The sequence below is a fragment of the Sorghum bicolor genome, chromosome 5 (genome assembly GCF_000003195.3).
Source record: "Sorghum bicolor cultivar BTx623 chromosome 5, Sorghum_bicolor_NCBIv3, whole genome shotgun sequence".
Classification (NCBI taxonomy): Eukaryota; Viridiplantae; Streptophyta; class Magnoliopsida; order Poales; family Poaceae; genus Sorghum; species Sorghum bicolor.
This window is the reverse complement of record NC_012874.2, coordinates 63,089,385-63,233,563: the sequence shown is the minus strand read 5'-3', so window position 1 is coordinate 63,233,563 and position 144,179 is coordinate 63,089,385. Positions and strand designations below refer to the sequence as shown.

At 43.9% G+C, this 144,179-nt stretch overlaps 6 protein-coding genes and 1 long non-coding RNA gene across 9 annotated transcripts; 5 read left to right on the top strand and 2 right to left on the bottom strand.

Annotated features, from left to right (window-relative positions):
- Positions 2,620–7,730, bottom strand: LOC8071941 (E3 ubiquitin-protein ligase RNF25). The gene is made up of 7 exons (XM_002449676.2): positions 7,544–7,730; positions 6,411–6,449; positions 5,467–5,604; positions 4,665–4,804; positions 4,518–4,588; positions 3,590–3,705; positions 2,620–3,372 (listed from the first exon to the last, which is right to left on the bottom strand). Exons 1-7 carry the CDS (start codon positions 7,697–7,699, stop codon positions 2,971–2,973), a joined length of 1,062 nt encoding a protein of 353 aa, XP_002449721.1. The 5' UTR covers positions 7,700–7,730; the 3' UTR covers positions 2,620–2,970.
- LOC8071940 (tyrosine N-monooxygenase-like) lies at positions 20,533–22,422 on the bottom strand. The gene is made up of 2 exons (XM_002449675.2): positions 21,409–22,422; positions 20,533–21,177 (listed from the first exon to the last, which is right to left on the bottom strand). Exons 1-2 carry the CDS (start codon positions 22,420–22,422, stop codon positions 20,533–20,535), a joined length of 1,659 nt encoding a protein of 552 aa, XP_002449720.2.
- On the top strand, positions 80,232–82,031 carry LOC110435485. Of its 2 annotated transcripts, XM_021461065.1 has the most exons (3): positions 80,243–80,737; positions 81,187–81,253; positions 81,711–82,031. In XM_021461065.1, exons 1-3 carry the CDS (start codon positions 80,550–80,552, stop codon positions 81,789–81,791), a joined length of 336 nt encoding a protein of 111 aa, XP_021316740.1. In that variant the 5' UTR covers positions 80,243–80,549; the 3' UTR covers positions 81,792–82,031. The 2 variants fall into 2 exon arrangements, 1 of the variants encoding a protein (XP_021316740.1); XR_002453195.1 differs by lacking the exon at positions 81,187–81,253 and having other exon boundaries at positions 80,232–80,737.
- Positions 89,858–93,142, top strand: LOC110435479. Of its 2 annotated transcripts, none has more exons than XR_002453185.1 (7): positions 89,858–90,088; positions 91,337–91,471; positions 91,562–91,759; positions 91,844–92,014; positions 92,092–92,481; positions 92,570–92,767; positions 92,851–93,142. It is a non-coding gene; the product is annotated as an uncharacterized LOC110435479 (long non-coding RNA). The 2 variants fall into 2 exon arrangements; XR_002453184.1 differs by having other exon boundaries at positions 89,859–90,088; positions 91,841–92,014.
- On the top strand, positions 95,910–96,320 carry LOC110435981 (glycine-rich cell wall structural protein-like). Its single transcript, XM_021462109.1, has one exon. The coding sequence runs from the start codon at positions 95,910–95,912 to the stop codon at positions 96,318–96,320; it is 411 nt and encodes a 136-aa protein (XP_021317784.1).
- On the top strand, positions 105,561–105,971 carry LOC110435980 (alanine and glycine-rich protein-like). Its single transcript, XM_021462108.1, has one exon. It carries the CDS (start codon positions 105,561–105,563, stop codon positions 105,969–105,971), a length of 411 nt encoding a protein of 136 aa, XP_021317783.1.
- LOC8062630 (4-hydroxyphenylacetaldehyde oxime monooxygenase-like) lies at positions 117,604–119,401 on the top strand. Its single transcript, XM_002450937.2, has one exon. It carries the CDS (start codon positions 117,636–117,638, stop codon positions 119,274–119,276), a length of 1,641 nt encoding a protein of 546 aa, XP_002450982.2. The 5' UTR covers positions 117,604–117,635; the 3' UTR covers positions 119,277–119,401.

Sequence of the window (144,179 nt, the reverse complement as noted above, 5' to 3'; positions counted from 1 at the left end):
ATATATGTAGTTTCTATGGTCCAATTGTGGTAATTATTTTACGGTGGTCTCATTATTGTATGCTTGAACTATGGTAAAAATATTATACTCATTGGATCACATATAACTTAGTTATAGATAAAGCATAGATTTAACAAGAATAAAGCTAAATAAATCTATAACTAAATTATACTTGATCCAATGGATACAAAACTTTTACATAGTTCAAGCATACAATAATGAGCCCACCATAAAAAATTTACCACAATTGAACCATAGGAACTACATATATGAATTATTCTTTTTAATTATAGAAAAACATAGATTTAAATCTACAAAAAAAACTTTGTACTAAAGTATATCATATTATATATTCATTGTGTAGATCTACTCATCAGAAGTCCAACAAAATTGAAATTTTTATTTTATGATTTTTCTGTGATTTATTATGATTTTTCAAATATTCAGCAGAAATAAATAAAAAAGAAAAAGACAAAACCACCCTCTAAAACCACTTTAGGGGGTTATTTGACCGGTTTTGAAAGTTCAGGGGGTAGAATATCTGGTTTTATACTTTGGGGGATGAAGTATTCCATCTTAGATAGTTTGGGGGTTATGTAGACTTTTTCCAAAATAATTAGAGCATATTTGGAATGAAGGAATGTAAAACAAAGGAAAGAAAAAAAAACAGGAACACAATATAAGTGTTGTGGGAAAACAGAGGAGTGCAAAAACATAGAAAAAGAATAGACAGGGGCATTTGGAACATTGGAATTATAACACAGGATTCCCAAAACACAAGGTGTGATTAAAAAGATGAATACATGTTTTATTATTATATTTGTGTTAAATTTTAATTAGCAGACAAACATAAGAGAGATGAATACTTGTTTTATTATTATATTTTTCATTTAAGCGGTAAATTTTAATTAGCAAATAAACATATCTTATTACTACTTCAATTAGTATATTTGTGTTGCTTCCTCGCTTGATTTCTCTTTTGGTTTCTTCCCTTTTCCTTTCTATAGTCTGCGAAATCGATTTCAACTGCCATATCCATTGTCCGTGATCTTAATCTTGCTCCTGGCAGCTGATGAGTTCCCAGATCGACACTTAGCTTTGCGTTCTGCGCGTGGTGGCTCTTGCGTCTTGCCTAAATTAATCCTTTTGTGTCCAACGAGTAAACATGGAAGTTTGCCTCAGACTTCAGCGCAGGAAGAGAAAACAAGGGTTGGGAGTGGATTTTTTCTTTCCCGTGAAATCATCTTCTTCCTGCAACATTCCAGAGGAAAGGATTTGTTGCTTCCTGCGTTCCAAACGCGGCGTTAGCATTGATGCATCAAAGTAAGGTCACTCTACAAGAACTGCAGAAGCTCATGTGCTAGAATTCTTCTCTACATTGGACTCGGATGCGGATTCATAGCAGGAATCTGGCCAGTTTTCATTTCTCTATTATTCATGAAACAATGGACTTTTCCCTATTATTCAAACAATGAAGAATTTCTTATTTCCATCTCTTCAACGCACTGACATAACATAAGTTGAAACAATGGACTTTTCCCTATTATTGAAACAATGGCTGCTTGCAGTGGCGAATCCAGCCCGAGAAACGACCTAGGGCGGATTATACTATAAAATTTGAATCGGTAACCAAATTCTATGACTAATGACTTATAGGGCTTCTTCGACAGTGGAATCTGACAATACCTAGTTTCTTATAGGGCTTCTTCGATAGAGGAATTAAAGTTGCCTGCCTAATCATAACGCTTTTAGGATAATGGAATTGAAGTTGCTTGTGGACGCTTCTAGACGCTGGCTGCAGGGTGTAAGTTGGACTTCTATACAGGCAGGCCCATGATACTCTCTCCTGTCTACATCTCTGCCTAATCTCGACTCGAACAGAACACGAGCAGCACTACCGTCGTCATCTACTCGTCTTCAACCTCGGGTCCAAGGGTGGGGAAAGGGTGCTCGGCCACAGGGACCTAGGGCGGACGCCCTAGCTCGCCCTATTGGTGGCTCCGCCTCTGGCTGCTTGTGGTTGCTTCTTGGACAAGGTGGACCAGGCAGACAACCGCAACTCAAGCATCATGAAAGGTAGCCAAAACAAGAACTGCAAAAACTTATAGTGAAGCAACAAGAGTATTTATGCAACTTCGGTGTAATTATCATGTTATGTTTTAGTAGCAAACAAAATAATAAGTACCTTCTGCATGTGCTTTTGTATTAATCATAGTGAACAAGATAGTTGCTAGGGTAACCATCCACATTGTGGCCTTGTTTACTTCCACCCAAAATCTAAAAACTTTTCAAAATTCTCCGTCACATCGAATCTTTAGACATATGCATGGAGTATTAAATATAAACGAAAATAAAAACTAATTGCACAGTTTAGTTAAAATTTACGAGACGAATCTTTTAAGCCTAGTTAGTCCATGGTTAGACAATAGTTACCACAAACAAACGAAAGTGCTACAATATCGCGAAAACATTTCAGCAAGGAACTAAACAAGGCCTGTGTGTAAATTTGTAACATACAGTGCCTTGACCTACATTCAGGCATTAGTTACCAACATAGTTTCCCACCAAATTGTTTGCATAGCAGTGCAGAAAGCCTGAAGCCCAATAATGTGTCTCAGATGACCTAAACTGCAACCTATGTATTTCAAACACATAATGCAAATTGAAGAACAAGAAATAAGAAACAGTGTAATCCGTATCTTTTCTGACCACGGCCAAGCAATTTGACAAGTACCTGGCAATGACACCCCAAAAAAAAAAATACAGTGTGTACTTCCAAGCACGCAGAGTTTTATACTAGTTCTATAGAATCCAGTGCAGGTTCTTTCCAGAGTACCCTTATAGCATAAAACTGCCATAGCAGCGCCAAAACATTGCCGTGTCATGCCTTACAATTATGAAACCAATGCAGGGCACGACATTAATATACACAACCGATAAAAACAACTCACAAGTCACGTCCTCATTGCTTCAGGTGTCTGCTTCTTTCCTCTGCCACTGCTGCCTAGCAGACTGGCCGTGAGGGTGAGGCTGTCTTCTTGATGCATTAGCTCTGTTTCTCCTTCGATGGCCTGAATTCTTGGGCTTATTGCTACTGGTGTTGTTTGCCAGGCCACGATGCTCTGTTTCTGAGGTTGAAGTAGCCGTGTCTTTGCTGGGATCCGCATTCTCTTCTTCAGCTGTCTCTGGTGTGCTGGGAGGAAGAGAAACATACATTCCTGGTTGTATGGCGAGGTCTTTCTTTGGTTCAATCAGGCCGTTTCGTTCTTGCTGCAGATTAACAATTGACTCAATTCTTTTTCTCCTGTTTTGCTCTGCCTCAGAATGGAGTAATTCAGTTTCATCTTCACCGAGGTCACCTGTTAACGATACCTGAAGGTGAAGAAACAAATGCAGAAAGCGTTATTGTTGGTCTCATTGACATAGTTTAGAGTGACAATATGAAGGAAAATGGTGAGGCCTCTAAATATCATGATCAATATTTGGATGGAGTGAAACTAAACTACAAATGCATTTTTCTTTTTGTGACAGCAAATGTATGTAAAAGTAGGAATGGTGCAATTGTGCATGAATCATATCTCATACATACCAGCCGGGAAGTATTGTCACCCAAAAGATCACGAACATGCTCAATATCCTTTTCATCGAACACCTTGCGGCAAACTGGACAAAATCCTCTTGGCTGATTCACATTATAATGCTTGTCTGAGCTGGACAAATTGTAACCCTTAGAAGCATCAATAACTAGTTGCACAAGCTAAGATTAACAATGTTTAGCATATCAAACCAACAAACAAGAGTGTTAAATACATGTATGGAAGGATTTACATTGTCACATTTCCAGCCTTGAGGCCAGAATGATAATGATAGGAACCCTAGTCCTACCAGACGATGAGCGAAGGTTGTACAAGTGGGAGATCGGAGGTCTAGGTTTGAGGGCACGAGGGAGACGGCGCAGCGGTGCCGTAGTCGCGCGAGGAAGAGAGTAGGCGCAGGAGCAGGGGTGCAGCTAGGGTTTCTCCCAACTCCCGGAGGAAGCCGGAAACAATAATATGTTTCTGCTTAATTGATCCCAAAAGTCTTTACAAGTATTTATATGTCTCTCTATAATAATAATAGGAAATAACCTCTAATAATATTACCTAAATAGGATAATATGGGCTTTTAGCCCCTAAGCTGCCGACACCCCCCTAGCCACTATTGGGCCTGCGGTGTTGATAGGGAATGCCGGTCATAACAGATAAATGCCATTGTATGCGAGAAATAATATTGCAGGCTTAATGTACTTCCCTATAGTAGTAAGTCAGTAAACTAATGCTACCAGAATGTAATTATCCTTGTTTGAAAATGGACAAGAAGCCTAGAATCCAAGTACAATTTATAAGAGAGAGGATACTCTTGAGTTTATATCAGGCAAACACCATGGGAATGATGTTAATATCAAACATCAACATAACTAAGAAATATACTCAAAACTGAAATAGGGAAAACAGTTAAGCGAGAAATAATGTTGGCACCTCCAGTATTACGCTCCTTCAGGTTGGCATCACCATGTTGGAGCCATTCCCACCATCTCATAATGCAGTCACTACAATGGAAAAGTGCAAAAGTAAGCTACAAACTAGACAGAATAAATTGCTTCACTATTGTACAGCTTTGTCAACCTGTGGAAGCAGTGGTAGCATGACATCAACTTCATAAATGGCAACTCTGATCCAACCTTATCCTCTCCCACTAAAGGATACAGACACAATGGACAATCCCCAGCTGGATGATTCATATTCGAGAGGATCTCTCCAGCTTCCTGCGTGCAAACTTACTTAGATCATGCGAAAGATATGGGAACATGATCGTGATCCATCCTCTTAGAATAACAATTCTTATCATGGTTATTAACTGATTCTAAGAATTATCCAGAGGATGTGTTGGTATGTTTTGGGGAATTCAGACACAACAAACTTGCAGCATTTCTTGTTCCTTCATCACTTCGTACAATTAAAGCTAACATACAAATCATTGAATAATATCTTCGAATGAAGGAACTAAGCTTAGTTAGAGCTATTAGAAGGTGTGGATACAACCCAGGTTGTTATCCTCTTTGGCTCTGCCTTCCTATTTTTTCTTAATTTACAATGTCACCTAGTCCTTCTAGGTTGGTAGAGTTTTAAAAGAAGAAAATGCCATCTGATAGTAGCCTAAAGATACCAGAGTTTCAAGAGTTTAGTATAGTACACGGATGTCATTCTATTGCATCCTTTCCTACAAAAATAAAGAGGAATCTGTAAAGGTAAAGCAAACTGAGATCAGGCACTCAGGACACTTTAGAATATAGATGCAAATGCACGTATTGTTTCAACTGAAACATTATGAGCGAAAAGTATTCGGAACAGTGAAAAGTCTTCGGAACATCAAGACATTAAAAAATCATTGTTATGTACTGTACACAAAGCAAAAGACAATAAATACCTCACACAACGTCACAAACATTGGGTAGTTTGAAAGTTCTTTTGCCTTGCTCTGGATGCTGGTAATAAGATATATCTGTCGATTTTCATCAAGGCCCTTACTTTCCACAGCATAAATATGTGGTGGTTCCTTCGGATACTGCAAATTCAATGTGGCTATGCCATATAATTACATAGTGCACCGACAATCCAACATTTAAGACTACCAAAAAAATACAACAATTTATGAACTATACTGAACAAGGTTATGCCCAAGAGGATGGCAGCTGCACATGATGATACTGTAGAATAATGTTTCAAGCATATTTAGCACTCATATGAGCTTAGTAATTTGAAACTCTTATGACATAGAATTGAATGTGAAATTTACAGTGGTCATAAAGTCAGGAAATGCGGTCCCCACTAAATACTGCATATGTTTTTTGTTCAAAACCTACGATGCTAATACTACAATGTGCGTCCTTTTCACTTGAGAGAAAAAAGGCGGTTTCAGCATGATAAAACCCTATGAGTGCTTCCAAGACTGACATTTCAGAGGAAAAATGTTGTGTGTTCACCTTATTTCAAAACAGAGATTTTCAAAAATCTCGTTATTTCTATGTACAACATACATGTACAAGAAAATCATTGAGGCATTAACTAGCATGTAATATAGTTAACCATAGCTACCTAACCCTTGTGACTTTGTGTACAGTAATTCCTAAACAATAATGCATGGCAATATGAAGATTTGCATGTTATAATGATGAACAACACAAGGGTAAACAAAAGTTTACAAACTTATAATAGGCACTTATAAAACTAGCAGTCACTAACTATAATTTGTAAAGGAAATCAAAAAAATTGGACATTGGTTCCATAACAGTTCTCCTTTAAAACGAAGTACCTAGAATTTAGATAGGGATACACACCAGATGAAAATCTTGAAAGGTGGCAGATTCATACCTGTGAAGATGCTTTAATTCCAAGAAAAAGCTCCACAAACTGAAAGAGAAAAAAACAAATTAACACATATATAAACTATAAATTATAATGTACAACTCCTAATGGAAGGAGCGTTATTTAGTGCAAATGTTGGTCACAGTACCAGCATGGATTGGAAAACATGAGCAATGTCTAAGTTAAAGAAATAAACAATAAATGAATCTACGTCTTCAATCTCATACGATGGAAAGGAAACCGATGCCACAGTTACAGTGACTTCAAAGCTCATGTAAAATGCACAAGAAGGGGTTTTCAACAAGAGAAGCACCAAGAAGTTACTGCTGGCATTTGTACAAAGGCCTCCATTATGGTTAATTGATTATCATTGCAAGATATCAAACAACAGCTCATAGGGATTCACGTTTCAAACTATATCCTATTCTACAAGCAGAGTAGCTCCCCTGCTTAGAACCCCAGTCCTCCAAGTTCAGATTCTTACATAAAGGCTCGAAACTTGTAATTGCAGCACAGTGTAATTGACCAGAAAGTGCACTTAACTGCTCACACAAGTGGAAAAAACTTAGCAACAAAGCATATACACTCTTTCCCTACCAAGACAGTGGCATGAGGTCAATCTGGCACGAGATCAATCATGGCAACACACTGCAACAATTGGTTACATCAGTGGCATGAGGTCAATCATGGCAACACACTGCAACAATTGATTACATCAGTGGCATGAGGTCAGTCATGGCAACACATTGCAACAATTGATTAGAGTAATCTACTAATCTTATTGACTAAAACAATAACATCAGGATGATTACACTATGCATATACCATAAACTTAATCAATCTGCAAGCCCAGAAGGGCTAACCACCAAAAACCTAAATCCTGCAACCAGAAGGCCTAAACTTCAACCAAAAGCTAACGTCCCCACTCTCCTCCAAACAACTAGGGTTCAACTCAGAAAATGCGGCAACTCCCCCCCACCAGCTACTACCGAATAATACTACCGGGCAGAGCAGCAGCGGGCCGGCCAATCCGCCGATTGATCACGCGATTCGTCTATCCGCGAGTCCCTTCACTCGATCAGGAGGGATGGAGGCACGGCGGTTGGGGGTGGGGTGCGGCGAGACGAGACGAGGCGGACCTGCTGCGAGGAGTCATCGGCGGTGCGGGGCCGCACGTCGACGACGAGGTGTGGCGGGAGGTCGCGGAGCACGCGTACGTCGTCCCCGTACACCGCCGCCACCGCCTCCAGCTCCAGCCGCAGCTCCTCCTCCGCCTCCGCTTGCGCCGCCGCCATCACCGCCGCGTTTTTTTTCCCCCAACTACGAGACAACAAAGAAAGGAGGGGGGGGGGGGGCACAAAATAGTCCCGTGGGTCTGGGCGGGCCGCGTTGGCAAGGAAATGTGGGCCAGGCTGCTGAGGGCGAAATGTTGTGGCCTGGCCCAAAACATTAGATTAATTAATTTATTACGTATTTTTTTCTCGGAATAAAAAGCAACAGTCACAGCCCAATTCGAACCTGGGTGCCCGACCACAGCTCAAGTCTAGGTTTTTTGTTATTTTGTTTTGCCATTTAATCTAAACTTTTACTAATATATAACGAACACGTGCACAACTAAATTTCTAGTCTAGTGAATGTATTTCTCAATGGCACGCGCAGGGGTGGTACAACCGTTGTACTATGTCTGAATATGTACTTACTATGTCTGTATATACTGGGGTGTTTGAATTGATCCCCGGACTAAACTTTAGGTCCTATCGCATTGGATTTTAAATGTCAATTATGTGATGTCAGTAAATATATGCTAATTATAGATTAGTTAAACTTAATAGATTTGTGTTACGAATTAGTCATAACTTATGCAACTTCAAAAAAAAAATCTACAATTGTAGGACTCTTTTTTTTAGGGAAGCAATTGTAGGACTTAGAGGAGAGACCAATGCGGTCGTGGGGTTGTTTTTTTTCTTTCTATACGAGTACGGTGCCTTTTTTTAAGTGAACCTAGTTGGAGCGTATAGTCACCGGAGCCACTTGGGGCGCGTTTGATATTAGCCTAGCCGTCGAGCCAGGCCCGCCAGCCATGGCCTGGCTGCCATGGGCCAGCAGCCAGGCTCTTGTTTGATTGTATTTTAGGAAAAGCAGTGGGCCCAGATGATCTTTTGTTTGATTCTCATTTAGGAGCCTGGCTAGCATCAACTACTACCTGCGCCCGTCCAAAAATCGTCCGCACAAGCTCGAGCTCAGCATGACTCTAAAAAAACGGAGAAGAGGAGCGTTCCTCGGGAGACAAGAGAAAGAAGGTATTTTGCAGCCTAGAAGCCAGGCCAAAAGATAGGCCAAATGTATCAAACACTACATCTTACAGCTCTAGAGCTTGGTCGGGGAATCTAGACCCATATCAAACGCGCCTTTGGTAGCCAACCAAGCATCCACAAATGAATGACGAAGTGAGGTTGTGGTCTATTTTTTTCTTTCTATACGAGTACAGTGCCTTTTTTATAGAAACATAGATGACTGTTGTGGGGTTGTTTTACCAGTCAGTCCCATTATATAGTCTAGTATCTAGAATGTGCATTTTTTTGACAAAATTTAAACTCTAAAATTGTTGTCTTTTTAGGATAGAGTTGTGCCTATTACGAGCAATTGTTTTTTAAGACAAAAACTATGGGGAAATCTCTCTTTTCATTAAAAATAAAAAAGACAAAGTTTCATATATACTATACGGTGATTAACTAAAAGCATCAAGCCACACGCAAAAAGATGACCGCAGATCATCTTTGAACCTAACAGATTGCAGGAAGCATTGACATTTAAAATTGGAAAGCCCAATGGTTGGAGTGGGATCCCTTCTTTGGAAAACCTTGTCATTGCGTAATTTCCATAGCTCCCATGCTGCTATCAGTGCTGCTTCTGTAAAGAAAGGAATGGCATGTTTTTTTTTTTGAAAAATTAGCAGGAGCACTGCCCTTCAATTAAGATTGGGAATAGAAAAGATGTTTATGTACAAACAGGACCAAAACAGTCCAGTCGGGACAATAGCAAGTAAAGAAAAGCTCCCTATAGAAACACTCTTGTTCTTTGCTCTATATCATCTTTAATTTTCTTGGCCACCTGCATCACTGTTTCATAAGCATTGTTGAAGATTCGTCCGTTCCTCTCTTTCTAGAGGTTCTAGAAGATATAAAGGCACTTTGCTTGCAGCATTCTCCCAACAGTGCCAAATATTTGAGGGGTTGTTCTGTTGCGATCCTAGGAGGACATCGAAATGTTCCCAAGCTAGAATTTGATTTCAAACTGCCTTAGCAAATGGGCAGCATAAGCAAAGGTGTAACCTAGTCTCCAAAGGCCCATTGCTCATCACACAATTTTCCTCATGTGGCCAAACCCCTTTTTTCCAAGTTGTCTGTTGTTAGTAGTTTCCCAAATGTATCAGGATCCAGACAAATACCTTGCACTTATTTTATGGAAGTGCTCTCCATATCAGGTCCCTTCGGAATTTTGAGAACGAGCCTCTGAATTGGGCACGATACACTGAGCGGGTGGAGTAATTTCCGTCCGGCATCCATTTCATTGTGATGGAGTCTTTGACACCTTGGGTGAGATGAACATCCTTGATTCTGATCCAAAGAGAGACAAATTCCTCAATGTGGGTGGCGCTGGTGATACGACGACACAAGGAGCATATCCAACTAGCATTATTGATTTCCTGTTGGACTGTTCTATTCTTCCTATTGGCTAATTGGAAGAGATTTGGGGCCAAATACTTGGGTGCTTCTTCCTCAAGCTAATTGTTGTTCTAGAAACGAGCCTTTGCGCCACCTCCTCTGGTGACTGTGGTTGAGGGATTGAACAACAGCTGATCGATGTGGCTGCAAGGGAGGTTCATCCCAACCCATGGTTTGGAGTCTTTCGTCCACTCCTACCACAACCAACAAAGTCGGAGTGCGCGACCAAATCTCTCTAGGTCAGGTACCCTAGCCCTCATAGATCCTTTGGCCAGGCGACCTTTGGCCAATTCACCGGACAATGTCCTTCATTTGCATTATCATCCCCTTTCCATCAGAATGATCTTCTAATTTTGTCAATTTTATTTTTTGCCTAAGCCGACAAGAGAAATACTGTGAGGTGATAAGTTGGCATGGCCGAGAGGACCGAAGAGACAAGTGATAGGTGCCCTGCCCTGTTAAGCCATCTTTCTTTCCATCCCAGTAGTCGTTGCCCGGTGCGTTCAATGAGTGGTTGCACGTGGATTTTCTGCGGTGATGTGATATGTAGCTATAGTCCCAGGTATTTGCAAGGGAAAGTGCCTCTGGTACCTATGAATGTGGATAATATCAAGCTGAGATCAACTTCTTCACATCTAATCGGGTGGATGGAGCTTTTCTGCAAGTTTATATGGAGTCCTGAGAAATTTCCAAATGCTTCTAGGATTGTTTTGATTGCATCAACATTATCTCTTAGCGGGTTGATGAAAATTGCCGTGTCATCTGCATACAAGGAGGTTCTCCATGTAGCTGCCACTGAAGGCAAGGGGGTTATGATTCCCTGCTAGGATGCCAAGTCAAGTAGACGTTGCAAAGGATCCATGGCCAAGATAAAAAAGCATGGGAGAGAGAGGGTCCCCTTAACGGACGCCTCTAGCATGGCTGAAGCTAACCCCTCTTTGACCAATAAGTAGCATGCACGAGGAGGCTGTTCGAAAGAGGATAGAGACCCAGGGTGTGACAAAATGGTATTAGAGCGGTGTTGACTGTAGGATGTATGCCTAGATAGCACAGGTCGATTTCTAAAGTCTATTTTGATATAAAACTATTTTCTCATCCCTTGGCTCTTTGACTCTGACTATTTTCTCATCCTTGTCATGTTGTGTCCCCTCCTTAAATAGCTTCCTTTGAGCTATTTCTATTTATCTCCTTGGCTTTTATTTAGTTGTTTTACTAAAGTTTACAAATCTCGCTTTATTTCCAAATTTGATGGCCCTTTATCATCTCAGACTTACCTTTTAGGATGACCACCACTGATGAAAAAGCACATGCAGTATCATTGGTGTGTTTTGTGCTTGTTTGCTTGGTTTGTTGTTTTGTGTGTCGTCTCTATTCTAGTGTTTTGAAGGAGGTTTGGAAGAAGTCATTTGAAGATTAGCTAGATCATTGTTAAGTGGTGTAGTGATCTCCCTTATCCTATCCATGTATTGTCAATCCTGATCCTCTCTAGCTATTTTCTCTCACTTCATATCATGTTCTTTGTCCATAATACTCTAGCTCATTCTACTATTGCCTACCATGAGATGGTTGACACCAATGAAGACGTCAAAGGAAAGAATACTAGTGATCAAAGTCAACAACTGACTTCTACAACACAATTAAGTAGTGAACAGGTGATAGCTTGGCAAGCTCAGATCCTAGAGATGGTAGCTGATCAGATAGCTAGACTCCAAAATCTTTGACAGTACATGCTTTACTTCTCCAAGATGACATTGAAGAAGCTTACATCAAATGTCAGGAAGACCCAGCTATGCTACCCTTGTCCCCAGTGAACAAGGAGAAGTCCATGTATACATCAGACTAAATACTAAGTTGAGTGGAACCATAGAAAGATTCTTGGCTTCATTCAGAGAAGACAATGACTGTAACTCAGAAAGAAGCAATGAAGTGACAAGTAGTAGAAGCCTGGAGGAACATGAAAGCTAAGAAAGATGGTATTAATGAGGCACTTGGGATTCAAGAGCCGTGTAACTACTGTAGATATTATGGTGTACCGTGTCTTTAGAAAAAGTCAAGTGAAGAAAAGGTAGAAGTACTCCAGGATCAACAGACTGAAGGGAATAAGAAAAGGAAGGTAATCTCCCTAGAGCCACTGTTAAGTGTCGAGCCAAATTTGAGTTCTACATTGCAGTTAGCATTAACTCCAAATTCTCATCAGACACATTCAAATCTTAAAGAGTTAGATACCCCTTCAGCTACACTTGCTATGCCAAAGTTATGCCTATATGGATGGACCATCACCTACACAGAACTTCATCCACAAAAAAGTAATCAAGCTAAGAAGCGAACAAGTGAAGAGACTCTATTGAAGGTGAACCCTCATAACCAACATGTTAGTAGCACTCTAGTTACTCCTGGTACATTGACTCAAGGAACTCAACATCAGGATAACACCTACGGTAAAACTGTTAGCAATGCTTGTTACCAGTGTCACGAAGAGGGACATCACAAGAAGCATTGTCCAAAGAAGTACCTAGCTCGTGACTATGTTAATGGTAGATTGAACCATGTGGATCTGTGTACTACTCGCGAAGCACAAAATGTGGTGTTTGCATCAATTCTAGTCAACTCAACTCCTGCTACCATTTTGTTCGACTCAAGTTCTTCACATTCTTTAATCTCAAATAAATGTGTTGCCGATCGTAAGATGCTTATATTGGAAATGAAGAAACCCATACGGGTCAAATCACCAAGAGGGAAGATAAGAGCAACCCGCATGTGCCTAAAAGTTAGTCTTGACATAAAGAGTGTAAACTTTGAGGTGAATCTTATAGTCCTAGAATCATTGGAGATTGATATCGTTCTTGGAAGAGGTTGGTTAACTGCTTGTCATTGAGAGATTGACTGTATCCAACACTGAGTATCTATAACAACCCCATCAGAAGATAGGTTTGTGTATGAAGGCACTCAACCTCACCCCAAGGAATGAACTAGTAATGGAGGGATTGTACCGACAACAAGGCAGTTTGATAGAAATGAGGACTTCATGCAGAGGCAGAATGTTTGTCAAGGAGGTCTGCAACACTTAAGGCAATATATGAAGTCAATGATGCCTTATAGCTTATAGGGTTTTTATCCAAGTCACTTGTAAATCTTCTTTGTAAAATGAGAAGTATTTTTCATTGGACCTTATCATTCTTAATCTCCTAATATGAGTTATGAGTTGTTGACAAGATGTTTAGTCTATTTGTGGTAATCGAAGGAATCTTAGGCAAAGCACCTAGTGCTGTCCCAACATCAGGTGGCAGTGCTTGCCAATGAAGTGATTTTATGTATTTCATGCAGAATGAGTTGACATCCTTTGTGTAGTTCTCTCCCGCGATATTCCCCTAACACTTCAAGCAGAAGGAGAAATCTACTTAGGATTCATCTATGGAGACAAAAATAAGGGCACTAAGTGTCCTAGGAAGTGTGATGTCTATTGACCTATCAAAGCAAGGCAATAAGAAACCGAGGTCCTAAGATAAGATTTATTTTCACCCTAGAATCTTGGTTGGATTATCACGTGACAAAATGCAGAACCCGAAAGTCAGATGTAGAACCAGACAGTCAAAAGTGCCAATTTCACGAGACCCCTTAGATTGCTTTCTCGGGTGGTGTTCGAGAATTTTCTCCTAGATAAACTTTTTGTCTTCTAGCTTAAGTCTTGCATCTTTACTGAGATAACTAAGATTATTTTTAATCTCTTATTTCCAATCATTGCATTGTTTCTCTCCCTGTTCCTCAGAATCTCAAGAAGTGCTGTGTGTTATTAGATTGGTAATCTCTAAAGGAAGTCTCTAAAGATTGTTCCGATCTGACAAGATGATGTTCTTAAATAGGAGTTTGCAAGATGAGCAAACACTTGGTTTAAGTGGGGTAGCGTCAGGTACGATCATCACTCTCGAAAGTCTCAACTTAGAAGACATGGAGAACAATAGATTAATCCGTATCATTCTCGCAATGAACCCTTATCATTTTTGCCAACCTGCGATCTTGGATCTTACATCTCATAGCACTACAAAATATTAAGCGTGAAGACTAGAAAAAAATCTAAGTCTTCCTCGTCAAGTTTCGCTAATTCTTTATCCTTTCACCATTTATCTCATAAATCTTGAATCAAAGAATTGTGAGCACTATAATACCTATCTTTATCTTCTATGTATCATCTCCTGTTAATCTTGGCCCCTTGCCCTTGCACCACACCATAATACAGAATCCAAAGATCAACTCTTATCTCATACGTTTATCTTTCCATGTCATCAATATTTATCATACTTTTTACCCTTTGTCTATCTTCAATCCTTTGATCACATCTTGAAAGTCTTGAAACAACTTTGATGATCTATTTTATTTTTCTCTCAAGTCTCTCCAAATCTCGGGACGAGATTTATGTTAAGTGGGGTAGATCTATAACACTCCAAAATTTTTAATTTTGGATTGTTATTAGAAAACACTAAATTAAATAAGGATTAAAATTTCTGTAAAATATTCCAAGATTTTTTCATTGTTGTTTTTATAAAATGAGGAAAAAGTGAAATTTTAAAACTTTTATAAAGATAAGTGAAGGGTGTTTTGTTTTGTTATTGTGTGCTTTGTGCCCTAGCTTTGTTTGGCTTGTGTGAGAAATTTTTTTTTTCAAATTTCTAGCAAGCCACGTTTAGGTCCTTTTCGGTTTTTGGAAAAATAAAACTCCAAAATTCCTATTTGAAAATTAATTCAAATTTGAGTTGGAAAACAATTTGAAATGTGTTTAAACTAAAATATATTTAGATTTCAAAATAGTCTAAAAACAAGTTCCAAAATAATCTTAGGTTTTTGAATTCAAAATAGTTTGAAATTTGTTTTGCAAAATAGTTTGTAAATCACTTTTTATAAAGAAAGAAATGAAAAGGGGATTTTCTTTTCCCTCCCTCTTTTTCGGCCTTCTCGGCCCAGCGCCTCTCCTCTCTCCCGCATCGCCCGCGTGGGCCACCGCGGCCCACCCCGCACCCCTGCCGCAGGCGGCCTAAGCCGCGCCGTAGCCAGCACCCTGCGCGCTGCCCTCTCCCACCTGTTGCCGCTGATGGGTGGGCCCCACGAGTGGGACCCACCGGTCATCCCCTACCCTTGGCCGATTCAGAGTCGGCCGCAACCACTAGCCCCGACGTCCGTGCCGCGCACGGATCGAAGATCCCCGGGCCACCCTAGCCTATAAAACGAGTGCCGCCGTCGTCCGCACGCCCCCCTATGCAACCCTAGCCACCTGTAGTCACGCCAGCGGTGGCCTAATGAAGGGTCGAGATGGCGGACTAGAGGGAAGGTGAATAGTCCTTTCTTAAAATTATTACGCCGGCTAACCGAAACAAATGCAGAATTAAAACTATCGGTCTAGCCAAGACTACACCCCTCTATCTGAGTCCTCTAGCACCTTGAAAAGATCCTAAACAAGCAAGCAAGGTGCTACCTTAGCAAGAGCTCACCTTAGCAAGAGCTCACCTAACCAATTCTAGGAGCAAGGTCACACAAACCTATGCCACTAGTACTTTGCAAACCGGGGAGCTCCTACACAACTAGTAAGCAAAAGCACAAAGCTCCTAAGCTCACTAGCAAAGCTCAATAACAAGGCAACCAATGCCAAATTAGAGAGCACAAGAAACTTAGCTACACAAACTAAGCAAAGTGACTAACAAGTTACACAAACCAAATTAGTCGCGCAAGGGAAACTACTTCTAGCTACACAAGGTAACTAGCAAGCTACAAAAGCTAACTAATTACAAGAGCAACTACACAAGCACAAGTATATGAATGTAAGCACAAGCTTGTGTTAAGGACTTGCAAACCAACGGGAAGAACAATGTTTACACGATGATTTTCTCCCGAGGTTCACTTGGTTGCCACCAAGCTACGTCCCCGTTGAGACAAGCTCCAAGGTTGCCGCCGGTCCTCTTGCTAGTGGTGACCCGCAAGTCACACTCTCCCACGTGGAGTGCTTACCATAAGCTCGAGCACTTGACCCGGCCGGACCACTTGTCACTCTTCACGTCTCTCTCAACTAGAGTTGCTCTTCGCGATCCCCGCGGGAGGTTTTCCATCGGACGTTCGGGCGCCAGCACTTCCCATTGTGATATGATAAAATTGTCACATTTGGATTATAGTGCTATACAATTCTCTTGTAAAAGATACCACGAGTTTGATTAGTTGCAAAAGTCCAAGCAGCGGAACAATGAGGAAAAGACACTAGTAGAATCAGGCTCATAGCTGGCGTCCCCTTTTTATACCACAGGCGGTTCCAGTTACGACGCGCCTGTGGTATAAATGGGGCGGTGTCAGAGATCCCAGCCGCCTGTGGAAACCGTTTATCACAGGCGGTTGACTTAAGCCAACTGCTAGTGTAAATGCTCCATTTACACTGGCGGTTGTCTTAAGTCAACCACCTGTGATAAACGGTTTTCACAGGCGGTTGTCTTAAGCCAACCGCTAGAATAAATGGATCATTTACACCGGCGGTTGGCTTAAGACAACCGCTTGTGGAAAATGTTTACACAGGCGGTTGGCTTAAGCAACCGCCTGTGGTATCTCTGTATAAATATCCCTTCTTCCTCCCCGACCAGAATAGTATCTCGCACGCACCTTCCATTGGGGGCGATTTTGGAGTTCCAGATTTCTCAAAATACAAGGGGAAGGTTTTGATCTTCATTTATGGGAAGGAGGTTGCTAAAAAAGGTTAGTTTATGTCCCTATTACCTCAATTTGCTCATTCTAGCTCAATTTGAGCCACTTTTTGGATCTAGGGTTTCACCATGAGTGAGAGAGAAGAATAGCTAGCTTCTTGTCTTCATTTGTTGATATGGTTAGATGGGGTTGTTTAATATAGTTGGATAATACCTCTCAACATGTTTGCTTCTCAATTTAGCTAGTTTTTACAAGATTAAACCAATGGTGTGTTCTTGTATATTTATGTAGAGAGATAATTGTTGATTTTTTTATTTTTTAAATTATATGGTAGTTAGGTTTTTATTAGCACCTTCCACATCATCTATCTATTTATAATGAATGTTGTGTTTATATAGTTATGCTATACTTAGGTTTTTTTAATTTATGTCTCTCTCTCTCTCTCTTTATAAATTTCTCAATTTATTTATCTACATGTATGTATGTTCCATGAGTGAGAGAGAAGAATAGCTAGCTTCTTGTCTTTATTTGTTGATATGGTTAGATAGGGTTGCTTAATATGGTTGGATAATGCCTCTCAACATGTTTGCTTCTCAATTTAGCTAGTTTTTACAAGATTAAACCAATGGTGTGTTCTTGTATATTTATGTAGAGAGATAATTGTTGATTTTTTATTTTTTTAATTATATGGTAGTTAGGTTTTTTATTATCACCTTCCACATCATCTATCTATTTATAATGAATGTTGTGTTTATATAGTTATGCTATACTTAGGTTTATCAACAAGATTTGTATTTTGGTTCGGACTTTAATTATTGTGTCGAAGAAAGGAATGGCTATCTCTGCCCAATAGATATAGCCGAAAATCGGCACACATTCTGGATCGGGAATGCCAGCACAGAGGTACAGGGTTTGGAAGGTGCAGAACGGGATGAGAAGCTCCGAAAGTTGAAACTTGATTTTGAAGCCAAATACGTCTTGTACATTAGACATTCACTAATAAAATTTTAAGATAGGAAAGCGGTGGTGGTCCCGTATCACTTTGGGTAAGTGTGAGTTTACAAATATCTATCTAAACTATTCCTATGCATAAATGCATCATGGATTTAATTCGAGTAGGAACCACTGGATATGCTTCATCATTTATCCCAAGGAGGGAAGGGTGTTGGTACTAGACTCCGCTGATTACCCGAAAGAAAGCTATGCTCCATTCATCAAACTGCTAGAGCTGTAAGTCAAGCTATGCATGCATACTTAAGCATAGTGAGAGTTTGACAATAACATGGTGATTCTATTTGAGATCATAGGGCATACAGGTTCTATAAGATAAATCATAGAAAGTGCGAGTCCAACAGACTAGGGCAACCATTGGAGGTTATACATAACTGGTCGGTACGTATAAAAATTTACTATTATGAATACAAATCATACACATAGGACCATAGTTGCAACTGTAATTAAATAACCACTCTCCTGTTATATAGTGCATGAAGCAACCAGCCTTATCTGTCCTCTATGGCTACTACGTATGCGAGAACATGAGAGAGAACGGACGATATGCAAGAAACCCTGACAAGGTAATATAAGTAATAGTCCATTAAAGTTGGAAGTCATAAAATATATAATGTTTATAAACTTTCTTTGCAGGTATATAAGCAAGGGACAGCGGAGCGCATTGACGAACGTGCTTTAGACAACATAGTTGAGGACATCTGCTCATTCCTCATGAAGCATGTCATTCTACGTGAAGGCAAATATCATGATGATGAAAGCCAATTATCTAGGCCACAGTTCCGAGTGCTAACAGAGATTAGTAAGCTTAAACTTACTGAAGAGGGTTATTTGAAGACAGAAACAAACTTTGATGTATATATGATGTGTGATGATGGATATACTCTTGTAATTAACTTTATGTCTTTGAGTACCAAACTTTGATGTATACAAATGTATGTATGAGATGAAATATTTAAATTGCATGTTGCTATGTTTGAAGACCAACCAATATCAATATATTTAAATAATAACAATAAAATAATAAATAAATAAATAAATAATACATTTTTTAATAGGTTTCCACATGTGGCTCTCTTAGGGAACCGCCTGTGTAAATGTGCCATTTATACAGGCGGTTCCCTAAGAGAGCCGCATGTAGAAATGTTTTCTACTGGGGAACCGCGTGTGGAAATGGACGATTTCTACTGGCCCCAGCGCAGGCGGTGCTGGAAAACGCCTATAGAAATAGGTTACCAACCGCCTGTATAGTGTGCCCCTGTACTAGTGAGATTACCAAGAATAGCGTACCTTGGGTCGTGGTTGGGGTCGTGAATGTAATGACACGTGCGAAAACAAAAAAAATGTGGGACATGGTGCGAGGGGGGTGCGAGTCGGGGGAAGACACTAAATCAGGGTAGATATGCAATTTCTATTGAGGGTAGAAAGTTATGAGTTAGAGAGAATATTTAGTTTTTGAAGGAGTTTTTTCACTAGTACAGAACCGCTCTATGCTGGCGGTGGAATTTTATTTTTACAGCTATAAAAAGAAATCGGCGGGTCCAACTCAAAAACCACCAGTGAAAACGGATTTTCACATACGGCTTCTCTAACAAAACCGCCTATAGAAATCATGTATTTCTATAGGCGGTTTTCCTAAGGATCCGCCACTAAAAATTATATTTAAATTGATTTTTTTGAGCTTTCCAAATGACCTTGTTTGAAAAAACTGTCAAAATGAAAGTTGTAGATCTCAAAAAGTTATAAAATTTTTGTAGTTGATAATTTTTTCATTTGAGATCATCTTGTCGAAAACAATGTTTGAATTTCTCAAATTGAAAATTCAAATTTTGTAAATGACCTCGGATGAAGAAACGCAATATAAAAGTTGTAGATCTTGAAAAGTTATGAAAGTTTGTAGTTGACAACTTTTCCATTTAAATCTGTTTAGGGCCTCAAATAATTAATGTATATTCGATTTAAGATAATATGTGGGGAACTAAACTCTAATATAAACACAACTAGGTGATAGGTGAAGTGGTAGAGGATGTTACGTGCAAGGGTGAGATCTCAGGTTCGACTCCCACCAACCGCGTAGCATGGGATTTCGTAGAAATACATTAAAATATTTTTTTCCTATTTTTAAATGCTGATTTCGTATATTTTTAAATTTTTTACTGGCGGTTGACATAACTGAACCGCTTGTAGAAATGCATTTCTACAGACGGTTCTTGGTTACCCGCCCATGAAAAAAATATTTTCACAGGCCACCAGTGCGGTTCGCCAAACCGCCTATAGAAAGAGGTTGCCAACTGCCACCTCTGTGTACTAGTGTTCGTCAAGTTGTTGGAGTGGTGTTTTTTCTTTTTTTTTTTGCCAAAAAATAAAAAGAGAAAGCTGATTTGCCAAAGATCCTAGAGATGCTCTAACATTGACGGCCCTCTGTCCCCCGTCCCCATCCATCCATGTATTTTTGCGACGGACATGCAGTACAACAGTAAGTCAGTAATGCTATGTAAACAAATGATCGTGCACACAATATTATTATTAATACTACTAGAATATCTTCACCCATTTATTTTCATTGGATGTACACGGTACATGACCATAACACGCACAAACGAAATAAAAACTAGTAAATGAACTATATAACCACACTTTCACGGGATATTGCATGCATGATGGCACATATATGATATAATATAAGGATGCTGCATCGGAGTCCAGGCCATATATGGTGACTATTCTGATGCATAAAGATGCAACGGCAAACGAGGAAGAGCTTGTAAGAAGAGTGGTTCAGCTAGTGCGAGACTTGCAGTACATTCCTTGAGCTCGATTGCATGAACACCAGGAGGCTTTGTCCATGTAAACCCTTGCAGAAGCCTTGCAAATAGCATCATTGTAACGGAGGTGCCAAGTGACACTCCTGGGCATCCCCTCCTACCTGCGCTAAACGAGATGAAACTAAGGTTCGGCTCGGTGAGGACCACATTGGCATGCTCTAACTTGTTGTCCATCATGAGATGTCGCTCGGGCCAGAACTGGAGAGGAGTATCCCAAACATCAGAGTTCCGGCCAAGCCCCACCCGGCTTAGAAGGACATGGCTGCCCTTGGGAATGAGGTAGCCAGAAATAACAGCATCTTCCATGGCAACGTGGGGAGGGACAAAAGGATGGTAGGGGTGCAAACGGAAGGCCTCCCGTATGCATGCTTTGAGATAGTTGAGGTGAGGGATGTCAGATTCTTGGACGAGCCTGCCCTTGCCAACCACACTGTTGAGTTCTTGTATTGCTTTGTGCATCACCTCTGGTTTATTCATCATCTCCGCGAATGCCCACTCAACCGCGTTTGATGGATTGTCAATAATTGCAAACATGATCTCCTGAGCATGACACAATTAATAACATAGTGGAATCAGTGATACAGCATAATTTTCTAACAAGGTGGTTCCTAGCTACTGTCTCTATCTCTCTCACACACATATAAAGAGAGAGAGAGAGAGTCTCACACCTGCATGCATGTATTTCCAAATAATTTTCTCTTACACACAATGCAACAAGAAGTCGAATTTACTGTATAATTCTATTGGAAATGTAGCCAAGTAATATCTTACCGCTGTCTGTGCTCTTATTTCATCAAATGATAAAAGAGGTCGCCCTTGTGAGTCATCAAGAGAAACTAGGGCATCAAGAAAATCTCTGGCCTCTCTCTTGTCCCCGCGTTTGCGAAGAATATGCCACTCATGGATCCTCTCTTTTATGATGGGATCATGCAATCTGTTTAGAGTCTTCATTACGCTCTTGGCAACCTTCTTATGACCGTCCGGGTCGACGGCAGTAACCCACACAGCAGCAGCTGCTGGGATGTAATCTGATACAGAGAAGCTGTACAAGTAGTTGAGCAGTGTGAAGAGCGTGTCAACATGCGCCACCTCCTCAGGACCGGGGCACCTGCTGCCATCGTTGCCAGCACCAACAGCAGCAGCAAAGAAGTGTCTCGTGCCCAACACGAGCCTCCGTACCATGTTACCATTGAAATGCCGGACTACATGGCGTACATCAATGATGCCGCTGTTAGTTCTATTAGCTGATGTACTGCATTGGTTGTACACGAACCTGATGAGGTGGTCAGCCTCTTCCGCTCGCAGGCGCTGCAGTCGCTTCTCCATTGATGCCGATAGGATCTCAGAGGTGAGAACCCGCCTCATCTTCTTCCACTGCTCCCCGGACGGCGACAGGATTGAGCCCTTGTACCCAAAGCTGAACAGCGCAGAGGCGAATGTCAGGGGGCGAGATGCGAAAACTGCATCATTCTTTCTAACAACCTCACGGGCAATCTCTGGGCAGGCAACTACTACAACATGCACAGCTCCAAAGCGGAGGCAGAGGACACTGGTGTTCATATCCTTGAGAAGGCGATGAATCCATCGAAACACCGGCCTTTTCAAAACCAGACAGTGCATGCTGCCAAGAACAGGCAACCCTGCCGGCCCTGGCGGCAGTCGGTGCAGCTCGGTTTTCTTGAGCGAAGTTGCTTTGACTCGGTAGAGAAACAAAGCTAGGCAAAGCAAGGTGCAAAGTATTGTAACCAGAGCAACGGTATATGCATGGCTAGGTGCTAGTGTCATGCTTGATGGTGCGTTCAAGCTCATCATATTATATTTGTGTTGGTAAGTACATGGATATATGTTCACCTCAGTCTGCGGTCTTATTTGGGCAAGGCTGCAAGTTTGTGTTGATGGGCTTGTTCTATTGTTGATGAGCAATGTGGGAGCATATATATACTGCATGAAGAGAGAAGACCCTCTACGGCACCTGATAAACTTAGATTGGCATCCTGTTGTGATTTAGTGGTTTGCACATACAGTCAATGTCACAAATACTTAATAGTTATCCATGGAACAGGGACTGTTTGGTTGCTAGCCATAGTTTGCCACACTTTACCTTAGGCAAGTTTGACCAAGTTGGCAAGTGTTTGGTTGACAACTAAGTTTAGGCATGATTATTTTGGGCTCCACATGTCATAGAGTTAAAAAGTGTGGCAAGATTCCTTTAGGCATGGTAAAATGTGGCAACCAATTTGCTAGCCATACTTTTTGTGGCTTACCACACTTGCCTAAAGTTAGTTATAGTAAACTATGGCTAGCAACCAAACATCCTCTGCTCAAGCAAATTTTACAAAATATACATGTATATGCTTTAGAAGAATTTTTTTTCATGTCCAGTAGTTAACATTCACTAAATCAATCAATATACTCACGGCTACAATCAACATTTATATTAATCAAAACCTTCAATATTCAACATTTTAATACTAATTATTCGTTGGGTTTGTTACATTCTTTATTAAGTACTAAAGAGCAAAACCAAGAGACAAAAATATTTTAGCCCACTACAATAAGGAATGAATATTTGCGCCGGTTATAAATAAACTTACGATTGGTAGTGCTAAAAATATTTCACAGCTAAACCAAATAGTGGGAGCTAAAGTACCATTAGTGGCAATACAAGATAGACATATAAAAAAGATGAAAAGATGAACTCAAATTTTTAGCAAACCTTCAATAGATTAACCATGAGTCCGTCCTTAAATCGAATTGGCCTCCTCTCAAACATCCTCCCACTTCAGTTAAAAGACTAGCCTAGTTTTCGAGTAGCTAGTATGACTTTTTTTAAAGAACAATAGCAGGAGGTCTCTGTCTTGCATTTTATAGTAGACAGAACAAAAAAGTAGTACGACTTTTCAAAGTCGTTCAACTAGAGAATGACAACAGTTTATTTTTCATATTTAGCAGGCACAGAATATATTTTTGTTACCTGCATATAAAGTTGTTGAAAAATAAAAAAAATTAAAAAAACGGAATGCAGCTGCAGCACGGGCTACGCAGCGCATGGATGCATCTGTATTCTTTCAAACTTTCTATACCCTTGTCGTATAATTTGTAAGGTAATAACTCAATTCAAATTTAAGCACCACAAGATACAGCCTTAGTTGGTCACATTTCACAAACACAATCGATCGCCACACGAGACACATACACACTACTACAATTTTTTGGGAGGCCGGCGTTTTGAATTAGGGGTCGGTGGTGGTAAGCCCAGCGGCGCCTATCTCGATTAATTGAGGCTAGGCCACCTGCTCAGCAACCACCTCGGTTAATAGGTTAACCGAGGTAGGCTGTATAAGGCAACCACCTCGGATAATCATCCATTAATCGAGACGGTCGCCACTACTACATAAAAATTTAACCGAGGTGGGCAAAAGAGCTTAACCGAGATGTTTTGGACAACCGCTTCGGATCAAATGTCACGATTAATGAGACCTTTTTCGAGGTAGTTTGATGTCCGCCTCGGTTAATAAAATTAAAAAAACCAAAAAAATACTCCCTTCATACTAAAAAACCTGACGTTTAGGACATGATTGTGGTAACCAAGGAGTGATTAATTAGAGATTAGTTTTTTCTTTCTTTGCTCCTAATAAATAGAGTTGCGGTTGATCCCTATACAAAACAGTTAACCAGGTTAACTGGCTAGTGCATGGCACACTTCAGTGCTACATCTCAGGTTCAAACCTCGACAGCCCCACACAGATGGCAGTTTTGCATTTTCGCTTGGCACGTTTTGCATTCGTGTTTGAACTTGTTTCGCTTGTGTGCTCGGAGCAGAGAGGAAAGGACAGTTAATGCGGACATGGGAGCCTAGAACGTCTAGTTTTTTTGGGTATGGAGGGAATAGTGGATAAGCTCAGCGAGCCCACCCACAGGCCCATTGAGCCCAGACGCACCGCCGCATCTATCGCTTGATGGAGGAGCATCGGAGAAGGAGAGGCGTCGTCGCCGCAGCTCGCCACATCAAACCTCCCGGCACCAGATCCAGTGTTGGTTGCACCGGCACCGCCCGCCATCATCGCCCATCCATCACCATTGTCGTGGATCTGAGAGAGAGAGAGAGAGATGAAGGCCAACCCTAGATCTAAGTAAGGAGAGAGAGGGGGATGAGGGCATACCGCTGGATCCATGCCGCTAGAGAAGAGGCATGGCCACCGGAGGTCCACACGCCATCGCCAGTGCGAACCACACCGTCCGCCGCACTCATAGGGCCGCGCACGACGTGCCGCTGTCCCACACGCTGCTGCACTACTACTGGGCCACGTGCCAGAGAGAGAGAGAGAGGAAGGGAGACCCCACCAACTAGAGAGTGGAGAGAGAGGAAGAGAGAGTGAGATGGAGGCGTGCTGAGGAAGAAGGTGGAGTGGGAGTGAGTGAAGCCCTAGAGAGTATATATATATACTCGGAGCCATCTACGGGCCAAGTTGGGCTTTCTAAATCAGAGTGGACTTGGCCTTTTTAACTAAGGTGGGCTTCTTATAAACAACCGCCTCCGAAAATAGCTCTATTTTCCTAGTCGGTCCTCTTATAAATAACCACCTCCATAAATCAATTTTGTGAGGCGGTTAATTAATTATAATCACCTCAACTAATAAAAATGTCTACCTCAGTTAATCTTTATCATTAATCGAGGTGGTTTAAATTGTTGCCCGCCTTCGAGGCCATTTTAAAAGGCCTCGCAAAAGTTTTATTTGTAGTTGTGTGCCCTAATCCAGTCGCCTCCATTAATGTATTAACCGAGGCGGTTGACCTAACGCAACCACCTCCATTAATGGTTATTAACCAAGGCGGTTGCCTTAGGCAGCCTAACCGAGACATTTGTTATAACAGTAACTGCCTGAGTTAATTGATTACTAGCCTGTTGCTCGCCTCAGTTAAGTTTGTACCTATATATACAGCCACCCAACTCTTCTTTCTCGTGGCTCCTCTTCCATCTTTACGGTTTTGAGCTCAAAACCATAAAATTGGCCATTTTAGAGGGGGGAGGTTTCGCCCATATATTTGGTGAAGGGTGCACCGCAAGAGGTAGATTTCATACCCTTTGACTCTCATCTTCTCTCTTTTACATAGTTTAGGTTGTTTTCTCTAGATCTAGATCCAAATCTAGATGGAGGAGAGGGAAAACTAGACCTAGAGCTACTGGGATGCTTTTTTCTTATACTTCTCTGTTTATATGTGTCGGTGTTTTTCCCCCGGGGGGTCACACCAACGAGTAAATTTGTATGCGTGCTCCCCTTTCCGGATGGTGATGCAAGAAGACACAAAGATTTATCCTGGTTCGGGCAAGAGAAGGCCCTACGTCCAGCGGGGGGAGAGAGTTTGTATTATCTTGCACCTAAGTGCTTGTACAGGGGTGAATACAAGCGTGGTATGATGTGAGTAGCTCTACTACGTGTGTGTGTTCTTGGGTTGTGATGTCCCCCTCTTCTATTCCTGAGTCCCTCCTTTTATAGCTCCAAGGAGAGACAAAGGGTACATGCATAGATATTAGAGTAGGGATCGATAGCCGCATGGAGCGCTGACCTACTCGAGGCTTCCGTACGTCATGGCCTCGAGCCGTCCCATCTTGATAGCTAGGTGATGATTACGCGTGCTCCTGCGTGCTGCCCTGCCAGCCGCCTTGTGCTGGTTCTGAGGTCGCATGCTCGTATGGTATGGTGGCGGATCCGGCGGAGCAGCTGTGGTGTTGTCAGTCGATGCCCGACCTGTCCCTGGGAAGGGACCTCGTTCGGTCGAGGGTCGGGCGCTGCGTAATAGGCTGATATCCGAAGCGCTGACCTTGGGTGTCTCGAGGGGGTCCCGATTAGACGTTCCATCCTCGTTTCCTGCGTCCTGACACACCCTGGGTCGTTCGGTGGGAAGGCTGCAAAAAGAACGATGGGACGGAAGCCTGTTCCCTATCACGCCTTCCGTGACCCGTGTGTTAGGTGGGAAACGTCAGATGCATTTAATGCTCCCGCCCGCGTGCGCGCGTCAGGCGGCGGACAGTGTCCTAACGCTCGACGTCTCTTGGTTCGCTCGAGCCCGCTTCCGTCTTCGACGGTAGTCGTTGCTCGAGCCCTGACCGATTCGCTCGACGCTATTTCCGTATTCGAGGCTGCGACCGTCGATGGCGGCGCGTAAGTAAGATTAAAGCGTCGAATTGGGGGTCCCAACCTTCGTACGGGCAATCTCATAATGCGCATCGCTGAGGGTACCCCTTACCGATACCCTCGACAGCAGCCCCCGAGCCTCCATTTGAGCGCTAGCGCTCGAATGGAGGTTTTTGATTTACGGTTGAATTTTCGTGGGGGCGCGCGAGCGACCCCGCGGGGTAGCCCCCGAACCCTCGAAGGAGTTTTTAACTCCTTCGAGGGTTATGTTATCTAATTCGCAGAAACACTTTCGACACCAGCGATGGAAGGTTCTGACTAGCTCGTCTTTGCACGGGGGTTTTGACGTACTCTCGATAGAGCGAGCGTCTTCCACCCCAAATTGAGTTCCTAGCGGGTAGTTCAAGTGAGAACCTGTGCCCCTTTCGAGGGGGTCAGCTGTAGCCCGGAGGCGTCCTCGTAAAGCGGGGTCGACGTGGTCGGGGATACCGGTCTCATTCGATAGAGTCCAGCGGCTCGATGCCTCCCTTCGGGGGGATCCCTCTCGACTGTCTCGACCCTACCTTGAACATCGCCAGCAAGTCCTCGAGGCGGGCCTCGATCTTCGACCGCTCACTGGGGATCCCTGACTCTGGCGCTCGAGATCGGCTGTCGAACCCTTTCGGCGGGCCAGCCATCGACCTCTCGAGACTTTTGCGGTTATGTCCCTTGGCTTACGAGGGAAGGAACCGGTCGTGGCGGTTCGCCTTTCTGCCCGTTGGGCGCGTCTTTTTAGGCGGATGACGTTGCGACACCGTATTGGCGAGGAATTCGGAGAGTCCGGCCTGTGAGAGAGAGAGAGAGCTGTCAGGCGGCGCATTTATGGGGGGAGTTACCTTACTTCTCGGATCTGTCCGTTGGCGGACAGTTGCCTATAAATATGCCGTCGCGTCACCGCCGTTCCTCTCCCTTCCACCTTCTCGTTCTCGTTCCTTTGCTGCCTTAACTGTCTCGTCATCTCACGCGCACACGCTCCCTCGAGCCGTAACGAACCCACCGCCCCGTTAGCTGAGATGCCTGTAAGACTCGTCGCCGCCGATGACTGGCGCCCGTCGTCGATGACGGAGCGCCGGCTGTTAGAGCTCGAGAAGGAGGGACTGCTGCGCCGCCGCACCTCACTGTCGTCGCCAGAGTGGATCGCGCCGCCAGCGAGCCACAGGGCGCCTCAGCCACCCGAGGGCTACGTGGTGTCGTTCGCCAAGTTTCACCGCCACGGTCTGGGCGCACCTCCAAGCCGCTTCATGCGGGCCCTCTGCTTCCATTATGGGGTGGAGCTGCAGCACTTCTCTCCGAACGCCATCACCGTGGCGGCGGTCTTTGCCGCCGTGTGTGAGGGCTTCCTAGGGATGATGCCGCACTGGGAGCTGTGGCTCCACCTCTACAGGGGAGAGCTGTTTCACGCCTCCACCGGAACCACGGGCGTGAGGAAACCCGTGCGGGCGGGTTGCCTCAATCTGGTGCAGAAGACGGGGAAGACGGACCGGCCGCGGGAGTACATCCCGGTGGGGTTGTCGACCAACCACGCCGGTTGGGACTCCCAATGGTTCTACCTGCGGAACGACGACAACCTCCTTCCTTCCTACTCGGGCCGTCTAATCTTGGAGCGCCCAGCGGACTGGACTTACGGCGTCGTCCAAGCTCATCAGCCTCGACTCGACCCTCTCCTCGACGCCCTGAAGAAGCTTCGCCAGGAAGGTTTGACCGCCGCCCTTGTCCTCTCGGCCGTCCATCATCGGAGAGTTCTCCCTCTGATGTCACGACCGCTGAGGATGGACGAGATGGGCCCTGGCGTCTCGTCTCGAGACCTCGAGGCATGCCGGATGTCCAGCGAGCCTCCGGCAGACGATGAAGTCGCGGCCCGAGTCAGGGCCGCAATTGCCGGTGATTTTAAGTCGGAGCATGTCAACGGCTTCCCCATGAGGCCTGACGCAGGCTCGATCGATCTGGTATGTTTTCTTCTTACGTGCATCCTCGATTCTGGGTTTCCCTCATTCCCTCTCTTTCTTCTAAGTCTACCTTAGTTTTGGCAGGGTCGAATTGATGTCCGGTCCTCGAGGCCTCCGGTAAAGGAGGACGAGGTCGATCGCGACAAACGGCGCCAATCCGCCGAGAAGCTGAAGTCTGCCAAGGACTCCGCAAAGAAGGGGGAGAAGAAGAAGAACCTCGACCGCCAAGCATTAGAGGCGCGGCGAGCCAAATCCAGGCAGAGGGGGGAACCTGAGGAAGAATCCCCCAACGATGACGATGACGACGACGAGAGTAGCGACGATTCTGAGGGGATGGCGTCGCGCCTCGATCGGATCCTCGAGGGCCCGCCTCGAGGTGACGCCGACGCCCCCCGGACGGAGGTGCCGGAGGAGGGTCCGAGCGGATCTCGTCGCCCCCGGCCCGACGCTCCTTCCGCGCCCAAGGCGGGCCAAGACGCACCGCGCCCTCCCCTGGCGCCCAGGGAGAGCGGTCCGGCTAGGTCCCAGGCGTCGGGGCCGCTAACTCGCGGTCGCGCTGCGGCCTCTGAGAAAGGGGACGCTGGTCGTAGGAGCACGAGTCCCGGCGCCCGCCAGGCGGGGACCAACGTACCTAGGCCAGTTTCCGCCCCCGAGGGGCTTAGCGCCCCGACGCGGGGTGGCTCGAGGCCCGCTGGTCGGGTAGGCGGAAGGCGAGCCGTTCTGCCCGTGGGGTAAGCCCTTTTGTCGTTGCGGTCTTTGTCCCCCCATTCTTTCACCCTTCCTCACATGCTGACTTTTTCTCAGGTTGAAACGAACCCTCGAGCAGGCCCAACCATCGATGGCCAAGAGGCTCAGAACGGGTGCCACCTCCATGGAACCAGGTTCGTAGTTAATTCCAGGGTGCTACGATATCCTTACGTCGGTTACCATAACGTCTGACCCTTACCCTTTGTTTTGTAGGCTCGTCAAGCACCCAACCTTCAGCCGGTGTCGAGATAGCTTCGCCTCGTCCCGCGCCTACTTCGCCGCCACCGACTCACGACGCGGCCCCCCAGACGCGAGCGTCAGAGGGAGCCCCCGAGCCCTCTCGATTGGGGGTCGAGGGGGAACCCATCACCATCAGCGATACGTCTGATGGCAACGAAGCGTCTGGGGGCGCTCGACCCATGGAGGAAGAAGCGTCGACTCCTAACATCGCAGGACGGACTCCCTGGCCCGCAGGCCTTCGAGCCCTCGAGGCGCAAAAGAAGATGGTGGAGGAGGAGGGGCGGGAGCGCGAGGCGACGCAGCCGTCACTGGAGCAGCAGCAGCAGCGGCCCCAGCCGGGGGAGCAACTGCAGCATCAGCAGGGGGAGCAGCAGCAGCAGCTGGGGCAGCAACAGCAGCTGGGGGGCCAAGAGAACGAGCCACTCGAGCCCCCGCCTCAAACTTTGGCCGAACCGGCGCTGCTGGCGTCGCAAGAGCCCGGCGATCAAGAGGGAGATTTGCCGGTGTACGGGCCTCCTACCCCAGCGTGGCTCCTCCCGGGGGCGCCTGCCGCGATCCGGGCAGAGTCGGGGCGAGCGGACGGAGTGGTGGCGCTCGCCTGCATGATGCGCACCCCTACCGACCCCGAGTCCGAGATCAAGGGGACACTCTACGGCATGGACGGGATCGCTCCCGGGTTCCTCCGGGAGCGTCGAGCGTGGGAGGACCGTTTTCCCTCTGAGGAAGACGAGATCGGATCGTCTGGGAGCAAGGACGGTACGTGGAAGACGGTGGACGACGACGGCCGGTTCCCTTGCCTCGCCGACCTGTTCTTGCGCCACGGGGGTTCCCTCGAGACCGTCGAGAACTTCCTCCGCGGCGTCAAGGTGCGGGCCGATCGGGAGATGGAGAACTGGTGCCCCGATCGGATTCGTATCCGGGCTTCCAGCGACCCGTCCGAGCCCAATATCTTCCTCGATGACAAGGAGGAAGTCGAGAAGTGGGAGCACGTCGAGGAGCTCCGCCTTTGGATGAAACACGTGGTGGGGCTCCTATCGGACGTCATCAACAACGGGCTTGGGCCAGCCTATTTTGTAAGTGTTTCTCGAGCTCCAATCTTTGTGGTGCTTTCGGGTCTCCGTGTTCTAATCCCCCTGACCCCTGATTCGCAGGATATGAAAGAGACCTCTCGCATCAAGTCTAGCTTCATACATGCCACGAGGGGCGGATGGGAGCAGCTTCCCCTCCTCAAGGATCAACTCCTCGAGTCGCAGGAAAAGCTGCTTAAAGCTTACAAGGATCTTATAGCGCTCGAGGAGGAGAAGAAGGTGAGGGAGGCTGCTTTGGCCGAGGCCCGAGAGGTCTCGAAGAAGGCGGAGGAGGAGGCGGTGCGGCTACGGGAGCGGACTCTTACGGTCGAGGAGGCCGCATCCAGAGCCCGGGAAGAGGTCCTGTCCCACAAGAGCATCATCGCGGATCTGGACAAGGAGAAGGGCCTTCTCCAAACCGACCTGGACTCCCTCCGCGATACCTTCCAGAAGATGAAGGTGGCGTACGTGGACAATGAGGTCGCCAGGGGTGCCGCCGAGGACGCAAAGAAGAAAACCCTCGAAGACCTCGAGATGGAGCGAGCTCGATCCCGCAGTCTCTCTGACGACGTCGAGCGTCTGAAGGGAGAACTGCTAGAGAAGAGTGGAGCCGTCGCTCAGGCTGGCAGGGTGATCGAAGATCTCCGTGTCGCCAATACTGAGCTGACGCGCTCCAACAGAGAGATCGAGCGTGCCAATACCAGATTGGTTGGCGAGAACACGGCTCTAGAGGAGAGCATCAAAGGTACGTTCCCTTTGTCGAATTTCCTTTTCGAGGTGTGCTTGAGTTTTTTCTAAAGCTCCTTTGTATTGGTATTTGTAGGGCTCAAGGACGAACTCCTGGCCGCCCAAGCCGAGGCTCGCAACGCCAAGGTTCAACTCGAGGCTGAGGTTGCTTTGAACCGTCGAGTGCGGACGGCGATAAGCGATCTCTCGACCTCTTGGGAGGTCGAGCCTATGGATGAGTCGAGGGAGGACTCTCGAGGTGACGCACTGGTCGATCAGCTGTGCTACTTAGGTGCGACGCTGCGAGATCGGGTGCGGGATGCCCTCCACATCGGGGTGAAGCGGGCGATGGCGGTTGTCTGCTCGGGCTTCTCCTACGACATGGAGGTAGTATCCCACGGCTTCGTCACCGACATCTCTAAGACCGACGCGGAGAACGAAGAAAGGCTTCATGCTTTGATCGATGACGCGGAGGCCCCTGGAGAGAGGCTGGCCAAGCTATTTGAACCTGAGGTGCTTCCTCCTGAGACTGGCTCGGGCGGAGGTGAGGGTGGCGAGGATCGTACCATGGACTGAGGCCTGCGAGCCTGCTCGGGGTGCCTGGGGCCCCTTGTATAGAACTTAGTTAATCCTGTTTCTAAGCGATACAGTATTTTTGTGGTTGTTAAATGTTTGTTTGTCTTTCCACTCGAGGTTCTTTTATTTCCTTTGCGCCTACACATGTGTTCCTTGTTCGATTTTTCGTAAAACACAGCCTCGATCGCCTCGAGGGTGAGGGAGTGAGTAGAGTTTCCATAGCCCGGGGGCGTAGGTGTTCTCAGGCTCGCTATCCTCTGGTCCTCGAGGGGCTCGAGGCGCCTCGACTACTCGATCGTTCAAGGTTTACTAAGTGGGAAAGAGAGAAACTTTTTGGCTTTTTCGACGCTTGGGGAGGGGTCGTCCCTCTGGTAGCCCCCGAGGGGGTGCGGACTATGATGGGTCATGGTCGGCATCCCCTTTTAACGTCGAGACTATAATTCGTAACTATTTTTGGTACAGAAAGGAACTGCTCGAGGGAAAGACTTTATTTATTCATGCGTTCATTTACAAAGCCTTCGTACAAAAAGTAGGATCGTAAATCTAGGACTTCTAGGGGTAGAATCGACGTAGCTGTTCGATGTTCCATGCGTTGGTGAAGACTGCCCCCTTTTCGTCCGCCAATTTGTACGTTCCTGGCTTAAGGACCTCGGCCACCACATACGGGCCTTCCCAAGGTGGGGTTAGCTTGTGGCGTCCTTGGTTGCTTTGCCGGCGTCGCAGGACAAGGTCGCCTACGTTGAGGTCCCTCTTGCGCACGTGCTTGTCGTGGTAGCGTCGGAGTCTCTGCTGATATCTAGCAGAGTTGAGGAGGGCCATGTCTCGAGCTTCCTCGAGTTGGTCGACCGCGTTTTCTTGAGCTTCTTTGTTCGATTGCTCGTTGTAAGCCTTGAGTCGAGGTGACCCATACTCGAGGTCTGTGGGGAGGATAGCCTCAGAGCCGTAGACCATAAAGAACGGGGTGTATTTGGTGGCCCTGCTCGGCGTTGTCCTTAGGCTCCATAGGACCGAGGAAAGCTCCTCGACCCATCTCTTGCCGAATTTCTTCAATCGATTGTAGATCCTTGGCTTGAGTCCTTGCAAAATCATGCCGTTGGCACGCTCGACCTGGCCGTTAGTTCGAGGGTGGGCTACTGCGGACCAATTCACACGGATGTGATGCTGATCACAGAAATCCAAGAACTTTCTGCCAGTAAACTGGGTGCCGTTGTCGGTGATGATGACATTGGGGATCCCAAATCGATGGATGATGTCGGAGAAGAAGAGGACGGCCTGCTCGGAGCGGATGTTAGTGATGGGTCGAGCCTCGATCCATTTAGAGAACTTGTCAATAGCCACCAGCAAATGTGTATACCCTCCTTTCGTCTTTTGTAGAGGTCCTACTAAGTCGAGCCCCCACACCGCAAACGGCCAAGTGATGGGGATCATCTGAAGAGCATGGGCGGGCAGGTGCGTCTGTTTGGCGTAGAATTGGCACCCGTGACACGAGCGTACGAGCTCGACGGCATCCGCCACGGCCGTTGGCCAGTAAAAGCCTTGCCGAAAAGCGTTTCCTACAAGGGTCCGTGGGGCGGCGTGGTGGCCACAAGCCCCCGAGTGCAGGTCGTCGAGGAGTTTTCGGCCTTCCTCTATGGTGATGCAACGCTGTAAGATTCCCGTCGGGCTCCGTCGATATAGCTCGTTGTCTTCACCATAGATCACATATGATTTGGCCCGTCGAGCGATACGACGAGCTTCTGTCCTGTCTTCTGGCAACTCACCGCGGATAAGGCAGTCGAGGAACGGTGTGCGCCAATCGAATGGTCGACCCGGTCGTCGTTCTATTTCCATCACCTCTTCCTCCATCAAGAGCGCATCGACAGCGTTGGTTGGTTGGGCGATGGTGGTATCGGCGCCAGCCCCCGTGCCTAGGTCGACGGATGGCTCGTGTAGATCCTTTGAGAATACATCAGGCGGCACTGTGCCTCTGGTAGATGCAATCTTGGCGAGTTCGTCGGCTGCCTCGTTGTAGCGTCGAGCTACATGGACGAGCTCGAGGCCGTGGAATTTGTCTTCGAGTCGACGCACCTCCTTGCAGTATGCTTCCATTTTTGGGTCATGGCAACTCGAGGCTTTCATTACCTGGTCGATGACGAGTTGGGAGTCGCCTCGGACGTCGAGGCGTCGGACTCCTAACTCAATAGCGATCTTGAGACCGTTGACGAGGGCCTCATATTCTGCGACATTGTTAGATGCGGCGAAATGAATCCTGATTATGTACCTCATGTGGACGCCCAAGGGTGAGATGAACAGTAGGCCGGCCCCGGCCCCAGTTTTCATGAGTGACCCGTCGAAATACATTGTCCACAGCTCCGCCTGGACCTGAGTCGGGGGAAGCTGGGAGTCCGTCCATTCTGCGACGAAGTCTACCAGGGCTTGCGATTTGATGGCCTTTCGAGGCGCATAAGTGAGAGTCTCGCTCATGAGCTCGACCGACCACTTCGCTATCCTTCCCATGGCCTCCTTGCTCTGGATTATTTCGCCCAAAGGGAAAGAAGAGACCACCGTGATAGGATGACCAAGGAAATAATGCTGTAACTTACGGCGGGCAAGGATTACGGCGTAGATCAGCTTCTGGATTTGGGGGTAACGCGCCTTGGTCTCCGAAAGCACCTCGCTGACGAAATAGACCGGCCTTTGGACTGGCAGCGCGTGACCCTCTTCTTGTCTTTCGACCACCACCGCCGCGCTGACGACCTGGGTCGTCGACGCGACGTAGAGGAGCAGTGGTTCCGCAGGTTGAGGTGGAACCAGGACTGGTGCCGAAGTCAGCGTCTTTTTCAGCTTTTCAAGTGCTTCCTCGGCCTCGGGGGTCCAAGAAAAACGCTCGACCTTCTTCAGGAGTCGATATAATGGTAATGCCTTTTCTCCTAGTCTCGAGATGAAACGGCTCAGAGCCGCCAGGCACCCCGTGACTCTCTGGACGCCCTTGACGTCTCGGATTGGCCCCATTTTCGTGATGGCCGAGACTTTCTCGGGGTTGGTCTCGATACCGTGCTGTGAAACAATGTATCCTAAGAGCATGCCTCGAGGCACGCCGAAAACGCACTTCTCGGGATTAAGCTTGATCCGGCTGGTGCGTAAGCAGCTGAAAGCAATCTCGAGGTCCTGGATCAGGTCTCCTCGTTGCTTTGACTTGACGACAATGTCGTCGACGTAGGCCTCGACCGTTGAACCTATATGTTCGCCAAAAACGTGGAGCATGCAACGTTGGTACGTGGCTCCGGCGTTTCGAAGCCCGAATGGCATGGTCACGTAGCAATACATCCCGAAAGGCGTGATGAAAGAGGTCGCGAGCTGGTCGGACTCTTTCATTTTTATTTGGTGGTAACCAGAATAAGCATCAAGGAAAGAAAGGGTTTCACATCCCGCGGTAGAATCGACAATCTGATCAATGCGTGGCAATGGAAAAGGAACTTTCGGACATGCTTTATTCAAACTAGTATAATCGACACACATCCTCATTTTCCCATTCTTTTTCTTAACTAATACAGGGTTCGCTAACCAGTCAGGATGATGAACCTCCTTGATGAATCCGGCCGTCAAAAGCTTGTGGATTTCCTCGCCAATGATCTTGCGCTTTTCCTCGTCGAATCGGCGCAACCGCTGCTTCACTGGCTTGGAACCGGCTCGAATCTCCAAGGAGTGCTCGGCGACTTCCCTCGGTATGCCCGGCATATCCGAGGGACTCCATGCAAACATATCAGCATTCGCACGGAGAAAGTCGACGAGCACGGCTTCCTATTTGGGGTCGAGGTCGGTGCTGATTGTCAGCACCTTGCCGTCGGAGTTGTTGGGGTCCAGCGGGATCTTCTTAGTACCTTCCACCGCCTCGAAGCTGCCCGCATGACGTTTAGGTTCTGGAGCCTCAGCGGCCATGGCTTCGAGCTTCGCAACGAGCTCGGTGGAGCTCTCGACCGCCTCCCCGTACTCGACGCACTCGACGTCGCACTCGTACGCGTGCTCGAAGGAAGAACTGATGGTGATGACGCCTTTGGGACCAGGCATCTTCAGCTTCAAGTATGTGTAGTTGGGTATAGCCATGAACTTGGCGTAGCCCGGGCGTCCGATGATGGCGTGGTACGTGCCTCGGAACCCAACCACCTCAAAGGTGAGGGTCTCCTTCCTGAAGTTGGCTGCCGTGCCGAAGCAGACCGGTAGGTCGATTCGGCCTACTGGCAGTGCCTTTTTCCCTGGTACGACGCCATGGAAGCCGCCGGCGCTTGGCTGGAGGCGTCCTCTATCGATGCCGAGGAGATCGAGGGTCTCGAGGTAGATGATGTTGAGGCTGCTGCCGCCGTCCATCAGCACTTTCGAGAGTCGGGTGTTGACGATGATGGGGTCGACGACGAGCGGGTAGACGCCTGGGGCCACCACCTTGTCGGGGTGATCTTCTCGGTCGAAGGTGATGGGAGTGCTTGACCAGCTAAGATACTGGGGCACCGCCATCCTTGCTGCAAAGACTTCGCGACGCTCCCTCTTGCGCTGCCTCGCGGTCAACTGAGTTGAAGGTCCGCCATAGATCATGTAGCAGTCGTGGACGGCGGGGAAGCCGTCGTCATCTTTGTTGTCCTCCTTGCCGCCAGCCTTCTCCTTCTTGGAGTCATCACGCGCATCTTTTTTGAGCCCCTGACCGTCGAAATGCTTTCTCAGCATGCGACAATCCTTGAGTTTGTGGTTAGCGCCTCCCTTATGGTAAGGGCACGGCTCCTCCAACATCTTGTCGAAGATGCCTCCCTCCGGAGGGCCTCGCGGCTTCTTTCGATCCATCGTGGCGACGAGGTCGTCACCCGAATCTCCCTGGTGGAACTGCCGCACTTTCTGCTTCTTTTTATTTTTCTTGAGGCCGCGACTGGAAGTCCCATCTTCATCGACGGGCTGCTTGCCTTTTCTTCCTTCTGAGCTGAAGAAGGCGCCGACTGCCTCCTCCCCTGCCGCGTAATTGGCTACTACGTCCATCAGCTCGTCGACGGTCTGAGGTCGATTGCGGCCTAATTCCCGCACCAAGTCTCGACTGGTGGTGCCTGAGACAAACGCCAAGATGACGTCGTGGTCGGGGATGTGTGGTAACTCAGTGCGCTGCTTCGAGAAGCGTCGAGCGTACTCCCGAAGAGTCTCTCCTGGCTTCTGCTTGCATTTGCTGAGGTCCCACGAGTTCCCTGGCCGTATATAGGTCCCCTTGAAATTACCCTCGAAGACTCTGACCAGGTCAACCCAATTGTGAATCTGATTGGCTGGGAGTTCCTCGAGCCACCGACGGGCGGTGTCGGAGAGGAAAAGGGGTAGCTGTCTGATGATGGCTCGATCATCCCCCCGAGCGCCACCTAGCTGACAAGCCAGCCTGAAATCGGCCAGCCATAGCTCTGGCTTGGTTTCTCCGTTGTACTTCGCGATGCTAGTTGGGGGTCGGAATGGACTAGGCAGGGGCGTGCTGCGAATCGCCCTGCTGAACACCCGCGGGCCCGGTGGCTCGGGGGCCACCCGGTCCTCGTCGCTGTCGTACCTCCCACCGCGATGCGCGCTATAACCACGTTCTTCCGCGTCTCCGTGCCGTCGGCGTCTATTTTCTTTGACGTCGTGTCGCGCGTCGTGTCGGCGTTGATTGTCGGCAGGGAGGATGAGAGCGGTCTTTCTGCCTCGAGGGGGAGGTTGTTGCTGGACAGACACCTCCTCTTCGATTAGAGGCTGTTCGTCGCGCTTCTCTGTGGCAGCTCCTCGTCGTCGAGATGCCGAACTTTCGGCTTGTTGAACTGCTGCCACCTGGAGCAATGTCTGAACTTCATCTCGAATTCGTCGGGCCTGGGAATTGGATGGTTCTGGCATGTTACGCAGCAGCATCGTCGCTGCCACTACATTCTGGCCTGCTCGAGGGAAACGGCTGACAGGTTGCTCCGCCTCCGTGTCACCGACGATCTGTCGATGTACCTCTCGAGCGCGTCTGCGGACACTTCCGCCTGGCGGGTAGGGCAGGTCTTGTTCGAGGATTTGCTCGAGCAGGACGAGCCGCTCGCGATCTTCGTCGAGCTTCATCTTGAGCTCCCGCAGCTGCGCGAGCTGCGTAGTTCTATCTTCCTGAGGAAGAGGGTCGACCCGTCCGTCGTTCCCAGGCGTCCTGGGGTCTTCTTGCGCCACGGGGGCTCGTCCACCCGCAACAGCATCCCGTGTCTCGTCGGTGGTTTCTGCCGCCCCGTCGAGGTGATAGCATTCCCTCGTAGGGTCATAGCTGTCTGTCTCGGAGTCGGAGTCCGGCTCGGCAGCGTGGAAACATTCACGTCCTTCCTCCAGCCATCGTTGCCTGAGGGAGGTGATCGAGTATCGTCCGGGGCCTAGACGGCGGAGGCCCCGTACTCGGGAAAGGTCCGGCAGTTCGGACGCCGGCCGCCGCTCTTCGGAGCTACGTGGGCATATCGTCTTGGCGAGCGATGCCGCGGCGTTGTCCAATCCGAACGGCAGTGCCGACCTTGGAGAGAACAACCCGCGTGGAGGTAGCCTAGCTGCGGTGGGGGAGGGTGCGCGAGACGCGTCTCCCCCCGTCGTCGCGTGGTGCTGAGTCGTCGCGCTTGTTGCTCGGCCACACGGTGTTGCCGACCCGTGGCCCGCATCCTGCCTTGCACGAGTTGTTGGTCGTGCCGAAGCATGGGGGCCGCGGTGGTACTGCCCGCGCCTCTTCTTAGGCGGGGAGGCGTGGTGGTGAGGGCGTCTTGGAGCCTTCAACCGTGCTGGCGTAACGCGGGCTCCTCCTGGTCTTTTGACCGAGAGCAAGATCATGTCGTAGCCGAAGCCCGTAGACATGAACTCGAGACTCCCAAACCAAATCACCGTGGAGTGCGGAAGCGGCGAGGCAGGAGTAGCCATCCGGAAAGTGGTGGGAAATCGGTGAAAAACACGCAGGACCCCTACCTGGCGCGCCAACTGTCGGTGTTTTTCCCCCGGGGGGTCACACCAACGAGTAAATTTGTATGCGTGCTCCCCTTTCCGGATGGTGATGCAAGAAGACACAAAGATTTATCCTGGTTCGGGCAAGAGAAGGCCCTACGTCCAGCGGGGGGAGAGAGTTTGTATTATCTTGCACCTAAGTGCTTGTACAGGGGTGAATACAAGCGTGGTATGATGTGAGTAGCTCTACTACGTGTGTGTGTTCTTGGGTTGTGATGTCCCCCTCTTCTATTCCTGAGTCCCTCCTTTTATAGCTCCAAGGAGAGACAAAGGGTACATGCATAGATATTAGAGTAGGGATCGATAGCCGCATGGAGCGCTGACCTACTCGAGGCTTCCGTACGTCATGGCCTCGAGCCGTCCCATCTTGATAGCTAGGTGATGATTACGCGTGCTCCTGCGTGCTGCCCTGCCAGCCGCCTTGTGCTGGTTCTGAGGTCGCATGCTCGTATGGTATGGTGGCGGATCCGGCGGAGCAGCTGTGGTGTTGTCAGTCGATGCCCGACCTGTCCCTGGGAAGGGACCTCGTTCGGTCGAGGGTCGGGCGCTGCGTAATAGGCTGATATCCGAAGCGCTGACCTTGGGTGTCTCGAGGGGGTCCCGATTAGACGTTCCATCCTCGTTTCCTGCGTCCTGACACACCCTGGGTCGTTCGGTGGGAAGGCTGCAAAAAGAACGATGGGACGGAAGCCTGTTCCCTATCACGCCTTCCGTGACCCGTGTGTTAGGTGGGAAACGTCAGATGCATTTAATGCTCCCGCCCGCGTGCGCGCGTCAGGCGGCGGACAGTGTCCTAACGCTCGACGTCTCTTGGTTCGCTCGAGCCCGCTTCCGTCTTCGACGGTAGTCGTTGCTCGAGCCCTGACCGATTCGCTCGACGCTATTTCCGTATTCGAGGCTGCGACCGTCGATGGCGGCGCGTAAGTAAGATTAAAGCGTCGAATTGGGGGTCCCAACCTTCGTACGGGCAATCTCATAATGCGCATCGCTGAGGGTACCCCTTACCGATACCCTCGACAATATGTGTGTGTGCAAGGTCATTGCTGGTCATGGACAGGGAAGAGTGGATATACTGAGGGTCGGCAATGATATGCCTTTCGTAGGTCATGTGAGGAAGTTTGTTCCTGCTACAAAAAAGCATCGTCTATGTCTAGGTCGAGAGTGCACCATTTATCCATGCAATAGCTGCAAGAACAAGCTTCTCTAGGAAGATAACATGGTACAGTCTCACTTGATCCACCATGATTTCGTCAAGGATTACAACATATGGAAGTATCATGACGAAGCAGGATCGGGGGAAACTCATCGACGACCTCAACAGCGGCAGCGGTGAATGATGGAGGACAACAATCCTCATCGTCAACAACAACAACGGGCGCGCGACAATACGAAACATGATTACATCAGCATTAATGATCTTCTCGAAGACATGGTAGACAATGAAGGTGGTGGTGATTGTGAGCAGGGAGATGTGTTGGGGCCTAACAGGGCCGGTCCTGAGTAATTTTAGACCTAGAACGAAGCTAAAATTTTGGACCTTTTTTACATGAACATGGCAATAATACTAGTATTACTCAATAGTAATATATACACCTATATATAAAATATTATTAATAAATAGTTAACTGAATGCAAAAGCAATATTCATATGAAATAATTTGTATACTTGTAAATTATCTCAAAATTTTCTTCTAACATTCTTTGGTGAAGCCATTAATGATGGTTTCAATATCAATCTCATCCACCAATGGCTTGACAGAGTCTTGATATGGTACTGTTAAAATTAAGAACCATTAGGAACTACTCCAAATTTCATAAAGTAGAGATATGATCACGCGAGAAACAATTAGTATGACCTTATTTAGTTCGCAAAATTTTTTGGATTTGGCTACTGCAGTATTTTCATTTTATTTGGCAATTAGTGTCTAATCATAAACTAATTAGGCTCAAAAGATTCGTCTCGCAAATTATATATAAATTGTGCAATTAGTTTTGTTTATCTATATTTAATACTTGATGCATGCGTTCAAAGATTCGATGTGATATGACGAAATCAAAATTTTTAGGAACTAAACAAGGCCAAAATAAATTTTTAGATTCATACGGTGTTGGTTGGTGCCGCCTGGCGCCTGCCTCCGGTCCTCTCCTCGCTAGAACTGCCGATAAGCCATAAGCCGATTGCCCAACGGGGATTCAGGTCGTGTGGGTGAGTCCTGCCGCCGTGATTATGGTTACAGGAATACACGATCTAGCGCTGACGTCTAGCATATACTCCTACGTAGTATTACTAGCAGTGTATACATACAAGAGTGGGGCCCATCGGTGGAATGGACCTGGGACGGCCGTCCCTCCCGCCCCCCCTCAGGGCCGGGCCTGGGGCCTAAGGATGTGGAGCTTTTTGAAAATTTTGCTAACTGCATGGACCAAGATTACGTTCTGTTTGGGAATCTAAAGTGGTTGGAAAATTTCAAAGAGATGAAGCTGGCGACAATTGACCCCTTGTATAAGGATTATCCGAAGCTTTGGTTGGCATTGTGTTTTAACCTTCAGTTGGTGATGATGAAGGGTCGCCATGGGTGGTTTGACACTAGCTTTAAAGAACTGTTACTGATGTTGCTGACACAAGGTGCCCGCCAATACCTATCGAGCGAAGAAGATGATCCGGCAAGTGATGATGAAGCTTAAAGTTCATGATCGAAAAGTTTCATGTCTCGATAATTGAGATGGTTAGCTAACTACCTCAGAAAAGGTCATAATTAACCATGACCTTTGGTCTGAAACATTTGGCCAGCCAACTAGTACACAAGTTGCTCGGCGTTGATGGTGGCAAAACCTTTCCACAGACGGTTTTAGTTATCATGCGCCTGCGTTGTAAAAACAGTATGACAAGAGATAACAACCGCCTATGTGAATGCATTACCACAGGCGGTTAATGTAACTGAACCGCCTATGTGAATCCTCCATTTACATAGGCGGTTCAGTTAAGTGAACTGCCTGTGAAAATGCAGTACCATAGGTGGTTCACTTAACTGAACTGCCTATGTAAATGGAGGATTTACACAGGCGGTAACCACCCGCGGTAATGCATTTTCACAGGCGGTTCCTTAAGCCAACCGTCTGTGCTATTCTTTCTATAAATACCCCACAGCCTCCCTTCTTCCTCCTCGGGTAGAATTGTAGCTCGAGCCACCTTCCATTGGAGGCCATCTTGGAGGTCCAGATTTTCCAAAATACAAGGGTGAAGGTTTTGATCTTTGTTTCTTGGAAGGAGGGGGCTAAGAAAGGTTAGTTGATGCCTGTAATACCTCTTTTTGTGCCCTCTTGCTCAACTTGAGCTACTTTTTGCATCTAGGGTTTCACCATGAGAGGAAGAGAGAAGACTAGATAGGTATAAACTATATTTGCTCAAATCAGGTTGCTTAAGATGGTTAGATGATGTCTCTCCTCTCCCCTTTTCCATGTTTCCTTCTCAAATTATTGAATCCAAGAAATATATATGTAGTGGTTTCCATGAATTGTGTTTCCTAGCTTGGAAAGAGAGAGAAAGGTAGGTTTTCTTATTAGTTTTTTAATTATATTGCTTAGGATGTTCTTCTTTATGTCAATTTGATTTAATTATGCAATATGCATTTTTCATGAATGAGCTTGTCAATTTGATTTAGTTGCTTTTTTGAATTATGTTACCTAGGGTTTTGTCTTTATTTTTGATGTTAGCTCCGAGGTCTACAAATTGGATAAATATACAAGTAGGAGGTTTTCATCTTCATTTCTTCAAAGGAGGTTGTGGTTTCAAAGGTTAGATAATAAATATTTCTAGACAATATTTCATACTTGTTTTGCATTGAGTTCAATTAATTTACTAATTTTTCCACAGGTAATGATGGAGAGGCCTTCTGGATGTATAACTTATCAAGACTAGATCCATCATACATACCTGAGGTGCATGAGTTTGTTGATGCCGCTAAGAATCATGCTTTGAGAATAAATACGAAGCACATATGTTGTCCATGCATCGACTGGAGAAATATTATTTTATTTGAAGATACTGAAGTAATCATTTCTCGTCTAGTCTACCGAGGATTTATGAAGGATTACTTGATTTGGACGAAGCATGGAGAGGGTAGCTCGGCGCCTTATACAGTTGGGGACCCTACGAACATGAACACAGGTGGTCTAGGCATGCGTGATGATGGATTTCATTTTTTCCATGACACACCCTAAAGTGAACATGTGGTGCCAAATGTTACTGCTGGTGGTTTTGCTGGGGGAAATGATGGTGCCAGAACTTATGTCTTACCAAATGATACGACTGCCGAAGATGCAAAATTCTTAGAGGCAATGTTGCGTCTTCATACTGAACCATCAATGTTATTAATGGGATGGAGGCCTTGAAGAAGACATTAGAAGAGCCTTTGTATGATGAGTCTAAGGGTTATACCAAAAAGTTCACAACACTGAGATCTGTGCTAAAATTGTTGATGGCAAAAGCCACGTATGGTCTATCTGATGCTGGATTCGATGCGTTCTTGAGTATTATTGGAGACATGCTTCCAAAGGAGAACAAAGTGTCTGCTAACACGTACTATGCAAAGAAGTTGATCAGTCCACTCACTATGGGTGTCGAGAAGATCCATGCGTGTAGAAATCATTGTATCCCATATCGAGGTGATGATTATAAGGACTTGGATAATTGTCCAAAGTGTGGTGCAAGTCGGTACAAGACAAATAAAGACTATTGAGAGGAGGAGTGTGCTACCTCCATGTGTAAAGCAGGGAAGAAGCGAAAGAAGGCCCAAAAGAACACTCACCAGAGTTCAAAATCCACCTGCAAAGATAAAGAAGAGGTTGACTGTTATGCACAAAAAAGATTCCTGCTTTAGTGATGTGGTACCTTTCAGTGGTAGATCGATTGAGGAGTTTGTTTGCTAACCCTGGCGATGCAAAACTTATGAGTTGACATGCTTCGATGAGCACAAAAATGATGGCAAGCTTCGCCATCTAGCTGATGGAAAGCAGTGGCAAGATTTCAATGACAACCACCGAGACTTTGCCAGCGAACCAAGAAATGTTAGGTTCACACTGAGTACCGACAAAATGAATCCATTTGCTGAGAGGAGCAGCAAGCACAACACATGGCCAGTGATTCTCACCATCTACAACCTTCCTCCATGGTTGATGCAGAAGCGAAAATACCTTTTGCTAACCATACTTATCTCTAGACCAGTCCAACGTGGAGTTGACATAGATATTTTCTTGGAGCCCTTGATGGAGGAGATGAAAATGTTATGGAAAAAGGTGTTAAAATGTTGGACGAGTACCGCAAAAAGATTCGTTTATGCTGAAAGCAATTATTTTTGTTACAATCAACAATTACCCTGCTCTCTTCACATTATCAGGATAATTCAAGGGAAAGGTTAGTTGTGTGGTGTGCATAGATGGAACCCATTATGTGTCCCTTAATACATCTAAGAAGATAGTGTACATGAGGCACAATTGCTTCTTATCAAAAGGACACAGGTACCGCCTAAAAAGATAGATAAGTACTTCGACAATAAAGATAAAAAGGAAATCAGATGCATCATTAGGTAATAGCAAAGGCTAGAGAGTTTTCAAAATAGTGAGCAACATTAAATTTGTGTTCGGAAAGAAGATAAAGGACAAAAAAACAAGAAAGTATGTCAAATCAACTCCAGGGGCAACATTCAAGATGTCCATTTTCATTGAGTATTTGCCATACTAGAAAGACTTGGATATACGACACGCGATTGATGGTATGCACGTCCAGAAGAATATGTTAGAAAGCCTAATTGGCACATTGCTAGACATCAAGACCAAGACAAAGGAAGGACTCAATTCACGTTTTGATATGGTGCAGTTAGGCATAAAAAAGAGCTTCATCCTATTCTTCAGGAAAATGGAAAGTATCATCTTCCAGCAGCAAGTTACAACCTCAACACAGATGAGAAACATGCGATGTGTGAGTGGTTGAAGAATTTGAAAGTCCCATCTAGATTCTGCTTTAGCATACATAGTATTGTGTCAATGAAAGACCTTGCACTCACCAACTACAACTCACATGATTGTCATATCATGCTGTTCTTAAATATGGTAGTCACACGATTGTGCTACTTTTTCAACAAGATCACACAAAAGGTAATTAACCATGATGAGTTGGAATCCCTTCATGAATTCACAGTGGAGACAGTATCATAGTTTGAGATGTCTTTCCCTCCATCATTCTTCAATATCATGGTGCACCTTGTGGTGCACTTGGTTCCACAAATACAGGCATTGGGTCCCATGTACCTACATGAAATGTGGATGTATGAGCGTTTCATGTCAATACTAAATAGCTATGTATCAATTCATGCTCGTCCCGAGGCATCCATGATAGAGGGGTACTATACCGACGAGGTGATTGAGTCCGGAGGACCATTCTGCAATAGTGTCCTAAAAGACCAGGTTGCAATATGTTTGCCTCCGACAAGACATGAGGGTAGGCTGCATGGAAGTGGGAGGATTGGATAGAAATCATTCATTCGCCATATTATAATACAGTCCTTGAGGCACATCACAACATCTTACATCTGCTCTTGATAATGGAGCATTTGATCGAGCAACACATGAATGAGCTTTGAGAATATAATCCTGGGCAAACGGACGATTAGGTAATGAAGGAACACAAGAAACAGTTGTACACATGGCTAAGGGAGCAGGACATTCCATATGGGGAAACAATTGAGGAATAAACCATCAAGGCTTTGGCATCTGGACCATCACGCCAAGTCACAATATGGCAAACCTATGACATAAGTGGATTCACATTTCATACCAAGTCCAACGACAAAAAGAGCATGACACAAAATAGTGGTGTTCGATGCAAGGCCATAGACGATAAAATTGGTGATATTATTACATACTTTGGCTCCATCGAGGACATATGGGAACTAGACTATGGTACATTTTAGATCCCCATGTTTTGATATCAATGGATTGAGGATAAACATGTCATAGTGGATAATTATGGGGGTCAGAGTTCTTGATCTAAGTAAGGTGGGAAATAAAGATGACCTGTGGATCCTTGCTAACCGTGCTGCACAGTTTTTCTATGCTGAACAGATCCTTTCTAAGAATGAGAAGTACCGACAAGCCAAAGCATATAGTTTTTCCAAGAAAGCAACAAGCTGTAGGAGTTGACGGTGTATCGATCTTGAGGATTTTAACCAGTTCAGCGACATGTCCCTCTTTGTGGACCATCCTGTGTAGATAAGAAATGTTAGGCGAAGCATCCCATGGAGTTCTTTGCCCTGGTGTGTCCTGATAGACAAAGAAGAATAGTAGCGGCCTTAATGTATATGTGATTCATCATGTAATCCATTAATATTATAATATGTACCCTAATGTAACACCCAAAAATTTGCTCATTTTAAAATAGGTGAAAAATGGTTTATTTTGATTTTTTTTGTGCTCATGAGAATATAGGAAGAATAATATTTTTCATTAAAATAAAATTTATCATAGGATTAGTAATCTGGTTGTGCATTCATGCTGGAGAATTTATTTTTTTGTGATGAGTGTATTTGAACCTAAAATTCAAAATGATTTAAAAATGATTTTGAAAATGGCTTTAAAAGAAAGAAAGGAAAAGAAAACAAAACAAACAAAACTCTCCCCACTTGTTTCTGGCCCGAGAAGGCCCAACCGGCTTCCCTATTTTCCCCCTCCCTCTCGGCCCAGGACCGCGCGAGCGGCCCATTTCCTTCCCTCCCCTCTCTTCTCCCTGGCGACCCGGCCCCGCAGGTCAGTATCATCCACGCCCCCTCTGCCTCTCCTCTGGCTGACGGTGTGGGCCCACTCAACAGCGTCATCTTCCTCCCTCCTTTCCTCAACCACGATGGATCGTGGCCGAGCAGGACAACGCCAACGCCCCGATCCTGGGTTTTTGGGATTTCCTGCCCAAGCTTGCCGAGCCGAGCCCTATAAAGCCCGTGCGCTCTCTCTCGACTCCCTTTTCCAATCTATGCATCTGTGGAACCACCCCAGCACTACCCATCACCGTTTCTACGGATCTCGCTGTGTGCGAAGCAAAACCCCACCGCGGCGAGCCTTCCCTGTCCTCTCTCGGACCGAACCAAGCACATGGACGAGTTCGGGGTAAGCTCCTCCTTCGCCTAGTATATTTCTTTTGAGTTCTAGTGCTCGGTTTCGCAAGATCGTCTGTCGCCGGTGAGCTCTGTGGCGGTGTCCATGGCGCCGCCGCGCCGGAGCCCCACCCCGGCGGCCGGCCGTCGCCTGGTTCCCCCTGCAGCGATCCAAGCCGTCCACCTCTAATCCAACGCGCCGCGTTAGCCGATACCCCTTTGGCCGACAGTTTTTCTAAAGAGCCCCTGGCCTTTTTAGATATCTAACCTGCAGTCCTAAACGCCTTCCCGATAATACGCTTTCTCCTTTAGAAAGCGCAAACAGTTCAGTTCAGTTTCGAAATACGTTTTCTCTATTTACAAAATTGCCACCAGATTTGTTTAGCTCATAAAATCTTCGTTTTAATTCTGTTTTTGTCCATTCAAATTGCGTTGGAATCGTTAACACAAGATCTACATGTTTGTAAAATTGTTTACTCAGTTTGAAACTTTTTAATTTCGTGACCCTATTTAATTAATTAGTTATCTATAGGAAATCTTGGAAAATTCATATCTTCTACGTTTTAAATCCGATTTTCCTGATATTTACGTTTGTGCGATCGTAGCGCTGCGTAGAATATTTTGATAAACTTTAATATTTGTTTTACCACTGTTTGGTGTTTTGTTCTAATTATAGCTTGTTTGCTTCGTGTATGATTGCCTACATTGGATTGCGTGTTGTGATCGATGTTTGGGAATAGACGGTGAGCCGTACGTTGGTAAGCAAGATCAAGCTTTTGACGACCAGCAGCAGGCTCAGGAGAGCTTTGATCAAGGCAAGTATAGCATTTGGGTTTTATATTCTGTGACCATAATCCTGTGACTAGATTAATGTTAAGTAATAAATGATAAAAATGACTTTTTAGCCACTTGATGATTTATCTGTAAGTGATAACCGGGACAACAGTGCAACCATGAGGGCTATAATGGCTCTGGCTTTAGCTCAGTATGAAGACTTTTTCTAGCTTTTTAGAGGTTACCCGAAAGGGCGCTAGAGGGGCTAAACCGACACGGGTATAGTGCGAGCCCCTGTCCCTATGTGTATAGGCTGCGCGTCATTGTGCCATTCGGAAGGGGGTATCTATATCTGCTCGCGAAGGAAACCTTGCGGCCCTAACATGTTAGACGAACTTTTAAAAGGCTTCATAGTGATCCCTGCCGACCTTCCTTGGTAGTGGGTTAAGAGATCGACGGGCCTCGGGTGAAAGGGTAAATCATGACTCATGGGTAAAGATGTACAACCTCTGCAGAGTGTTTAAAACTGGTATACTAGCCGTGCTCACGGTCATGAGCGACCTTGGGGATTCTTGCATCGACGATGATGATTCTTGTGTGTTAAATATGCCCATTATTTATTATTTAATGCTTTACATTATTTATGTTATATTGATCATGAGATTGTGGGAGCTATACAATCTAGTTGCTATACTTGTGGAGTTCGACATGGACTCACTCTTGCTATTTCCCCCAAACCTCACGAGAAGTTTAGGCTTGTGATCAACCAGTCAGTTGGATCCTATAGAGAGAAGTTAATACCCGAAGTTGGAGTTGTCTATCCGCGGTTTACTATCAAAGGTTATTTCTTTTATACTAAGTATGTTATATAATTTATGCATTGTCTTTTGATACTACCCCTTATTTGTAGCTATATGTGAGGTTTGGCTTCTAAAACTCACGTATGGTGCATATCTGGTTTTGTCCTTAAAATCGGGTATTACACCTAAAGCCTTATGTTTTGTCATCATTATATTTGTGCTCCCTAGATTATATTTGTCATTCATCATGTACCAGTGGTAACATAAACCCTAGCTAAATAATATAATAAAAAATATATAAACCCGACATAAACAAAACCTAGCTAATGACCCTAAAAATAGTAACAGTATATAAACCCTATATAAACAATATATAAAAGAATATAAAAATATCGTATAAACAATATATTATAGCAATATACAAACCCTATATAAACAACATAAGTATGTTACAAATAATGAATATAGAAATAATTATGTTACAAATAATATAGAAACAATATAATTATATTATAATATCAATATACAAATAATATATAACATAAAAAACAAAGCAAAAAGGTGATACAAAAAATATAGAAAATTAAAAAACATTACAGAAATGATCAATGCAGGCCTGCTGGGCCGGCCCAATCGTGGCCAGGCTTTCTACAGGCGGTTGACATTGACCACCGCCTGTAGAAATGGATTTATACAGGCAGTGGTCAATGCCAACGGCCTGTAGAAATAGATTTATACAGGCGGTTGGCATTGAGAACCGTCTGTAGAAATCATTTCTACCGACGGTTCTCAATGCCAATGGCCTATAGAAATGTTACCCATATAAAGGCCGCACCTAGACCCCTGAAAAATTCTAACTCTGAAGGCGCCAGTTCGTTTAAACCCATGCCGGCAGGCTACCAAAGTTTCCCATCCGTTCCCTTCCCATGGAGGTCTTGTCTCCATTCGCTCCCTTCCTGTCGAGGTAAGCTCACCGGCGTCGAGATGGTAGCTGCGCGCGGAGGCAGGTGCGGTTGCGCGCGGGGGCCGACTTGTGCAGGGTCGGGGAGGCAGGGGAGTGCGCGTGCGGCCGCGGCTCACCGGCGGTGGCACGGCTAGAGGCGGCTGGGCGCGGGGGAGCGTCGGGGTGGGGTGTAGTGCGGTCGCAGCTCGCCGACGGTGGGCATTCGCGACAGCCGAAGAGGGAGAGAGGTGGGCTGACTGGGCAAGCTGGGCCGGCCCACCCGCGGCCGTATAGTGGATATGGGGAGAGCTAGGCTGGCCAGCCGGCCTAGCCAGCTTGTGAGGGTGGAGATAGTTTTTTATTTTTTATATGAATGGTTTTTTTATCTTTATTGGAGTGTAAATTTTTATTATTATTTACTAAGTAATTTAAAATGCAATATAATTTTTTTCTCAATTATTCATATATATTTATAGATATGATGCATATGCTAAGTTTAGGGTTTAGGCTAATGGATTAAAGGTTTAGGCTAATGGGTTTAGGGTTTAGGGGGTTTAGGGTTTAGGTTTTCTCTTTTATATTTTTTATGATGTATATGAAAAGTGACTTAGGGTTCAGGCTTTAAGGTTTAGGGTTTTTGCTTGGGTTAGACTTTACGCTTTAGGATTGTGGCTAATGTATATAGCATTTGGTATATACTTTTATCTTTATTGTTCATAATATAATATATAGCATTTCTTATTAATAAAGCACTGGTGTACTTTAGATTATCGCGATGACTTCTCCAACCCCAAACCAAGCGTCAGGGTCTGACCACACTGAGAAAGCACCGGTGTCTAATCCCACGGTGCAAGAAAAAGTTTCGGACCACACAAAGAAGGTACAAGTGTCACATAACACTAAGCAAGCACAAGGGTCCGACCACATGGAGCACGTAGAAGAACAGCCCCTAGCTCCTCTAGAGGCCCTACCTAAGTGGCGTAACACACTCAGATTCTTAGTTAGGGACCATCTTGGCATCACAGTCACGGAGTGGGCAAAAGTAGACCAAAATGAAATCACAAGAATGTGGGACAAGCTGCTTATGAGGTTTGTTTTACCTCAGGGTTTAGAAAACCTCGTAAAGGAGTATACATTGAAGTAGTGGGCGATTGTTGACGGTCCTTAAGTACCAAATTTAATCATCAAATAAATAAAGAAAAGGATCCAAATGCAACCAACACCCAGACTTAGGGTTTTATCTGACAGAATTCCACGAGTTTTGGTGTTTGTCTATTTCTGCAGGGGGTTATCAGTAAATATGGAGGAAAGACCCACACGTCGGGTTTACATAGAGATATTAACGAGTGCGCCAATTATCTATCATTTAGAAGAGTCTAGAAGCCACAGGAACGAACGGGAGACCGAGCGGGCCAGGGGCAGGGCGCCTGCCCTCCCCCCTAGGGCGCCCGCCCTGCTACAGGGACCAATAAGGTCCCGCATCAAGGATTATGCTCCACCGACCTAAAGGATTAAGGAAAACCGTGCGATTAAGGTCGGTTTGATCCGATGGCCCATGTTCATTTGGAGGGGCTATATAAGCAGGCCCCCTCGCCCTTGGAGGAGGGCAATCCCATTATTCATTAGCATATTTTCCAGAGAGGATTCAGAGAGAGGGGTCCCTCTAGGGTTCCAACCTCATAGGGCTTAGCATCCAATGTGAGATTAGAATTAGTTCTTCTTGATTGAGAGAGATAGAGTGGAGGTGTAGATCGGAGGAAGCCCGGCCTGTCAGTGTCTACTCCGAGGTTGTACCTGCGGGATCAAGTCTCCTAACCCGAGGCTTGCTCCTAGAATTCTTCAGTATTTCGACTTCTAAATTCTAGTAAGTTCTTTGTTCTTATTGTTCTTTGGTTTATGAGTTTACTTTAATCTCTTCCGGTAGAGTTTAGAGTAATCATTGCTAGCGTAAACGTGGTGTTTGGGCTAGGGTACTCCTAGATATCCCCTGTCTAGCCGGACCGTGATAGTAGCAAGGAATGTGACATTTCCGTAGCTACCTTTGTAGCCCACAATCCCGTTAGCAGGATCGGTAGGGTTTATAGGTGCGGGTCGAACATCCTTTTTGGTGTCTAGATTCCGTAAGCCTCCCTAATAGAACAGTAGATCATCCTTACCAAGGTTAGAACGAGAGTGCGGTTGTAGTCTTCTCTATACATCGCTCATATCAAATCACATTGTTTGTAGCCTAAAGGGTAGTAGCAATAGATTTGGTTAGTCAGATGCACGCTTTCTCCCAGTGGTAAAAATATAAATACGATACTCTGGATAACCTCCTGGGTGAAGTGCTCACCGATATCTGTGCGCCTGCGGATCATTTCTTGATGGCGTTAACAAATATCAACAAGGATTTCTAGCGCCGTTGCAGGGGAGAAAGATGGTTTGCTGAGATAACTTTGAGTCTTGCTATTATCTTGTATTATACTTTTATACTTTTATACTTTTATTCTTTTATCTTTTTATTTTTTCCATCTTTATGGATAACTCAAATTCCACACCTATTTTTGAATTTTTTGCACCTTCGGAGACCAGCCATAGACCATGGGAGTCAACAAGTCCTTTCTTTGCCCCTAATTACGATCTGTGTCCGGAGTTGATTGCAATAGGTCAAAACTAACCCTTTTCTATAGCCGAGGTCCTATCTTTTAATCAAGAAGATAATGAACTTTTAGCTACACCTAGGGAATCTTTTAATCTTTCTATAAATTATGGTTTAGACCTAGCCCTACAAGACCATGTTTTTCCTCGATATTTTCACATTGGTCTTAATCATATAACCTTTGGTAGAGTTTTTCTTTCTTTATCTGTTAGTAAAGCAAGGTATGTCTTCATTCGTGGACATCCTTCTTGCACTAGTCTTCATAAAAAAACCCTAGAGATAGAGAAGGAATCATCTCCCAAACGAGGAAAGGAAGTTTCAATAGCCGATTTCCAAACATTTCAATCCCATGATTCGGCTATCCAACCCAAACTAGTAGTGCTCCAAAATCATCTAAGGGAAGAAGAAATTCTACCTTTGGAAATTCATTTTGGGATGAGCTTAAACTTCCTACTTCATAAGAGACCTTTGAGTGCATATAGTGTGAACCTTCCTAAGAAGGGATCTCTTAGAAAGCATCTCAAATCCAATCCCTTTGATGGACATCTAGAAAGACTCAAGGATGGCATCTTAAGTGATGCAATAGAAGGAGAGCGAAGCCATTTAGAAGACAATCTCATCTTCTCCCCTTCTACGCCCACTTTTGATGACTCATTCGAACCTATCTTTGAACCCATCCTTGAGCCTAATAATTTCTACTATGCTCTTTCTCTTGAACCTCCCGATGATCCTATGAATCTCTCTAGACATCCCATGCATAAGAGTCACCAAGACCACAAGGAGGATCGAGAAGAGCAAAATCAATGGCTAGAGGGCATTAAAAATCCATGTGCTATCACCATTGAATGGATGGATAAAACCAACTTGAGAGACAATCCTAGAGGAATTTTAAGCACTCATGAAGAATCATCCTTGGAGTTTGAGAATGAGGGAAACAACAGTGAGCATGGAAGTTATTTCATAAATACCTCACCAAGTCCTTGCTCATATAAAACATCTCCCCAATCAATTGGTCTCTCCAACCTTACCACATTTGAGATCTCCAACCCCTTCTTCCTTTCTATTTATAAAAACTTTAAAGGAGTGGTTATCGATGCATATGTCTATAATAAATATTGCAGATATTGTTGAGTCGATCTTGATATAAGCACGCTTAGGTTGGTGTTGGAGGGGAAACCACTTCACCAACATAATTTGATGGTTTCCCAAGGACAAGCTTAGTGTCCTAAAACAAGCACTTATCAGATCGTAACATGAACGTTTAATTATTTGCAACATTGCCTTGTGTATTGAGCATATAAAGATAATTGTAGAAATATTCCTTCGGGTATTCGTGTCACTAACCTTTCTAGGATTGGAGCAAGAAGATCCGAGGAATGACAAGCGCAAGGTATGGCCAACCAATCATCATGTAACATTGAATTAAATTCATCCAATCTTGAATTTTGCAAAAATTCAAGCTTGGGGGAAATACCTTACATAAGAACATCCTTTGCCATGTTGCTATGTTGGTTGTCCCTACTTTTGAGGCATGCTCAATTTTTCTAAACACTAAACTTATTTTTCATCTCCACCTGAGTAGATCTCTATAAATGCTGTCATGCTACCTTTATCTATTCACAAGCAAGTGTTGTTTAGAAGTACTCGACATACTTCCATTGGCATTTAAATTAAGCGTGGTGCTTAGGTTAAATAGCCTTCCTTAATCTGATTAGACATGGAGTCTACTTTGGTTACTGAAATAAAAACTTCTTGAGTAGACATTGGTATATTTTGTCGGACTAACCCCTGCAGAAAAACTTTCAATATCAACCTGGGAAGTCCTGAGATACAAACTCACATTGGAGACAAAGGAGACACATGAAGTTTAACGATTTGCACAAGGAAGACATAGCTCATTCATCATAGAGAGATGATCCATGGAACGAGACAAAGAGTGCCACAAACACGGTGCACAACCGCTAAGAAAGGAAAGCTTCCACAAGGTGATACTGTACCATCACTCTTCAAGTAAGGTAACATCTTAAGGTACTTGACTATCACTTTTATAAGCTTCTCATTGGTTCTGGCGTTCACATGAATAAAGAGACAAACATAAATCAACCAACCCAATTAATTCAACATGTTTAGTCCTTTAATCTTTGTTCTTAGTACTATCGTGATCCCACACTCCTAATCATATAAGCTAAAATGTTGCACATTCAATCTTTGGAAGATACAAAAAAACATAAATATAGATAGATTATCTTTCCTTTAGGTCGAGCGATCTAATCTGACAAATGTTTTAAATGCTACACTCATGATCTTATTATCCATCAACTTTGTCTTGCTCACTATGCTTAAGGTTAGAGAAGAACAAATACACTTTTGGTGCTGTTGGTGTTTTTCACCAACAGGGCCCATGCACTTGATCTCTGCCTTGTCTCTATGAGTAGGTACACTTCGAGCAAAACCTGAAGGAGTTTTACAACTCCCAGATTCCACCAAGTGACGAAGGACTTGGATCTATGAGCACAAACACACTGAGCAGGATGCTGCCAATGCCGCACCTCGAACTTTTAGACAAACAAAGAACATGGGTGACACCGTATCAAGAGATGCAGATGTCAAGGCCACACCTAATCAAATGATGCACCTAAAGGATGAACCCGGTGAGAAGTCTTGTCCAGAAGACTTAAAACATTGGATCCTTGCCAGAAGGTAAAATCGGTATTTATCCATATTTATCTTTTCTGCATTCCTTTTCCTTTTTATTCCATCACTTGCATTAGCATATTTACTTTTCCACATTAGCATTAGAAAAGAAAACAAAAATATTTGTTCGTTGCACTACATCATAAAATATAAAGCCCCATGTGAGTAGACTTGTGGTTTAAAACCCATAGGTATATTGACTATGGTGGCATAAAATAAATATGTTTTCATCTTACAATAAAAACATAAAAATAATAAGTGCATGATCCTGCTAAATAAATAAAATTTATTAGGAGGAATCTCAATATGATAAGGCCTAAGAGATTTTATGCTAACACTTAACCAGTTTCACAAAGCTTTGTTGTCTATTTGAGCTCCACAGAATTCAAGGATCAAAGAAGACTAGCCGGTGGAGGACATAGTAATCACTGTCAGGGTGCTACCGACATTCAAATACATCTCCGTCACCTGCTAGCTACATCAGAAGAAATTACGTCAAAATCCAGCTCGGGGAAGAGCACCTCCATTTATCCAGATAAGTGTTTCTACTCGTGTTTATACCGTACTCAAATAATAAAAAGATGCATAATCATGAAAACCCAAATAAAAATTTTGTGCTTATATATATCTTTGCTTAGTTTGCTAAATAAATAAATAAAGTGTCTAGGCCAAACTGAACTTAAATGATAAACTCTTACATGGATATGATAAATAGTTGCTCTGCCATGTAACTAGTTTTCAAGTTTGAGCTCTCTCTCAAGTTTAGACATAACTGTTATAATTTAAACCAGCTCTAAACCAGAACTTGTGGAAAGAGTACTTGATCTAAAGTCTAAGTCGTTAACGGATATGATATGGAAAAGTTGAGCTGCTGTTTATCTGTTCCTAGAGTTGCTAGAATTCTGGAGAATATTATCTTTGAAAATCTTTAAAATATTGCATGATGAGTTCCTATATGATAAGAGTTTAAATTCCTACCACAGCCATACATACATACTTATTAGACTAAGAACCATACATTTACTTTTTACTGCTTATGAGCATTGAGTGTGGTCAAGCTGTGTAGACCCTTAGGAGCTTGTCATGCGGTTAAAATCAAGATCCACTTGCACGTTCACTCACACATGCCACTTCTATTCCGGAAGTATGCATCCACATACATCCACTCACTCCATCTCCAAGTTCACCTAAAATTATTCTACTCCTATCCAGAAGAGAATAGCCAAAAATACTTTACTATCCCTGTTATTCCCTGTGAAATAAATGCTCCAGTTATTTTGGTTACTACCACTTGCTACATTATTCTAGGAGGGTGAGTGCTCTAAAAAAATGAAAAATACGAGGAAATAAAAAGGGGCAAGTGCCCAGAACCTCGAAGAAAAGAAAAAAGTGAGACGAGAGGTAAAAATGGAAAAGTATCTGACAGTAGAATTAGGGGTACAAGATACCCACCTGAGAGAAAAGAAAAAGAAAATATAGAGCATCTCATTGTCCTCAAAAAGCTTCAAAGTGCAAGAAAGGTATGTATCCCCTTAAAGAGCAAAAGTAGAATTAGACTTTCACCCCATTGTTATCACCATACACCATTCATTCGCCACACATGCACATCTTGATTTGACTTATTGACTTGTTTCTCTAGATCCATGGTTTGACTATGCAATAAATATCTTGTAAGTATGCATGCTTTATCTCCCACCTATGAGCTCCAGATATCAAAACCGTATTAGAGTAGGGTGAGAGAGAAGGCAATATCACTATGCCTCATACCAAAAATACCACATACTTTGAGAGAAGGCATATACCATTACTGCCTTGGAAAGGATCTAGAAATACCACAAAAGGGAGATTTGAGAGAGTCATACAAGGAATCTCTGAGTTTTATTTGAAAATCTGCAAAAACTCCAGAGCTATAGCTGATCAAGAATAAGAGACATGGCGCTTGACATGACCGTTCTATCTTTTAACTGCTCAAGACACAAGTGACGGTTGCAAGCCCCATGGTGAAAGGTAAAATAAGTAAGTTTTAAGTCTTAACAGTTACTTTAACTCAGAGATGAGAACTTGTTTGAAAGCATGTGAACCGTCAACATACAAAGGCATTGCAACAGCTACTGATCCATCACTGAGTCTATCCTTGCTCAGGGACGAGCAAGAGGTTAGCTTGGGGGAGTTTGTTGACGGTTCTTAAGTACCAAATTTAATCAACAAATAAATAAAGAAAAGGATCCAAATGCAACCAACACCCAGACTTAGGGTTTTATCTGACAGAATTCCACGAGTTTTGGTGTTTGTCTATTTCTGCAGGGGGTTATCAGGAAATATGGAGGAAAGACCCACACGTCGGGTTTACATAGATATATTAACGTGTGCGCCAATTTTCTATCATCTAGAAGAGTCCAGAAGCCACGGGAACGAACGGGAGACCGAGCGGGCTCGGGGACAGGGCGCCCGCTCTCCCCCCTAGGGCGCCCGCCTTGCTACAGGGACCAATCAGGTCCCGCCTCACGGATTATGCTCCACCGACCTAAAGAATTAAGGGAAACCGTGCTATTAAGGTCGGTTTGATCTGATGGCCCACGTTCATTTGGAGGGGCTATATAAGTAGGCCCCCTGGCCCTTGGAGGAGGGCAATCCCATTATTCATTAGCATATTTTCCAGAGAGGATTCAGAGAGAGAGAGAGGTCCCTCTAGGTTTCCAACCTCATAGGGCTTAGCATCCAATGTGAGATTAGAATTAGTTCTTCTAGATTGAGAGAGATAGAGTGGAGGTGTAGATCAGAGGAAGCCCGACCTATTGGTGCCTACTCCGAGGTTGTACCTGCGGGATCAAGTCTCCTAACCTGAGGCTTGCTCCTAGGATTCTTTAGTATTTCGACTTCTAAATTCTAGTAAGTTCTTTGTTCTTATTGTTCTTTGGTTTATGAGTTTACTTTAATCTCATCCGGTAGAGTTTAGAGTAATCATTGCTAGCGTAAACGTGGTGTTTGGGCTAGGGAACTCATAGATATCCCCTGTCTAGCCGGACCGTGGTAGTAGCGAGGAACGTGACATTTCCGTAGCTACCTTTGTAGCCCACAATCCCGTTAGTTTGATCGGTAGGGTTTATAGGTGCGGGTCGAGCATCCTTTATGGTGTCTAAATTCTGTAAGCCTCCCCAATAGAACAGTAGATCATCCTTACCAAGGTTACAACGAGAGTGCAGTTGTAGTCTTCTCTATACATCGCTCACATCAAATCACATTGTTTGTAGCCTAAAGGGTAGTAGCAATAGATTTGGTTAGTCAGATGCACGCTTTCTCCCAGTGGTAAAAATATAAATACGATACTTTGGATAACCTCCCGGGTGAAGTGCTCACCGATATTCGTGCGCTTGCGGATCATTTCCTGATGGCGTTAACAAATATCAACAGCGATCATGTTCAGGAATTACAAGTCCGAGTTGAATTCGAAGTTGGCAAAGAAAGGGTTGGACCCAACAAAGAGGTATAGAATCTCGACTAGTCAGTGGGCTGTGTTTCTAGAGCAGAGGAGTACTGAGGAGTTCAAAGCTGTGAGCGAAGCCAAGTCTGAGCTCGCAAAAAGGAAACAAGTACCACCACTACCTAGGCACATGTGGTTACCAGCGCAAGCTGCCCCAATGGGAGCAAGAGGATGAAGCGTAGAGGGCTAAGGGTTTGTCAGCGCTCCCTGACCAACTTGGTCGTAGGGGCTCGCGGTGGGTTTGTGCTTGGGTACTGGCAAAGAAAGCCAAGTCTAGCTTCTCATTTGCTGACCCAATGAACGAAGAGGCTACATAGAATGCTTTTGCGGTGGTAGCTAAGTAGCAGGTGAGCAAATTTAAGCCTGAAAGGGAGAGGGATGTCATTACTGTTGCTCTGGGTAACCCAGAACATCCTGGTCATGTACGAGGCATCGCATCCAAAGAAGGATGGAAAGAAGGATTTAGAATGGTGTGGGAAGGAATGTAGAGGAAACACAATCGCTACAAGGAAGATTTGTCTAATTATTTTAATGAGGAGGCTAAGAAAGAAGTCGAAGATGTGATGTCTGAAATCCTCTCTAATCCTCCTCCTGAGTTGATGCAGCGATTGGTGACTGTGATGTCTAGCCAATTGAGTGGCCAGTCTCCTCAAACGCAGCTAGTTGTCGCCCCGACAACAACAGAACAAGCTTCGGTCGTCCCAAGTAGTGTTGCGTCTATCGGAGACAAGGTCTGCTATCCAATTGACGAGATTGATAGTCTTGTTCCTTGCTCCCTAGTCATAAGGTATGGTTTTAACAATAACCGTACAAGGGTTATAGCCACAGGACTTGCGATTTCGGGGCGCCAGTTCATAGTAGGGAGATTCCTGAGGACTACTGCAGGGTGGAAGTGCTAACAGTTGTCCAAGGATACGAGGACATGCTAGACATTCCCGGTCCTGAGGGTATTGAGAAACTGGGACAAGCTATCAAGAATTTCATTCTTTGGCCTTGATGAACGTCCTGTTGTCTGAGCTACCACAACTATCACCCCGAGAAATGCCGCAGAATCAGGAGTCATCCCATGCCAATGTCATTGCTCCCACATCTCTTACCAGTCCACCACCCTCTCCAATCTTGCATCCACCATCCTCACCGATCATGCCTGAACCACCATCCCCACCACCATAACCTAAACCACAACCTTCGCCGCCATCAGCTCCATCACAATATTTCACACCACCACCACCCAAAAATGATGATAAGACACCACCACCACGACCCAAAGATGACGAGACGACACCACCACCACCAAAAAAATCAAAATTTTTGGTGCCCAAATTGGCTTCCCCATATGAGCCAAAGAAGAAGAAGACTGCTGGTACAACCCTATTTTTGTCAGGAATTGCAAGGAGCCGCACGTCAAAACTCGTTGACTTGGCAGAGCACGAGAAGGAGGCGAAAAGGTCTGAAACACCTATTGTAAATATCAGACCACCAACAAAAGATGATTACAAATTCTTCCCTACTAAATATGAGCCGGGCAGGCCTCTACTTAGTTGGGACAAACTCAGAAAGGTCCCAGCTGGTACAAAAAGGCTGCATGACTAGTATATGAGAGCAGCTTCTGTTGGCATCGACACGATCAATGTAAATATACCACCAAAAGCATTCAACAGTGACTGTGCAACATCAATCATTACCTTCGAGAAAATGTGGCTAATGATGAACCTCAAGAGACTAGACGTGCATCTGGTAACCGTGTTTGCATTGTAGGTGTCACTCGTACTAGCTTGTGTTATTATTCATGAGTTGCATCAATTTTTAACATCTAACATCCAAGCGTGCCTTACACAATGAATTTTGTATAGCAAGAGATACGGTACGGTCCAGATTAGGATAGAAATGTCAGTAAAAGGGTTATGTATCTAGGCCTAATGAAGATACGCGAGGAGCAGCACACATTCATAATCAGAGACGATCACGACTCCTTACAAGGTTTGGATCCCGCTGAGCGTGCGAAGGTAATAGCTGAAAAGAAAAAAAAATTATGAGTGTCTATACTACCTCTACACAGCCTTTGCACTGCTCAAGTTTCAATATCGAGAATGCGTTGTGGCCCCATACAACTTTGGATAAGTGTTAGTTTGTATGCATCGTCGTATTAGTAATTCTAATGGGCACTTGCATCATAAATTTGATTCTCTCAGGGACCACTGGATCTATGAGCACAAACACACTGAGCAGGATATTGCCAACACCGCACTTCGAACTGCTGGGCAAACAAAGAACATAGGTGACACCGTATCAAGAGGTGCAGACGTCAAGGTCCACACCTAATCAAATGATGCACCTAAAGGATGAAGACAGTGAGAAGTCTTGTCCAGAAGACTTAAAACATTGGATCCTTGTCGGAGGAGGTCAAGATCGTCGACTCAAGTCACCTTTCTTGATCAAGAAGAACGACCCTAGTGTTCCAAGCATCGAGTGCGCAATTAATGGATACTCTTTTCAGAAGACACTCTACGACACCGCATCTGACGACAACATAATGGCCGCAGTCACTTATCAGCTCCTGTATGGAACCATGCCCCTACAACCAATATACATTCAGCTCCAAAAGATTTTCAGGTCATTGACATGGGAGAAGACAGTATGATCCACCCACCATCCTTGGAAGACCGTTCCTCAACACTATCAAAGCCATCATCTATATTGGAACCGGAGAAGTCCACATGCACTTCCCCTCTGAGAAGGTACGCCACTACTTTAATGATTCTAACTATATAGTTCAAGATTCTAAGCAGATCAGGACAAGAAGAAGATAACGCAACTGCAACCAGAGGAGGTAAATCATCAAGGACGGATGGGCAGATTACGAAGAAGTGGTAAGGTCTGAAGACATATAGCTTGAACAGAACTGTCCTGAGGAGACCGTAGCACCGAGTCACGTGTGGAGAGAGAAGATAGTTACACACGAATAGGAGGCGCCGCCGAAACCAGTGACTACGCCATCCAGCGAAGCCCAGGACGACTGAGAAAACAGAGAGTCCCATTCGGAGGACTTAAAAATACCGAACGCCTTGCCAAGAGGTAAACTTGGTAGTTATCCTTTTCCATTAAATAGTTTGATTAGTTAATCAGGTTCATGCTATCTTGAAAAGAAAATAAAAATATTAAAAAAAAATAGTAAGCCCCATGTGAGTATGCTCATGGCATAAAACCCATAAGTACATTCACTGTGGTGGCATAAAAATAAAATAAATAAGTTTTCATCTTACAATAAAAATATAAAAATAATAAGTGCATGATCCTGCTAAATAAGTAATATTTATTGAGGAGGCTCAACATGATAAAGGCTAGATATTTATGCTAACACTTAACCAGTTCCACAAAGCTTTGTTTGAGCTCCACAGAATTTAAGAGTCAAGAAGACTAGCAGACGGAGGACATTCTAATCGCTGTCAGAATGCTGCTGACTTTCAAATACACCTCCACCACCTGCTAGCTATATCAGAAGAAATTACGTCAAAATCCAGCTTGGGGGAGAGCACCCCCATTTATCCAGCTAAGTATTTCTACTCGCGTTTATACTTTACTCAAATAATAAAGAGATGCATAATCATAAAAACCCAAATAAAGATTTTGTGCTTTTATATATATCTTTGCTTAGTTTGCTAAATAAATAAATAAATAAAGTTTGCTATAAACCCTCATGATAAGCTCTCACATGGAAATGATGAATAGTTGCTCTGCCATAACTAGTTCTTAAAATTGAAATCTCTCTCAAGTTTAGGCATGACTGTTATGAAGTAAGATTTGCTCTAAACCTGAACTTGTGGGAAGAGTACTTGATCTAAAGTCTAAGTTGTTAACGGATATGATATGGGAAGGTGGAGCTGCTGTTTATCTGTTCCTAGGGATGCTAGAATTCTGGAGAATTTTATCTTTAAAAATCTTTAAAATAACACATGATGAGTTCCTGTTGATGAGAGTTTAAAATCCTACCACAGCCATATATACATGCTTATTAGACTTTGAGCCACACATTTACTTTTTACTGCTTATGAGCATTGAGTGTGGTCAAGCTGTGTAGACCCTTAGGAGCTTGTCATGTGGTTAAAATCAAGATTCACTTGCACGTTCACTCATACATGCTACTTCTACTCCGGAAGTACGCACCCACATACTTCATACATGCTACTTCTACTTCCATCTCCAGATTCATCCAAAATTATTCTACTCCTAATCCGGGAGAGAATAGCCAAAAACATTTTCCTATACCTGTTATTCCCTGTGAAATAAATGCTCCAGTTATTTTAGTTACTACCACTTGCTATATTATTTCAGGAGATGAGTGCTCTAAAAAAAAGAGAAAAAAAAAGAAAAAGAAAAAAATAAATAATATACGAGGAAATAAAAAGGGGCAAGTGTCCGGAACCTCGAAGAAAAGAAAAAGTGAGACGAGAGGTAAAAATGGACAAGTGTCCGACAGTAGAATTAGGGGTACAAGATACCCACCTAAGAGGAAAGAAAAAGAAAATATAGAGCATCTCATTCTCCCCAAAAAGCTTCAAAGTGCAAGAAAGGTATGTATCCCCTCAAAAGAGCAAAAGTAGAATTAGACTTTCACCATCATTATCACCATCATCACCATACACCATTCATTCGCCACACATGCACATCTTGATTTGACTTATTGACTTGTTTCTCTGGATCCATAGTTTGACTATGCAATAAATATCTTGTAAGTATGTATTAGCTGTCTCCCACCTATGAGCTCCAGATATCAAAACCTTATTAGAGTAGGGTGAGAGAAAAGCAATATCACTATGCCTCATACCACAAATACTACATACTTTGAGAGAAGGCATATACCATTACTGTCTTGGTAAGGATCCAGAAATACCACAAAAGAGAGATTTGAGAGAGTCATATAAGGAATCTCTGAGTTTTATTTGAAAATCTACAAAAACTCCAGAGCTATAGCTGATCAAGGATAAGAGACATGGCGCTTGACTTGACCGTTCTATCTTTTAACTGCACAAGACACAAGTGACGGTTGCAAGCCCCATGGTGGAAGGTAAAATGAGTAAGTTTTAAGTCTTAACAGTTTATTCTAACTCAGAGATGAGATCTTGCTTGAATGCGTGTGTACTTTTAAGGCATGAAACCACTGCAGAAACTCTTGAGTTCATCCTTGCTCACAGACGAGCAAGAGGTAAGCTTGGGGGAGTTTGTTGACGGTCCTTAAGTATCAAATTTAATTATCAAATAAACAAAGAAAAGGATCCAAATGAAATCAACATCTAGACTTAGGGTTTTATCTGACAGAATTCCACGAGTTTTGGTGTTTGTCTATTTCTGTAGGGGGTTATCAGGAAATAAGGAAGAAAGGCCCACATGTCGGGATTACATAGAGATATCAACGCACCGCGCAATTTTCAACCATCTAGAAGACTCCAGAAGCCACAGGAAGAAAGCAGAGGCCGAAAGGGGCCAGGCCCAGGGCGCCCGCCCTGAGGACCTGGGCGCCCGCCCACCTCTGGAAGCCTTTCGGGACTCTCTTCGCACACGATGTTCCACCGATCTATTGGATCAAGGAAAACATAGTACCACCGCGCCTACCGACCCAAAAATGCATAGAGGAGGAGGACTATATAAGGAGACCCCCTCTGGCCCCTAGAGGAGACAAGAAATTATCATAGAGATTGAGAGGTGCCCTCGAAGGAAAACCTCTTCTCTAAATAATATTTCTTTTTAGGCTTAGCAACCAATGTAAAGTAGAAATAGATCTTCTAGTTTCTACTAGATTGAGAGAGATAGAGTGGAGGTGTGGATCGGAGGAAGGCCGGCCTGTCGGTGTCTACTCCGAGTTGTACCTGCGGGATCAAGTCTCCTAACCCGAGGCTTGCTTCTAAGATTCTTCAGTAATTCGACTTCTAATACTAGTAAGTTCTTGTTTTATTGTTCTTTGGTTTATGAGTTTACTTTAATCCTCTTCCGGTTGAGTATTAGAGTAATCACTTGCTAGCGTAAACATGGTGTTTAGGCTAGGGTACTCATAGATATCCCCTGACTAGCTGGACTGTGGTAGTAGCGAGGAACGTGACATTTCCGAGTTACCTTTGCAGACCATATCTCGTTAGCAGGACGGGTAGGTTTATAGGTGCGGGTCGAACATCCTTTGTGTTGTCTAGATTCCGTGAGCCTCCCCAATAGAACAGTAGATCATCCTTACCAAGGTTAGAACGAGACTACGGTTGCAGTCTTCTCTATACATCACTCACATTGAGAGACATTCTTTGTAGCCTAAAGGGATAGTAGCAATAGATTTGGTTAGTCAGATGCACCCTTTCTCCCAGTGGTAAAAATATAAATACGATAACTCTGGATATCCTCCCGGGTGAAATGCTCACCGATATCCGTGCGCTTGCGGATCATTTCCTTATTGCGTTACCAAATATCAATAGAGATCACAATTAAGAGATACTAGTATGTATTGATATGCTTGCATATGTTTTAGTTTCCAGCATATATTCTGGTATGCACACTACTCATATACTCAGTAATGTATGAACCGATACTTCTATCCAAGAAAAGATATTTACATGTACATATCCAAAAAAAGTATATACACATACTAAGCATAGTCTGTGTTACACGGATACTCCAAGAGGGGGGGGTGACGTATCTGTATTCGATACTCGTCGGATGCGCGGATATGGATACTCGGATACACCATTTTAGTGGGTTTTCTTTTGAGAAAGTGTGATCCGACACGTATTGTATCAGATACTCGTACCCGTACTCGTGTAACGTAGAGCATAGTTCTGTGTATCTACATATACATATATACTAAATTTTTAGAAGGTTTAACTTTACATACTATGCATACTATAGAAAGTATGAAAATGTACTTCCATGAAAAAAGTATGAATATGTAGTTTCACGAAAAAGTATGTATACATACTCTTTTCAAAAAGTATATGAATATATACTCCCTTTAAATAAGCATATACATATACTCCTTTTAAAAAATATGAATATTTACTTCGAATGAAAAGAAGAAAAGTACGAAACGTACATGAAAATAAAGTATGTATACATTTAATGGGCAACCCCTACACATGCCTAGATATATCTACTCAACCGGCCAACCAACATATTACGTATGTCAAAAGCAAAGTATTTAACAGCATGATCCATTTTTTATGGAAATTATCAGCTTGCATGCATCCGATAATTTTTTTTCACGTGTATATAGGTACATGCCCAACCGCATAGTCTAAACCCGTTAGCTACAAGCCTAAAGCCCGTTACCTACACGTAAGCTAGCAAAAACCTACACGGCGTGCATATTCATGGTTAGGAGTAATTACTCCCAGGTGTACAATATATATATATATATATATATATATATATATATATATATATCTTTATATGTATGTCTAAAGCAATATATTTATCTGCATATTTATATTTTTATATATATATATATATATATATATATATATATATATATATATATATATATATATATATATATATATATATATATATATATATATATATATATATATATATATATATATATATATATATATATATATATATATATATATATATATATATATATATATATATATATATATATATATATATATATATATATATATATATGCTATTCTACACTCTAGGTGTAGAATACTATTCTACACCGAAGTGTTATACTGAACAGAATTCAGTATCGTTCAGTATTCGCGTTTCAATATTGTTCCGTATTTTGTGGTCCTAAGTGTACTACTAGATAATACTGAACATTGTTCGGTACTACTCAGTATTTTTTCAGCTCAGTTTTGACTTGCGGTGTAGAATAATATTCTACACCTAGGATGTAGAATATAATAGCGCTACCGTATATATATAAAAATATATATATGAGAGTAACTACACGCGCGTGTAAAAGAAACGCGTCCATATATATATATATAATGACGTGATTTGGGGATAAGCCACGTAATTAGGGGATCAGGTAATTAAATAGCCCCGAGCAAAGCTGAGCCACGGTGGCCGGTGGGTAAGGTTGTCCGGCGTCCGTATCCTTCGCTGGGTCGGATGTGGAGGTTTGGGTCCGGCTACAAAATAAATCATTCTGTAGCTAGCTACAATGTAATAGTTATATATATATATATATATATATATATATATATATTAAAAATAGGGTCTCGTGGGAAAAATTGGAAATTGACGTGAAATTAGAAAATTTTAGCACATGCGGTTGACATAACTGATCCGCCTGTAGAAATACATTTCTAGATGTGGTTCTCAGCTATCCACCTGTGGAAAAATTTATTTCCACATACTACCAGCACAGGCAGTTAGAAAGGGATTGCGAACCGTAACTACAGTACCTCGTGTACTAGTGGTCCGCCACGGTAAAGCGTTTTTGTGTGCATGCCTTCGTTAAACTTTCTGTAGTGGGCTTTCTGTAGTAGCCATGCATGCATCACTCGGCTTCAGTTGCTCCTCGATGGTCATGCATGAATGCACGATAGAATCAGTTCAAACATGCAGGCAGAGGACCATCATAAATACTGCTGCACAATTTGCATGAGCGGGACGCCCTGGGCGCGGCCTGGCCTTACTTAGAGGACGATGATTCTTTCAGCCGCCTCGATCCACTCATGGCCGCTTTCTAGCTAGGACATGAATAAGTGATGCAACTGGATATGATTTTGGATTCTTCTCCAGCTTTGGGTTTTGCTGCCCAGATTAGTCGTCCTTCATTGCTTTCTCTCCAGTATTTGGAGAGTACCTTGACCTTAGCATCGATTTCCTCGTGGGGCCTAACCAGACTGTCCCAGAATTCTTAGCTTCTTGCTTTCTAAGTCTCTTTGAAGAATTTGAGAGACATTGTCTCGACCTCTATTACAATCATTTCTCATGCACACTGCCAACTCTGTTCTTGCTCCAACCTTACAATGCTGGAGTATCTTGACCTCTCCTATACATCCGCTTTTGGCAGACTGCCTCCTCAACTCGGTACCCATTCGATCATTCATCAATAATCTAATCTAACGTTTACTAATTAGATGCTCCAATGCAGAGGATACATATTAATTCGATGTGCTAAGAAAAGATATAAAATCTTAGAAATTCTCATATTAGTCAGAAACATCCGGTCTTCAATTTGATATATTCTAATCACCATCATAAATAATAAAAACCATTGGGTCTACTCTGATTTATAAAAAAAAGTTTACCCACTTCTCCTGTTATAAAATATATAATAAAGTGAACCCTAATCTTGCATCCAAATTACCCACCGTACCATTATGAAACATAATAAAAAATAACCCCCTAATGTTTTTATTTAAATTAACCACTTTTGCTATTATAAAAGAAAACTCTGAATATATATTCCACTAAATTAGCCTCAAAATTATCCACATAATGTATATAAGGAAAAAGGTATCATATGTATTTGTATTAGATTTATTGTTTGAAAAATATTAAGTCTGACATAAACTTATATAGAAGTGTTTGAAAAGGAATAAGTCTCAAAAATTAAAAAATAATCAACTTATGTATAACTGTTTGAAGAACATAAGTTTATGTAAAGTGTTTGGAAAAGACATTAAGTTTATTTATTCATGTAAGGTTTGCCAACCTCTATTAAATATTAATGGAGGTAGGCGACTTGAGGTGACGCCTCTATTAATTCTATTATCAGAGGCGGATTTCCTTTAGCGACTGCCTCAATAAATAGACTAAGGCCTTGTTTAATTCCAAAAAAAATTCGGATTTCGCTACTATAGCACTTTCGTTTTTATTTGACAAATATTATTGAATCATAAACTAACTAGGATCAAAAGATTCGTCTCGTGATTTACAGACAAACTATGTAATTGGTTTTTATTTTCGTCTATATTTAATGCTTCATGCATGTGCCGCAAGATTTGATGTGACGGGAAATCTTAAAAACTTTTTGGATTTTAGGTTGAACTAAACAAGGCCTAACAAATGCGACCACAACAACCATCTCTAGAAATGGCTGATTAACGGTGACCATTTCTTGGAGGTGGTCGTCATGCTCGTCACTAAGGCCAGTCTCAATGCATATTTTATGAGAGTGTCATGCACATTAAATAGATACCATATAAGCAAAATTACTGACTTGACAGGGTCATTAAATGAAGGAGTTTCATCAGATGAGAGAGGAGTTTCATCTCCATAAAACTCATGTGGCTCGGTTACCTAGTTTACAGTCTTGGTAACTGTGCCATGAAACTATGCATTGAGACTGGCCTAAATACCCTGATTGACTGCCTTTGAAGACATTTTCTTTGGTAGTGAAAACTATATGATAAAATAGTACTTTATCAACAATAAATTCAGATTACTTTTCCTGGATTTCTGAAAAAAAAAAATGGGACTGAATACCTTAACAGAAAACTCAAATAGATTAGAAAACTACAAAAGCTATAATGTGATATACAACCAAAAATGGACCATGCTTGGTTTTTAGGGTCTATCTTAAATCTTACACGATAAGGAAAATGGACTATCCTTGATTTTCAGGTCTATCTGAAAAGTTGCATGGCCTTTTTGATCCCTACATACTTTGTTTTGGATTCACACAAAAAAACTCAAAATGAGAAAATGGCATGAAAAACTTGTTGAACGATATTGAAGTCGTCCTTCCGTAAAGGACTTTTGAGTTGGTTCTGCTAATAAACAGTTTTCATTGAAGTCATTTTACAGTTAAATGAAGTTGAAAAGAAATATGTCAAAAATCGTTTTTCAGTGTCGTCCAACCAGAGAATGACAATTGGTTATTTTTTCAAACTTAATAGGAAAATATAATATATTTTTGTAATTTGCATAAAAAGTTTTATTAAAAAAAATCCCCGAGTGAGTGTCATCATCTCGTGCAGTTGCTGCGTCCCCGAGTGTGGCAAACACTAGTGGACGCGGCCTCTTTGCTCAGGGCCGCAAGCTTTTGGCAAACGCCCAAAATTTTCTTTGCCGAGTGTTTCTTTTTTTACACTCGGCAAAGAGGGTCTTTACCAAGTGTCAAAAAAACACTTGGCAAATACCTTCTTTGCTGAGTGTTTTTTTTGACACTCGGCAAAGAACCCTCTTTGCCGAGTATTTTTTTTTGCTGAGCGTTTTTTCATTAGCATTCGGCAAAAAAGCTCTTTGCCGAGTGCCCGAAAAAAAAACACTCGGCAAACCACTAGACACTCAGCAAAGAGCCGGATTCCGGTAGTGTGAGGGCAGTCTTCGGCAAAGAGCTCTTGAAAAATTTTGAGTTGGCAAAGAGAGTCTTTGCCGAGGGTCTCTATTGGGCACTCAGTAAAGCCTTTGCCGAGGCCCTCGGCAAAGAAAAGTAACACTGATGGCGTTGTTTCTTTGGACAGAGTCTTTGCCGAGGGCCTCCATCCACGGCCCTCGGCAAAAACCTAATCTTTGCCGAGGGCCTCCCCCCATGGCCCTCGACAAAGAAAATGCGCAGAATTTTTTTTTTCAAAAATTCTTTGCCGAGGGCTATGGCTAGAGCCCTCGGCAAAGACCCAATCTTTGTCGAGGGCTATGGTGAGAGCCCTCAGCAAAGAGACAAAAATTTAATTTTTTTTATATTTTTTGCATTTCATCAATACAAACATTATATATATATATATATATATATATATATATATATATATATATATATATATAAACCATCACATATGTATATCACGCATAACCTAATTTCTTACAATATATCACAACCATAATTGTGAACCACAAATAGCAATATATTATAAGTCTCAGCATGTTCATCATCATTCACGTATTTATTACGACAAGTTCATCAAATTCAAGGACAAGTTACAACCATAAAGCAGAAATCACATGGAGATATCTGGGTTTTAGGCATCTGACGTCACAACTTGCTCAAAACTTAGTGATTTTTTACCACAGTCTACACATGCGTTGATATGAGGGGTCATCAAGTTTTGTGATTTTCAGATTTCGTATAGATTTAATATAATTTTAAATCACTTTTCCGACAAGTGGCTCATCATGTTTCGCATAGAAGATGCGCAGAATTTAATGCAAGTTCATGCATAGGGACTCGACATACACCAAATAACATGACTAACATTTTTCAAAAGACTACAGGAAAAATTATTCTATGCATTTGCAGTTCAAATTATAACAACGGGAACATTGCGACGAATTAAAATAAATTAACGAAATATATAAAAAAGTCAAATTTGGCCCAATTTTTAAAATTGTGTTTAAACAATGTATTTTGTGCCCATAAAAAATAGGCTCAAAAATTCAAAAAAAAACTTTGTCGAGGGCCTAGACTGTGGCCCTCGGCAAATATTTTTTTAAAAAAAATAATTAAAACCCTTTGCCGAGGGTGTGACGGTTGGCCCTCAGCAAAGGCTGATGGGTCTCGGTCGCCGTTACCCAACGGACCAAAATTGTCAAGGGCCGAGGCCCTCCACAAAGAATTTCTTTGCCGAGGGCCTCTGAGAGGGGCCCTCTTTGCCGAGTGCCCGGGATTTGGCTCTCGGTAAAGCGTCAGACCCTCGGCAAAGGACGCGTTTCCAGTAGTAAAAACTCATTCATCTATTATACTTCTGCCCTTGTCCTGGGTTGTAGGGGACAAACTCAACTCAAATTAAACCAACACCGTAGCAGCTGGTCACATTTCACACACGTTGATAGATCGACACGAGACATACACAGCTTTTCCAAGTTCGTGGTAGCCATCGCCGTCACCTGCAGCTTCCAATTCCTCCTGGATCGTCACCCATCCATATGCACATGCACGTTTGCAAGATCAGCTCAAACATGCACGATGATGATCAAAATATCAGCACAACTGCTACACTCCGCATCATGAGAGCGCCGACGGACGACCCGACTCATTGTGTCTTGGCCATGAATGATTGCTGCAACAGGAAAGGTGTCACTCACTCACTTGTCGTTCGTATTAGCAGCCAATAAGGTGGTCATGTCATTAATAAGGTTCATCTCCACTAGCCAGATAATAAGTCCTTCATTTCTTTTCCTCGAGGGGCTGCCTAAGAGCAGGTACAATAAGGTCACACAGTGCAGACTCTATCATAGAGTCTAAAGTTATTTATTATCTCAAACAATGTGGACTTAGAGTCTAAATAAGACTCGGAGTCTTATTTTTTTCTACCTCTTTCTTCAATAAATATGCTATCACATCAGCAAAATACCATAAATAATATATAATTAATTGTCTTGGACTTTGTGATAGAGTCTTGCATTGTGAGTGCCCTAATAGGCTTATAGCCAAGCTAGTGCTGATGTGGAGGAGAGAAAAGAGGAGGGAGATGATAGCTTGGCTCTTAGGCCAGTCTCAGTGGAGAGTTTCATAGCTTTGTTTCCAAGGTTGCCATGTCATGTGAAATGAAATAAAACTTGGATGAAACACTCACTCTCAATGGAGAGTTTCATTCCATAGTTTCATAGGCATTTAATTTCAAAACTCATAGAGAGTTGGTAATCGTGCCAAGAGAGTTTCATCTAGATGAAACTCATTTCTTCTCTCTCTTCTTAAATACACTGCCATGTCATCCAAAATGTCTATGTGGCAGCCTATTTAATGTGAATAAAACTCAGATGAAACTCCCACTGAGACTGGTCTTATGTAAGCACCAAGCTGGGTACAGATGCATAGGTAGTGGTGGGCCTAAATAGCAAGTGTTGTGAGAAGAAATAGGAAAGAGAAAATATTTTAGAGACAAGTATGAGACAACTTATTGTATAACTTGGCTCTAATCACTTGGCTTATAGCCAAGCACTTGGCTCTATTATTAATCTTGCTCTAAGCACATTGTCTAAGAGTTCTAGACTTCTTGCTCCCTATGGAGAATGAGACCTCTATCTTGACCTCTTTAACATACACTTCGGCACACACTGCCACATCTGCTATCCAATCTTACAATGCTCTCCGCCACAAATATCTTCTCTAATTCCTCTTAAGATGAGATCATTGCTCACTGGCCAAATACACCATCACATGATGTTTAAAGAAGCCAAGATGGAATTGTTCTTTGAAATCTTCAAAGAAGAGGAAGACTGTGTGAGCATGCTAATAGATCAAGTTTAAGGAATTCTGACATAGCTTAGCAAAGGAATCCCACATCCTTCTTTTTTCCCTAGAATGTGTGGAAAGGGGCGCGTAACAAATTTGTTCGATGGTCATATCATGCATTTAACTGATATATCATATTTCTTAGGAATTATAATCTAAATAAAAAAATAAAACTAGCAACAAATTTCTCATATTTTAATATAATACTAAGGTATATTAAGAGGTAATATTAGAGTAAGATAAGATTTGACTAATTCATATTTTTTATTAAATAAATATGTCTCCGAGCTATATATTATTGTAAATATTAACTATCTACTAACTTAGATGTCATGGTTATCAATAAAATAAATTTTGAACTTTAAATTTTATAAAAAAGATAAATATAAATAGATATGTAATATTATGTCATCACTTTCTATGCCCATTTGATGTTTTTCTTCCGTTACAATGCACAGGCATATTTACTGATTAATCTGATTTTCTAATAAATAAACATATTGTATTTTTTTTTCTCATCGTGTCTGTTTCTGTTTCTGCACGTTCCGTTATTGGTCTGGTCGGTCGTCATCGGATGTTTTTTTTTCCTTTCCTAATAATATTAAAGCGAGAGAGGTAGTCTATCCACGGTTGTTTTTCGATTCTGTTTTCAGGTGGTTTTTGTTTTGTAGTTACATCCTTCTATTTTCTTTGTTTTTCTGTTTGCAAATTTTTTCTCGGTCTCCTCATCTGTCCCCCTTTTTCTCTCCCAAAATTTCTGCCTGCTCCGAGTTTTCCTTTCTTTTTATGGTTTTTGTGTTTTTTCAAACTATACCTCTCATTTTTGTTTATTACTAATGCCTTTATCTCTAATACTAAATTACTTGGTCGTATTTTTTAACGAGTGTTTCCTATTTTTTAATACATATTTTCATCATAAATTTGTTGCATCTATTATATCCTTTGCTCGAGTTATGATTACATTCATGTGTCTGCTTCCTAATCCATGTGTTTGTCATTGGTTTTATTTTCGTGTTCGGCCATAGAGGCAACTTTGCTCGAGTTAGCTCATTTGCTGATAACTAAAATTAATTTTAATCCATCTTCTCCATAATCATCTTCTGCTTCTTCTCAAGCCATGCACGCTGGGTCGGGGTGAGGGACGACATGTCTGCTAACATAATAGCTTTTTCCTCTTTCAGTAGCTTCGCTTCTGCCATTTTTTTGTCTACCTCTAGTGCAGCCATGTACCTTTCTTCTCTGGCCTTCTCCATAACCTCCCTCTTTGCCATCATCTTCTCCAAAGCTTCCATGCAAGCATCGCTTCCACCACGCTTCAGATTTGATTTTACTTTCTTTATGCCATCTCCTCTTTTTTTTGGTACGGTTTCTTCACCTTCAACTTCTATGAGAGCAGCGGTTTCTGTGGCATCATCATTTGTGGCTCCTTCATCCTCGGCCTTGCATTCTTCTTGCTTGCTTTCTTCTCGCTTGCTTTCTTCTCTTTCTCTATATCAGCAAGTTCTATCATCTTCGACTTCCACTTCTCTTCCCCCTTCAATATCTTCCAACAGTGATCAAGAACAAACGTTTTGTCCTCCTTGTCCCATTCCACATACAGTTTCTTTGCTTCAACAACCTGTACAAGCATATTGCAAGTGCATAAATATCATTTGTAAATAAACAAAATTGTATGTGCCTTGCATTCTTCTTGCTTGCTTTCTTCTCGCTTGCTTTCTTCTCTTTCTCTATATCAGCAAGTTCTATCATCTTCGACTTCCACTTCTCTTCCCCCTTCAATATCTTCCAACAGTGATCAAGAACAAACGTTTTGTCCTCCTTGTCCCATTCCACATACAGTTTCTTTGCTTCAACAACCTGTACAAGCATATTGCAAGTGCATAAATATCATTTGTAAATAAACAAAATTGTATGTGCATAAATATTGGAAGTACAACAACACATGATTGCATACATTGTCATCGATAGTTAACCCACTTTGATTCCTACGAAGAATGGCCTCATAGGCTGAACAAAACTTGTTCACTGACCATTGAATAAAGTGCCACCTATGCATAATACTGTTAGCTGTCCTGACAGCATCAGTTGTATTGTGTTGCTAGTAAAAGGCATGAATTCGTGCCCAAAAAGACGAACGAGTCTGATTAGCACCATGAACAGGATCTTTGCTTACATTCAACCAGCCCGAGCAAATCACTTCATCTTCTTTCCAATGGAAATTCTTCTTCCTCTTGGATGCTCCTGGTTTTTTTTACTACGTCCAAATCATCCAAACCAGCACCATTGAATAATGTGCCACTATCCGCTTCTCCAAGAATGTCCGACAAGAAATTTGGGTCATTCTCAAAATTCTCCATGCCTATCACACAAAAGGGACAGTACAACGATTCAGGAACTACTGAAAAATAATTATACAACCTACTGAGATTGCACAAGAATTTATTGGTTGCTGCAATAAACAACACATAATCTGCTACATACAAACAAAAAAATCTTACTGAGATTGCCAAAACATAATACTTTTTACTGAAATAAACAAAAGACATGAATAAAATTAAGAACAAAAGGACAGATATTTACAGAAAAGACATAATCTGCTATATATACACATAAAAACAATACCGAATCTATTGAATCCATTGAGTCCATATAGCTACTGAATCTATTGAATCCATATGGCTTTTTACAAAAAGGAATAAACATATACCTATTGAATCAAGGCATACACATGTCAATTAAAGAAAGGAATAAACATATAGCTACTGAATCAAGCCATATAGCAACTGAATCAAGGCATACACATGTCTTTTACAGAAAGGAATAAACATATACCTGCTGAATTAATAGCCGAATCAACAAATTAATCTAAACCCTAGCTGTTTAATCTCATCAAGGCATACTGCATCTAGCTAATGAATCTATTGAATCCATTGGACAGGAAGGGAAGAGGGAAGGAGATCAAGCTAGGCAGCCATGGCCGGTATACTGAACCCTACTGCATCTATTGAAACCATGGCACAGCAAGGGAAGAGGGAAGGACCGATCAGAGAAGGAATCAGCGATGAACGAACCTGGCCGGGTTGCGAAGGAGGCGACGCAGCAGCTCCCGTCGATCGGCGGACGATGAAGACCACCGCGACGATGAAGACCGACGCGACGTCCAACGGCGGCAGCTTGCCTTGTTCTCGAGCGATGAGGGAAGGAAAGTGGGGACGCGGGATATATACGCGCGGAACACAGTCCAGTCTCGCGCGGGAGTCCGTGAAAATTCCAACTCGACGCGGGAGAAGAGCCGGCGGGGGGGAGGGACGCGCGATGCCAAGCGCTTCCACGCGCGCAAATATGCGCCAGGAGGGGCTGAGTTTGCCAAGTTGCTAAAAAATGCCAACCCATTTGCCAAACTATTGGAGAGGAAAAATCTATTGTTTTGCCAAAAATAAGATTTGCCAAGTGTGTTTGCCAAACTCTTGGAGATGCTCTAAGAGCAACTCCAACACTACCCTAAACTTCACTTGGCAAAACTATTTAAGGCATGCATGAGCAAGCGTGGTGCTGGAGCGTGCATGCTAAATGTGTGGGCCCCACCGCGTAGGCAGGATGTCAAGCGCTCCCAACGCTCCCAAATTTGAGCCAGTTGGCCCTCTTTTTGCCAAGCATCCTATTTTGCCAAGTGCATATAGGGTAGTGTTGGAGGAGCTTTTTCCATGTTTTGCCAAAAATTAGAATTTGCCAAGTGTATATAGGGTAGTCTTTGAGTTGCTCTAACCCATTCCACGTCAAGAGTCCCATTAGTACGTGCAAATGGATTGACCTGGACCTATGGTGAGGGCACATGAGAATAGAATAATAACGATAAGGTAAGGCAGAGGACACATAAAGTATACTGAAATTATGAAGACATGCCGTTGGGATGACCGATAGTGGAGCAATCAACTGACCCTCACGTGATCCAACTACTTCCTTGCCGCGCTGAACTTCCACAAGCATCTTCTAGGGTTTTACATAATTGAGCTAGCATTTGTTGTTATTTACAAACTTTTAAAACAAAATACAAAGTCTAAAAATAGGTCATCTTCAAGAGTTTTGCATAATTGAGTCGACAATTAGCCAAAGTAGACCCGGCCGTAATTTTTTTCCTTCGCGCGCTCGCGATCGCCTTCCCTCGCGACTTTTCTTCGTGCACGCCCGCGATCGGCCTTTTGCCAAGCCGTGCACGGCTTGGCATATATGCCAAGTTTGCTCTCTTTGCCAAGTTGCCCAAAATGCAAAATCATTGGATACCTCTTTTTACGATTTTTGGCAAATTACAAGAATGCAAAGCCCAAATGCAAAACCTTGGAGATGCTCAGGCCTTATTTAGTTCCGATTTTTTTTGGTTTTGGGTATTGTAACACTTTCATTTTAATTTGGCAATTATTGTCCAAATATGGACTAACTAGGCTCAAAAGATTCATCTCGCGATTTATAGACAAATTGTGTAATTAGTTTTTATTTTCGTCTATAATGATTCGTACATGTGCCGCAAGATTCGATATGACAGGAAATCTTGAAAAAAATTTGGTTTTGGGGTGAACTAAACAAGGCCTTAGTTGATCTCCTTCTGCAGATGGGCCCAACGGCTTTTTGGGCCTTATTCTCACGCCCTGATCAGGGGCGCCCAACCCTACATGGTTGGTGGTTCCACGTCGCACAACGCTATAAAAAGAAAGTGGGGGCTGGGGCTCGTAGTACGAAGCTCGCCGCGCAACCATTCTCCCCACTGACATCCTAACCCTAGTCCAATCTAGAGAGGGGCACTGCCAGCAACGGGAAGCACCACCGATGCCGACAACACCTATCTCGACCTCTGCACCGCCACTAAGGACTTCGCCGATCCGATGGCTCCACCAGCAAACGACTCCACGGCAAACGCCAACGGATATGCGGCTCCTGCTCCAACCGACGGTCTAATCTACTTCTCGTTCTCGTTTTCGTTTTCATATTTGCAGTAGATCTTGTTTAGGGAATCTCGATGTACATTTGTTCTTGATTAAATGAATGAAAAGGTTCCCGATCTATGAATCCCATGCATTATGAATGCCTAATCGTGTCATCACGTGCACTGATGGCATAGATAGGTCTCTCATGCATGCCACTCTTCTCAGTCATTAAGAGCATCTCGAAGAGTTTGCTAAAAGCACTTGCTATCCTTGTTTGTTTTGGCAAAACATAAAAATCATGGTTCAACAGTTTGGTAACTGGCTTGGCATAATTTGGAGAGCTGGCATTCTTCAGCTGAACACGCGCATATTTGCGCGTAGAGTTTGGCTTGCCATCGCATGTAGGGCTGCCGCCGGCTCATCTCTCGCACGCGCCAAATGCATGTGAACGCATGTAAGGCCTAATTTTTTTTTATTTTACCGAGCCCAAATAGCAAACTGTTGTTGATACAATCTTTTTTCATTTTTCCGTATGGTTTAGGCACTTGCCAAATCACAAGATTTGCCAAGTGAGATTTGACAAACTCTTGAAGACTCTAAGGGTTACACGCTTGCTCAACCGTGGTTATCAGGCCACACCTATGCCACTGTAGGCAGCCGCGTCCACTCAAACACCACTAGAGGTACGCCACATGGATGTCGTACCGCCCCATCGCGGCATTGCACAGTGCTAGCCTATGCCTTTGTCGATGATCGATTGGCACACTGATGTCCTAGATTGGCTGACAGTGACACTAGACGTGCTTGCTGTCGTGGCCATTGTGTCCACACATAATTTCACCGTGCAACCACACTCGTACCATTGATAATGCATTAAATTATTCTCCTATTGCAACGCACGAGCATATTTGCTAGTAATATAATCAATTCCCAAATCACTTGATGCACTTGGTAACTAGGGCTCAAAACCTAGCTATCACTAGCCTAACATGTCACCTAAACAACCCTAGAGACCCCTTGCACATGCATTATGAACCTCACCCACGAATCAGACTTAAATCACACGAGTGAGCAACATGAGTACTATCACTACATGCAACCAAAACACACAGGACGCGGCTACGATATTGAATTAACTCAGATCCCTTTACTCTATTCAACTTTCTACCCTAGTGTTAGTTTGTAAGGGGACAAACTCAACTCAAATTAAACCACCAGGTACAGCCGTAACTGGTAGTAGCCATCATCCACTACTACGATTCATTTTGGGTGGCGTGACCCTTTTTAGAATGGAGGTGGGCGCGGCTTCACCGGTCGACAGCAGGCCTGCCTCGGTTAATAATTAATAGAGGTGATCATATTAGAAAAAACCGCCTCCACTAATGCACGTTAACAGAGGTAGTTGCCCTAACGTGCCCGCCTCCTTTAATTCTTTATTGGAGGCGGGCAGTTTAAAGGAACCGCCTCCGTTAATGTGTGATTAACGGAGGCGACCATTGTTGTATTGCTCGTCTCGATTATTTGTACAGCTATAAATGTACAGCAGCGATCCTTTCTTCCACCTAGCGACTCCTCCTCTAATTTTTAGGGTTTTGAGATCCAAAACCTTAAAAATTAAGCAAAATTTAGGGAGAGAAGTTTTGCTCTTGATTTGTTCAAGGAGGACACGTTAGAAGGTTAGAACACACTCTAAACCTTATTTCTTTTACTTCACCATTTGGGCTCTCTAGATTATCTAGATTTAAATCCATAGAGGGGAGAGAAAATAGTGGTTTTTAAGCTCTAGATCTATTATCTAGCTATGAACCCAAAGTTTACGAGAATCATAAACTGGAGCGACCAAGAGGCAGGGATCAAACTCAATGATTATGTATTGCCGGATCTCTTTTCTTCGAAGTAAAGATATATAGTGGACTGTTAGCGTTGTAGATCTTAGTTTCACAAGTGTAAACATTTGACATATATAGTTTGTGTAATCTAAATTCGAATGATGTTGCATGGTTGACATACTACGTAATATTATATGTGCTTTCATATATGCGTTTGATTTGCGAAAATATAATTTAAATTTAAATTCAAATTCAAATAGAAATGCAGAACTTTTTTTAATACTCAAATTAAATTTGAGGCAGACATTGTAAACTGGTCGTCTCCGTTAAAACTTTGATGGAGGCAGTCACGTACAAGTGCCCGCCTCTCTATTAATCTTTTTGATAGAGATGGTCGGCTTATGGTGCCCGCCTCCATTAATACGATTAATGGAGGCGGACAATTTAACCGCCTTGGTCACCGAGGCTTTTCACTACCAGACTCAGGTTTTTTTCTGGCGGTTTATAGTTTTCCTGTCGGTTTCTAGAAAACCGTCAGGAACCTAGACTACTCATGTCCGCAGAAAATAACCGTCAGGAGAGGCCCAAAGTATTCCTGTCGGTTTTCTGAAACCGCCACGAGTTTATACAAACCGACGGGAATTACTCATGTTCCTGATGGCCAGGAAGGCCCGACAGGAATCCTATCCTGATGCCCCATCCTCGCTCTCCCGCAGAAAGAAAATTCGGCCAATTTTTTTTCACGGCCACAGCTTTCCCGGCGCGGCCGAAAAAAATCATGTGGGTCCACGCACCATCCTCCACTCGGCACTCAAATAATAGAGTAAACCCTAAGAGGAACCCAATCCCCCACTCACTCCCTTCCCACGCCGCCACCGCCGTCGCACCCAGCGGCGCATCCTCTCTGTCCGTGCCGGCGCTGCTCCATCCCCGTGCGCTCCCTGCTCTGCACCTCACCTCTCCAGTCCCCGCGCATCATCTCCTCCGTCATAGCCTCACTCACTCATCACCGCCGCCGCCTTCCGGCCTGTTCACCTCCTCCGTTCGTGTCTGTGCCGCCAAACCTTGTCGCGCCCACTGCCGGCGGCGCCCCCTCGCATCCCGACCTGGTGGCGTCCTAGGCTAGGATGGTTGGATCTGCGACCCCGCCGACATATTCTCCACAGGGCGAACCTAGAGGCGGATCCAGGCGAGCGCCGTCCCCATCTGTGTGGGACTGGGGATTTTCCGATTTGAGGCGATGCAACAACGACCTGGAGGCACGACGAGATAGGGTTTTGGCAGGGCTGGGCCTCTTGCACATCCGGCATCTCAGGTGATTGATTCCTCCCTTATCCTGTTATTTGAGTCGAAGTTCTGCTGCATCTGAAGAGATTTATTACCACCGGCTTCTACATCTCACAGACTGAAAGTCCGTGCTTGATTCGAAATAGCATGCTAGTTCAGAAATCCAGAATAGTGGAGTGTTTTCCATTCCTCTCAAATCGTAGTCCATCTATTATAAGTAGTAACAGGACAGCTAGGATCAAGGTCACTCACATGACAGTTCAGTACTGGCGAAAAGACATGTTTAGTAAGGCCATCTAGCTGGGCTGAACTTGATTTTTATTAGGAAACAGGAGTGTTTTAAATGGTTGTGTGCATCAATTATAATTTGCCTATTTTCTTGGACTATTTTATTCGTTTCACACCTTTTACAATGACTATTAGAGACTGATGGTTTCTTTTAGCTAATAGTATTTCATTATGTGTTCGACTTGTTAGGAAGCACAAAAATTCAGGCACTCCATTATTAACTGCTAATTCAGTTTGTGGAATTGTAAGTCTGGAGGTTAGTTTCAATATTTAGCAACCTTCTTTTAATAATAGTATTTGCTTGTTTAGAAGCCTAGATGAAAATATAATTACTGAAATTAGTGAATCCAATATTCTCAAGCAGATAGTGATGACTTGGTTGAAATTTCAATGTTATAAAGCAGGCTGCATTCTCAAGTAGATGTATGAGATGCTGCTTTTTTGTTTCTCAAGTAGATGTTTGAAAATTGGGACCAGTTACTGAAGGAAAAAAAAACAGAACTGAAAAAATATAAGTGTGGGAGTGATATTTGGCTTTAAATAAAACTTAACTCTGCAACTAGCCTACATGAAGCATTTAGCTCTATGTGAGCTATATGCTTCATTCAGGAGCATAACACATAATAGTAAACCTGTATATGAATATGAATCTTCTCTGAATTTCATGTAAAGCTGCACCTTGTCTAACTATGAACATTGTCTGAAATTCATAGGGTACTGGGTCATCCCATGCTGGAAATAATGCCGCTTCTGGTCTCCCGAGCAATGATTTCAAAGAGACTTGTTGCTGTTGAAGGAAATTAACCTCTTTTGTGTAATTAGAAACTTAGTATATATATATATGTTAAGAGTGAAAATGCCTCTGTTATGTAGTTGTGATGCAGCTTTGAACCTGTGTAGGAGCTAGAATTGCTATGTAAACTCTTGAATTAGCATGAACTTTTATATATTGTGCAGTTTGCACTTGTGAACCATTCTGAAATCTACGAGTAATCATGCTCGAATAATTTATTAAATGTATTTTTGGAACAAAAGGATGGTTCTAACACCAATCTTGATCGAATGGTGCCACTGGTACTGTGGGGGTATGCGGCAGGAATTGGAAATGAATTTTGTTGATGTTTTCCTGACAGTTTGGGCGACAGGAAATGGACACAGGTATTCCTACCGGTGTGTAGCTCCTGTTGGGAATTCCTGCCGGTCACAATGTCAGGAGAAACAGTTTGAGTGGGCAATCTTGAACCGTCAGGAATTGCCGTCAGGAAAAGTTTTCTGTCGGCCGGCCGTCACGATTTCCTGTCGAGCTGTTCCTGACGGTCTATTCCTGACGGTTGGCCGACAGAAACATATATCCTGACGGTTTTCTGTCTATTCCTGACGGTTTTTGGCCGTCAGGATTTTTCCAGGATCTGGTAGTGTTTTGTTGGAGGCGGTTGCCTCTATTAAGGCCAGTCTTAATGTATGTTTCATGAGAGTGTCATACACATTAAATAGGATGCCACATAAACAAAATTGCTGACTTGGCAAGGTCATTAAATGAAAGAGTTTCATCAAATGAGAGAGGAGTTTTATCTCCATGAAACTCCTATAACTCGGTTACCTAGTTTATAGTCTTACCTAGTTTTATGGAGACGGTTAGGTTTTTTCCGCCTCCATTAACCAAAACCGACCACCTCCATTAAAGTTCCTATACTGATGATCGTCACCCATGCATGCAGGATCAGCTCAAACATGCATATGCATGATGACCAAAATATGAGCTGAACTGCTGCACTCCGCAGCGAGAGCGCCGGATGATCCGACTCATGGCGGCCACGAATGATTGCTACAACAATGCGTCACTCACACACTCACTCGTCACTCGTAGTAGCAGCCAATAAGGTGGTCATGTCATTAATAATGACCTAGGCAGATACTGAGTTCTAGGATTCTTGGTCTGCCTTGTTTAGTTCACTCAAAAACCAAAAACTTTTAAAGATTTTCCATTACACGAATCTTGCAGCACATGCATAGAATATTAAGGCCTTGTGTTTGCGAAAATTTTTAAGTTTGGCTATGGTAGCACTTACGTTTTTATTTGATAATTATTATTTAATCATGGACTAACTATACTCAAAATATTCGTCTCATAAATTATAGGTAAACTGTACAATTAGTTATCTTTTTTATTTATATTTAATGCTCCATGCATGTACCATAAGATTTGATGTGATGCAGAATCTAGAAAATTTTTAGGAACTAATTAAACAAGGCCTAAATATAGATGAAAACAAAAACTAATTGCACAATTTGCCTGTAAATCGTGAGACGAATCTTTTAAGTCTAGTTACTCCATGATTGAATAATATTCGTCAAATAAAAACAAAAGTGTTGCATTGTGAAAATCCAAAAAGTTTTTGGATCAATACGCTTATCCATGCCTAAAAAGAGGAGCACAAGAGATGAGAGAGCACTATAAAATAGGGGTACATTGGTGTTGTTTACTAGATGTGAAAACTTTTTGGATTTCGTCACTGTAGCACTTTCGTTTGTTTGTGGCAAATATTATCCAATCATAGACTAACTAGGGTCAAAAGATTCGTCTCGCGATTTACAGACAAACTGTGTAATTAGTTTTTATTTTCGTCTATATACAATGCTTCATGCATATGCCGTAAGATTCGATGTGACAAAAAATCTTAAAAACTTTTTGATTTTTTAGGTGAACTAAACAAGGCCATTGATATTTTATCTGGTGTCTTGGTAGTCGTGTATCAACCCAAAACGTCTCTAATTCTACTATAGAGGGAGTATGTGGAATTTGAGACATTTATCTCCACATCTCTAACCTTCATTTACCTGGCACGGCACACAATGCCACATCTGCTCCACAGGTAAATGAATGTCAATAAATATCTTAAATTCTACGTACTCACCTCAAAAACCAAAAAGTTTTCAAAATTCTCCGTCACATCAAATCTTTCGACACATGTATGAAGCATTAAATATAGACGAAAACAAAAACTAATTACACAGTTTAGCTGTAAATCGTGAGACGAATCTTTTGATCCTAGTTAGTCCATAATTAAATAATATTTGTTACAAACAAACGAAAGTGCTACAGTAGCGAAATCTAAAAAAATCACTAAACAAGATCCAAAATTAGAGACGTTTTAGGTTGATACACGGCTACCAAGATACCAATCAAATCTTAGTTAGGTTGATACCCTAAACCCTAAAACCCTAAACCCTATACCAACATAGTATATCCGTATTCTATAGTGCTCTCTTTGCTCCTCTTTTCAGGCATGGATATGCGTGCTGTAGGCTAGCTTGCTAGCGGAACAGTAGGTGGATAAACGTGCTCCACGTGAAACGACATTAGTACTGGCCTAGGTCATTAGTGCTCCACGTAAAATGACATGACGGCTCCACGTAAAATGACATGACGGCTGTCGGCTGGCCTTACTTGAAGCAAGGAAGATTTCGGCCGCCTCGATCCACTCATGGCCGCTAGTTAGGACATGAACCAATTGCTGCAACTGGACAGGTACGTGTCACTTGTAGCATGCAGCCAAGGTGGCCATGTCATCAAGCAAGGTGGATCTCCACTGCCACGATTTATGATTCACCAGCTTTGATTTGAACGTCCAGATAAGTGCTTCTATTGCTCTCCAGTATTTGGAGTACCTTGGGCCTTGTTTAGGCCTTGTTTAGTTTTCAAAAAAATTCAAGATTCTTCGTCACATTGAATCTTGCGGCACATGTATGGAGTATTAAATTTAGACGAAAATAAAAACTAATTACACAATTTGCCTATAAATCGCGAGATAAATATTTTGACTCTAATTAATTTATGATTGGACAATATTTGCCGCAAACAAACGAAAGTGTTACAGTACCCAAAATCTAAAATTTTTGCCAACTAAACCAGGCCTTAGTTCACCTCGAAATTCAAAAACTTTTTAAAATTCTTCGTCACATCAAATTTTGTGGTACATGCATGAAGCACTAAATGTAGAAAAAACAAAAACTAATTGCACAGTTTGTTTGTAATTTACGAGACGAATCTTTTGAGCCTAGTTAGTTTATGATTGGACAATATTTGCCACAAATAAACGAAAATGCTACAGTACCAAAATCCGGAATCTTTTCGGAACTAAATAAGGCCTTGACCTTAGTGTCAATTTCCTCTCTCTTTTTTTCGGACTGATGCCTCAGCTTGATACCGATCTAGTACAGCGTACACATTCCCTCAACAATCTAGCTTACTATTACTAAGGTGCCCTAAAGGAAGCTTCGCGTTAATCCTTACCAGACATGACAATAATCAGAAACATCTGATAACCTTCAATTTGATAGATTCTAATTACCATCGTAAATATTTTAGATCTATTCTGATTTATAAAAAAAACTACCCACCTCTACCGTTATAAAATATATGATAAAATAGCCTCCAATTTTGCATCCAAATTATCCACCATGCCATTATGATTTTGGATCTGCGGGGGTTTGGTTTTGGAGCATGGTTTTTTTCCCACGGATTTTTGGGTTTGGATAGCCGAAATCTCACGGGTTTAGGGCGGATTTTTTTTTTCACCCACAGATCACCATCAGGGCCCGAATCAATTTAGCCCACTAGTGACGCATTATCAACCTTAGCTATATAACCTTCAAATCTCTCACCTGGCCATCCACCCCACCCACCCGACAGTGCACGGACACTCATCCGCTCCCCACTCGGTGTGCTTGCTCTCTCTCTTGGCCATGGCGTCAAATCCAAGTGGCCGCATCGGCACATGGCCTCAAATCTAGTGGCCATATCTCTCTTTAGTGCCCATGGCGGTGGCTCGGTACATGTGGGAGGGAAACACGGGGGTATCTCAAAGTGCGGAGGCTAACCAATATTGGGTTTTGGATAATCCGTCGGGTTTTGAGATCCGTGGGATTCGGTTTCGGGGATGGATTGTCACCCCAACTGGTATTTAGGACGGATTCAAGTTTTAGATTCGGGTTTTGGATTTGGGTATCCTGACACTCCACCGGATCCGAACCCGCTCTGCTGTCATCCTTATTATGAAACATAATTAAAAATATCCTCTCTAAATTTGTATTTAAATTACCCACTTTTGCTATTATAAAATAAATTCAAAATAACTGCCTAAATTAGCATCTAAATTGTCCACCTATGTCATTATGAAAGCTACTTCCAAATAACTCATAATTTTGCATATACATTATGCAACTCAAATCACCATCATACTGATTTATAAAGAATTACCCCTCTACTACTATAACATGTATAATAAGTAACCTCCTAAATTGGCATCTAAATTACCCCACGTATGTCATTATGATGGAAACTTCCAAATAACTCCTAATTTTGTATCTAATAAAGTACACAACTCCAATATTATGCAAGAAAATTTAAAGTCACACCATAATATTTTTGTAAACTGACTACATTGATATTGTGAAAGACATTATGTTGTAAAGACATTTAATTATTAACTACATGTATATACATTAAACTATTATGGAACTAATTCGATATCAATAAAGTGCTTTATATATTTCTAAATTACACAGTCTACCATCGTTAAAAGTTAAAAGTAGACATAATGCTATGTACCACCATGTAGACCAAAATTAAACATGTATATATTAGTACAAAAGAACCAATAGAACCAACAATTTCATTCTAAATTATATTAATACTCAATGATAATAAATTTTTTAAGTTGCCATTTAAGTTTAAGCGCTATATTTTTATAAAACAATAGTACTACATATATAACTATTTCATATAAGAAATTTAACATCTTTGAGAGTTGTGCAAGCTGAGATGACTATTCATGTGCCATTATTTTAAGATGCAATAATTAATAGAGTTTCAACTTAACGTTTGGATACAAAATCGTAACAAATAGATTAAAATTTGAAACCCAAAATATAGATTCATGATGTCAAAAAAATGGATGCAATAAGATCTTTACAAGCATATAACTTAAGCTTAAGTTTCAACTAAATACATATCACACTAAAAAAAGATAAGTCCAAGAAATTCTAACTCGACTCGAGGTGCCTAATGGAGCTTTCATGTTAAATTCCATGAGATCTGCTAGGGGAAAAAAGATAAATATTATAAATTCTTACGAAAATCAGTAACTTGTACTCCTCAATAATCGTCATCCATGAATGCACGACAGGATCAGCTCAAACATGCATGATGACCATATATAGTATCAGGATGGAGAGCTGCACTATTTGCATGAGTGGGACGCCCTGTGCGCGGCTGTCCTTGAAGCATGACGCCCTGTTTAGTTTGAGGATGAAAATTTTTTGTGTGTCATATCGAATATGTCGGAAGGATATCGGGAAGGGTTTTTAGAAACTAATAAAAAAACAAATTACATAACTCGTCAGGAAACTGCAAGACAAATCTATTAAGTATAATTAATCTATCATCAGCACATTTAGGTTACTGTAGCACTTAAGGCTAATCATGGAGTAACTAGGCTTAAAAAATTCGTCTCGTGATTTTCAACCAAACTGTATAATTAGTTTATTTTTTTGTCTACATTTAATGTTCCATGCATGTGTCCAAAGATTCGATGGGATGGATGAAAAATTTTTGGGTGAGTAGCTAAACAGGGGCCTTATGACGACTCTTTCGGCCCCCTCGACTCATGGTGGACAGGCGTCACTTGTAGCATGCAGCCAAAAAGGTAGTCATGTCATGAAGCAAGGTTGATCTCCACTGCCCCCACGATTTAGGATTCTTCATCAGCTTTGGTTTTGCCGGTTAAGTCATCCATCGCTTTCTCTCCAGTATTTGGACTGGAGTATCTCTTGACCTCAGCGTCGATTTCCTCATGGGGCCTAACCATACTGTCCCAGAGTTCTTGGCGCTTCTTGCTCTGTTAGAAGATTTTGAGAGGCATCGTCTCAACCTCTCCGACAATCATTTTCCGACACACTGCCAACTCTGTTCTCGCTCCAACCTTAGAATGCTGGAGTATCTTCTCCTCTCCAACACATCGTTTTTTGGGCAGACGGCCTCCTCAACTTGATACCCATTTGATCTTTCATCAACAATCTGATCTTACGTTTACTAATTAGATGCTCCAACAGAGGCTCCATGTTAATTCGCACCAAACGATAAAATCTTAGAAATTCTCATATAGTAGTCACTACGGGAAACTGCTGATTTGCCGAGTGTAAAATAATTTGCCGGGAGCTTTTTATCGGGCACCCGGCAAAGACATTCTTTGCCGGGAGCCGGACAGAGAGGCTCCCGGCAAAGAGAAACACCCGGCAAAGCAGCCTTTGCCGGGAGCCAGGCACCCGGCAAAGGTCAGCCGTCGGCAAAATTAATTCTTTGCCGGGAGCCGGCACCCGGCAAAATATGACCGTCGGCAAAGCCGACCGGCGGGAAGGCAGCCACCTGCCGTCAGCCTTTGCCGGGTGCCACGCCGTTAGGCACCCGGCAAAGATTTTCTATTTTTTTAAAAAATAGTCTTTGCCGGGTGCCATTTGTGGCACCCGGCAAATTAATTTGGTTTTTTTTAGTTTTTTGGCCCCATTTTTTTTTGGGTGCCTTGATACAGTAATTGAATCCAAATTTCAAAAATTGGGATAATTTTAAGTTTTTAAACTATATTTCCTTAATTATATTCCTTTGGTTGAATTTTTCCTACTACTCCAAATTTAAACTGTAGGTACATTAAATAATAGAATTCAGTCTTTCCAAAAATGGTATTCATAATTTTTACCGTATGTTGATACAATATCCAAGACCTAGCATAAAATTTTGTGCATCATGATGTTGTAACATGAGGAGGTAATCGTAGAAAAAGTGTATTTTAATTATATAAAATCCAAACAAAATCTAAAAATCACGAAACTTGTTGATATATCTTGTTATGGTGTGTGGAGGCCGTGGTAAAAATTGAGAAAGTTTCGAGCAAGTTGTGACGTCACATGTGTGAAACCCAGACATCTCCACATGTGATGACTTATGATCACATGTAGAGATGTTCGGGTTTTATAAATCCAAAGTTATAACTTGCTCGAAACTTTTTCAATTTTTTATGAGGGCCTCGACACGTGATAACAAGACACCCCAACAAGTTTTATGATTTTCGGACTTTGTTTGGATTTTTTATAATTTAAATACACTTTCCCTGCAAGTACACCGTCATCTTACGTCAACAAGATGCGCGAAATTTCATGCTAGTTCCGGGATACGGTCTCAATATAGGCTAAAAATCATGAATACTATTTTCTGAATGACCAAATTCTGTTATTTTATGTACCTACTGTTCAAATTTGGAATATTCGAAAAAATTCAATGAAATAAAAATAATTAAAGAAATTTAGTAAAAGAACTCCAAATTATCTCAAATTTTGAAAAGGAGTTTTAGTTACTGTAGGAAAGCTCTAGAAAAAAATGAGGCCAAAAATATGAAAAAAAAATTAATTTGCCGGGTGCCAGGTGTGGCTCCCAGCAAAGAAGCCTTTGCCGGGTGCCTGATGGCCTGACACCCGGCAAAGGTCCGGCCCACCAAAATTCCAGGCCGCGCCCCCAGTCACCAAATTCGCGACGCCCTAGAGCCTTATCCAAATTCGCGACGCCCCCAGCGCCTACCTGCGCTCCTAGTGCGCTTCTGCCCGCGCCCCCGCCGCCGCGCCGCCGTGCCCCCGCGCCCCCGCCGCTCTGCTCCGGCCAGCAGGACCCGCCGCGCCCGCCCTCCACTCCCCCGCTCGCCCGCGTGCGGGTCGCACGCACGCCTCCCAGCGCGCTTCTGCCCGCGCCGCCGACGCGCCGCCGTGGCCCCGCGCCCCCGCCGCCGCGCCGCCGTGCCCCCACGCCCCCGCCGCTCTGCTCCGGTCAGCAGGACCCGCCCCTGACGCGCCCGCCCTCCACTCCCCCGCTCGCCCGCGTGCGGGTCGCACGCACGCGCCGCCCATCCCGCCCTGCGAGGACAAGTTCTTCATCAAGTCCCCCTGCTACGACTTCCTCTGGAGCGACAGCGGGAGCAATCGCATCAGGGGCATCGTCGACGCCGTCAGGAAGAACAAGCCCGGACGACCCATACTGCCCGAAAAGGTCCCGATCCCTTCCGACCCTCTCTCAACCCTCAGTTGTCGTTCTAGATCCGGCGAGTACATTCTTGTGGGGAATTTGTTGTTGTGCGATTTCCTGCGGACTTGCGGAATTGGTTTTTTTTTTTTTGAGTTGACTTGTCTGGATGGCGACGAATGCCCGTGCTCGCACGTTTCGCGTGATGATTTTGGATTTTCTGTCCCATTTTCTTTTTTTTAGAGGATGAATGCCGTGCTTAGATTTCAGTTCAGAAGTGAAACTTTTTTTGTCCAAGAGAAAGAAAACCGCAGGATCTTTGACACACAGAATTTTGCTGTGTTTAGGATTGGTTGTTGGGAACGGTGGAAGCTATGCATTAGCATGCGCCTATTGGTTTTGGAATTTAAAAAAAAATAGTTCAGCTTGCTTGCAGCTGAATAATATATTCATCCATCTTTAGTGTATATTATGTATATGTCTGATCAGGACCACCACATATGTAATTCGCTACACCTAGTGATCTGAATTACTGAACTCACAAATTCACATGAATTATTTGTATCATTAGGCATTAGCAGAGTAAATGAAGAATGAGATTACTGCATGTCGCATGAATGAAAACTTAAAAAAAACATGCAGAGCAGGGTTGTGCATGCTATTCATGCTCTAGTTTCCAGAACCTGTGCTATTCCTGCTCCTGTCTGCTTTAGTTTTCAGAATGGTTGCACCTCCATTTAAATCATGTACTGTGAATATGCAGTGATGGCCATTAACACTAACATAGCTATCTATCTAAATGTACTGTTTTAGAGGATGATTCTGTGCACAATGGAGGGATGCTAATGTCTTGTTCATGTCAAGTGTCAATCACTCCAGTTTGTTCTTTTCAGATAATACCAATTGGCCTAAGATAACTCCAGTTATGTTATTTTTTAATATCTATTAGTATATGGCTAGTGACGTTATTTGTTAATATCTACTTATAATTTTTGTGTGGTTATATTGTTCAGTACAGTTACTATGCCTTATATCATTGATCCAGTGAACTAGTTGAATGTTTATTTCCCTTTTTATATACATCGAATATATGGTATGTGTATTGGGTTGTTTCATAAAAATGTAGCTAATAGTACTCGAATTTATGTATTGGGTATATATGTGGTTGTTGGCCTTTGTGCCATGTTTTTTTGCAGGTTTTGGGAACCTCCCCGTGCAGGGGAGGTGCTGCCAAAATTTTCAGTCGACACTAACCATTTTTGCCCCCTTTTGCAGGAGGACTTGTGTGAGGGACTCGGCAACCCCGATTGTCTTCGTCGGCGTTAAGGGTCTTCCTGCACCACGTCGACTCGCCACTGCACCGACTCAGAATATGGAGACAAGCAGGAGCGGGTCAGGAGAGAGTTTTGGGTAAGCCTCCTTCGCACAATTTTGATCAATACATCGAATTCATTTGACAGATTTTGACATAATGATTCAATACATTGTGTTTGTCTGCAGAAATTTTTCAAGTGTGAAGAGGGATATGAGGTGATGGCGGAGAAGAACTTGGTGAAAGGTGCTAGGAAAGGCATTTCCGACATGCACTACGAGGAGCGCCTCATTTGCATCGTCAAGTACCATGCCAAGCGACTTGGTCAGAAAATCACCAAGACACGGGCAAGACAAAGGCCTTTGACCAGGGAATAGTTCCTTGAGGTAAATGAAGAAGTTAAATACTTTGTCATTCAGTAGCTTTAATTTGCTCGTCTTATATCTCAAACTCTTTGTGACATGTAGAAGATTCCTTGGTGGTGCGAGTCGTATGCCGACTGTTGGGAGATGATTGTGGACAGGTGGTTCACAGCGGAGTATATCCAGGAGCACGAATCCCACCGGAATCGGGCCTTGCAGGCGAGAGGCCCCACACACCACCAAGGCAGTCGCAGCCTCAGCGCGTACAAGCAAGCATGGGTACGTGAATTCATTTTTAGTATTCCGACACTCCATTTTGCATGTTTCTTCTAATAATCTTGTTGTCTTTCTCGCAGTCGGTGTCGCATAGTGGCCAGTCTGTGTCCACGTTCATGGCGTATGGACTTGCCCGCAAGGGAAAGGCGACTTCTAGTGCCACCTTCAGCCCCGACGACCCGCCCGAGTCGTACAGCAATCCGAACGCCTACACCCGCATCAGCTCCTATGCCTCGGAGGCATGGTCGGTCCAGGGGCCAGACTGGGATCCGAGCACCGACGATATAGATGGGCCGATTGTCATGAGGATTGGACAAGGCAAGAAGCATGGGCGGTACTGGCTTGGCGATGGCAGCCTCGACACCAGCTCTGTTCCCAGCCTCTCCCAGATCCGGGCACAGACCCCGACCGGAGGCCCGGCCATATGCCAACGGTCGTCCCCTTCATAGCAGCGGGTCGATGCACTCTAGGTTTGTCCCGTTTAACTGTTCGTACAATTATCCATGCATAACTTAGTTGCCTTTGAATCACTGAAACATATGGGTTGAAATGTTGTAGGCCGAGAACGAGAGGATGGCTCAGGAGCTGCGAGACCTGGCTGCGAGGACCGAGCAGGCCGAGCGAGAACGACAGGCCGAGCGGGAAAGGCAGGCCAAGCAGTTGGTGGAGATTATGGCGTACCTGCACAACATTGGCCACCTCACCGGTGTACAACCGCCACAATTCACTCCACCGCCGTAAGTTTTCGCTAGCCCGGTGAGTTTCAAACCAAATTGCATCAGTTCATGCTTTCAGTAGATGACCGCTCTAACACATGCAATCTCTTGTCCTTTATGCAGCCTCCGTCGGCGGGTTCGAATAACCCATCTCAGGCGCAAGCAGGTGACGGTGCTTTTCCTTCACCAGGCACTCAGTTTCCACCTCAGCTCTAGTTTGTTTATCTTTTTCACCACTTGATGGACATGTGATGGACTGTGAACGACTATCGACTTGTGAAGATGGATATTGAACCTATTATGTTTATGTCGTCGTGTATGTGAGATATTGTGTGCTTGTGATGTGATATAGATGTGGATTTGAGTTTGTGATGAGATGGATACGATATATATGTGCTATATTGTGTTTGTGATATCAGAAATGTGATATATATATATCTATTATATGTTGTGTTTGTGATTATAGAATTAAAAAATAAAAATAAAAAAATAATTTTAGAGCCTTTGCCGAGTGTTCTAGCTCTGGCACCCGGCAAAGCTGGGAATTTACATGTTCAGGCTTCCCAGCTTTGCCGGGTGTCAGAGCCAGGACACCCGGCAAATAATTATTTTTAAAAAAGTTGGAAAACCCTTTGCCGGGTGCTGGCCGCCGGCAAAAAAATTTGAAAAAAAAAATCTAAATTCTTTGCCGGGAGCCTCTGACATGGCACCCGGCAAAGAATCGGCTGAAGGCATCTCGCAGTGACGGTCACTTTTCTTTGCCGGGAGCCTGGCCCGGCTCCCGGCAAAGACTTTTCCGGGTGTCCGACAAAAAGCTCCCAGCAAAGACTCCTTTGCCGGGTGTTTTTGGTATTTTGCCGGGTGCTATTTGCTCTCGGCAAAGCGCCTAAATCCTGTAGTGAGTCAGAAACATCTAACCTTCAATTTCATAATAGTCCATCAATCCGTGTGGGAAACATTGAGATACTTGAGAAATAGAATACTTTTTATTTAATATATATTAACTAATAAAAATACTTCATATATTTAACTTTTATTTGAGTCTAGATTTACACAGTGCAGAATTGTCATCAGCACGAGTAAGAGAGATTGTTGTGTGGCACGGGTACTAATGGAACATTGACCTGAAAATAATGTGACATTAAATTTGATTCTATGGTTGTGTGTTTCCTTTTCTTCCTTTGTTTAATATATGGGCTAGCTAGATGTCTCTCCTTACAAATTGAATAGTGTGATATATAATAAATATAAATAAGTCCTCTAACCCATGTTGAATTGTGTCCTTGGGGAACTTTCTATGAAATATTTAGGAAATCCAATCAGTGATCATTACATAGCCCTGTGTTAGACCAGGAGTTGCCGGAGTGGATTGTTCCCCGGTGAACGCAAGGGAGCCTAACCCACCACCGGGCTACTGTCACACCCGGATGTAAAAGAGCATTCGGGTGCCAAATCACATGTGCGCCAGGATCTCAAATTCACACACATGGACCGACATCATCAATGGTACAAAACACAGTGTTCAAACGAATTACATAAATGAGAGTAAAAGTACCATTATTACAAGCCAAATGTTTATCAAAGTGCGGAGGGGAAACATAAACTAAACTGTTCCATAAATAAAGGGAAAACTAAACGCCGACGTAGCAGGACCACCTTGCCACAGGAAGGTCGACGGCAGAACCACACGAGCCTAACAACCAGGAGACACAGGGTAGTCCTCAGGGAAATCGCAATTGTACTCCTGATCGTCCGAGCAACCTTTAATGATTATAGCAAGGGTGAGCTCATGTCGAACTCAGCAAGCACAGACGGAAAGTAATGACATGCAAGGCTTAAAACAAGGTAAAGCTGACTTGGTTTGACTGCGGTAGCATTTTAGTTGATCACTTTTAATTATAACAATTACTGGAACAACCTATTACTAAATATGAGTAGCATAAACCCAACCCTTAATTAGTGTAAGTAGTAATTAGCATCTTTTAAAAGACTATCCTAATTATTATAGTAATCCAGGGATTAACCCCCAATTATTAACACAGGATAGCAATCCTGCCAACACGGAATAGCCATTCCGCCAAAACACGAGGTAGCAACCTCGCCAAGTTCCATCTCCAAGTATCCAGTGAATCCAATTTGCTCATCAAGTGAGGGTCTGGGCCGCTCGTGACCGTGAGCACGGCTGATATATCAGTTTTACACTCTGCAGAGGTGTGCACGTTCACTCCAAGTCGTGATTCCCATTTGCCCGGGGTCGCGACTCCCCAAAACACTTCCAAGGTGAGCAGGCAGGGTCTCACTACGAGACCTTTCACAGGGTCCAACTAATAGGATGCCACTCGCAAGTTTTTGCCGGGGCGCTCGGCAGTCGATACCCATAGCCATGGCGTACCGATCAATCGACAACTTAATATTCATTACCCAAGTTACTTCCTCACGCCTACCCGGAAAGTAACACCCTACTAGTGGAGGTCCTGCTAATTAGTCAAGCCAGAGCCATATAGCTTGGAGCTGCACGGTAAGTCCCAGGGGGCCGCTCCCTGACTAAGTCCTTACGGAGAGCAGAGACGGGTACGCCCGGCAAACCGGACCACCAACGGTACCCGCTCCCCCTGTCACCACCATCATCACGATGCTCATAAGCATCCAACATCGCCATCACCGCAGTGACCAAAGATTCAGCACAATTTAAGCATCAAGTTGAGTAGAGACTAATACTTGTTTAGGCATGTGTATAAGATGAGTAGAGCAGCTAAGCAAACCTAGTATAGTCTAGTCTACCCAAATACATAACCCCAGGTGAGCAAGGAATAATAAGTAAAGCTAGTCATGTCCTTAGGGTTTGCATTCATTGGACACATGCATATAAAGTAAATGGCATTAATGAGTAGGTTCAAAATGATCGAATGGTGTCTGCACTTGCCTTGATCGAAGTCGGGTTGCTCGAACTCAGCGGGATCCTAAACCTCTTCCTTCACGAACGTCTCGTTAGCTATACGCGACAATCATCAATCATAGGAACAATACATGCAAGCAAACAAACTTAATCAGAAACAGTACACCAAAGCATGCGAAAACAAAAAGCAACTGCACTACTGTATTCTACTCGACGAAACGAAATCATAGCGACCAGAATCACCTCGTGCGGCCTGGCCACGTGGCGGCGCGCGGTTGGCCGGTCCATGGCGCGGGCTGTGGACCGGGGGAGGGGCGGCGGTCCACCGGTCCATGGTGGACCGGGGGAGGCGCTGGCTGCTGCGTGGACCGAGTCCACGTGGACCGGCCGCACGAGGCCCTGGGCCGCGGTCCACCGTGGACCGCGCGCCGGTGCAGGGGCGGGTGCGTGCGCAGGGGCGCCGGCGGGCGGCGGTGGCGCCATGGGCGCCGCCCGGAGCTTCGGCGGCGGTGCTGCAGGGCACGGGGGAGCGTGCCGAGGGCACGGGCGGGGTCGGCGCGACACGACGAGCGCGATGGCGAGCTCACCTCCGCGAAACGACGAAGTCAAAGAGAAGCTCGACGGCGGCGGTTTCGACGGCGGCGGCGCGAGCTTGGCGAGAACGGTGGCGGCGCGGATTTCGAAGCTAGGGTTCTAGGGGGGTTCGCGAGCGGCGGCTGGGGGGCTATTTAAAGGCACGACGATCCTTGGGGCGCGTGCGGCTCGGATTGGGGGCGCCGCGCGCGGAAACCGGGGCGTCGGTTGCGCCCCGAGTCCGTCCCGGCCGGAGGTGGAAGAAGGCGGTGGGTCCCACTCGCGGGGCCCACGCGTCAGCGACTGCGGGCGGGGGCAGCGGGGGTGAGTGTGGGGCCGGCTGCTGCCGTGCGGCTTGGGCCGCGGCCCACTTGGGCACGAGGGGAGAGGGGAGGGGTGCGGGGGTGCTGGGCCGAGAATCGGCCCAGGTGAGAGCTCTCCCCTTTTTTTTTAATTTTTTTTTTGCTCCAAAACAAAACAAAACAAGCATCAGCAAAATAAATAAAATCAAGCAAAATTATGCAGCAGCATGAATGCAAAAAAAATCAAACACGTTTCTACCTTATATTTTATTTTAATTAATTTTGTAAATTATTTAATAATTCTCCAAAAATTCAAACTAAGCCAAAATTAAATCAAATTTAAACTGAATGTGAAATTCAAAAATTTGGAGTGTTATAAACCTACCCCCCTTAAAAGAATCTCGTCCTCGAGATTAGGATGAACCAGGGAATAACTGAGGGTATTTGGATATTAGATCATCTTCTCTTTCCCAGGTTGCTTCTTCCTCGGAATGGTGTTTCCATTGTACTTTACACATCCTGATAGTTTTACTCCTGGTAATTCTCTCTGCTGTGTCCAGAACTTTGATAGGACTCTCTTCATAAGTTAGATCCTCCTGTAAATCCAGTTCCTCCAGTGGCAACTGTTCCTCAGGCACTCTCAAACATTTCTTGAATTGGGAGACATGGAAGACATTGTGCACATTGGATAAGCTGGCAGGCAATTCAAGCTCATAAGCCACTTCTCCTTTTCTTTCCAAGATCTTGAAAGGACCAACGTATCTTGGAGCTAGCTTTCCCTTGACATTGAATCTCTTTAGACCTCTCATTGGAGACACCTTCAGGTATACATAATCACCTGCCTGAAATACAAGTTCCCTTCGTCTCACATCAGCATAACTCTTCTGTCTAGACTGAGCTGCCTTCAGAGTTTGTCGGATGAACTGAACTCTTTCTTCGGCTATTCTCAATGAATCAGGGCCGAACACTTGCCTTTCACCAGTCTGGTTCCAGAACAATGGAGTCCTACACTTCCTTCCATACAAGGCTTCAAAAGGAGTCATCTTAAGACTAGTCTGATAACTGTTGTTATAGGAGAACTCAGCGTAGGGCAAACTAGCATCCCAACTATCCCCATACTGTAAAGCACAAGACCTGAGCATATCCTCTACTATCTGGTTGACTCTCTCTGTCTGACCATCGGACTGAGGGTGATAAGCAGTACTGAATCTGAGCTCGGTTCCCAAAGCATCATGTAACTTCTCCCAAAATTTTGATGTAAACTGTGTACCTCTATCAGACACAATCCTCTTAGGAACTCCATGCAGACACACAATCCGTTCCATATACTTTTCTGCTAACTGATCTCCACGGTAGTTAGTTCTGACCGGTATGAAATGAGCTACCTTGGTCAATCGATCTACTACAACCCATATTGAGTCATAACCTCGTTGAGTTTTCGGCAATCCCACTATGAAGTCCATGCTGATCTCATCCCACTTCCACTCAGGTATCTTCAACGGTTGCAACAACCCTGCTGGCCTCTGATGTTCCGCTTTCACTCTCTGACAGGTGTCACACAATGCCACATATTCACCAATATCTTTCTTCATACCAGGCCACCAATAGTTTTGCTTCAAGTCCTGATACATCTTAGTACCTCCTGGATGAATAGAGTAAGCAGATTCATGGCACTCCTTCAGTATCACATCCTTGATTCTCTGAATATCAGGCACACACAATCGGTCCTTGTGCCAAACAATCCCTTCTTGATCAACTTTGAATCCAGGTGCTCTACCTTCCTCTATCAGCTTAAGTATCTTTTTGATCTCTTCATCCTCTTTCTGACCTTTTCTGATCTCTTGCTCAAGAGTTGGTTCTATGTCCATGGAAGTACCTTGGGTATTAGCAACAAACCCCAAATTGAGATACTCAAATTCTGCCAGTAGTTCCATCGGTAACTCCGTGGCTTCCATCATATTCACTTGACTCTTTCTACTCAGAGCATCAGCAACTACATTAGCCTTGCCAGGGTGGTAATGAATCTCCAGTTCATAGTCCTTGATCAATTCTAACCATCTTCTCTGTCTCAGATTCAAGTCATTCTGAGTGAAGATGTATTTCAGACTCTTGTGATCCGTGTAGATATCACACTTATGACCCAGAATATAGTGTCTCCAGATCTTCAGTGAATTGACCACAGCTGCTAACTCAAGGTCATGAGTTGGATAATTCACCTCATGTTTCTTCAACTGTCTAGATGCATAGGCAATCACCTTTCCCTCTTGCATCAATACACATCCCAAACCTTGCTTGGAAGCATCACAATAGATAGAAAAACTTTTAGTCACATCAGGCAAAGTCAGAATTGGTGCAGTAGTCAACCTCTTCTTCAACTCCTCAAAACTAGCCTGACACTGTTCATTCCACTTGAATGGCTTACCCTTCTCTAACAAAGCGGTCATGGGCTTGGCAATACTGGAAAACCCTTCAATGAATCTCCGATAGTAACCGGCCATTCCAAGAAAACTTCTGATCTCTCCAACAGTCTGAGGTGGACTCCACTTAAGAACCTCTGCCACATTCTTCGGACTAACAGCAACTCCACCATTTGAAATGACATGACCAAGAAAAGACACTTCCTTCAACCAGAAGTCACACTTACTCAACTTGGCATAGAGCTGATGTTCCCTCAATTTCTGCAACACAAGTCTTAGGTGTTCCTCATGTTCTTCCTCAGTCTTGGAGTAGATCAAGATATCATCAATAAAGACTACCACAAACTTATCCAAATACTCCATAAAAACTTTATTCATCAGATACATAAAGTAAGCTGGAGCATTAGTCAATCCAAAAGACATAACTGTATATTCATAAAGTCCATATCTGGTGGTGAAAGCAGTCTTTGGAATATCACTAGGTTTAATCCTCAACTGGTGATAACCTGACCTCAGATCTATTTTGGAAAACACACAAGCTCCTTTCAACTGGTCAAACAAATCCTCTATTCTAGGCAAAGGGTATTTATTCTTAATTGTGACCTCATTCAAAGATCTATAGTCTACAGACATCCTCTGTGTCCCATCCTTCTTCTCTACAAAGATAACTGGAGCTCCCCAAGGTGAGGAACTAGGACGGATATACCCCTTTGACTGTAACTCCCTTAGTTGTTTCTTAAGTTCTTCTAACTCATTAACAGCCATTCTATAAGGTCTCTTAGATATGGGTGCAGTACCGGGTAATAAATCAATAACAAATTCAATCTCACGTACAGGTGGCATACCTGGCAAATCCTCTGGGAACACATCAGGGAATTCTTTCACAACTCGAATATCTTCTACTGACCCACTGCTCGCATGGTAAACTGTTCCTTCACTGCTAGGTGACATAGAAACTCTGACCTCAATTCTGTTCCCACTAGGTGCTGTTAGAGCCACTGTCTTCTCAGCACACTCAATAGTACCCTTAAACTTGGACAACCATCTCATTCCCAATATCATATCTAAACCTTCTGAACCCAACACAATAGGATTGACAGGAAAATCTACCCCCCTTATTTTAATGCTCATTCCCGGACACAAAGTATTAGTATGCATCCTTCCCCCAGGTGATTTAACTAGCATGGTGTTTTGCGTGGTACAGGTGGCTATACTATGTTTCTCAACAAACTGTGCACTTATAAAAGTATGTGATGCTCCAGTGTCAAACAAAACAGTAGCTGGGCAAGAGTTGACAAGAAACATACCAACTACCACATCTGGAGCCTCCTCAGCAGTTTCCAGCTTCACATGATTCACCCTTCCATTGTTGTTGTTATTCTTCTGCCTCTGGGGGCACGCATTCGCGTAGTGTCCAAGCTGACCACACTTGAAGCAGGTATTTCCAGTGGGGGTGGGGTTGACATTGGGCTTCATTGGGACAGTGTTGGAGTTCTGGCGAGAGCCTGATGGTGCTGGGGCATTCTGGCGAGGCGCCTGACTAGCGGGGCGCTGCACTTGGTTGTTGTTGTAGCGCTGGCTCGTCTGCTGACTCTGGTTGCTGTACCTGACATTCTGTTGCTGTCCTTGGTTACCAGACTGATATGCCGGGCGAGACTGAGGGCCCTGCTGATTGTTGTAACGGGGACGACTGGCACCAGCCTGCTGCTGAGAGGAATTGTACTTCCTCTTCTTGTCTTCCATCTTGCGGCGCTTGCTCTCAAGCACCAATGCCCTGTCCACCATCTCCTAAAAACTGGCATACTTGACATTTGACATCATGTAGGACAGACCATCATTCAAACCTTCCAGGAAGTGGTCTTGCTTGTCTTCATCATTCTCCACTTCATTGGGGCAATACCGCGACAACTGAGTGAACTTGTCACGGTACTCACAAACTGTCATGGAGCCCTGCTTCAGAGACAGAAACTCCTTCTTCTTCAGCTTCACCAATCCAGCAGGCACATGATGAGTCTTGAAGGCGACCTTGAACTCATCCCAAGTGATAGTATCCGAGTCCTGATGTGTAAAGCAGTACGAATCCCACCAGTCCTGTGCGGCTCCCTGAAGCTGCCCAGAGCCATACAGAACCTTCTCCCTGTCATTGCACTGAGCAATGACCAGCTGCTTCTCCACAGCTTTAAGCCAATCCTCAGCTTGCATAGGATCAGCTGAGTGAGAGAAGAACGGTGGACGTCCCTTCATGAACTCTCCACGCTTGTCCCTGGGTGGGGCAAGCGCGTTGTTACCTCCTTGATGTTGGTTCTGATTCTGGTTTTGGTTCTGCTGCATGTGGTTCATAATATGAGCCATCCCTTGCATCAGTTGAGTCTGCATAGTCATCAACTGCTCTATGGTCATGGGCTGATTCCCAGGAGGAGGAGGGTTGGCATTAGTCCCGCTCTGATCATTGTTGTTGTTGGACTGCCCATTGTTTCCTCCATTGGTGTTGCTCCTGGTGTGGACAGGCATCTGATGTATAGAAATAATATAATAAAATCAGATGCAGTTCATATGTGTAAACCTGAGCTGTAATGTAAACTGCAATGTGAAAATCTTTCCTCACAGTATGAACCAGCTGATATTCACTTTCCTTTCTCAGTTGATAAACACAGTACTCAGAACAGAGGTAATATATAGATACTGAACTGATTATGATAAAGTAAGACTGATAAGATAAAGCGATTATGAAATATGATAAAGCACAAATAAAGGAGACCGATGATAACCCAAACTAACTATCTCAAATAAACTTAATACTTAATCTTGTTCTTGATGCGTTGTGGACATAACCCACAACTCATCGCACTCATTACAAAGATCCAAATCACACCATTAACACCATAATAAATCAAGTTCTCACACAGACCAAGCAAAGCACACTAACCAAACCACTAAGCAATAGACTCGCATAACTAAGATCGTGCTAACGTTCTAAGCGTGGCACTATTTATTACTAAGCTGGGATTAGCTCCTATTCTATAGTAGTACGAGCGCTGGCATCCCCATAGGCTGGATCTTCACGAGGCGGAGAGAAAGCAGGCCACTTAGGTGAAGGCGGTGGCACTCCAGTGATCTGAGCCTCCAGCTGCGCTATCCTCTTCCTGGCGTCGTCCAGCTCCTTCCTGACTTGCTTCAGCTCCACTAGTGAACTGTTGAGCTCGGTGTTAGTGACCGCCACCAGCTTGACAGTCCTGTGCACGCGGGGGTCTTGCTCATCAGTGGTGGAAGCAATAGTCATTGCCAACTCTCCACGGCGACGGCGAGGGTAGTAGCGACGCTCATCCTGGCTGATCTCCTCGAAGAAGTGGTCACGGTATGCGTAGAAAGCCTGGCGAGCAGCATCACTAATGCCCGCCATCTGGGTAGACCTCTCAGCCACAGCCTCATGTATGGACATGATCCTCAGTGCCCTCAACGTCGGGTTAGGCCTGCCGACGTGTGCCCAGACCTTCCAGTACGCCGGGTAGTCTGGGTGACTCCAGTGCTCACTGCGGTACTCCACTGAGAACATGCCATGTCCCAGCTGCTGGTCAAGGAGACGCTTCAGCTCGCTGTGGAAGAAACACTCTCCACCATCCCTGGTGCAGACTGTCACAATCCACCCATCATCAGCAGCAAAAAGTCCATCTTGACCTCCAGGTCCTCCAGGTCCACCGGGTCCTCCGGGTCCTCCAGGTCCTCCAGGTGCATCCTCATCATCATCATCCTCATCATCATCATCCATGTCATCATCACCGAAGGGATCATCTCCTCCCGGTGCCCAGCAAGGCGCCCTTCCATGCACCACCAGAGCTTGAGGTGGTTGCTGTCCTTCATAGGGTTCCGCGTCTTGGAGGTTATCACCGTCATCAAGATGCTGGTTAGGCTGGAACACGATGTTATCCATGCGACCAGTCAACGAGAACTCCACGGCTTGCACGGGGCGAAAACGAATAACGCTCTTGCGGCAGGTCAGGTGGCGAGTCATCTACTCATGCATAAGATCATAGACATGCAGGAAACGGTTAATAGATCATGACGATGATAGGTAAATGAATAACATAAATGAAGGTAAAAGTGTATGTGTAATGAAGATGAACCAAGATTATACAATGGATGGACAATATGAACTTTGGTGGTATTTATGGTAAGATATAAAAGCAAGCAATGAAGGTATAAAGTGAAAACAAGGTAATGAAATTTATTGTCAAGGCAGAAATAAAACATAACTCAAGTAATAAATGAAAAACAAGGAACAAGAAGGTAATATGAGTAGAATGATAATAAATGACAAGGTATAAAAGAAAGGTTCAAATAACAAGTAGTAAAAGTTGAAACAAGAATATAAATGCAATATGAGAAGTAGAGAGCAATAATTGATAACAAGGTAATAAATGCAGGAAGTAAGTGAATAAACTGAACTGTTAGTAAAAGTAAGTAGATAAGGCTAATAGATAAAGTCTAATGAGACAGGTTAGTAAGGTAGTTAATAGATCCAATGGTGTATTCCACCCAAAAGGGACAATCTAAACGGCTGTTTCTAACTAGGCTGCGTGATCCTACGGTCAACACGGCTCTGATACCACTTCTGTCACACCCGGATGTAAAAGAGCATTCGGGTGCCAAATCACATGTGCGCCAGGATCTCAAATTCACACACATGGACCGACATCATCAATGGTACAAAACACAGTGTTCAAACGAATTACATAAATGAGAGTAAAAGTACCATTATTACAAGCCAAATGTTTATCAAAGTGCGGAGGGGAAACATAAACTAAACTGTTCCATAAATAAAGGGAAAACTAAACGCCGACGTAGCAGGACCACCTTGCCACAGGAAGGTCGACGGCAGAACCACACGAGCCTAACAACCAGGAGACACAGGGTAGTCCTTAGGGAAATCGCAATTGTACTCCTGATCGTCCGAGCAACCTTTAATGATTATAGCAAGGGTGAGCTCATGTCGAACTCAGCAAGCACAGACGGAAAGTAATGACATGCAAGGCTTAAAACAAGGTAAAGCTGACTTGGTTTGACTGCGGTAGCATTTTAGTTGATCACTTTTAATTATAACAATTACTGGAACAACCTATTACTAAATATGAGTAGCATAAACCCAACCCTTAATTAGTGTAAGTAGTAATTAGCATCTTTTAAAAGACTATCCTAATTGTTATAGTAATCTAGGGATTAACCCCCAATTATTAACACAGGATAGCAATCCTGCCAACACGGAATAGCCATTCCGCCAAAACACGAGGTAGCAACCTCGCCAAGTTCCATCTCCAAGTATCCAGTGAATCCAATTTGCTCATCAAGTGAGGGTCTGGGCCGCTCGTGACCGTGAGCACGGCTGATATATCAGTTTTACACTCTGCAGAGGTGTGCACGTTCACTCCAAGTCGTGATTCCCATTTGCCCGGGGTCGCGACTCCCCAAAACACTTCCAAGGTGAGCAGGCAGGGTCTCACTACGAGACCTTTCACAGGGTCCAACTAATAGGATGCCACTCGCAAGTTTTTGCCGGGGCGCTCGGCAGTCGATACCCATAGCCATGGCGTACCGATCAACCGACAACTTAATATTCATTACCCAAGTTACTTCCTCACGCCTACCCGGAAAGTAACACCCTACTAGTGGAGGTCCTGCTAATTAGTCAAGCCAGAGCCATATAGCTTGGAGCTGCACTGTAAGTCCCAGGGGGCCGCTCCCTGACTAAGTCCTTACGGAGAGCAGAGACGGGTACGCCCGGCAAACCGGACCACCAACGGTACCCGCTCCCCCTGTCACCACCATCATCACGATGCTCATAAGCATCCAACATCGCCATCACCGCAGTGACCAAAGATTCAGCACAATTTAAGCATCAAGTTGAGTAGAGACTAATACTTGTTTAGGCATGTGTATAAGATGAGTAGAGCAGCTAAGCAAACCTAGTATAGTCTAGTCTACCCAAATACATAACCCCAGGTGAGCAAGGAATAATAAGTAAAGCTAGTCATGTCCTTAGGGTTTGCATTCATTGGACACATGCATATAAAGTAAATGGCATTAATGAGTAGGTTCAAAATGATCGAATGGTGTCTGCACCTGCCTTGATCGAAGTCGGGTTGCTCGAACTCAGCGGGATCCTGAACCTCTTCCTTCACGAACGTCTCGTTGGCTATACGCGACAATCATCAATCATAGGAACAATACATGCAAGCAAACAAACTTAATCAGAAACAGTACACCAAAGCATGCGAAAACAAAAAGCAACTGCACTACTGTATTCTACTCGACGAAACGAAATCATAGCGACCAGAATCACCTAAATCGGAGTTACGATGCAAAAGTTATGGCTAAAACAAGTTGAATGGCATTTCTGTAGATAAACTGAACTATTTTTCGTAATTAAAACTAATTAAAACTGAATTAAAACTCATTTTGGATTAAATACATAAATACCAACGGGTGCAGGGGCTAAACTGTAAAAGCAGGGGCATAATTTAAATGAAACTATAACTGAGTTGGATCGCGGGTTAAATTCGAATAAATGCGAGGGCCTTTTCGCAAAAAGGCCAGGGGGCGCGCGGGACCGTGGCCGGCCTGGCCACGTGGCGGCGCGCGGTTGGCCGGTCCATGGTGCGGGCTGTGGACCGGGAGAGGGGCGGCGGTCCACCGGTCCATGGTGGACCGGGGGAGGCGCTGGCTGCTGCGTGGACCGAGTCCACGTGGACCGGCCGCACGAGGCCCTGGGCCGCGGTCCACCGTGGACCGCGCGCCAGTGCAGGGGCGGGTGCGTGCGCAGGGGCGCCGGCGGGCGGCGGTGGCGCCATGGGCGCCGCCCGGAGCTTCGGCAGCGGTGCTGCAGGGCACGGGGGAGCGTGCCGAGGGCACGGGCGGGGTCGGCGCGACACGACGAGCGCGATGGCGAGCTCACCTCCGCGAAACGACGAAGTCAAAGAGAAGCTCGACGGCGGCGGTTTCGACGGCGGCGGCACGAGCTTGGCGAGAACGGTGGCGGCGCGGATTTCGAAGCTAGGGTTCTAGGGGGGTTCGCGAGCGGCGGCTGGGGGGCTATTTAAAGGCACGACGATCCTTGGGGCGCGTGCGGCTCGGATTGGGGGCGCCGCGCGCGGAAACCGGGGCGTCGGTTGCGCCCCGAGTCCGTCCCGGCCGGAGGTGGAAGAAGGCGGTGGGTCCCACTCGCGGGGCCCACGCGTCAGCGACTGCGGGCGGGGGCAGCGGGGGTGAGTGCGGGGCCGGCTGCTGCCGTGCGGCTTGGGCCGCGGCCCACTTGGGCACGAGGGGAGAGGGGAGGGGTGCGGGGGTGCTGGGCCGAGAATCGGCCCAGGTGAGAGCTCTCCCCTTTTTTTTTAATTTTTTTTTGCTCCAAAACAAAACAAAACAAGCATCAGCAAAATAAATAAAATCAAGCAAAATTATGCAGCAGCATGAATGCAAAAAAAATCAAACACGTTTCTACCTTATATTTTATTTTAATTAATTTTGTAAATTATTTAATAATTCTCCAAAAATTCAAACTAAGCCAAAATTAAATCAAATTTAAACTGAATGTGAAATTCAAAAATTTGGAGTGTTATAAACGTGGTTAGCTTTCTTGCTTTTCACGACCGGGGTTTTAGGACCCCGGCGAGCCGATTCATGCGGGCCCTGGTCTAGTACTATAGGGTGGAGTTGCACAACTTCAATCCCAACTCCATCGCGTAGACGCCGTGTTCGCAACGGTGTGCGAGGGGTATTTGGGGTCCCCCCTACTGGAACCTCTGGCTGCACCTATTCACGGCCAACATGTCTTTGAAGAACGGAGGAGATAGAGGGGTTCGGAAGCCCCTAAGGGTTGGTGGCTGCACGCTGCAACTGCGTCAAACACGCTCCCAACTTTACATCCCCAGTTCCATGCCATCCTCTTACCAGGGATGGCAGAATGGCTGGTTTTACCTCTAGAATGACTTCGGCAACCTTCCCAAGTACACTGGATTGGTGGCGACGGAGAGGCCCGAGAAGTGGAAGTGGGGTGCACCCTCGGCGGAACAGCCGAGGCTAGAGCCCCTCCTTGAGGGTCTGGCAAAGCTGAGGGACGAAGGACTTACCACGGCCAGCGTGGTGGCTGCGTTTCACAGGCGAAGCGTCCTTCCTCTAGCGCAACATCCACTCTTCTTGTACTAGATGACGCCCGAGGCGTCCCTGGTAGGGTCACGAATGCATGAAGAGCAAGTCTTTGCCTCAGAGATCAAGCTACACGTCGTGCGCACGGTAGCAACGGATCTGTCAAAGGACTTCTAGTCGCTACGATGCGCCCCGAGGAGGGCTACATCTCTTTGGTTAGTGCTTTCCTCTTTGCCCTTGTTTCTTTCCGAGGCCCCTCCTCCCCTTTTTTTGCGTTGACTATTTTTGTTTTTTGGACTTGATCACAAAACCTTGGCTTCCTCCGTAGCTCGCTACCTCCAGTCCTAGAGGACCGAGAGGTCCAGGCTAAGAACCAGCAGCGAAACGAGGAGCAGAAACGTTTGGCCGATGCGGTCAAGGCAAAGAAGGTGAAGAAGGCTCGGGAGAGGGAAGAGTTGGAGAAGTTCCGCTATTCCTAGAGGAAATTGGGGCTTCCCAAGGCGGAGTCCTCCGAGGCCTTCGTCTCGAAGGGAAGTGAGGGAGAGGATCTCTCTTGGCTGAACGAGCTCCTGTCGGAGGAGTCTCCTGATCAAGAGGAGTCTATGGCCCCTGGAAAGGGGCACAAGTTTCAGGGGGCGCAGGAGGCGCCCCCACACCAGTTGTTGAGAGGTCCGTGGGTGTAGGCCACTGCAGAGCACCCGACGGCCTCGGGGCCACACGGCAGGGGCCGGTGTCCTAGGAGGTACCAATGTAGGCGCCCAAGGCACCTGGACTTTCAGGACTCGAGCCCTCGATGGGCAGTCCGAGGCGCGGTCTGCCTCGGTGCGGCCTAGGGCCCTGGTACCTCAGACCGGGAGATTGTCCGAGGCGACGGCGGTGCCAACGGTGGAGGAGATACGGGAGGTTGCACCAGGCTCTATGGAACCTCGGCTTCGGGTACAGAGCTCGGGCGAGGCCATCCCTAAGACCCTTGTGGCCCCCTTGGGACCACGTCCAACGACCATCGCTTCGTAGGAGAAGTCAAGCGTCTCAAAGGGGCCCTTGCCTCGGGCCAAGTTATGATGTTTGGGTTTTTTTTCTTTTTATGTTCTTCTCTTTCTTTATATCTTAGCCATCATCGGTATCTGTCAGCCAAAAGTAGAAAGCTCTACCGTTCGGGTTGGCGCTGCAGAAGCGGATCAAGGTAAGGGCTGCATCGACCCCCAGGTCAGCAAGGCTGGCATCCCTACCCCCTGCCAGTGAGGCCGAGGGGGCCAGGCCTAGGGGGCCAGGCCTAGGGAGAGAGGGGGGCTCATCCGGGGTCGCGAGAGCCCCAAGTGGCAAGGGATGAGATCCCTGAGGCCCAGGGGCTCGAGTCCCATCCCACCGAGGGGTCGGTCCTAGCTTTGCAGGCTGTGGATCCGGTTGGAGATGCCGATCTGGGTGGAGCTGAGGTTACCATTTGGAGTGTTCCTGAGCCCGCCCCGATGGCTCCTGGGGCAGAAAAATTTGTGGTGGACCTTGGCGGTGGCTCCTCGACAGGACTCCCTCGGCGAGGCCGCATGGGAAAGGGCTAGCGGCGCCAGAGGCCACTAGCGCCAATGATGGGTACGCAGGATCATGGGGGGAGTACCCACTGGTTTGGCACAACCTTGACCACCTAGAATTAGAGCCCACCTTCATCCTTGACGACCCTGCTGAGCTGAACCTCTGGTAGGGCATGCGGGAGATGGGTTGTAGTGCGATGAGCAAGATTAACAAGCTGGCCGAGCTCGTATGTCGTGACTTTTTTAAGCTTGCCTAGGTACGGTAACGCGGTCCCATTGGGTGAACTTTTTCGGTTTTGGTCTATCTTCTTTTTCTCAAGCCTGTAGCCATTTGCTTTCTTTAGGAGCTCATGACCACATCCCGTTAAAAGTCAGAATTTCTTTGGTGGGAGCGGGATGTGTGGGTGGCTCTTGGTAAAGAGGGGACCGCCTGGACACTGGCAAAGGAAAGGCTCTCGGCCGCCAATCTCCATTGTCGGTGCTTTGAGCTTGAGAACGAAGCTCGGGAGGCTCGAGAGAGGGTCGCCTCCTTGGAAGAGAAAGTGAATTCTCTAGGGGACGTCCTCGTTCGTGAGTCTCAGGAGCGGAGCGCTATCGTGGGGCGATACCAGGGGGAGCTGACGCAGATTGAGGCTCTGCTGGTCAAGCAGGATGATACCCTTGTCTAGGTGGGCAAGGATCTTACCGAGGCCCGCAAGCACATCTCCTGGTGGCAGGGTCGGGCGGAACCTAGGAGAAAGAGATCAAAGGTAATGTTTTTGGACTTACTTCGATTTCCTTTGGCCGGAGCAGGGTCTTAATCCAGTACCCTATTTTGTTGTAGCCTTGGAGGAGAAGGTGTCTGAGGGGGTCTCGACTGTCGAGGCCCTGCGGAAGACGCTAGACGCAAAGGCCACCGAGCACTCTACGCTTCAAGCCATCGTGACGTCAGTCTATGACGCACTTGAAGTGGGAGACAGTAGATCGGGAAGCTCTCTTCGCGGCCGCATAGAGGCGCTCTATACCCGGGTGGGTGAGAGGCTGAAGAATGCTCTCCACATCGGCATGAAGAGGGCCTTGGCGATGGTGAGTTTGAAAGCCCAAGTTTGGTTTTGTTAATTAATGACACCAAGTTGCTAATGCCCTGTGTTTAAGTGATTTGAGTTAGGCATAGCAACACATGTGATGAAGGTGCATGGTGGCATGGAAAGGTGGCCACATGATTACAAAGAGATGAAGCATGAAGTGAAGATCATGGTGATAGACGAGGAGCAAAGTTATCAAGGCAAAGGTATAAACATAGGGTTTCACTTTTGCCGGTCTAAGATGAGTAGAGAAGTGATTGACCGGGTTTAGGATAGTTAGCCGACTATCAAGAGGGGAAATCACGGTCATCTCTCGAATCAAGTGCTACTAGGTCCATATCTTGAGCATATGCATTAGGATCTAGTAAAGTGCTAACTTAACTCCTTTGGTGAAAATGTTTGTGAAAAGCTAACACACATGCACTTTGGTGGTGGACACTTGTTGGTGTTAGCACATTTGCAAAGGAGGTGTTAGCACATTCGGCGCTTTTGAGAAAAATAAGTGTATATTTTCTTTTGCGCCGGTGGGAAATTTGGAGAAGTCGCGGGAGTGTTTTTCTCTCTGAGAAACACTCACCGGACGCTGAGTGCAGAGGCACCGGACGCTGGCCTCAGAGTCCGGTGTGAGGGGTTTTTGCAACCCTCTCTGCGCACGAGTCCGGTGAGCACCGGACCGTCCGATGCCCAGCGTCCGGTGAGGTCGCAAGTTTGACACCCTCTCTGCGCACGAGTCCGGTGAGCACCGGACCGTCCGGTGTGGACTTACAGAGCGTCCGGTGGTGCGCAGGTGACCGTTAGAATCTGACACGCGGGATTCAAAGAGGACACGTGGCCAACACCAGTGCACCGGACGCAGGGAGTCGAGCGTCCGGTGCTCACTTAGTAGCGTCCGGTGCCCCCGTTTTCAGCCCAGTGAAAGTGGCCAACGGCTAGTTTCTTTGAGGGGCCTATAAATAGAAGGTGGCCGGCTTTGGGAGGTTCTCTCTTGCACTTTTGAATACTTGAGGCATACTTTGAGCTAGAGAACACTCCCTGCACTCATCTCCTTGCTTGATTGCTAATCCTAGTGAGATTGAGTGAGATTCAAGTGCATTGCTTTGAGAGTTGCATTTAGTGGCACTTGATTTTTGAGTTTGCTGCGGATTTCTTGTTACTCTTGGGTGTTTCCCAACGCCCTAGATGGCTTGGAGCAGCGGTGGTGTTGAGCTCGTGATTGGAGATTGTTTCGAGCCTCACCAAGTGATTTGTGAGGGGTTCTTGAGCCTTCCCCGCGGGAGATCGCAATTGGCTACTCTAGTGGATTGCTCGTGGCTTGGAGGATCCCCATCTTGTGAGTGGATGTGCGGCACCCGCTGAGGGTTTGGCTTTGGATTGCCAATTAGCTCGTGATCCATCAAGTGGGTGTATCGCCACAACGAGGAGTAGCTTGCCGGGAAGCAAATGAACCTCGGTAAAAAATCTTGTGTCATCTCTTGCCGAGGATTCTCTTGTGATTGTGAGTGATTGGTTGGATATATCTCTACTCTACAACTTTGGTATAACAATCACTCTCCACTCCTTTACTTGTATACCTAGCTAGTTGTTTAGCTTGTTTAGTTTAGTCTTCTTGTTTAGGAGTGTAACTAGCCTTCTCTTGTTGTTGTGCTTTAGTGTTTAGCTTTGAACTAGTTTGTATAGGTGGCTTGCATAGCTTAGTTGAGCTAGTGTTAGAATTGCTTCGCCTTTTGTTTTACTAATCAACTTGTCTAGTTGAAGTTTGTAGAAATTTTAAATAGGCTATTCACCCCCCCTCTAGCCATTTGGACCTTTCAGAGTTCCCACTACCTCGGCATTGACCTGACGGTGGTTAGTGAGGGGTATGTTGCTGGCGACGATGAGGCAGAGGCCCGAGAGGAGGTCCAGAAGCTCGCCAAAGCGGCAAAGGCCCCTGGGGTTGCCCTGGCGACACTCTTCGAATTCGAGGTGGAACTCCCGCCACTGAATCTGGCGAGAAACGAAGAAGCAGGGCCATAGTGCCCTTGTAATAGTTAGGTGTTTCTGTTTGTCACCCAGACTTGGTGGCCTGTGAGGCCTCTTTGGAGACTTAATCAAATTCGTGCATATGTTTATACATATTTATTTCTTTAAGTCTCATGTTTATTTTCCCTTGGATAACCTAGCCTCGGCAACGCAAGGTAGGGTCGGTCGTAGGGTGAATAGGTTTTAACCTTTGGCCGGGACGTTCCGAGCCTCAACTTCATCCCTTTTTCAATCTATAAGCCTCTGCGGGACTTCTTAAGAATCATACCAATTGCTCCTTCGGGCATAGGGGGGATGAGTAGAAATGTCTTAGCCCGTGGGCGTAGACACTTTCAGCCTCTTCCGTGCCTAAGTCTCTTGGAGTGATCTTCGATTTTTAGGTTTTTTGAAACGGGGAACGAGGCCTAGCATGGAAAGTTCTCGACAAAGACGTAAGGAATTTTTTGAAAAAATGGAGGGGGGGTCCCCCCATGTAGCCCCCTAAGGGAGGCTCGGCCTTTGCCTGGGCAGAGCTGAGACTCATTCTCGAGTCGCTAAACAGGGTTGATCCCTGAACTTAGGTTTCGAATATATTCTTTAAGAAGGTTACAATATGCAGGGCTATTCCTTTATTGCATTGTTAAAGAAGAAATTATGTACAATGCTCTTTTGGAAAGCTAAGGTAGAAGTGACGTAGCTGTTCTATATTCCAAGCGTTGTTGTAGACTTCTCCCTCTTCGTTGGCAAGCTTGTATGTTCCTGGCTGGAGCACCTCGGCAATGACAAACGGGCCCTCCCAAGGAGGAGTGAGCTTGTAGCGGCCCTTGTTGCTCTATCTGAGCCTTAACACCAAGTCGCCGACTGTGCAACCTCGACCTCGAACTCGTCGATCGTGGTAGCATCAGAGGGCCTAGTGGTACTTGGCTAAGTGTAAAAGGGCTACGTCTCGGGCCTTGTCCAGCTGGTCCCAGGCATCCTCCTGGAAGATCCTGTTGCTATTTTCGTCATAGGCTTGAATCCTCGGGGAGTTGTACTCCAGGTCCGTGGAGAGGATGGCTTCGGAGCCATAGACCATGAAGAACGGCGTGAATCGCGTGGCCCGGCTTCAGGAAGTCCTCAGGCTCCAAATCACAGCAGGGAACTCTTTGAGCCATCACTTTCCAAACTTATTCAGTCAGTTGAAAATTCTGGGCTTCAGACTTGAGGATCATGCCGTTGGCATGTTCCACTTGCCCATTGGTCTTTAGATAAGCCACAGCTGTCTAGTCCACACGTATGGGGTGCTCATCGTAGAAGTCCATATATATATTGTTTGTGGACGTGAGGAACGCGGCGACAGATGACCAAGTGACGGCGCCGGTGGTGGATGAGTGCCACAACGGCGGCTTGGACCTGGACGCCGCCGTGTTCAGCTAGATCGACACTGATGGAGCCGGTGCAGCCAGCGGCAGCCTCGTCGTCCACTACGAGTTCGTGGATTGCCAAGATTAGAACTCTCTGTTATATTTTATTTATATTCATATGTGAAACTGTCCTGCTGAATTGTATTTGTTTTCAAATATTATGCAATTGACCGTGGATATATGTTTGTATTTTCTGCTACATTAATAGAAAGTCAATGCCGATTTGATAAAAAAATATTTATTCGTTTTGATTTCGTGAAAATACTTGCATTTGCATTCTGATTATATCGGATACGAATCGGATGTAGTAGTAGGTAACATCCAATAGCATCGAATCGCACAGAACAGACACATTGTGTAGCACGTACGTCCCAAAATACTACCTCCGTGGCCCAATTAAGAAGGTGGACAATGGACTGGGCATGTATATGTAAGATGCAACATGGGCCGGAACAGGAAGGCCTCGAGAATAAATGAAACGGGCATATCGCATGAAAATCAGAGGTGGGCTGAAAAAAAGGGGAAAAAACTTATAACTTTTGTGGCCTCGCTAAAAACATATTTTATAATCTCCTGTGGGGACACTTGGAGGGCCTACGGATTGGGTTATATTTATTAGCAGATTTATTTTCATATTTGACTGTAGTCAGTTCTGTAAATACATCTTGTAAGCTGTATGAGAAGAGTTGAGACGGCTCATTATATTCCCTGCGTTCTGTAAACACTCATCATATAGTGAAGATCGTCGGTTGGCATCCGTGATTTTTTTCCATAAGAGTTTTCCACGTAAAAATCTGTGTCTCATGTTTAATCTTTATTCGCATTATTTGCTAATACGTGGGACCAGTCCTAACAGGTGAGCCACGCTTGTCAAGTTATAGTTTTTGGTAGAAAAATATGGCAAACATGAATTACAATTCGTCGTGATATAGATTTGCTCTTGTTTATGGCGATTTCTACTATGTCTTGGTGATGAAGACATACTTTTCAACACTACGTCGTATTGCCTACTACAAAATGTCGTAAAACCGAATCTTAGTGACGAATTAATCTACTATCATGACAAAATCTTCATGGATCCCCACATTTATCATAGTGATGCCAAGAATTTGTAGCTAGGGGAATTATATCGAATCTGAAGCAATTCACCGACAAGATCCTACGTAAAGCACCATCACCGTTGTTGCCTCATCTAGCTATGGAGGCACAACCAAAGTTATCGACCCACAACAGGAGGAGCGCCACCTAGGCGCTTTCACACATCCTGCCCTCCAAACAGGGAGAGGTGCTAGTGATGAAACAGATGGGCTTCCCAGATGGACAGACGAGGACTTCCATAGCATCCCAGAACCCCTACAACAATATTTTTGGCGATCAGCTCAATCCCTCCCATGCTGAGGCAATGCGATTACTCTTCCCAGACCCATAGGAAGAGCGACCGAGGTGCCATACAAAGAAGCGTGTTTGATCACCGGTGCTGGCTAGGTAATATGATTAGCGAGTAATTATAGTCCATGATCTCCTTGTGCTAAGGAGGACAAAGCTGATTGTGTAACACTAACTGTCTCTAGTGTGTCTATGCTCGAACCATGAGAGTATAGGGGTTTATATCTCCACTGCTAGTCCCCGAGCTCCATGTATTGTGATGTGACACATTATCTTGAACTTCTTCGACCAGTGGAGCTTGATATCTCCGACCATTATGGAAGTTGCCCGAGCAGTTGCGATGGTACTTCAGCTAGCTTGGAAGACAGTGGACCACTATTGACACCGAAGAAACAGGTTATCCGAATAATACATGGTGCTCTAAAGAAAAAAGATTTCTTTTCTCATGAACTGTGTCCACTTTACTTTTCTGAAAAGTATAAGATTTGAAAAAGAAAGCATATCCACCGTAGGGTGAAGTGTGTCCACTTAGTCCCCGAGTCTGATAGTAGGTAACGTAGACTCGTGGTGCTAGGGTCTAAAAAGAAAAGTCCGCGTAGAAATTCTGATACAGAGATGCATTGCGAAGTGCATCGTACCGATGTAGTCCCCGAGCTTACAAGAAGGCGAAGTATGAGCCTTGTAGCAAGGTCTAAAAAATTAAAATCGCCAATCAATTATATATGAGTCTAATTCATATGTAACTGAGGAGAGCAATCCCCAAGCTGTGGTCGGAGAGTGATCGGAGCAATCACTGAGCACAGCGTAGGGAGTGATTGACAAGTCCCTGAGCACGGCTGGGAATGTAAATGTGCTCGTTGGTCGGCACAGTCCCCGAGCACAGCGTAGTAAGTGGTCGACGAGTCCTCGAGCGTGGTTGGGAACGTAAAAGTGCTCGGTGGTTGGAGTGGTTCCCAAGCACAGCGTAGGGAATGAACAACAAGTCCCCGAGCGTAGCTTGTTGGCTGGGACAAGCTCTTGAAAAATAAATATAGAAAATAGATAGTATATGATGTACAAATAAACTCTAGAGAAAAAAATTAGAACTGGTATAAAATTTTAGCTTTTATGTTATATTAAAATTAATACGAGTAGTTAATTCATCCTAGAGCTTGCACCAGCTCTGGTCTGACCAACAATGTGGAGCATGAGGCGTGGAGCCTAGGCACATGTAGGATTGCCAGCCTCGCTAGAGAGCTACTGCCGACCACCCGAAACACAGAGGGCGGATCTCGTGCACGTGTGGGCAGCAGTCGGAGATAGTGCCGGCTCTAAAAAACTCGTGTAGAAGAAAAATTTAGTCTGCTAACCAAAAAGTTGTTTCGAAGGATAATCATGTCAAGGACATTATATAAAATATTATGCCAAAAATAAATAAAATATTAGAAGTGCACTTATCTTTGGACAGAAGTCTGGTCAGTGGTGACAAAATTGTCTGGCCCTCGAGCTTTCTGACTTTTTGTCGTGACAGTGGTTGCGGTTGTCGTAGCGCTGTTCTTCGCGATAATCATTATTATGACATGACCGGTGGTCGGAGCAAGTAGGCCAAGCAACTTGGTCAATAGCCCGAGCAGATCGGTGTCATCGATCTACCTCCCTTTGTTGTAGGAAAGCGACGATGCTAGAGTGGTCGGAGCCATAGCCGGCGTGGTTGGAGCCGTAGCCGACGCAGATCGGATTTGCACCTCCTGCATAGTCGTGGCGGTGAAGCTGTTGAAGCCGGTGGTCCAGGTGATCTAGCCGACGGTGAATGTGAGGCCGTGGAGTTAGGGATGATGACCATCTGGCTTTCCTGGGAGGCTGTACACACACCCCCTACCTAGCGCGCCACTATCGATAAAATATGATCGGTAGTCTACCTAGGGTATACCAAGGTAGTATATTATCGTCAGATAGATGCGCAAGATACGAACTAGATGGTGACGCAAGACACAAATAAGGATTTTTATCCAGGTTCGGCCGCCGTGAGGGCATAATACCTATGTCCTGCATCTGATTGTATTGATGATATGAGATGTAATGAGATGAATTAAGTATGATCTGTCCTCTAGGGACCCCTGCCCCCCTCCTTATATACTGTGAAGGGACAGAGTTATAAGTAAAGTACTCCCTCCATCTCAAATTGTAAGTCATTCCCAGAATCTTGGAGAGTCAAACTTTTCTAAGTTTGACCAAATTTATATGATAAAATAATTATTATTATGATATCAACTAAGTATCATTAGATTCTTCTTTAATTATATTTTCATAATATACTCACTTCACGTTACAAATTTTAGTATTTTTCTCTATAAATTTGGTCAAACATGAAAATGCTTTGACTTTCCAAGATTCTTGGAATGACTTACAATTTGGGATGGAGGGAGTATCCTATTTAGTATAATATCTTCTTGTAACCTTGGAGTGTACGTCGACCAGTGTCGTGCGCCACATGTTTTCATCTTGTGGGCTGGGCTACCTCTGTTAGTGCGGCCTATGTCCAGCCATGAGGGTATAGAGGTTTATACTCCTACAAATAACTTTCACTATTCCTGAATCTTAATGCAAAGATACGCAACAACTTTGTGTATTTGAGAAAAAAAAATAAGTGAGTGAGGGGCGTTTAGTTAGAGGTGCTAAAGTTTAATATGTATTGTTGCACATTTGTAACTACCGCAATTAGTGTCCAATCATGGGCTAATTAGGCTTACAAAATTGTCTAATAAATTATTCTCTAGTTATGTTTTTAGTTTCGTAATTAGTCTATAGTCTAAACATTTGATGGGATAGGTGTTTAAAAAACAGCTCAAACCAAACAGGGCCTGAGTGACACCTCCTGTTGCAGCAATCAATCATGGCCTTGCCGTGCAGTTTATGTGTCGAATCTGTTAGTCATTCAACAATATTTTTTTATTATAATAAATTAGCGAACAATACTTTTAGACATGACTTTTCAAACAAATGAACGGTACCACGTTTTTCATAAGACACTGTACAAATGAACGGAACCAGCTTATCTTGACGTAGTTTCAGTGGCCGAATAAATAGGCAACAAGCACTCAGGCTTGGACTTTGAGTGATACATCGGAAATGGGATTCAAAACATACACATACACACATGACACATCTACAAATTGCCCAGCAGAGAGGTCGAGAAGCAGCTCGACAGTCGGCCACACCAAGGAAACCATGGCCACCACCACGTCAGTACTCCCCTCCCAGCAGCTCCTTAGCAGCTGCTTGCCGCAGCAGTGGCAGATGGGCCTCCTGGTGGCCCTCCTCCCTGTCCTGCTGGTGTCGTCCTACCTCCTCCTCACCAACAGGAGCAGGAGCGCCAAGGATGGCGGCGCGGCGCCGCAGCTGCCGCCGGGCCCCATGCAGGTGCCGGTCCTGGGCAACCTGCACCTGCTGGGCCCGCTTCCTCACCGGAACCTCCGCGAGCTAGCGCGGCGTTACGGCCCGGTGATGCAGCTGCGACTGGGCACCGTGCCGACGGTGGTGGTGTCCAGCGCGGAGGCGGCGCGGGAGGTGGTCAAGGTGCACGACATCGACTGCTGCAGCCGGCCCTCGTCGCCGGGGCCCAAGCGCCTCTCCTACGACCAAAAGGACGTCGCCTTCACGCCCTACGGCGAGTACTGGCGCGAGATGCGCAAGCTCTTCGTCCTCGAGCTCCTCAGCGTGCGCCGCGTCAAGGCCGCTCGCTACGCGCGCGAGCAGCAGATGGATAGGCTCGTCGCCGTCCTCGACAGCGCCGCCGAAGCCTCGGCGCCCATCGCGCTCAACGACCACATCTTCACGCTCGCCGACGGCATCATCGGCACCGTCGCCCTCGGCAACATCTACGCCTCCGAGCAGTTTGCGCACAGGGAGCACTTCCAGCACGTGCTTGACGACGCCATAGACATGCTGGCCAGCTTCTCCGCAGAGGACTTCTTCCCCAACGCCGCCGGCCGCCTCGTCGACCGCCTCACGGGCTTCCTCGGCCGCCGCGAGCGCATCTTCAGCGAGCTCGACGCCTTCTTCGAGAAGGTCATCGACCAGCACATGGACCGGGCGGCGGCGCGCCCCGTGCCCGACAACGGCGGCGGCGGCGGCGGCGGCGACCTCGTCGACGTCCTCATCAACCTGTGGAAGGAGAACGACGACGGCACGCTCCGCTTCACCAGGGACCACGTCAAGGCCATCGTCCTGGACACCTTCCTCGGCGCCATCGACACGAGCGCCGTGACCATCCTGTGGGCGATGTCGGAGCTGATCCGCAAGCCGCCGGTGCTGAGGAAGGCGCAGGACGAGGTGAGGGCCGCGGTGGGCGACAACAGGCCGCGCGTGGACTCCGACACCGGTACCGCCGCCAAGCTCCCGTACCTGAAGATGGTGGTCATGGAGACGATGCGGCTGCACCCGCCGGCGACGCTGCTGGTGCCCCGGGAGACGATGCGAGACACCACCATCTGCGGCTACCACGTGCCGGCCAAGACGCGCGTGTTCGTCAACGCGTGGGCCATCGGCAGGGACCCGGCGAGCTGGACGGCACCGGAGGAGTTCAATCCGGACCGCTTCCAGGGGAGCGACGTTGACTACTACGGCTCGCACTTCGAGTTCATACCGTTCGGGGCCGGCCGCCGGATCTGCCCGGGCCTCGCCATGGGCGAGACCAACGTCATCTTCACCCTCGCAAACCTGCTCTACTGCTTCGACTGGGCGCTGCCGGCGCCGGGGATGAAGGCAGAGGACATGAGCATGGAAGAGACCGGCGGGCTCACGTTCCGCCGCAAGGCGCCGCTGCTCGTGCGGCTCACCAAATACCAGAACCGCGCGGCGGCGGCGTAGTGGTCCATCGATGACGACACGACACGATCGACAAGCGCGCGCGTGCCAAAGTTTAGTACTGCGCTGCTATACCGTACCAGCCAGCCGTCAGAGTTACATTTTATCCCGTCCTGTTTTGTTTTTATATATATATATATATATATATATATATATATATATATATCTTATTATGTGAAATATTTCTTATGTGTTTTAGTGCCGCACAGAACACAACATAAATCTATTGCTTATTGTATCTTATTACAGTGGCACGTGAATTGTCATCTCAGCTTGCATCACAACTCCCGAGATGTTAAATTTGTTCTACGAAACAATTACTACTTTATGTATACTCCTAGAGCACCGCGGTGCTAAATTTGCTGGTCGGTTCACAAAGTACCCAGCCAGAATAGCATTACACTGGTAGACTGTGTAATTTGGAAATATATATACCATGCATACTTTATTGACATTGAATCTTAATAGTTTAATGTATTTACATGTACTTACAAATTAAATGGTTTTACATCATAATATCTTACGGAATAGTAAAATTTATACAAATATTAGGGTGTGATTTTAAATTATCTTGCATAATGTTGGAGTTGTTTGGATGTACCTTTCATAGTGACAAAGGCGTGGGGTAATTTAGATGTTAATTTAGGGGGTTACTATATTAAATATTTATATTGGTAAAGGGGTCATTTTATGCAAGACACTTTTTCATGTAACACTCACCACCAAAATAATTGTCATTTGTAAACCATAAGGCCAACGACTATGAAATTTTAACAGCAACAAGATATGATAGTTATCTACAAATCATCTAATACTCACTTCCATAGAAAATCTCGTTAAGGACACGAAATCATGTCCACCAGCAAATCATGCTGTTAAGGTTGCTGGTGGACATGATATCATGTCTTTAACGAGATTTTCTATGGAAGTGAGTATTAGATGATTTGTAGATAACTATCATATCTTGTTGCTGTTAAAATTTCATAGCCATTGGCCTTATGGTTTACAAATGGTAACTGTTTTGATGGTGAGTGTTACATGAAAAAGTGTCTTTCAGCAAATGCGCGCCACTTTGCATGTCCGGTAGCCAATTGTCCCTATTATTTATGATAGTGATTAGAGTTGCATAATGTTAGTGTTGTGTAATGTAGATAAAAAATTAAGAGTTATTTGGAAGTAGCTTTCATAATGGCATAGGTGGATAATTTAGATGCTAATTTAGGGGTTATTATGAATTTTCTTTCATAATAGCAAAAGTTGGTAATTCAAAAAAAAATATTTATTATGTTTCAATAATGATATGGTGGGTAATTTGGATGCAAGATTAGGGGGTCACTTTATTATATATTTTATAATGGCAGAGCTCGGTAACTTTTTTGGGGCTTAAGTGTTTCTACTCCCAGTTTTGAAATAAAATGGTGATTTTACCCTCATTTTCCCTGTTTTTGTAACACCCAAAATTTGGCTCTTTTAAAAATAGATGAATTTGACTTTATTAAATAATTTTGTGAGCGTTTTCAATATAGGAAAAATAATAATTTTTGGGGAATTAAAATTTAATGTAGGTTTAGAAAAGATTTTGTTGCATACATGCTGGTGCAATTTTACTGTGATGATTGTTTTAAAAACAAAATATCATTTGCACAAAAATTCATTTGGGAAAATGCAAGTGGAAAAATGTATTTAAAAAAAAAAAGAAAATGGAATTTTCTTTTCCCCCTCTTCCCCTCTCGGCCTTTCGGCCCAACCCCTCCCCCGCGCTCTTCCCTTCCTGGGCTGCGGCCCAGCCGCCTCCCCCTCCCTTTCCCCCTCTCTCTCTTGCTGGTGGCTGACGGGTGGGGCCCACCCGTCAGGACCATCCCCTTCCTCCAACCGCCCACCCCCGACTCTCTCTCTCTCTTGGTTGGAAAACCACCAAGCCGCGCCCCCCGCTCCCCCACGTTCCCTCCCCGCGCCTCGGCTTTAAGTTGGAGAAAACCCCCGCGCGCCCGAGCTTTCTCTCCCTCCCCATCTCATTCTCTCCCTGCCACTGCTCTTCTTGGTTAGCGCAGAAACCATCGCCGGAGAAGCAAGCACCGCCGCGCGTCGTCCCTCTGCTTGGAGCCGTTTTCGCTCCGAATTCGCGCCGTGGGGAGCTTCGTCTACTTCCCCGCTCCCTCTCCGTCCTTTTGCCGAGCGATTCGAGGCACTCTAGCGCCCCGGCCGCGCTCGCTAAAGTAGTTCGTCGCGGCCGGCCATGGCGCGGGCCTCTTGGGTCTTCCCCCGGCCGCGCAGAGGGCTTGGTTGGAATCGCGTTGTCCTTCTCCCTCTCCCGGTGTTTTTGGTGTTGAAAACCGCGCACCGTAGCGCCCTATCGGGTTTCTCCGGCGACCTTGCTCGCCGCGGCCATGGAGCCCGCCGCCTCCTTCCTCCCCTCCGGCTGCGCGCCACCCTCTCCCTCTCTCTCTTAATTTTTTCTTCTAATCTGTGCCACCCGTTCGCGATCCAACGGCCCTGGATGCACCGTACCCCTTCGGGGGCAATTTTGCGTAAAGAACCCCTCCTAGATTTCAAAATTCGGCCGCAGTCCTTAGCGTATTTCTCAGTTTACGCCTTGCCGTTTGGAAAACGTAAACTCCGTCGGTTTAGGTCAAAATGCGCTTTCAGAAATTTACAGAATTGCCATTGCATTGTTTTGGTCATAAAATATTCATTTTAGCTCCGATTTGACCCGTTCAAATTGCGTTAGATTCGTAATCACGAGCTTTACATGTTAGTCTAATTGTTTCACCAATTTGAAACATTTTAATTTTGTGACCCTATTTAATTAATTACTTTTCTATATAAAATATTAGAAAATTCATATCTTCTCCGTTTTAGCTCCGTTTCGATCCGTTCAAGTTGCATTAGTTTCATAATTTTATAAGCTTCGCGTTGGTACCATTGTCGTCTAGGTTCACCACCATTAGGTTTCCTAGATAAATACATGTCCGTAGATAGCCTTTGTAGTCCCGTTTAATGCGTAGATTTCGCGTCGTAACTTCGTTTTCCGTGAATTTCCCGTTGACGTGATCGTAGCAGCGTGTAGATGATTTTGGAAAACTTTTATTTCATTTTTGATCTGTTGGTGTACTGTTCTAATTGTAATCTTGTTTGCTTCGTGTATGTCTGTCGTCGATTGTTTGTGTGTTGATGATCGATGATCGAGAGTAGACGGTGAGCTTTACTTCGGTGATCAAGATCAGAGTCTTGGAAGCAAGTAAGATCAGCAGGACTAGCAGGAGGAATTGGATCAAGGCAAGTATAGCATTTGGATTTTAATTCTATGACTATGATCTTGTGACTAGATTGATATAAAGTAACAAATGATAATAATGACTTTTTAACAACTTGAGGATTTATTCGTAAGTGATAACCGGGATGAAAGTGCAACCATGAGGGCTATAATGGCTCTGGCTTTAGTCAAGTATGAGTAATTTTTCTAGCTTGTTAGAGGTTACCCGTGTGGCGCAAATGGGGGATAGCAGACTGTGGATCCCCTGCGGGGTAGAATCACATGGACTGACTACCGAGACCAAGCGGCCCTAACTTGTTAGACGAATCTTTGAAATACTTCATAGTGATCCCTGCCGACCTACCTTGGTAGTGGGTTACGAGGCTGATCACCTCAGGCGAAAGGGTAAATCATGACTCATGGGTAAAGATGTACAACCTCTGCAGAGTGTTAAAAACTAGTATACTAGCCGTGCTCACGGTCACGAGCGGCCTTGGGAACTCTTACATTAAGGGTGATGAATCTTGTTGTGTAAATATGCTCATGATTATTGTTTAATGCTCTATATTATTTATGTCACATTGATCATGAGATTGTGGAATCTATACAATCTAGTTGTTATACTTGCGGAGTTCGTCTTGGACTCACTCTTGCTATCTCCCCCACACCTCAGGAGAAGTATTGGGCTTGTGATCAACCAGTCAGTTGGATCCTGTAGAGTGAAGTTAACACCCGAAGTTTGGAGTTATATTTCGTGGTTTGCTGCCTAAGGTTGTTTCTGATTTTCTATGTACGCTATGTAATTTATGCGTTGTTCTTTGATATTACCCCTTATTTGTAGCTATATGTGAGTTTTGTCTTCTAAAACTCACATATGGTGCATATCTGATTTTGTCCTTAAAATCGGGTGTTACAAAGTGGTATCAAAGCAATGCTGACTGTTGTTGACGGTCCTTAAGTACTAAAATTAATAATCAAATAAACATGAAAAAGAATCAATATGAAACAAACATCTAGAATTAGAGTTTTATCTGACAGAATTCCACGAGTTTTGGTGTTTATCTATTTCTGCAGGGGTTTATCAGAAAATATGGAGAGAAGGCCCACATGTCATGTTTACAACGAGATAATTACGTGCCGCGCAATTTTCCTTGATCTAGAAGGGTCCAGAAGCCACGGGAACGAACGGGACGCGATTCGGGCTCGGGGGCAGGGCGCCCGCCCACCCCCCTTGGGCGCCCGCCCTGGCCAGGAGTTGGATCAGGACTCTCTTTCGTGGCAAGACTCCACCGACCTAAAGGATCAATCTAAACCATACAATCTATGTCGGTTTGATCCAATGGCTCACGTTCACTTGAGGAGACTATAAAACCAGACCCCCTGGCCCCTGGAGGAGAGAGGAGAAATCATTATTCAGAGGTAGCCATCAAAGTTAGGGTTTAGATCTTCTCTCCCACAGAGAATTAGAATTAGCTACTCCCTAATCCTTCAAGTTTAGAGGTTTGATTAGATAGCAATTAGAGAAGTAGAGCACTACGCTCTGGATTCGGATCTTCGGTAATAAAGATTGGTATTATTCATATCTTTCTCTAATTCTATTGTTCTAATTGCATTATGTCTCTAATTATTATGTTCTTAGTTTGCTCTAGTTCTATATTTGATATAGTTATGATTGATAATGAGTTTATGTATAAGTTTGCAAAGCGCTTAGCTCTTGTCGCGAGGGAGTTAGGTGATAGATCACATGTGAGCGTGGTGCTTAGATGTTATTTATCTGCAAATGTATCCTATTGGCCGAGTCGTGTGGTAGTTCGCGATAGTGATAGCTTCGTTGATTCTTATATAGTCCACCCTCCGTTGATAGGACAGGCAGAACCGGTATTGTGGAGTAAGTCATGCGATGTTCTGATTTACTTTATCAATGTTCCTTATACATGAATGAAGAGTCTTTTATGCTATATATGATCTTGTAGATAACTAGAGTATATTATGACTTAGTAGTTAGTAGATAACTTAGAATACATTCTCTAGCTAATCCGACATCACCTACATATATGAGGAGTAGTCTATTTTCTAATCGCTGTGCTCTTTATCCCATGAACTTATACTTTATTATCTTTATGGTTTACCCCCTGCTAAAGTAAGTGACTGTGTGACGAGTTTCTCATTAGTAATCATGTTCTTGCAAGTTTATCTCTAGTCTATGCCTTGATAGATTTTGCCCTTTGATTTAATTCCATCTTCTTTAGATCCCTAAGCAAAATTATAAATAACGATACCTGGAATACTTATCCTGGTGAAATGCTACAATGAGGTGTTTTATCTGTGCGCTTGCGGATAGAATAGATTATTTTCTAGAGAGCCTTTACATTTATAAATACCTTTGTACACTCTAGCGCCATGCTAGGGATGACAACCTAGTATCTAAGTGGTGTTAGCTAGTGTCAACAAGCATTTCTGGCGCCGTTGCCGGGGAACTTTATGGATCTTATAGGAATTATACGAGTCTCAGGAATAAGTCATAAAAAGGAACAAAAGGGTAATGCTTAGGAAAGCCAGAAAATCGATCAAGGTTATTCATATAAAATATTAGACTAGACTAGAGAAATAATTGCATAAAACAGCTACTAAGTGAGAAATCATAACAAGGCACCGCTGCTTTGGCAGGTTCACCCTGTTGGTTTTCTATGTTTATATTTTTATATACAGGGTATAACAGGATTGACTTTGGGTACATTCAACTCTCCATCATCAGCACCAAAGCAATCAAGAAAAGAAGAAGCTAGCTACCAATTGCTGAAGCTATGGCACAAAAGACCTTGCAAGAATTCTCTGCTCCAAGTCTTGACAACATTCCAACTGGTCCAAGATTTGCAGTAGAAGAAGGAATACCTGAGTTTGAGCTCAAGTCAAGCCTCATCAATTTGGTACAAGCTACACAATTCAGTGGAAAGGCACATGAAGATGCCAGTGCACACTTGCAGAATTTCTTAGAGATTGGAAGCACAATCCACATCAACGGAGTTGACAAAGACGTCATACTACTTCGCCTTTTTCCATTCTCACTAGAAGGAAAAGCGAGGAAGTGGTTCTACACTCATCAAGATAACATCAACAACTGGACGAACTTGTCAGATGCCTTTCTATCAAAGTTTTTCCCTATAGGCAAAACAACTGCCTTAAGAGGAAATATTGTCAGTTTCCAACAGCAGAAGACAGAAGCCATTTCAGAAGCATGGGAGCGTTTTCAAGGATACATATCAGATTGTCCTCACCATGGAATGGCCACATGGTTACTTATGCAGACCTTCTACCATGGATTAACCCAGAAGACTCGTGAGTGCCTAGATGCATCTGCTAAAGGATCATTCTTGGAGCTTACAACTGGAAAAGCAGAGATACTTTTGGATAAGATAGCAGAAAACCAAAGCTGGTTCCAAGATAAAGCTCAACAATGTCATCAAACTGAAGGAATACCAGAAGAAGTAAATGCATTATCAAGTAAGATAGAAAATTTGCTCCATTGGATTGACCAGAGGGCCAAGTTCAAAGAAGATCAAAGGGGCACTGAGACAACATACAAATATCAACCAACTTCGAGTCAACCCAATAGCAAAGGTATGAATTCGGGTAATACTGTCAAGCAACTTTCATTAAAAGAGATAATTGCTCAACAAACCAAAATTAATGATGAAGTTAAACAAAGGCTAGATACAAATGAATCATCTCTAAAAGATATACAAAATAAAATGGATTTTCTACTAACTGCCTTTGATGAGCAAAACACTCTTAATAAGAGGGTAGAGCTTAAATTAATAAAGTTAGCTGCTGCACTGCCTGTTGCTACTAACCTTGAGCAGGTAAAGAAGAGGAGGAAAAGCCACCAGAGATCCACCATACCCAAAAGAGAAACAAAGAACATCAGCACCAGTGCAACCAGCAGTAATAGAAGAAGAAAGCCCAGTTGAAGCAGAAGATCTGCTCCAACCACCAAGAACCGGAGAAATGAGGAAAGATTTTTACGACACCAACTATTTGCCATTTCCCAGAAGAAACAGAGGACTGCAGTCGGATGAGCAGTTTGGTAAGTTTGTAGAGGTCATTCAGAAATTATATGTCAACATACCTCTGCTCGATGCCATACAGGTACCTACATATGCAAAGTACATCAGAGATATTCTTAACAAGAAGAGACCACTGCCCACCACTGAGGTTATCAAGCTGACAGAAGAATGTAGTGCGGCCATCCTCAATAAACCACCAAAGAAGAAGGAAGATCCTGGATGTCCCACTATTGATTGCTCGATCGGAAACCAACACTTCAACAATGCACTTTGTGATCTCGGAGCAAGTGTTAGTGTGATGCCAGCATCAGTCTACAAGAAGCTTGATCATGCAACCTTAGAACCAACATCAATGTGCCTACAACTAGCGGATCAATCGGTTCGACACCCGTTGGGCATCGCCGAGAACATTCCAGTCAAGATCAGAGATTTCCTGGTGCCAGTAGACTTCGTAGTACTGGACATGAGCCCTGACTCAAAAGTGTCCATCATCCTTGGAAGGCCATTTCTGAGCACTGCCAGTGCCCACATTGATGTCGGGAAGGGAGAAATCAAGTTCAACATAAACGGTCAAGAAGAACACTTCACATTCAAACCCAGACCAGAGAGAGACTCTACAGTGAAGGAAGTTCATGAAGAACCACTGGAGACACCATCTCCAGAGGAAGGTAACTCAGAAGATTAAAAGCTTTGGAGGTCTAGCTTGGGGGACCTAAAAATCCCAAACCCTCGCCGGGAGGTAAATCGGTACTTACCCGCGTTAATTTTCTCATATTTAAATTCTTGCATAATTAAATCTTGCATTAGTCATAGCATAATTATAATAATCAAAAGCCCCATATAAATAATATTCGTGGTGTGTAACAACCCATATTTATTAATTATTGTGGAGGCACAAAAATATTCTTCATTATCATTTTCATTAAGTGTTAATTCTCATAGATTTTCCTGCATTATATTTAATTATATTGATCCTCTAGAAGCATGACCCACACTCTTTGGGTCCCACATGTCATACACTTCACCTCACATATATCCCATCACATAATTTCATCCACCAATATGTTTCCACTCACCTGACATCTTTCCACCGTCCAACCACTACCAACACAACATTATTTTGCGTAAGATCAAAGCAAGGAAGCAAGTGGAGGAAGCACACCCAGGATGGACACCAGGGGTGGGCGCCCGCCCACCTACCTTGGGCGCCCGCCCTGTCCCCTGCTCAGCCTATAAAAGGCCACCTCCAGGTCCCCTTCTCTCCACACAAACACTTCAGAAAACCACACAAATCTCAGTTTTCCGAGAAGGAGTTCTTGTAGTGAAGAGAAGAGAGTAAAGAAAAAGAGGAGAGTGGAAGAGAAAGTTGGAGTTCTTTTGAGAAAGTGATTATCAACTAGCAAGTAGTGATTCCGTTGTCTAAACGGAAGTAAAAGTTGTTTAGGGGAGGCTCTACCAAAAATAGAAACTTGTCTTGAACGATTAACCCCTGGACTACTGACACTCCGGACAGCTAACCACTAACATTTTATCTCACATTTTCCACTAGTTGTGTTTTTGCCAACTTTTGTTTACAGGATGTTTAAGAAGGTGAAGAATGCAGGGAAGGCTCTCAAGAACATTGGTACAAGGAGTTCATCCCGACACTCCTCACAGCCATCAGAGATGAACGTCGACCCGACACCCACACAAGCTCCATCATCTTCATCAGGTCAGCAAGTTAAGATCCTTCTCAAGATAGGAGACCTTGGACTGAAGACCCGAAGGGAGAAGGAAGTCTATCAGCAATTGAAGAACAAAGATTTCATTCATACCCCTACTCTCAATCCGACCCTACTACAAGAAACAGGTATGGACACTGAATTCGACTTAATTTTTCAATGATGGGTTGGACAAATTTTTGGAATATAACTGAGCTGGGTTCTCGTCTTCTCACCCTCGAATTTCTTTGCACCTTACAATACTATGAGGGGGAATTGTTTTTCGGATGTTCAAACAGGAAATTATGTTATCCTGGAGAGAGCTAAGCGACCATCTTGGTTTCTCTTCAAGATGCATCCTGAACATTGACTCCGATTTACCCAATTTTGAGAGACACCAGTTCTGGAGAGAAATATCTAGAGATAATTTTTACAGTCAAGCCCGAACTAGTGACATGGAACACCCCACTCTTAGGATGTTTCACAAATGGCTTGGGTACAATCTTTTCTACCGTGATGATATTAGGAAAGTAAGAATAGGAGATTTACAACTTTTATATGCTGCTATTAGTAAAGTACCTACTTCACCTGTTACATTATTAGTTTCACATTGGCTTAGTATACCTAGTCTTCAGGGACTAGTAGGATGTACTTCACTTATCACTCGTCTAGCCACTAATCTTCACTTACTAGAAAACTCATCACTGGACTTCATAGAAGAATTAAGAATTTATCATGGCTATAACACATTTAGACAAGCTCGGATGTTAAAGAAAGAGGGGAATATAATGTATATGCTGTATGATGATAAAGGCAAGATTCGGTTACCTAACCCGAACCTTGGCCTCTACTCTGTGCAAAACTTTTTGATTGAGATTGCAGCAACACCAGTGAACCAGAGAACTCCACAGCGAGTGGCATCTGAAAGAATAACCACTCACCGAGAACGTACTTGGTATGGAGCTGACCCTGGACCAGAAGAAGCAGCGCACCTGCATTATTACGATTACAATCCACGAGTCCTTCGAGACCCATGGGCTCGTCATGCGCAACCACAAGAGCCAACAGAGGAGACATGGCCGGAGAGCCAAGATCACCAGTGGACAAACCCGCCTTTTCATACGGGCAGGTACTCCACTGATCCATATGGACGATACTCCGACGCCTCCTACGCTTTCACGAATGACTACTATCAAGAGGCCGGTGCTTTCTTCACTCGTACCGACAACACCCTCCTCGACATCCAGAACACGCAAGCAGAACATGGAAGACTCCTGGAAGAACAACAAAAATGGAACCAGTACCATGCAGCTGCAGTACAAGAACTAAGACAAGATACAACAACAATGAACGACAACATCACAACCATGATGCGGTTCTGGAACATCGGGTAAGACCGACGTCAACATCCAGCTTGGGGGAGTTCCTCCCAAATTTATCAAGTAAGTTTTTTATTTGCTCTTCTTATTTATTCTTTCTATTTTAGTATTTTATTCAAAAAAAAACTTAGAAAACCAAATAAATATTTTCTTGCTTTAATTCACTGCACTTTAATAAACATGAAAACAAAATAAAAAGAGTGTGTAGAAAAGTGTGCTTTATTTTCCTGCTAAGTTTAATCTCTAGAAAACATAAAAAGACTAAAAATATGCATGATGGAAATGATGAACAGTTGCTCTGTTTGCTTACTTACAAGTACCTAGCTTTTATATTAGAATTCTTCCAGGAATTACTAAAACTAAAATTACTATCTTTGGGAAACATAAAACTAAAGTCTAGGTAAGAGAAAGGCATGATATAAAGTTGAGCTACTGTTTATTTTGTTCCTACTACACTAAGTTCTAGAGATTTATTTTGAAACCTACAAATCACATGATGAGTTCCTAGCATAACAAAACTACCTACCACAGCTTTTCATGTGGTTAAATTAAAATATTCACTTGCACACATCTACCACAGCATCCATTACCAATCATTAAAATTGCTAAAAATATTATCACTCACTGTCCCGAATATTGTTATTCTCTCTCTAAAAAGATTCAATGCAGAAGAGGCATGGGTTATGCAAAAATATGCGAGGAAATAAAAAGGGGCAAGTGCCCGGAACCTCGAAAAAGAAAGAAAAAAAGAGTGAGACGAGAGGTAAAAATGGACAACTGTCCGAAGTAGAATTAGGGAAACAAATGCCCACTTGAGCGGAAAAAATGGACAAGTGTCCGACAGTAGAATTAGGGGTATCTACTACCCACCTGAAAAAAAAGAAGAAGAAAGAGAAAAAGATAGCCCATGTTCTCCCAAAGCAAAGATCAAAGAGGAAGAGAGATAGCAATATGAGGAGCAATGAGAAGTAAGTTTTATTATCACTTATATATCTTCATCATCACTATCATTTACTCCATCACACATGCACATCTTGATTTAATTATATGCTGAGTTCCTTTGGATCCATGGCTCGATTAGACAACATATGTATGAGCTGTTTTCACTCCTATGAGCTCCACTTAAATATTCTATTAGCTATAGGCAAGTGACATCATGGTAAGGATCCACAAATACGACATATAGAGAGACTTGAGAGAATCATTGCTGGGAACTCTGAGTTTTATTTTGAAAACTTATGAAAAACTCTAGAACAAAGGTGAAGTATAGACAGGAGAGATAGTGCTTGACTTAACTATTTTGTCTTTCGATTACTTAAGACTTAAGTACAGGTACTAAATTTCATAACACTTCACTCCAATCTGGAAGAATTTTTATGTAAAAGCATGTGTGCCTGTCAGGAAAGAAAACATCGAAGCAACTCCTGATCCGTCTGAGTTTAGCTGTTTGCTCAGGGACAAGCAAAGGGTAAGCTTGGGAGAGTTTGTTGACGGTCCTTAAGTACTAAAATTAATAATCAAATAAACATGAAAAAGGATCAATATGAAACAAACATTTAGAATTAGGGTTTTATCTGACAGAATTCCATGAGTTTTGGTGTTTATCTATTTCTGCAGTTGTTTATCAGAAAATATGGAGAGAAGGCCCACATGTCATGTTTACAACGAGATAATTACGTGTCGCGCAATTTTCCTTGATCTAGAAGGGTCCAGAAGCCACGGGAACGAACGGGACGCGATTCGGGCTCGGGGGCAGGGCGCCCGCCCACCCCCCTTGGGCGCCCGCCCTGGCCAGGAGTTGGATCAGGACTCTCTTTCGGGGCAAGACTCCACCGACCTAAAGGATCAATCTAAACCATACAATCTATGTCGGTTTGATCCAATGGCTCACGTTCACTTGAGGAGACTATAAAACCAGACCCCGTGGCCCCTGGAGGAGAGAGGAGAAATCATTATTCAGAGGTAGCCATCAAAGTTAGGGTTTAGATCTTCTCTCCCACAGAGAATTAGAATTAGCTACTCCCTAATCCTTCAAGTTTAGAGGTTTGATTAGATAGCAATTAGAGAAGTAGAGCACTACGCTCTGGATTCGGATCTTCGGTAATAAAGATTGGTATTATTCATATCTTTCTCTAATTCTATTGTTCTAATTGCATTATGTCTCTAATTATTATGTTCTTAGTTTGCTCTAGTTCTATATTTGATATAGTTATGATTGATAATGAGTTTATGTATAAGTTTGCAAAGCGCTTAGCTCTTGTCGCGAGGGAGTTAGGTGATAGATCACATGTGAGCGTGGTGCTTAGATGTTATTTATCTGCAAATGTATCCTATTGGCCGAGTCGTGTGGTAGTTCGCGATAGTGACAGCTTCGTTGATTCTTATATAGTCCACCCTCCGTTGATAGGACAGGCAGAACCGGTATTGTGGAGTAAGTCATGCGATGTTCTGATTTACTTTATCAATGTTCCTTATACATGAATGAAGAGTCTTTTATGCTATATATGATCTTGTAGATAACTAGAGTAGATTATGACTTAGTAGTTAGTAGATAACTTAGAATCCATTCTCTAGCTAATCCGACATCACCTACATATATGAGGAGTAGTCTATTTTCTAATCGCTGTGCTGTTTATCCCATGAACTTATACTTTATTATCTTTATGGTTTACCCCCTGCTAAAGTAAGTGACTGTGTGACGAGTTTCTCATTAGTAATCATGTTCTTGCAAGTTTATCTCTAGTCTATGCCTTGATAGATTTTGCCCTTTGATTTAATTCCATCTTCTTTAGATCCCTAAGCAAAATTATAAATAACGATACCTGGAATACTTATCCTGGTGAAATGCTACAATGAGGTGTTTTATCTGTGCGCTTGCGGATAGAATAGATTATTTTCTAGAGAGCCTTTACATTTATAAATACCTTTGTACACTCTGGCGCCATGCTAGGGATGACAACCTAGTATCTAAGTGATGTTAGCTAGTGTCAACAACTGTAGGACGCAAACCTAGCTTGAACCGGACATTTTAGAATACTTCTATCTCTGCTTACTTCTTGCTTTCACCTTAACCTTGATAATTGCTAACAAAAAAAATTATGCTTACCTCTGCCCTATTCTATTATAAAACTTTGTCTCTATCCTAAATCCAACCTCCTTGTCTATTTAGATGGCTCATAATGAAGAGATCTTTGGCATGAATGGACAAAAGGACCTCGCTTCGCCACCCATAAAAGCATTTAACAAAGAGAAGCTTCTAGCCATGCAAAAGCAAGTAGTGGAAGGAATGACTAAGAATGGGAACTCTCAGCAGTGCATCTCAGGACCAGTGAAGAGACAAGTAGCAGAAGCTTGGAAAAATATGAGAACCCATGGAGGTGTTGGTAGTAGTACATCGGAATATCAGGATCAATGCCATTGTTGTAGGCATTATGGTCTCCCTTGTCTTCGGAATAGGTCATCTAAAAAGGAAGTTAAGGTAAAATCAAATGGTGTGACTAATGAGGATAAGAAGAGGAAGGCAAAATCACTAGAGCCAGCATTGGGAAGTGAACAACATTCAAATCCTAAGTTGTCACATTTACCTTTGAACTCTGGCCATAAAAATCTAAACCTTGGAGATGAAGAAACTTCTCAAGCTAACCCCACTGCTCATGAGGTATGCATAGATGGATGGACCATCACTTATAAAGAGTTTCAACCTCGAAGGATCAACCAAGTTAGGAAGAAAGCTAGCCAGCCAGAGACAAACCTTCAGAGTCAGCGAACTTGTAACACACCGAGCAACACCTCAGTGGAAAATGATATCACGAAGGATCCAGCTAAGAAAAAGTGTTATCACTGCCGACAGGAAGGACACTATGTAAAGTCTTGTCCACAGAAGAACCAACAGTAGTATCATGAAATAAGCCACACTGAGTTTAAGATATAGGAGCTTGTGCCCTTGTGTAATAAAAACGCTAGCAGCGAAAGTTGAGTTTGTGTGCCTTGTGAACCTTTACTGCTTGGTTGAATTGTCTTTATGTTTATGTTTGATTTGGATCTTTGTAATGATTGTAATGATCTTGTGAGATTCTTCACAATTTCATTTAGTTTATATGTCTAAGGCATAAGGATTAATGACATAAATAGTTGGATTTTGGTTTTTCTCTTGTTACCTTATCGTGCCTTTCTAGAGTATCTCATCTTTATCGCTTATGTCTCTGATCTTGGATGACTAAAAATCATGAGAAAATTCTGGATGATAGTAGACTTCAATAACTTTCTCTGACCACAAGAATCACCCTCATAGCTATTATGGTTTGGAAGTTACAAAAATCACAAGACGATACAGATGTCCTGTCAAGAATCTGGACCAGTTTTGGTTGCCTGCTGTTTTGGACAAATAAAACTATAGAATTTGGAAAAGTGTTCTATTGAAAGGTTGTAGCAAATTCTCCAATCTTTCTAACGGTATAAGCTATAACCCTATTGGATTAACAGAACAAGAGTTATGTCCATTTTACTGCGCTGGTGATTTTCATATCGCGAGGAAAATCAGGATATTTGTTACTTCCTTGCACATAAGTTCCTTGGGATGTCAAAAGGGTCTCAATGCAAGATAACTTGTCAAGAAAAAGTGCAAGCTACCTTCCTTGTGCCTCCTAGTCGACCTTTCTTAAGGGGGTAGAACCTTGATATCACGGGTTGATGCATTTTCAACTTATCTTGAAGTGAGAGTTATCTCTTGAGATATTCTATGATTATGATCATCTCTCCTTCTCGTGCTACTGATGTTGGTCACCTGATGACAGGGAGTGTAGTATCCCATGGATCAGGAGTCATATATGATGCCTCTTACTGATACGTGGGAAGAGAATGATGATCCTACCCTTGAAGAATGTTATGGGTATGATGAAACTGAGTACTATCAAAATAATGATACTGAAGAGCAAGTTGGAAGTGAATCAAATCAGAATCCACAACGGCGAAAGAGAAAAAGGAAAAGTTGTAAGAAGTCTGCTCATGGAAGTAAGGTGCAATGAGACTATATTAATGGAAGACCGAGCAATGTGGATAGGCATAACATTCATGGAGCTACCAAAGTGGTTGGTGGCTATATTCAAGTAGACTCAGTGCAAGTTTTTGCTCTCTTTGACCCGAGTGCTTCTCATTCTTTCATTTCCACCGACATCGTAAAGACAATCGAGAGGGTAAAGTGTCCAACGAAGAAGCCTTTACTAGTTCAAACCCGAGTGCGAGAAATACAAGCAAATCAGGTGTGCTCAAATATCAATCTGGTCATAAACAAGGAAAACTTCACTGCAAACCTCATTGTGCTAGAGTCACTTAGTATTCCCCTGGTCCTTGGTAATGGATGGTTGTGTGCACACAAAGGAGTAATCTATGGTACCCACTACAAAACGCTCTTAACAGCACCGTCAGGAAAAAGAATTGAGTATCATGGTGGTCCACTGCTACCTGAGGAGGCAAATGCATATTCAGTTCCCTTGTCTCTTGGAGTTGTAAGCTAAAGGAAATTAGTAGTCAAGATGGACTTTGGTCAATTATGAATAATAGTTATTCAATGGAAATTATGTTCATGAGGTGTGACCTTGAGACAAGTGTTTAAGTTTGGTATGCAAGTTGTGAAGATGAAAGGATTATCAAGATATTTTTCATGTTCTTTCAAAGGATCTGAGCCTCTTCCGAATCTCGAGGACGAGATTCATTTTAAGGGGGGTACAATTGTAACACCCAAAATTTGGCTCTTTTAAAAATAGATGAATTTGACTTTATTAAATAATTTTGTGAGCATTTTCAATATAGGAAAAATAATATTTTTTGGGGAATTAAAATTTAATGTAGGTTTAGAAAAGATTTTGTTGCATACATGCTGGTGCAATTTTACTGTGATGATTGTTTTAAAAGCAAAATGTCATTTGCTCAAAAATTCATTTGGGAAAATGCAAGTGGAAAAATGTAGTATTTTTTAAAAAAAAAGAAAATGGAATTTTCCTTTCCCCCTCTTCCCCTCTCGGCCTTTCGGCCCAACCCCTCCCCCGCGCTCTTCCCTTCCTAGGCCGCGGCCCAGCCGCCTCCCCCTCCCTTTCCCCCTCTCTCTCTTGCTGGTGGCTGACGGGTGGGGCCCACCCGTCAGGACCATCCCCTTCCTCCAACCGCCCACCCCCGACTCTCTCTCTCTCTCTCTCTCTGTTGGAAAACCACCAAGCCGCGCCCCCCGCTCCCCCACGTTCCCTCCCCGCGCCTCGGCTTTAAGTTGGAGAAAACCCCCGCGCGCCCGAGCTTTCTCTCCCTCCCCATCTCATTCTCTCCCTACCACTGCACTTCTTGGTTAGCGCAGAAACCGTCGCCGGAGAACCAAGCACCGCCGCGCGTCGTCCCTCTGTTTGGAGCCATTTTCGCTCCGAATTCGCGCCGTGGTGAGCTTCGTCTCCTTCCCCGCTCCCTCTCTGTCCTTTTGCCGAGCGATTCGAGGCACTCTAGCGCCCAGGCCGCGCTCGCCGGAGTAGTTCGTCGTGGCCGGCCATGGCGCGGGCCTCTTGGGTCTTCCCCCGGCCGCGCAGAGGGCTTGGGTGGAATCGCGTTGTCCTTCTCCCTCTCCCGGTGTTTTTGGTATTGAAAACCGCGCACCGTAGCGCCCTATCGGGTTTCTCCGGCGACCTTGCTCGCGGCGGCCATGGAGCCCGCCGCCTCCTTCCTCCCCTCCGGCCGCGCGCCACCCTCTCCCTCTCTCTCTTAATTTTTTCTTCTAATCTGTGCCACCCGTTCGCGATCCAACGGCCCTGGATGCACCGTACCCCTTCGGGGGTAATTTTGCGTAAAGAACCCCTCCTAGATTTCAAAATTCGGCCGCATGAAAGCCCTAGTTTGGTTTTGGATAATTGATGAAACCCTAGTACTAACCTCTATGCTAAGTATGTGTAGACTTAATGAGGTTGGTACATGCCAAGTGATGAAGCAAGAGAAGATCATGGTGATGATGGTGATGACCACAAGATGATCAAGTGCTCAACTTGGAAAAGAAGAAAGAGAAAAACAAAACCCTATGGAGATCAAGGCAAAGGTATTGCTTAGGGTTTTGGTTTTGGTGATCAAGACACCATAGAGGGTGTGATCACATTTAGGATAGATAGCCGTACTATAAAGAGGGGAATTCTTTGGCTAAGCGGTTGTCAAGTGCCACTAGGTGTCATTGTTCATGTGCATGCATTTAGAACCTAGTGAGCTAACTTAACTCCTTCGAAGAAAATGTTTGTGAAAATGCTAACACACGTGCACTTGTTGGTACACACTTTGTGGTGTTGGCACACTTAGTGATTCGGCGCTTTTCAAGAAAATGAAGTGCATATTTTCTATTGCGCCGGTGGAAAATTGGAGAAGTCGCGGGAGTGTTTCTCGCTGAGGAACACTCACCGGACGCTGACTCAGAAGCACCGGACGCTGTTCCTGTGCGTCCGGTGAGTAGGCAGCCTGACTCGGTTAGGGTTAGGCACCGGACGATAGGCACCGGACGCAGCTTGGAGCGTCCGGTGGTTAGCGTCCGGTGTGCGGGCGTTTTGCGACCCTCTCTGCGCATGGGTCCGGTGAGCACCGGACGCTCAGGGTGCGTCCGGTGGCTTGCGTCCGGTGACCCTGCGAGTTTGCGGAGCTCTCTGCGCATGAGTCCGGTGTGCACCGGACCGTCCGGTGCTAACTTGCTCAGCGTCCGGTGCACTGCAGGTGACCGTTAGACTCTGACACGGGAAGTTCAAAAGGCGACACGTGGCTGACGTTGGAGCACCGGACGCAGGAGTTGAGCGTCCGGTGCCCCTTTAAGAGCGTCCGGTGACCCCGAGTTTTGCCCAGTGAAAGAGCCAACGGCTCTATTTGCTTGAGGGGCTATATATACGTGTTTGGCCGGCTTGGGGCTTATACTCTTGGCATTCTAACATACTTGACATCCTTGTGAGCCTAAGCATACACCTCCCACTCATCTCCTTCATAGATTTTATATCTTTGTGAGATTGGGAGTGATTCCAAGTGCATTTGCTTGAGTGATTGCATCTAGTGGCACTTGGGGATCGTTCTAGCTGCGGTTTTCTTGTTACTCTTGGTGGTTGCCGCCACCTAGACGGCTTGGAGCAGCGGAGGAGGATTGGCACGAGTTGGTGATTGTTCGTGGCCATCTCCCGGAGATTGTGAGAGGTTTGTGCCTACCTCGGCGGAGAGCCAAAGGCAACATTAGTGGATTGCTCGTGTCATTGAGCTACCTCACTTGTGGGTAGGTTCTTGTGGTGGAAGTGAGGACGAGGTTCGTGCTACACCTCTTAGCCACCGAACCACCAAGTGTTGGTCGACACAACGGGGACGTAGCGTGCCGGCAAGCACGTGAACCTCGGGAGAAAAATTGTGTTGTCTCCATTGTGTTTATTCATTGAATTTCTCCCGGTGATTGGACTTCATAATATTGTGATTGGTTCATCCCCTCTGCGCGGTGGTATACAGATCAAACACTCTCTTTTACATTCCTGCAAACTAGAGTAGCTTACTTACTTGTATAGAAACTTTAAGTAGCTTTCTAGTGTAAAGTAGTGACATAGCTCTTGTGTGCCTAGTGATTATATCAATTAGAATTGTTGGATAGGTGGCTTGCAAACACCCCATTAGAGCTAGAGCAAAAATCTTCGCTTTGTTATTTACTAACCTCTTGCTCTAGTGAGTTTGTAGATTTTTAAATAGGCTATTCACCCCCCCTCTAGCCATATTAGGACCTTTCACCGCAGTCCTTAGCGTATTTCTCAGTTTACGCCTTGCCGTTTGGAAAACGTAAACTCCGTCGGTTCAGGTCAAAATGCGCTTCCAGAAATTTACAGAATTGCCATTGCATTGTTTTGGTCATAAAATATTCATTTTAGCTCCGATTTGACCCGTTCAAATTGTGTTAGATTCGTAATCACGAGCTTTACATGTTAGTCTAATTGTTTCACCAATTTGAAACATTTTAATTTTGTGACCCTATTTAATTAATTACTTTTCTATATAAAATATTAGAAAATTCATATCTTCTCCGTTTTAGCTCCGTTTCGATCCGTTCAAGTTACGTTAGTTTCATAATTTTATAAGCTTCGCGTTGGTACCATTGTTGTCTAGGTTCACCATCATTAGGTTTCCTAGATAAATACATGTCCGTAGATAGCCTTTGTAGTCCCGTTTAATGCGTAGATTTCGCGTCGTAACTTCGTTTTCCGTGAATTTCCCGTTGACGTGATCATAGCAGCGTGTAGATGATTTTGGAAAACTTTTATTTCATTTTTGATCTGTTGGTGTACTGTTCTAATTGTAATCTTGTTTGCTTCATGTATGTCTGTTGTCGATTGTTTGTGTGTTGATGATCGATGATCAAGAGTAGACGGTGAGCTTTACTTCGGTGATCAAGATCAAAGTCTTGGAAGCAAGTAAGATCAGCAGGACTAGCAGGAGCAATTGGATCAAGGCAAGTATAGCATTTGGATTTTAATTCTATGACTATTATCTTGTGACTAGATTGATATAAAGCAACAAATGATAATAATGACTTTTTAACAACTTGAGGATTTATTCGTAAGTGATAACCGGGATGAAAGTGCAACCATGAGGGCTATAATGGCTCTGGCTTTAGTCAAGTATGAGTAATTTTTCTAGCTTGTTAGAGGTTACCCGTGTGGCGCAAATGGGGGATAGCAGACCGTGGATCCCCTGCGGGGTAGAATCACATGGACTGACTACCGAAACCAAGCGGCCCTAACTTGTTAGACGAACCTTTGAAAGACTTCATAGTGATCCCTGCCGACCTACCTTGGTAGTGGGTTACGAGGCTGATCACCTCAGGCGAAAGGGTAAATCATGACTCATGGGTAAAGATGTACAACCTCTGCAGAGTGTTAAAAACTAGTATACTAGCCGTGCTCACGGTCACGAGCGGCCTTGGGAACTCTTACATTAAGGGTGATGAATCTTGTTGTGTAATATGCTCATGATTATTGTTTAATGCTCTATATTATTTATGTCACATTGATCATGAGATTGTGGAAACTATACAATCTAGTTGTTATACTTGTGGAGTTCGTCTTGGACTCACTCTTGCTATCTCCCCCACACCTCAGGAGAAGTATTGGGCTTGTGATCAACCAGTCAGTTGGATCCTGTAGAGTGAAGTTAACACCCGAAGTTTGGAGTTATATTCCGTGGTTTGCTGCCTAACGTTGTTTCTGATTTTCTATGTACGCTATGTAATTTATGCGTTGTCCTTTGATATTACCCCTTATTTGTAGCTATATGTGAGGTTTGTCTTCTAAAACTCACATATGGTGCATATCTGATTTTGTCCTTAAAATCGGGTGTTACAGTTTTGAAGCCAAATGGTGATTTACCCTTATTTTTTTAACTTTGTGATTTTACCCTATTATTCTCAAACAAAGATAGACTTTACCCCTATTTTGTTAAGTCCACATAATGGTGTTAACTTTTGCATAAAATGAGAACTTTATCCATACACTTTTACCCCTGTTTTATTTTGATATTTATATTTTTACCTCTATTTTAGATCAACAATTTGACAATTTTGATATAGAATTATACAAATCAATAAGTGCAGAATTGAACAATTATATGAAAAGTTTGACATCATTTCAACTAACAATCCATACAATATAGACATTAATATCACACAACAAATTAATATCACACATAAAGCATTAATATCATCCACTAATGACTTTTTTCAAGATGAATGTGCACAGGTCTTTAACTATGTTGTATAAAGCACCTTTATCATGTGCTTAGCATTTTTTATATCATATTTCTGGAAAGTAAGGTTATAAACATAATATATTTATTACAATAGATAATAAATTTGTAACTTCAATGAAAGAACTACATAAATGACTATTACTATATATTAAAGAAGGGTTACTGATGAGAGAACTACAATTCGGGGAGGAAGAATGTGTATTTATATCAGTAACTTCACTGCAGTTACTTAAGCCAGCCGTTAGTGGAAACCCATTTACACCAGCGGTTCACTTAAGCAAATCGCCAGTGAGAAGTTGCATTAAGTGAACCGCCTGTGGAAACCTATTTAGAGAGGTGGTTCACTTAACGCAACCGCCAGTGGAAATGCACCATTTACACTGGCGGTTTGCTTAAGTGAACCGCTAGTATAAAATGAGTTTTCACTTGCGGTTTTTGAGTCTGATCGGCTATTTTATTTGCACCGGGAACCACAAGTACAAATTACATACTACCGCTGCCGCTGAGCTTTTTTGTACTAGTGGTTCGTGGTTAGTTATTCTTTTATTAAAAAATAAAATATAAATAAAGTTAGTCTATTAATAAAACATTGGATATAATCTATCGACCTGAACGAAATAGATATACTTGTGTGGACTACAGGAAAAAGAGGTGTGACAATCGACAGTCTAAAAAAATAATTTTTTTCCAACCGCGCCAAAACAATTAACTTATTGTTTGACATTTTTCCTGTACTTTTGTTTTTTTTTGTTCATTGAAGATAATTCAACATAATCCTTAAATTTGCATCTAAACAAACCACATCTAAAATTATGAATGACAATTTAAAGTAATGCTCTTAATTTATACCTTAACTATCCATCGTAGTCATTATGAAAGATAATTTAAAATATCCTAATATATTTATATGTTACTCATATCTACCATTACGAAAGATAGTAAAAAAATAACTACTAAGTTTGCATTCAAATTATCATATATGCCATTATAAAAGGTAACATAAAGCAAATATCAACCTCAGGCCATTATAAAAAATTGAATAAAAATATATCTGAAACCCTCCTGTAATTAATAAATAAATATATTATAAAATACCATCCAATATTTATAAAGCACTATATTTATATGCTAAGTTAAAAGTAAGTATAGTGATGTGTCCCCTCAAATGGACGATACAAATATGTATATGCATGACGATAAATATATATATTTAGTTTTTTGAAATGTCCATTAACAACATAACGCGATGACATTGATAATTGACTTAAAGTTATATTGATACTCCACAATAATAAATTTTTAAGTCATTTCAAATAAGTTTAAATACATTTTGATAAATATAATAATACTTCTATTTAAAATTTAGTCATCTATATCATATAAAATAATAATACTACGCATAATGTTTTGATACAAAAATGACTATTTATGCTGTTGTCAATATTAATAATGGGTAGCTTACAATCTAGAAATTTTTAATAGAATAAAAGACCTAAATTTTAATAAAAGATACAATAAGCACTAGAGTTTTAACTTAAAAATGTTTCTACATTAAGTAGTTCTATTATTATTCATATATTTGAATTGATTGAAGTAAATATATGTCCATCAAGTTCACATGCATGCATAATATATATACTATGTTCCAGTAATGATGAATATATTGTATTAATGACTCATATACTAATGATACTAACAAGTTATTTAAAATTATAATAAAGATCTTTACATATAATTTATAAAAGTTTAAGCAATAGATATTTATAAATTCTAAACTAAAAGTTTGATATGTCTATATTGAAAAATATAAGCATTATTGCCCATATAATTTCTTGAAATAATTCAAACATTTGATAAGTGGGGAGACTTGAGCATACCACATATAGTTATGCCCTATTGGTATTTGGGATTCCTTTAAAGTAAACAATCATTATAAGACTTGGATGTTGTTGTCCTTTCCAGGTTAGCACCTCAACGTCATCGATGATCTAAGATCAAGCTCTATAATTGATCTTAATTGTTGTAGTACCGGTTTAAATTTTATTCATGCCACCGTAGTCCTTTATGGTGTAGTTGATGGGCTAACATATCCTAATTTGAAAAAGTACAAACGAGAGTTGATAAAATATACAATAATCACAAGAGTTTTGATTTATCTTGAGAATATAAAATAAGTAGCAATTAATAGGATTATATAAGAAATGAACACTTAGATTCATACTGTCATAAGACATGAGCAGCAACAACATCCACCATAATTTAATCTAATGTTTCATACAAATACGTATTAAAAATAAGTAGAGCTGCTATGAAAACGAACAAACTTAACTAAACATATGATTATCACAACTAGATAGAGAGTACGAAGTATATATTGTGCCTATTATGTTAGAAAATGAGTAAAGTGTAAAAAGTGTAATTTAGTATATGTAATTTTTATTTTTTAAAAGAGAATTAACTCTGAAGCACAACATAACAAGTTTGCTTGGGTTGCCAACCACAAAACAAATTCACGACACGTTTAGCGACACAACAAGAAAGTAAACAAACAACAGCCTCAAGGAAACAAGAAACCACTGGCTAAATCTTAAACTTTAGTTTTGAACCTGTAATAAGTTTTAATTATGGGAGCTACTATAATAAGTTTGGACTGATGCTTCTTCTTAGAAGAAGGTTGAAGCTGGAAATTTTCCATTATCTAAAAAAAGGAGAAATTAGATCTCGAAGACATCAGTAGCAGTGGTATACTTGGGCTTAAAGTCTTTCAACCAACGTAGAATTGCCTCCTGCAACACGCGCTCCTTATCTTTATCCTTCAAAAAGATACTCCATCTCTGTAAGAATGACACTGCCACATATATGACATCAGCTAGCAACTTAATAAAAGATTTTTCAATTGCCAATTTATTCTGCATAATCCATAACGTCCAAGCAAAACCCGCAAAAAAAAACATAACCACCCGATTTCGCAAAGGCCCCATGCCTTGTAACCAAGTAACAGACATATCTTCTAGGAATCTAGGACAAGGATCAAGCTCAAAAATATCTTGTAAAAGCCCCCAAACTAACAATGCCAGGTGACCATTAAAGAACAAATGATTGATAGACTCAATATAGTCACAAATGTTGTAGCTTATATCACCCTTCCACCCTCTCTTTGCAAGATTACCAGATACCTGAAGCTTATTGTGGAACACTTGCCAAAGAAAGAATTTGATTTCAAAGGATTTTGCATTTCCAAATCACACTAGCAACTCTACTGGGCATACCCCGATTTGTCTGAAACCTATAAAGAGATTTAGTGTAACACCCAGAAATTTAGAAATTTTGAAATAGGTGGAAATAATTTAATTTCATATTTTTGTGTTCATAAAATATAGAGAAATATTATTTTTCACTAAATTAAAATTAATCATGGGTGTAGCAACATTTTTGGTGCACTCATGCTTATGCATTTTTATTTATTGTGCTGAGTGGTTTTATTAAAGTTCAAAAACAATTCAAAGTGATTTTTAAAATGGATTTAGAAAAGGCTTTGGAAAATGAATTAGAAAAGAAAAAGAGAAAAGCAAAGAAAAGAGAACTTACCTCAGCTCCATCGGCCTGGTGGCCCAGTAAGCCGCGCCAACCCTTTTCCCCCACCTTCTTCGCGTTTTGGCCAGAGGCCACGACCATCCTCCCGCCCCGTCCCAAACTGAGGCCCATGCCGAGCTGGCTAGCTGGGCGCGCTCCCTCCCCTC

Bases quoted from the DNA above. Each gene is read 5' to 3' on its own strand.
- LOC8071941 (XM_002449676.2), bottom strand. From the start codon at position 7,699: ATGGCGGCGGCGCAAGCGGAGGCGGAGGAGGAGCTGCGGCTGGAGCTG. The intron at 4,805-5,466 runs GTATTTATTGTC...GTTTGCACGCAG, and splicing joins TGTTTGTGACGTTGTGTGAG to GAAGCTGGAGAGATCCTCTC. The intron at 4,589-4,664 runs GTTGACAAAGCT...TTTCCATTGTAG, and splicing joins TGCTACCACTGCTTCCACAG to TGACTGCATTATGAGATGGT.
- LOC8071940 (XM_002449675.2), bottom strand. From the start codon at position 22,422: ATGACACTAGCACCTAGCCATGCATATACCGTTGCTCTGGTTACAATA. The intron at 21,178-21,408 runs GTAAGATATTAC...TGTCATGCTCAG, and splicing joins AAATAAGAGCACAGACAGCG to GAGATCATGTTTGCAATTAT.
- LOC110435485 (XM_021461065.1), top strand. From the start codon at position 80,550: ATGGTTGGATCTGCGACCCCGCCGACATATTCTCCACAGGGCGAACCT. The intron at 80,738-81,186 runs GTGATTGATTCC...TCGACTTGTTAG, and splicing joins TTGCACATCCGGCATCTCAG to GAAGCACAAAAATTCAGGCA. The intron at 81,254-81,710 runs GTTAGTTTCAAT...TGAAATTCATAG, and splicing joins GTGGAATTGTAAGTCTGGAG to GGTACTGGGTCATCCCATGC.
- LOC110435981 (XM_021462109.1), top strand. From the start codon at position 95,910: ATGGCGCGGGCTGTGGACCGGGGGAGGGGCGGCGGTCCACCGGTCCAT.
- LOC110435980 (XM_021462108.1), top strand. From the start codon at position 105,561: ATGGTGCGGGCTGTGGACCGGGAGAGGGGCGGCGGTCCACCGGTCCAT.
- LOC8062630 (XM_002450937.2), top strand. From the start codon at position 117,636: ATGGCCACCACCACGTCAGTACTCCCCTCCCAGCAGCTCCTTAGCAGC.